The sequence below is a fragment of the Oncorhynchus keta genome, chromosome 13 (assembly GCF_023373465.1).
Source record: "Oncorhynchus keta strain PuntledgeMale-10-30-2019 chromosome 13, Oket_V2, whole genome shotgun sequence".
In the NCBI taxonomy this organism is placed as follows: Eukaryota; Metazoa; Chordata; class Actinopteri; order Salmoniformes; family Salmonidae; genus Oncorhynchus; species Oncorhynchus keta.
In genome coordinates this window covers 16,360,945-16,505,123 of record NC_068433.1, presented here as the reverse complement: position 1 = coordinate 16,505,123, position 144,179 = coordinate 16,360,945, and the positions used below count along the sequence as shown (strand labels likewise).

The 144,179-nt window shown below is 42.8% G+C and overlaps 2 protein-coding genes across 5 annotated transcripts; one reads left to right on the top strand and one right to left on the bottom strand.

Moving 5' to 3' along the window:
• Nucleotides 1-16,521: 16,521 nt before the first annotated feature.
• On the top strand, nucleotides 16,522-18,257 carry LOC118391959 (histone H2A.Z). The gene is made up of 5 exons (XM_035783487.1): nucleotides 16,522-16,650; nucleotides 16,939-17,016; nucleotides 17,419-17,532; nucleotides 17,693-17,822; nucleotides 17,928-18,257. The coding sequence occupies exons 1-5, from the start codon at nucleotides 16,648-16,650 to the stop codon at nucleotides 17,987-17,989; spliced, it is 387 nt and encodes a 128-aa protein (XP_035639380.1). The 5' UTR covers nucleotides 16,522-16,647; the 3' UTR covers nucleotides 17,990-18,257.
• Nucleotides 18,258-30,207: 11,950 nt separating this feature from the next.
• Nucleotides 30,208-97,416, bottom strand: LOC118391958 (protein AF-9-like). Of its 4 annotated transcripts, none has more exons than XM_052459461.1 (14): nucleotides 97,310-97,416; nucleotides 87,669-87,849; nucleotides 52,058-52,139; nucleotides 51,603-51,768; nucleotides 50,716-50,754; nucleotides 49,508-49,636; nucleotides 44,280-44,888; nucleotides 35,810-35,882; nucleotides 35,613-35,666; nucleotides 35,350-35,482; nucleotides 34,986-35,085; nucleotides 34,333-34,389; nucleotides 33,958-34,029; nucleotides 30,208-32,372 (listed from the first exon to the last, which is right to left on the bottom strand). In XM_052459461.1, exons 2-14 carry the CDS (start codon nucleotides 87,763-87,765, stop codon nucleotides 32,241-32,243), a joined length of 1,743 nt encoding a protein of 580 aa, XP_052315421.1. In that variant the 5' UTR covers nucleotides 87,766-87,849; nucleotides 97,310-97,416; the 3' UTR covers nucleotides 30,208-32,240. The 4 variants fall into 4 exon arrangements, with proteins under 4 accessions (XP_052315421.1, XP_035639378.1, XP_052315420.1 ...); XM_035783485.2 differs by lacking the exon at nucleotides 97,310-97,416 and adding an exon at nucleotides 88,454-88,620 and having other exon boundaries at nucleotides 51,603-51,746; nucleotides 52,057-52,139; XM_052459460.1 differs by lacking the exon at nucleotides 97,310-97,416 and adding an exon at nucleotides 88,454-88,620.
• Between the last annotated feature and the right edge of the window lie 46,763 nt (nucleotides 97,417-144,179).

Below are 144,179 nucleotides of genomic sequence, written 5' to 3'. Positions count from 1 at the left end.
GCTACAAATTATTAACTTAAGGGGGCTGAATAATTTTGCACGCCCAACTTTTCAGTTTTTGATTTGTTAAAAAAGTTTGAAATATCCAATAAATGTCGTTCCACTTCATGATTGTGTCCCACTTGTTGTTGATTCTTCACAAAAAAAATACAGTTTTATATCTTTATGTTTGAAGCCTGAAATGTGGCAAAAGGTCGCAAAGTTCAAGGGGGCTGAATACTTTCGCAAGGCACTGTAGGTTTGGATATGCCATGACTTGAAAACAGATTTTAAGCCAGGTTGAAGTCCTAGTGTGAAAACACTCAACACTGAGGCCTAAAATACTTAGCCTCAAGGCCAAACCTCTAAAAACTATGTTCAATGGAACAAAAATTCAAATACCGCACACATACACCCCCCCAAATGTTTTATAGGCTGATGGATATTCTCTCGAGCACTCACAGGCTCTTTGTCAACGTGACTGCTTACTACACGATGTTTCCCACTAGTAGTCTCTCTTCCCAAGTCATTGGATATGGGTATTTAGGAGTCTTAGGAAAGGGGTTAGGGCCTAAGGCCATAGAATCACCCCGGACTCAGATCGGGGCCCCATTCCAGGAATATTGAAATTTGATGAACTTGGCCAGAGTGTGCATACGTCATACTGTACATCAACATGGTATTAAGTCTTGGCTGTCTGTCTTGTGGGGAAGGATAAAGATCATCTTTGTAAACAACAGGACAATCTGAGCTGGAGACGTTTGTGGCTCTGGCAGTACACCTTTTGTTTTGCGCCCCTAGAACTCGTATCTGTGCTCTTAATTTGATAGCTTTTTGACGTGCTGTCTATCCACGTACTGTCTATTTGAACGTTTATGTACACAGCATCTAGTCTTGTTTTTCTGATGAGAAAATTACTCAATTAAATACAAAAGTGAGTTCTGTCTTGTTTCAACATATAATTATTGTCTGTAGGTCAGAGATTCTTGAAAGACAGTACGATCTCAACTTTTCTTTCACAAATATTTTTCTTAATATTAACAAAATTTGAAATATACAGTACCAGTCAAAAGTTTGGACACAGCTACTCATTCAAGGGTTTTTCATTATTTTTTCTATTTTCAAACTTGTAAAATAACAGGGAAGACATCTAAATTATGAAATAATAAATATATAGTAACCAAAAAAGTGTTAAACGAATCAAAATATATGTCATATTTGAGATTCTTCAAAGTAGCCACCCTTTGCCTTGATGACAGCTTTGCACACTCTTGGCATTCTCTCAAACAGCTTCATGAAGAATGCTTTTCCTCATGAAGGTCAGCCTTGAAGGAGTTCCCACATATGCAGGCTGCTTTCCTTCACTCTGCAGTCCAACTCATCCCGAACCATCTCAATTGAGTTGATTGTCAGGTGATTGTGGAGGTCAGGTCATCTGATGCAGCACCATCACTCTCCTTCTTGGTCAAATAGCCCTTACACAACCTGGAGGTGTGTTTTGGTTATTGTCCTATTGAAAAACAAATGATAGTCCCACTAAGCGCAAACCAGATGGGATGATGTATCAGTGCAGAATGCTGTGGTTGCCATGCTGGTTAAGTGTGCCTTGAATTCTAGATACATCACTGACAGTGTCACCAGAAAAGCACCCACACACCATCACACCTCCTCCTCCATGCTTCACAGTGGGAACCACACATGTGGAGAGCATCCATCCACCTACTCTGCATCTCACAAAGACAAAGACTAATCAGACCAAAGGACAGATTTACACACATGTAATGTCCATTGCTCGTGTTTCTTGGCCCAACAAGTCTCTTATTATTATTGGTGTCCTTTAGTAGTGGTTTCTTTGCAGCAATTCGACCATGAAGGCCTGATTCATGCAGTCTCCTCTGTTGATGTTGAGATGTGTCCGTTACTTGAACTCTGTGAAGCATTTATATGGGCTGCAAATTCTGAGGCTGGTAACTCTAATGAACTGGTAACTCTGGGTCTTTCTTTCCTGTGGCCGTCCGCATGAGAGCCAGTTTCATCATAGCGCTTGATGGTTTTTGCGACTGCACTTGAAGAAACTTTCAAAGTTCTTGAACTTTTCCAGATTGACTGACCTTCATGTCTTAAAGTAATGATGGACTGTCATTTCTCTTTGCTTATTTGAGCTGTTCTTGTCATAATACGAACTTGGTATTTTACCAAATAGGGCTATTTTCTGTATACCACCCCTACCTTGTCACAACAAGGTAGGGGTGCATTAACCTCGGGGGCAGAATTTTCACTTTTGGATAAATAGCGTGTCCAATTTCAACTTCCTGCTACTCATGCCAGAATTTTAAGATATGCATATTATTCATAGATTTGGATAGAAAACACTCTGAGGTTTCTAAAACTGTTTGAATCATGTCTGTGAGTATAACAGAACTTATGTAGCAGGCAAAACCCTGAGGACTAACTGGTCAGAATAATTAAAAAACAATTCCCCCTCTCTGTTCCCTGAGTTGTCTTTGCCAAGGGATATTTCATAGGAACCTATTTTCAGTTCCTACCGCTTCCACTGGATGTCACCAGTCTTTGGAATTTGGTTGATTATTGTGCAATTTGGTTATTCCTTTGTGCAATGAAGAAGTAGGCCAACTAGGAACTGGGGACACTTTTGTGAGTTGCGCAAGACGTGAAAAGCAGCGCTGTTTTTTTTTCTTTCCTGTATTGAATACAGATTGCCCCGTCTTAAATTTGATCGATTATTAACTAACGTTTAAAAATACCTGAAGTTGTATTTCAAAAGTAGTTTGAAATATTTTGGCTAAGTTCATAGGCAACTTTTGAAATATTTTGTAGTGATGTTGCGTTTTTTGTAAGCTGTTTTTTTCTGGATCAAATGCGCTTTATAAATTGACATTTTGGATATATATGGACGGAATTAATCGAACACAAGGACCAATTGTGATGTTTATGGGACATATTGGAGTGCCAACAAAAGAAGCTCGTCAAAGGTAATGCATGTTTTATATTTTATTTCAGTGTTTTGTGTAGCGCCTGCAGGGTTGACATAAGCTAACTCTTTTGTTTACTGCTGGTGCAGGCTATCACATAATCGCTTCTTATGCTTTCAAAGAAAATAATTTTAAAAATCGGACATGTTTGGCTGGATTCACAACGAGTGTAGCTTTAATTGAGTGTCTTACATGTGTGATTTAATGAAAGTTTGAATTTTATAGTATTTTATTTGAATCTGGCGCTCTGCATTTTCCCTGGCAATTGGCCAGTTGAGATATTTGCGTCCTGCCTATCCCTAAGAGGTTTAAGAAGGAAAGAAATTCAACAAAATAACTTTTAACAAGGCACTCTTAATTGAAATGCATTCCAGGTGACTACCTCATGAAGCTGGTTGAGAGAATGCCAATAGTGTGCAAAGCTGTCATCAAGGCAAAGTGTGTCCATCTCAAATATGAAATATTTGTTTTACACTTTTTTGGTTACAACATGATTCCATATATGTTATTTCATAGTTTTGATGACTTCACTATTATTCTACAACATAGAAAATCAAATAAAATAATATTTGTCACATGCGCCGAATACTTACAAGTCCTTAACCAAAAATGCAGTTAAGGAAAAAAAAGTGTTAAGTATTTACTAAAATAACCTGAAGTAAAAAATAAGAAAAAGAAAAATAGAAAATTAACAAATAATTAAGGAGCAAAACTTAAAATAACAGTAGCGAGGCTATATACAGGGGTTACCGGTACAGGGTCAATGTGCATGGTGCACCGGTTAGTTTGAGGTAATTGAGGTAATATGTACATGTAGGTAGAGGTAAAGTGACTATTCATGGATAATAAACAGAGAGTTGCAGTATCGTAAGACTGGTGGGTGGGGTGGGGACAATGCCAATAGTCCAGTTAGTCATTTCATTAGCTGTTCAGGAGTCTCATGACTTGGGGGTAGAAGCTGTTAAGAAGATTTTTTTTACCTAGGCTTGGTGCTCTGGTACCGTTTGCCGTGTGAAAATAGTAAAGATAAAGAAAAACCCTGGAATGAGTAGGTGTGTCCAAACTTTTGACGAGTACTGTACATTTTGATAGACCAAAGTATCAGCTATCATGCCATGTAAACAAACAACTTAATTTTTGTTTTCTTTCATAAAATGCAATAAACTGGACGCCGCCAGACACTATAAAGGCTTTGATGCGGAAAGTGCAAATCAATCCCAGAACAACAGCAAAGGACCTTGAGAAGATGCTGGAGGAAACCAGTACAAAAGTATCTATATCCACAGTAAAAACAAGTCCTATATCAACATAACCTGAAAGGCCACTCAGCAAGGAAGAAGCTGCTGCTCCAAAACCATCATAAAAAATCCAGACTACGGTTTGCAACAGCACATGGGGACAAAGATCATACTTTTTGGAGAAATGTCCTCTGGTCTGATGAAACAAAAATAGAACTGTTTGGCCATGATGGCCATCGTTATGTTTGGAGGAAAAAGGGGGATGCTTGCAAGACGAAGAACACCATCCCAACCGTGAAGTACGGGGTGGCAGCATCATGTTGTTGGGGTGCTTTGCTGCAGGAGGGACTGGTGCACTTCACAAAATAGATGGCATCATGAGGGAGGAGAATTGAAGCAACATCTCAAGACATCAGTCAGGAAGTTAAAGCTTGGTCGCAAATGGGTCTTCCAAATAGACAATAACCCCAAGCATACTTCCAAAGTTGTTGCAAAATGGCTTAAGGACAACAAAGTCAAGGTATTGGAGTGACCATCACAAAGCCCTGACCTCAATCCCATAGAAAATTTGTGCGAAGAACTGAAAAAGCGTGTGCTACAAACCTGATTCATTTACACCAGCTCTGTCAGGACGAATGGGCCGAAATTCACCCAATTTATTGTGGGAAACTTGTGGAAGGCTACCTGAAATGTTTGATCCAAGTTAAACAATTGAAAAGCAATGCTACCTAATACTAATTGAGTGTATGTAAACTTCTGACCCACTGGGAATGTGGTGAAAGAAATAAAAGCTGAAATAAATAATTCTCTCTTATTATTCTGACATTTCACATTCTTAAAATAAAGTGGTGATCCTAACTGACCTAAGAAAGGGAATTTTTACTAGGATTAAATGTCAGGAATTGTGAAAAACTGAGTTTAAATGTATTTGGCTAAGGTGTGTGTGTAAACTTCTGACTTCAACTGTAACCATTCAGACCCTATGCTATGAGACTCAAAATTGAGCTCAGGTGTATCCTGTTTCCATTGATCATCCATGAAACGTTTTTACAACTTGATTGGAGTCACCCTTTGGTAAATTCAATTGATTGGACATGATTTGGAAAGGCACACTCCTGTCTATATAAGGTCCCACAGTTGACATTGCAAGTCAGAGCAAAACCCAAGCCATGAGGTTGAAGGGATTGTCCATAGAGCTCCGAGACATGATTTTATCGAGGCACAGATCTTGGGAGGGGCACCAAAACATTTCTGCAGCATTGAAGATCCCCAAAAACAATCATTCTTAAATGGAAGAAGTTTGGAACCGCCAAGACTCTTCCTAGAGCTGGCTGCCCAGCCATACTGAGCAATCGGGGAAACAAGGGCATTGGTCATGGAGTTGACCAAGAACCCGATGGTCACTCTGATAGAGCTCTAGAGTACCTCGGTGGAGATGGGAGAATCTTCCAGAAGGACAACCATCTCTGCCACACTCCACCAGCCAGGCCTTTATGGTAGAATGGCCAGACAGAAGCAACTTCTCAGTAAAAGGCACATGACAGCCCGCTTCGTGTTTGCCAAAAGGCACCTAAAGACTCTCAGACCATGGGAAACAAGATTCTCTGGTCTAATGATGCCAGGATTGAGGAATCTGGAGGAATTTCAAAAGCAGATATGTCTTACTGCACAAACAGGCAATCTGGGAAATCAAACAAAAAAAGAGGTCACCCGACACTTTTTTGGTAAATAGCTGAGGGATGGGGCTAGAGAGCTGTAACCAGAAACAATATGACCAACCCTCTGTGCGGCAGGTTTGTTTGCATCAGCCAGGCCTTTAACCGCTCTATCAGACACTTTCCTCGGGGCTCGGAAGGTCACCGTCATGCTAATAGCTGTGAACAAAGGGCGGTGTCTCTGTTTGGGTTCCACATTAAAAGCCTTGGGTGCTCATTGGCACGATATAGAACCCACCTCTGTCGTCCATTACTGGTGGCGTGGCGTTCCCCTTTGTTCTGAGTGATCATCAGGCTCTCTCTGTCTCTCACCCTGTGGGGCATAGCTCGATGTGGACCAGTGGCTTGGGTTAAATGTGGAAGACACATTTCATTTGAAGGCATTCAGTTGTACAACTGACTAGGTATCCCCTATTCCCCTTTTATAGCTGCAAATACCTCCTCCAATCACAACCAGGCCACTTTTCAGTCCTTCACTCAGTCTTGTAAAGCTGCTGTTGGGATTTTTTTAAATATATTTTTTTAAAGACAACCCAGCTACTGGGCACAGACATCAATTCAACTTCTATTCCACATTGGTTCAACGTAATTTCATTGAACTGGCGTGGAAACAACGTTGATTCAACCAGAGTTGTGCCCAGTGAGCAGTATAATGATATGTATTCAGAAATGTGTATGGTTATCCCATTGTGAATTATTTTTGCAGTCTCATCCTGTGTGTGTATGTGTGTGTGTATGCATTTGTAAGTGTGTTTGTGTGTACGTAAGCATGTGCGTGTCTGTATATGTGTGTAAAAGTGTAAGCATGTGTGTGTGTGTGTGGCTGTGTAAGAGTGTGCGTTTGTGTAAGCATGTGTGTGAGCACAGCTGCAGCTGCCTGACCCTGGTGCTGAGGACTGTCTGCTGATCCAGTGAAATGCCTGCCAGAGCTGTGCTGGTCCTCACACAGGGGAGCAAGATCACTCTCACTCTTTCCTCTCAAAGGCCAAATGCACTCCACGGGCAAAAAACACTCCGCCCAAACACACTACTACACAGCCTCAAACACTGTACACAGCTCACAACACACCCTACTACTTGTTGCTGTCTGAAATTGTACAGAGATTTTACAGTTCATTTTCTAAACAACTGCTTCTTTAGATATGACAAATGCACCAACTAGACTAGTTTTACATTTATTTGCCGTGTGTCAATTTAAAAAGATTGAAACTCTTACTCAATCTAATGAATGGCATGCACTTTCTAATCTAGACTTCATAGCTACTGTCAGTTCTACAACAGACCACACCACCTATACAACGCAAACTAAATCCTCAAACAACAACTCTCTGCCAAATACAGTCTAATTCCTCACAATGTCAGACATATAACATTTCAAGTACAGTAATGAGTGACATGTTTACAACGTAAACCAAGATGATGAGTTATATTTCTAACCTCTCTGACGTAAGTGCCTCAGATATTATAATTTTTTCTTCATTCTGGGTAGATTTGGACATTTTTCTTCTGCATATAGTACATAGCACCAAGAAAAGGGTTAATCAACCAAGTATTAATAAACCAATATTATAGGCACTTTAATCCACTTTTGAGGCCTTGGCTACCCAACGCTGACTATACAGTATGCCTAATAATAATAATAATAATAATAATAATATGTTTTATTGTCACATACACCGGATAGGTGCAGTGAAATGTGTTGTTTTACAGTGTCAGCTAATCTCGCCCTTCAAAATTTTACCGCCCCCAAGAGGCCCATAGACGTACTTGCCAACTAAATTGAAATAACATCTGGTGATGTTGATCGTTCTTCATTGGGAAGGAGGGGGGCTTGGCTTGGACATTGACACCCAGGTATGTAGCTTGTATTGGCCAATGGCTGACATTTTACAGGACGTTCCCCCTGGAACGTACCGATCAGAATAAGTACGAGTGAACCTAATAAATCCATCCCTACAATTAGGCCCTTGGCTTGGGACCATTCGTTTTTCTGGCGCCAGCCAAGTGGGGCGTTGTCTCTCTGTTGACGTTTTTTTGAATGCTGAAAGTATGTCGTCGTCCAACCCAAAGTCACCTCGGGCTAGGATGGTTCCTGCCAATGCACTGTCTGCCACTGCTGCCAAGACTCAAGTACACCAAAATAAGTTGCATCTAAAAAAAATGTTACATAACCATTCGCTTACGCACATCGGTACATAACATTAGCAATTTGTCCTTGTAAATGTTCATTTGAGGAATGTTTCTAAGTATTCTACGAAGTGTTTACTAAGTGAAGATGATGATCACCTTCAACAGATTCTATTTGTTAACTTACCTTAAAACACAATGACCTACCAAATCCCTGGAAATATATAAGATTAAAATATACTTCATAAGAAAATTTAGTTAACAGTGACCATAGACTGCTCACATGGTAAGGAAACCAAATGTCATTTTGTAATTTCGGTGAGCTATCCCTTTATGCTTGCTAGAGGCATGATACAACTAACACCAAGATGTTACCCTGTAAATGGCGCCTGCATATACTTGACTAATAGAACATCCATTTCCCCATATTCTGAATACTAAAAACATTGTAACCCTCTTGTGCAGGCACACCTTCCCATTCTCCATAGTGCTAGACTGCTATTTATCACTCATTTTCTAAATCTGGCCTATGTAACATTCAGACAGTTTAACCTTTTCCAAAAGCACCAAAATAGATTCAGAGCTTGGCACGTGTGTACAAAGTCACATCTCCCTGTTGGGAAGCCAGGAGTAACGCAGTGAATTGAGCCCGTTGTCAAGGGACTGGTGAGAGAAAGAGAGCACTTCTACATGTGCTTCTACACCTGCATTGCTTGCTGTTTGGGGTTTTAGGCTGGGTTTCTGTACAGCACTTTGAGATTCCAGCTGATATAAGAAGGGCTATATAAATAAATTTGATTTGACTTCTACTTCTCTGCTCCCAGTAGCGTACCACAGTTTCGTGGGGCCCCGAAAGATCTGAAAAAGTTATATTTTGTAAATTGTGTAATGGTATTACTGGCAACCTAAAATGTTGTCATATAATCATAAATATTGTTTATGTGGGTTTTATGCTATTTTTTTGTAAAATACCCTCTAAAATATATGTAAACCAACATTAAAGTCCCCCCCAAAAATATTTGTAAAGCTGAGAGTGCTATTATATGATACAATATCAGTACTTGTTGCATTGGATTAACTGCATTGTTTGAATGTAATGTTAGCATATTGGCAGTTAATTTGAAAATCATTCCTCTAAAACTAGCTAGCTGGCTAATATACAGTGCAGATAAATTCTTAAAAGTCATTATTTTACACAATATCTTATCACAGGACTGACAAACAATGATTGACCAACTCCCTGACCCAAATGACTGACCTTTGTCCCATGCCTGACCAAGTGTTGGTCCCATGTTTCATGAGATGAAATAAAAGATCCCAGAAACGTTCCATACGCACAAAAATATTATTTCTCTCAAATGTTGTGCACAAATTTGTTTACATCCCTGTTAGTGAGCATTTATCCTTTGCCAAGATAATCCATTCACCTGACAGTTGCGGCATATCAAGAAGCTGATTAAACAGCATGATCATTACACAGGCGCACCTTGTGCTGGTGACAATAAAAGGCCACTTTAAAATGTGCAGTTTTGTCACAACACAATGCCACAGATGTCTCAAGTTTTGAGGGAGCGTGCAATTGTCATGCTGACTGCAGGGATGCCCACCAGAGCTGTTGCCAGAGAATGTAATGTTCATTTCTCTACAATAAGCCACCTTCAACATCGTTTTGGATCATTTGGCAGTACGTCCAACCGGCCTCACAACCTCAGACCACGCGTATGTTGTCGTGTGGGCGAGCGGTTTGCTGATGTCAACGTTGTGAACAGAGTGCCCCATGGTGGCTTTGGGGTTATGGTATGGTCAGGCATAATCTACAGATAACGAACATAATTGCATTTTATCGATGCCAATTTGAATGCAGACATACCGTGTCAAGATCCTGAGGCACATTGTCGTGCCATTCATCCGCCGCCATCACCTCATGTTTCAGCATGATAATGCACGGCCCCATGTCACAAGGATCTGTACACAATTCCTGGAAGCTGAAAATGTCCCAGTTCTTCCATGGCCTGCATACTCACCAGACATGTCACCCAGAGCACGTTTGGGATGCCATGGATCGACGTGTACGACAGCGTGTTCCAGTTCCGCCAAAATCCAGCAACTTCGCAGAGCCATTGAAGAGGAGTGGGACATTTCACAAGCCACAATCAACCGCCTGCTCAACCCTATACAAAGTAGATGTGTCGTGCTGCAGGAAAATAGTGGTCACACCAGATACTGACTGGTTTTCTGATCCACCCCCCTACCTTTTTTCTGTGTCTGTGACCAACAGATGCATATCTGTACTCCCAGTCGTGCAATTCATAAATTAGGGCCTAAAGAATTTATTTCAAGTGACTTATTTCCTTAAATGAACCATAACTCAGTATATGGGGCATACAACAATCTCAAGTTTGTAGATTTTGTTACGAAGAGACAGAATCAATAGATCATTTATTCTGGTATTTCCCATATGTAGTTTGTTTCTGGTCATAGGTTCAGGAATGGTAAAAAAAAATCACAACATGCACTTAAAATTAACCGTACAAATAGCAGTGTTGGGCGATTTGGAAAGCCATAGTCAGTCAATAAATAATATACTAATACTCATAGGAAAGGTTTTCATCTTTAGCTCACAATCTGTGGATAATATACGATTAGAAAGATTCCAAAATGTTGTAAAACATCACAGTACAATTGAAAAATATATGGCACATGGAAACCAAACAAGGGCGGTCTATGGTGATAGGTGGGATGGGCTGAGAGTGGCTGAGGGTTGGGATTAAAGAGCTGAGGTCTATGGTGATTGGGTAGGACGGGCTGAGAATGGCTGAGGGTTGGGATTAAGGAGTTTGTTTGGTAATGTATTGTTGTTATATATAAAAGTACCATGTATGTAAAATGTATGTATATGTAAGAAAAAAGCTGTAATATATATATATAAATAAATAAAAGTCAGAGATTTTATATATATAACTATTCTATTCTAAATCTATTTCCTAATTTTATTGGGGCGACCTGTGTTTGCTCCTGGAGGATCTATATTGCTTTGCTCTTTCGATTGGAGCAGGGCTGCGCCTAACCTTTTTTGGGGCCCTAAGGGAGACTTTTTAAGTAAATAAGAAAATTGAAAGCTAATTTCCAGCAATTTTACCCATTTTGCCATGACTTATGCCATGTTGATGAACTTGCACCTTGTGTATTCTACTATTGTAACTCTCAACAGTAAGTTGAGACCCTGACTGAGTTCCTAAAAAAAACCTGACTGTTTATGTTGCTTATACCTGGAGATGTTAGTTTAAAAAATATATGTATTTAATTAGGCAAGTCAGCTAAGAACAAATTCTTATTTACAATGGCGGTCTAGGAACAGTGGGTTAACTGCCTTGTTCAGGGGCAGAATGACAGATTTTCACCTTATTAGCTCAGGGATTTGATTTAGCAACCTTTTGGTTACTGGCCCAATGCTCTAACCACTAGGCTACCTACAGCCCCATAGCTGCATTAGTTCCTCTGAACTGGGTCATGCTCATTGCAACTGCGCAGGCCCCCTCAGTTTTATCCAATTGTGCGCTCCACATTTAGAAAGATATTGTTTATTTTATGAATAATCAATTCAAATACATCACATTTGGCAATGAGTGCAACATTTTTTGCATGTCATGCACTGCATGACATCTCTGCCTCTGAACCCATTACTTTCCTGAAATGCCTAAAGTCGGTGTGTTGTGGTAGGAGGCCAAAAGGTCCATTTCACAGCACTCTCTAAATCCAAGCAGGATGTCACACCATTGAAGCTCTTTTGATAAATGCAACAATTATTTTGAGTCATACAGTACGGTCTCTTTTGGCAAAAAAATGGGGACCTGAATCTAGGCCGTCCTGAACCCATACCGCAATTGGTGCCATTTAAAAATGGTAAAATAATTGCCTAACTCCTGGATAATGCTTAACCATTGTAAATAAGTGACAAGCTGAAAACCACGGCACAATGGGTAAATGGGTCAGGATGTTTTGAGAAGTCAAAAGTTGGAATGGGAGGAAACTGTCCATGGGTCAACAATATTCCAGTTACTACACAACTGGGCCATACAAATCAAATCAAAGTTTATTTGTCACGTGCGCTGAATACAACAGGTGTAGTAGACCTTACAGTGAAATGCTTACTTACAGGCTCTAACCAATAGTGCGGAGAAAAAAAGTATGTGTGCGTGTGTAGGTAAGTAAGTAAAGAATTAAAACAACAGTAAAAAGACATTTGAAAATAAGAGTTGCAAGGCTATATACAGACACCGGTTAGTCTGTACATGTGGGTATGGTTAAATTGACTATGTATATATGATGAACAGAGAGTAGCAGTAGCGTAAAAAAGAGGGGTTGGGGGGTGGTGGGACACAATGCAGATAGCCCGGTTAGCCAATGTGCGGGAGCACTGGTTGGTCGGGCCAATTGAGGTAGTATGTACATGAATGTATAGTTAAACTGACTATGCATATAAGATAAACAGAGAGTAAACAGAGAGTAGCATCAGCGTAAAAGGAGGGTTGGGGGGGCACACAATGCAAATAGTCTGGGTAACCATTTGTTTACCTGTTCAGGAGTCTTATGGTCTGGGGGTAAAAACTGTTGAGAAGCCTTTTTGTCCTAGACTTGGCACTCCGGTACCGCTTGCCATGCGGTAGTAGAGAGAACAGTCTATGACTGGGGTGGCTGGGGTCTTTGACAATTTTCAGGGCCTTCCTCTGACACCACCTGGTGTAGATGTCCTGGATGTCAGGCAGCTTTGCCCCAGTGATGTACTGGGCCGTACGCACTACCCTCTGAAGTGCCTTGCGGTCGGAGGCCGAGCAATTGCCGTACCAGGCAGTGATGCAACCGGTCAGGATGCTCTCGATGTTGCAGCTGTAGAACCTTTTGAGGATCTCAGGACCCATGCCAAATCTTTTTAGTTTCCTGAGGGGGAATAGGCTTTGTTGTGCCCTCTTCACGACTGTCTTGGTGTGTTTGGACCATTCTAGTTTGTTGTTGATGTGGACACCAAGGAATTTGAAGCTCGCAACCTGCTCTACTACAGCCGCGTCGATGAGAATGGGGACGTGCTCGGTGCTCCTTTTCCTGTAGTCCACAATCATCTCCTTGGTCTTGGTTACGTTGAGGGATAGGTTGTTATTCTGGCACCACCCGGCCAGGTCCATGAACTCCTCCCTATAGGCCTACTGTTGTGTCGTCAGCAAACTTAATGATGGTGTTGGAGTCGTGCCTGGCCATGCAGTCGTGGGTGAACAGGGAGTACAGGAGGGGACTGAGCATGCACCCCTGGGGAGCTCCAAGTGTTGAGGATCAGCGTGGCAGATGTGTTGCTACCTAGCCTTACCACCTGGGGGCAGCCCGTCAGGAAGTCCAGGATCCAGTTGCGAGGGAGGTGTTTATAGTCCCAGGTTCCTTAGCTTAGTGATGATCTTTGACGGTACTGTGGTGTTGAACGCTGAGCTGTAGTCAATGAATAGCATTCTCACATAGGTGTTCCTTTTGTCCAGGTGGGAAAGGGCAGTGTGGAGTAAAATAGAGATTGCATCATCTGTTGATCTGTTTGAGCGGTATGCAAATTGGAGTGGGTCTAGGGTTTCTGGGATAATGGTGTTGATGTGAGCCATTACCAGCCTTTTAAAGCACTTCATGGCTATGGTTGTGAGTGCCACGGTTCTGTAATAATTTAGGCAGGCTGCCTTTGTGTTCTTGGGCACAGGGACTATGGTGGTCTGCTTGAGACATGTTGGTATTACAGACTCAATCAGGGACATGTTGAAAATGTCAGTGAAGACACCTGGCAGTTGTTCAGTACATGCCTGGAGCACACATTCTGGTAATCCGTCTGGCCCCGCAGCCTTGTGTATGTTGACCTGTTTAAACGTCCTACTCACGTCGACTACGGAGAGCGTGATCACACAGTCATACGGGACAGCTGATGCTCTCATGCATGCCTCAGTGTTGCTTGCCTCGAAGCGAGCATAGAAGTGATTTAGCTCGTCTGGTAGGCTCGTGTCACTAGGCAGCTCACGGCTGTGCTTCCCTTTGTAGTCTGTAATAGTTTGCAAGCCCTGCCACATCCGACGAGTGTCGGAGCCGGTGTAGTCAATCTTAGCCCTGTATTGACGCTTTGCCTGTTTGATGGTTCGTCGCAGGGCATAGCGGGATTTCTTGTAAGCTTCCGGGTTAGAGTCCCGCACCTTGAAAGCGGCAGCTCAGTGTGAATGTTGCCTGTAATCTATGGCTTCTGGTTGGGGTATGTACGTACAGGGATATGGGGTATGTACGTACAGTCACTGTGGGGACTGATGTGGTGTATTCCTCAATGTCATCGGAATATCCCAGCAATATCCCAGTTACTACACAACTGGACCATACATGACAGAGTGGAACGAAGCCAGAACTGAATAGAAATAATAACATCTCAACAAACTATTTAAACTACAGTATTAGTGCTGTACTGGAACAGAAACTATTTGTAAGGGCCCTAACCATTCTCCTCCCATTGACAGTAAAGGCTATCTATCTATAAGGGCCCTAAGCATTCATCTCCAATTGACAGTAAAGACAAACTATCTGTAAGGGCCCTAAACATTCCTCCCATTGACAGTAAAGGCAAACAATCTGCAAGGGCCCTAAGCATTCTCCTCCAATTGACAGTAAAGGCAAATTATCTGTAAGGACCCGAAGCATTCTCCTCCCATTGATAGTAAAGGCAAAGAGTAAAGATCATTCTCAGCAATGGAAACACTATTAACCTACTGCCATCTTGTGGGAATGGAAATATTACAGTTATGCATAAAATACATTTTTATTGCATGACGGAAATTACATCCCTGAATTAGAAGGTGATTGTATAAATGGAAAGTTATTTGTGTTCTGTCATCAACAATGTTGATGTGCCACTTTCTTTCTTAAAAAAAAAACCCAAACATTTCAAGGTGTTGCTTGTCTAGCAGGGTGACCAATACGCTTTGCTTCTTTCACCAAATGGTTTCCACCCATGTCTGATGTTAAGGCAATTTGACCAATGTGGAAAGGAAGTGGGAAGGAAGTGGCTCCACTTTCCTTCCTCCCATAGGGAACCCAGTGTGCCAGGACGCTTTGCTGCACAGCCCCAATGGAGCCAGTTTAGAGAGCTTTTTCCAACAGAAATAAACAGGCAGATGGTTGAGCGGATGGGTTTGGTCATGGCTACACAATACCTTCCTTATCCAATGATGGCAGCTGTTGGCATCAGAACCATTATGGGGTCACTGTTGAAAATGGGTAGCCATTTAAACTCTATTCAGAGGTGTGCAGGCATTTAACTGACCTTTATTGAGAATCAACTGTCCCCTTCCCTCTTATAAGACGGGCAGGGTATGTGTCTAGAACAATGGTGCTTTACTGCATTACAAAGGAAGGAATGCTTGAATTATTGATTGTTGGAGAGTGCATGAGAAACTTTAGGTATCTCTAGTATACCATAGCTTCAATCAGCTTAACAAACACTGAACAAAAATATAAACGAAACATGTACAGTGTTGCACATGTTTCGTGAGCTGAAATAAAAGATCCCAGAAATGTTCCTTATGCACACAAATCTTATTTCTCTGGAATGCTGTGCACAAATTCTTTACATCCCTGTTAGTGAGCACTTCTCATTTTTCAAGATAATCCATCCACCTGACAGGTGTGGGATATCAAAAGCTGTGGAGTATTTATGGCTGTAACAAAGCCCTTTTGTGTGGAAAAACTCATTCTGATAGGCTGGACCTGGCTCCCCAGTGGGTTGGCCTATGCCCTCCCAGGCCCACGCCCACCCAGGCCCACCCAGATTGAATCCATTGATTAAGGCCTAATGAATATCAAAATCATCAAAATTGTTACATGTTGCTTTTATATTTTTGTTCAGCATATTTTAAGCTTAGCTCCTAACACTATTTTAACCCCAAACCCTATATATAACTTGCCAATGGTATAGTTGTTCATAGAAAGGAAGGGCACTTTAATAAACATTGCCTTTACTGTAGATATGCATTGTTCGGAGAGTTTGTATCTAAATGAGATGGATATCCAGCACTCTGTAGACTTTTTTGTTATCCTCTCAGTAGGCCTATTTCAGTTTGTGAATTGTAATCAATCATGTTTTTTTTTCTCAATAAATCAATTGATTTATCAACTGATGTTTCATAAAGACATGTTTTACACTGGTTGATTATTAATAAGATATATTTTTGGGCTATTTAATTTCAATAAAACTGTTAGGTCCACACATAGCATAAACAGAAGTTATGTAATTCTCTGCTATAAAGTCTGCTAAATAAATTTGAGAATAAAATAGAAACTACTTTATCCAACATGCAATGAGAAATTACGTGTCAAATTCCCGCACAGTGAGCACTTTTACAGTGTGATTGGCTAAGAGCCATGGCCCAAAAAATTATTCGAGAGTTGATTGGCTGGCTTCTTCCATGCAAAGTCCCGGATCAAGGTCCTCTCAATAAATACATGGCAATCTAAGGCGGGACTACTTGTTCAAACTAGACAAATAGTCGTGGAAGATCTGTGCAACTGCAAATAGCAGGGACATCTTATACAATGGTATTTTTTAATTATTTAAAAATATATATATTCTTCGTTGCTAAATTTATCACTTTATTGAACGAGTGCAACGTGAGGATTAGCCTGTATTCGAGAAACATGTATTCGCTAAAGTTATTCTGTAGCTAATGTTAGCTAGTTACGTTAGGTAACTAACCTTAGCAATGTGAGTCGCCTGGCTATCAACCATAGCACGCGCTGCCGAATAAACTGGCTAATTAAAAATACATGTATATTGCATCAATTTCTCAATACATAAATATACTTCATCAATGTCTAATATTATAGGCTGGTGGCAAGGCTGGAAAAGACTCCGGGAAAACTAAGACGAAGGCCATTTCGCGCTCACAGAGAGCCGGTTTGCAGGTGAGTACATCAGTCATTCATTACATGCTAACAATGCTAGCGCCAACAATTCTGGTAAACGTGTGGCAAGGTAGCACAGTTACTTGTTAATTTGGAACTTATGTAGGGAACGTTTAAATGTTGGCAAACCGATACTATTTAGTTGAGTTACTTGGTGGTGGGTGTTTCGTAAAGTATTTTTTTGTTGAATTGGCTCTTGACTTTTTTGGACTTACTGATGGCTAACTAGCTGGCGAGGTAGCTACTTGATTGAACACATGGCAGTGTTATTTATTCGGGATCCTTGGGATGACGATCTTTACCTAACGATCTTACATTTCAACTTCAGTGGGGTAGGGACGTATCACGGATAGCACGAACGGGTACAGGCTTGGCCTTAACGTTTCCCGCTCTGCTTTCCAGTTCCCAGTGGGCCGTATTCACAGACATCTGAAATCCAGAACAACAAGCCATGGCAGAGTTGGGGCGACTGCAGCTGTGTATAGCGCGGCTATTCTTGAGTACCTGACTGCTGAGGTAACGTTGGTCGACATCGCGACTGATTGTATGTTTACAACACTTTGTGGCGGTTCATGACAATAAAACCATACAGTACTGTGCATGCAATCGACGTTAATTGATGTGCTCGTGCGAGAGTCGGTAACCAAATATTTACCCACGCGCTCTTCAACTTCAGGTTCTGGAGCTGGCTGGAAACGCGTCAAAGGATCTGAAGGTCAAGCGTATCACCCCACGTCACTTGCAACTGGCCATTAGAGGCGATGAAGAGTTGGATTCTCTCATTAAAGCTACGATTGCTGGTGGTGGTAAGTGCAGAAGTTATTTTGTAGTCTTTGCCACTGCGATTGCCTTTGTACTAATTTCCCTGTTTTTTTATTTATTTGCATCCACTAATTACTTTTTTGTTTCAGGTGTCATCCCTCATATCCATAAGTCACTGATTGGAAAGAAGGGACAGCAGAAGACTGTATAACCCTGGAAACAGTGGCATTGGGGTCATGTCATCTCAGGACATTCTGCTCAAATTGTTTTAAATAATTTTCTTGGTAGTGTTTTAGGACTTTTTTTTGAATGTCTACTCATCTGTGGTATTTTTAAAGTGGCTTCAGAGAAGCTGTTTTATTTTGGGCTTGTATGTTTTTGGTACAACTGGTTTGGTTTGTATTGTGTACGTTTTTGCATACCAGTGGCATTTCCATGTTTTGAAGTTGTCTTTGAATAAAGCTCCAAGGTATTGTGCACCTATGGTTCCTTACTTGCATTCATCTTTTAGTGGGTGTTGTGCCCTATAAATCCATTATGCAGCATTCTGGGTTATTTTTCACAAGGTGAGTGCACATTAATCAATGTTTTAGCCAGCTGACTAATTTTCAATCTTAGTCCCTGGGCAGGTTATTAAAAACAATTACAATAATCGATAATGAGCAGTGAAGTGAGCACACTGGCACAACAGGTCATGTAGAACCCCCAAATGTAGTATGCAGGCTAACAAAACAAAATCCATAGCAAGTGTTTGTATACCTCATGCTGCAATACAGAACGAGGGATTATGTTCAAAGGCTGCTTGCCCTTCAGCCATGTCTTTTTGTGATAAGAGCTTCCCATCTCGAACACCTAAGGGAACTTCAGTTCCCCCATGGCAGACCTTGTGGATCTGCTGCCATAGGTTTGGGTTTTCTGTTTAACAAAGCACTGAGTGGAGGGGGACGTCAGGCCATTTAGGATCTTTAACACCAGATGTTGCACAATATGTTTCCAACTCAGGAGGTTATGCTTTGAGGGTGTAACAGTGATGCTTTTGGGCTTCCTATCAAGTGTGTTTTAATGTACAGCAAGCTTGGACCCAATTAAGTGGGGGAGTATCATAGGTTTGAAGTACATTTTTGCTACCTCTGTAGTCAACCAATTTAGCATAAATCTGGAATTAGCTAGAATGAGTTACACTTCACCTGCTTTAAGAGGTTGGATTAAAGTATGCCAGGGTACTTAATCAGATACCACCTGGAGCTTCTCCCCTGACACATCTGGCTCTGTAGCATCAGTTGCCCTCTTTGTGAAGGAGTTTTTTCTTCACATTGAGATACAACCATGAGTCAGAGACACTTTGTAACCGGGACCATCACAGTAGTGAGATCCTGTGTAGCTTGTTTGCTCTTACATGCCCATATCACAGTATCATCTGCATACATTTGAATTTCAGACCCAGTACAGAAGGCAGATCATTAATGTACAAGCTGAACAGGAGGGGCCCCAGTATTAACCATTGGGGGACACCCACATCATAGCTAAATGGGCAACAGCTCAAGGCATCGGAGGGAAAAGTTGAAATGAATTTTTTTTGTGATAACCTCGTGGTTAACAGTATTGAAAGCCTTCCTTAGGTCCAGAAACGCAGCCCCAACAATGCCCCTTTGTCCTTCTTGGACTTTACATTTTCCAGAAGAAAGCAGTTGAACGTTTCTGTGGAGTGTTTTGCTCTGAAGGCAAGATGCATGGAGAGTAATGTGAAGGGGCTGGTGAGGTGTGCAATCAGTTGCTCTACTACACACTTTTCAACAACCTTCGACACTACAGGTAGTATACTAATGGGCCTGTAGTTACTCACTTCAGTAGGATCACCCGATTTCAAGATGGCTGTTATTCTGGCTGACTTCCAGACCCTTGGAAACACCCCCTCACCAACAGATATGTTGGTGACCTTAGTAATGGGGCCAATAAGTGACTCTTTGTAGTTAAGAAAGGTAGAGTCCAGCCCAAACACATCTTTTGCTTTAGAGTTCTTTAGTGAGCTAATCACCTTGTTCACCTCTGACTCAGAAATCTCCCTTATAATTAAGGCAGGTTGAGTGTCATTCACTAGCACTGAGTCCAAGAAACCAGTGGAGGGGTTCTGTGACTGAGTCAACAAAGTAGGAATTGAAGGCTATTGCTATTTCGACTGCATCCTGTGTTAGATTGTCATTCACCATGATTTCTAATCTTTTGAAGTGTTAGTCTTTCTGTTAACTTTTTTAGATTCTCCCAGATCAATTTAGAATTTACCTTTTGCTTCACCAATTATGTTAATAAAAAACTTGCTATTAGCATGTCACTAAACATTTTAATTGATAACTGTCACAAACTATTCTCGTTCATCAATAGGTTAATGTGACTGATGCATACCTGCCTGGAACAAGACAATGATGCGCTATGACGTTGAAATATATTGGCCACTTTTATCCAAAATGTACAATTAGTGCAGATTGGGGGGGTGCGCCCCATTCTGTCAATTTAGGGGACGCCTTTTTGCTTACGACAACCCCCTAGTTAGAAGTGTTACCTCTTTATCCAGACATACATATACACAGGGGATAAATCATATGGGTGCACAGTGACAAAATGCTTCAGCCAGTATGAGGTGCCTCTCAGTCTGACACCAAAATTGAGGTCTTCAGCATTCCATTACTGTGTACCAGGTGAGTCGTGTCAGTCAGGCTATTGTCACTGCATCGGAAATGAAATCCTAAAACTCTCTCATATGCGGGGAAGGCTTTATCTCATTGAGCCTGTATTGCACAGGAGAAATTGCTGCAGTGAGCGTGACGAATGCTACAGCCAGAGAGAACCTGAGGAAAGCAAATTTTCATATTTATAAAATGTTTGTTGGAATTTTCTGCTCTCGCATTTCCTCAACACATTTCCAGCTCAGACTGACAGCACGGCTTGGCTGTTATTGTCTTCTATCTACAAAAAGCCCAAGTTTGATCTGAGTGGTACATTGACACAATGTATCAAACTACATCAGATTTTTTTAAATGGATGTCAGTAGATGTACAGTGCCTCTTTTCTATCTTGTTAGATAACTATGATGGACATGTTCAGGTATATAAATTATTCAAAATGATCTATTTTATAATGGCCACTAGGCGTCACTATTGCAGCACTGTGTATGTTGGTCTTTTGATACAAGCAACAAAGACCATCTCTGGCAAAAATGAAGATTATAGCAGTTACCACAGGTTAGATCTTTGCATCTATTTAATGTATGCTTGTTTGAAGAAAGGAATCACTTCTTGACTTGCTGCTGAAGATCAATATCATCTACATCTTATTTAACCGTGTGTCCTTTTAGCCACAGCCACCCAAGTTGTGGGAAAAGTCTGAATTCCTTTTGAGGAGTAACACTTCATGAATGACAATAGAGATCTACAGCTGTTGTGACTGGCCAGGAGTGAACTAACTATACAGGTGTGCGGTATGACAAAGGCAGGCCCTGGCTTGAGTGTTGACATTATTCCTCACCAAGTAACTTGCCTGAGATATTTAGGGAGATATCTTAACGGGGTAATATGGTGATGAATAATTGTTATAAATTTGTTATAAAAATGCACAATATCAATGTTTTCGACCCACAATTTCAAGTTTCAATTTAGCTTTTTCATAATGATTATACATTTTGTAGATTTAAATGTGGTGGCACACTGCCATACACTATGTCAAGAACTATATAAACTAAACCATACACAGAGTGTAAAAACATTAACGTCTCTAGGGTATGTGGGACGCTAGCGTCTCACCTGGCCAACGTCCAGTGAGGTTGCAGAGCGCCAAATTCAAATACAGAAATACTCATTATAAAAATTCAGAAAAGATACAACTATTTTAACTAGGTTTAAAGAGGAACTTCTTGTGAATCCAACCACGGCGTCAGATTTCAAAAATGCTTTACAGCGAAAGCATACCTTACGATTATTTGAGAATATCGCCCAGCAGACAAATCATTACAAACAGTAACCAGCCAAGTAGAAGAGTTACACAAGTCAGAAATAGAGATAAAATGAATCACTTACCTTTGATTATCTTCATATGGTTGCACTCAGAAGACATTCATTTATTCAATAAATGTTCCTTTTGTTCGATAAAGTCTCTTTATATCCGAAAACCTCTGTTTTGTTCACATGTTTTATTCAGTAATCCACAGGCTCAAATGCAGTCACAACAGGCAGTCAAAAAAAATCCTAATTGTATCCGTAAAGTACTTAACATGTCAAACGATGTTTATATTCAATCCTCAGATTGTTTTTTGCCTAAATAATCGATAATATTTAAACCGGACAATAACGTTGTCAATATAAAAAGGTAAACAAGAAAGGCACTCTCTCGGTCACTCACATGAAAAAGCTCTGTGACACGGCAGGGTCCACTCATTCAGACTGCTCTTACAAAATCTAAAGACTGTTGACATCTAGTGGAAGGCATAGGAACTGTAATTTGAGTCCAAAGTCAATGGATACTGTAATGGCATTGAATAGAAAACTACAAACAAACAAAGAATCCTACTTCCTGAATGTATTTCTCTCAGGTTTTCGCCTGCCAAATCAGTTCTGTTATACCCACAGACACTATTTTAACAGTTTTGCAAACTTTAGAGCGTTTTCTATCCAAATCTACCAATTATATGCATATCCTATCTTCTGGGCCTGAGTAGAAGGCAGTTTAATTTGGGCACGCTTTTCATCCAAAATTCCAAATGCTGACCCCTACCCTAGAGACGTTTTAAGAATACCTGCTCTTGCAACTCAATATTAGGAAGATGTTCTTAATGTTTTGTACATTCAGTGTATATTGACTACCTCTTTCACAAACTACAGGTGTATTCACTAGGAACCAAATGGGGAGGGACCTACCTGAATTTATCCAAATTTTTGATGCAAAACATTTTGCTACGGTGTGCACTAATGAATACACCCCAGATAACTTGCTAGTGGTTACAGTAATGTCCATTGACATTCTATTGTTCTTGATTCATGAGAGAACTTGGTCATTAGAATGAACATTGATAATTGACAGTGCTTGACAATGTAAGTGATGCATGAAGATATGCCAGGTGTGTATTTACTGGGATGCATGAGGATATGCCAGGTGTGTATTCACTAGGAAACAAACGGAAGCAAATGGAACAAAACAGGAGGGCCCTAACTGAATTTGTCTAATAGAAACACTTTTTCGTTGCAAAGATTTTGCTATGGTGAAAAGTGTTTTGCTACACTGTGCGACTAATGAATACACCAAAGTATTTTCTCCCACACTGTCTGGAAGGTATCACAGCGGACATTTGAAGCCACATAACATGCTGAGTGACATATTGCCAAGATATGCTTAAGTAGATCTCCATGCAGTAATTAACAGCTGGGCTATAGTTTCCCCATTCATTAGAAAAAGGAAACAACTCCTTATCCTTTGTGTCCTGAAAATCTAATTTGACACAACTTTGTCAACAGAAAGCAAATTAAAGGCATGCAGTGGGATATATGCTCATTACCAGATTGACTCACAATAATCATTATATTCTTGGTAATGTGGCATTCAAATACATTTTATTGACAAACATGACTTGGGCCTAGATTCAATCAGATCAGTGCTAACCGACGATAGCTGGCTCCCGCATAGCGGATGGAACTGCATTGGAGTGTCAAATCGGTGAGCAGTTTGCTCTTGCGTCCATTGTCACGAAGCCACACCTGCCCCACTCGCATTAGAAATTCAGAGCGAGAAAGTGTTGGCTATATAGAAATAATTACACTCAAATTGAAAAATCATTAAAGGAAATAATGAGTGTTTGTCATCATAATGGAGGTGTAGATTCCATCTCACATTCCAGTGTTCCAACTTGTAAACAACGCGGCATTGACTCTGCACGTCAGTTCCCAACAAATTCTTATTTACAATGACGGCCTCCACCGGCCAAACCCGGACGACACTGGGCCAATTGTGCACCGCCCTATGGGACTCTCAATCACGGCCGGTTGTGATACAGCCTGGATTCGACCCAGGGTCTCTGTAGTGAAGCCTCTAGCACTGAGATGCAGTGCCTCCAATTCTAAAGGTTCCAGAATTTCAACTGATTCATTACCATGAATGAGCACAGACAGGCGCCCTCATTTCTTTAAGGGCGAGCCAGCCAGCCTAGAAACTGCCAGGATCAACAGTGATATGATCCTCTCTTTTCTTCTGTCAGGGCAGGAAGACTGCAAGTTGTCAGCCTGTCTGTCAGCCTGTGGGCATTACAGCATGGCCTGATTCAGCCTGGTGAGGCAGGTGGATGAGGGGTTGATTCTCTTGTCCTGCCAGTGGAACCTGGTAGGAGAAATGGGGAGGACGGGCTAATTGGCTTCACATATTTGCTGTTGAATAAAATGGCCAGCTCATAAGGTTAGCTCACAATCTCATTGGATGATGGAAGACAAAGTCCCATACTACCCATACACTGAGTGTGAAGCATTTTACTGTGGCAAGTCAATGTTTGGTCATTCTAATATCCACTGTAAGAACATCAAGGTAATATGTACTCCTTTAAATAGCTGTTCTTCAATTAATCCTATTTTGCAAAAAGGCAGTCGATTTATTGGCCTATTGATTTGTTTTGTATCCATGACGAAAAGCAGTTGGTTAATGAGCCTTTTTCCCGATCAAGACCATTTCAGTCTACACAGTTCCCAAACTGAGAACCGGGCCAACAAAGCACCACAGCATTGAACCATTAAAAGGGCCAATCTGTAGATGCTACATCCATTTTTCGGACATATACATTGATATGTACCCATTGATGCTTGTAGAATATAACTTAGAAATGCCACATAAGCTTAATTACACTGTCGTACCCCATCAGAACCCAAAATATAAGCTTGTTTTACACAAATGTTTGTAAACAAAGTAGATCTAAATAAACACAGAATGTAGCCTGAAAACATGGTTCAAACTATAATTGTGATATTATGGATGGTCAGTCCAATCCATAACTCAGTTTATGAGTGGTTACATTTCTCCAGCCCCATTCTTTAGCTTTTTACCAAAACAGGGGTAGCGCTTAGCAATTGTTTCAACTGCTGATTGCTGCTTTAAGTTAATTAAGATGAGAAAGAAAAGGGTCATTTGTTTTCAATTACATTGCAGGAAATAAGCAGTGCACACCTTGAGGCTGTACAGTTGTTGTGCATCCCAAATGGCACTCTATTCCCTACAAAGTGCACTACTTTTGACCAGGGCCCATAGGGCTCTGTTTTAAAAAAAATAGTGCACTATACTATATAGGGAATAGGGTGCCATTGGGAAGCATTCATGGAGTTTCCCTACATCCTGCTGGAAACTATCCTCCACATCTGGGGCCTTCAGAGAGAGGCACAGGGAGTATTTAAGCTTTATGAAGTTTTAATGGAACGTGCATATCAGCGTGTCATCACGAGATTATGGGAATTTACTACTGTCACTGGATGAAAACGCTGCCGTGCAAGACAGGGATTTCCTTTTGACTATTATTATGAACCTTTGAATCCCGTGTTACAGAACTGAGATCATTACTAACAGGATTAGGCCTAACTATATATTTAGATAGATAAGTATCTAAATATACAGTATATTACTATATGGCTCTGGAGTAACTGAATAGGTTCACTTCTTTTACAGTAGTTACTACTCATCCTGGTGTTAAAGCTCATTGTTAATCTTTTATTATTATATGTTATTACTCCCCACAAAACATTTTTGTCTTCATGTGATATTAATGCAATATTATAAAATGGGTGGTAAGAGCCCTGCATACTGATTGGCTGAAGCCATGGTGTATGAGACCGTATACGACGGGTATGACAAAACATTTATTTTTACTGCTCTAATTACATTGGTAACCAGTTTATAAACAGCAATAAGGCCCAAGGGGGTTTGTGGTGTATGGCCAATATACCACGGCTAAGAGCTGTATCCAGGCACTCCACGTTGCGTCGTGCCTAAGAACAGTCCTTAGCTGTGATATATTGGCCATATACCACACCTCCTCGTGCCTTATATCTTAAGTATAATATCTTCCCCGCACAATATATCTTGAAGGAGGATAATGCTTACTGATTAGTGAAAAGAAATGTGTGGTTTGACAAGACAGTAGGGAAGAGAAAGATGGTCAACAAGCATAGTGACTGAATTCGAGATGTTTTCTCTTCCTCTTTCAAGTTCAACACTTTGGTCAGTTTGGTGGCAGGTGGCTGGCTGGTCGCATTTGAATGCTGAGCAGGTCAGGCTAGGTGCTGCTGGTTTCAGCTTTCCTAATATCATCAGCACACGACGCATGGCCAAGTCACCAGAATAGACAGACAGCAGTATGAGAGAACAGGTCTGGAATCTGTCTTCAGTGGATGAGATTCCATTCTCCCTTGTGTTCCCCCTCTCTCCTTTTCTGTGGGTTTTGTGGCGGGCATTGTGTGTGTGCGCGTTTGTGAGGGAGTGTCTGCGGGCTCACACAGACTGGGGTGGGCTGTGGGGGGGAGCTCACTGCCACTGAAATCAAAAACCAGATCTAGGAGTAACTCATTCCAAAAAAGCTGGTCTCATTTGAAGGGATGGCACAAGGTTTGGGGGTGGAAAGAGGAGGGTGTGGGCAGGGGGGCTGGATAAATAATCAAATCCAGGGCGTCTGGGGAACCGGCCGTTTGGGAACCTTTTATGCAGCCCTCGTCTGGTACCCCTGTCTGTATGGAGAGCTAGGGGGATCCCCCCTCACCCCCTGCAGCGCTCCCCTCCCCATCCTCTTTGATGTCTGCTTGCTTTTGTTCTTTACATAACTCGATCTGATTTTTAAAAAGCTAATTTGTATGCCGCTTTCAGGGCAACAGAGCTGCCACCCATAATTCTACAAGAGAGCTGACAGCAAGGTCAACGCGATTGGCCACACAGAGAAAAAAAAGAGCCGGGACACAACTAAGCTAAAGCATATGATAAATGCCTTTGAATTATTGTCACTAGGGGCAAATTTAATGACAATGGCAGATTAGTCTGGGAGGATGAAATCTCTTGGCAAATGGGATGCGGGGATGCTTCGGTGGTCGCCATTCACCATCAATTTCCTCCCTGAAAATAGATGGTACACTGGAATTACATTTGACATGGCTTATTCACACATTAGGTTCAGTTTAGGTGAACAGTAGGCCTATTGCAACTTGAATATTGAGTGGATTTTAGCAGATGTTAATTCATTTGTCTACAGATGATGTCCAACTGTTAAATGTATAATGCAATCGATAAAATGGATTTCATGCCCAAAGCACACAATGCATAATTCAGATAACCTATTGTAAGTCACTTTGTCAAACTGAAAACACAAATTAGCCTTCTCATTGGACACCTACAGGTGGTCATCCTAAAAACAGTCAGTCATTTTTCTTGCCTGCTGAACAACACTGGAGCCAGTGTAAACCTGTGGATGCAAAGAAACACTTTTCTTTGTGATGTCAGCATTTAGGGGGCCTTTGTCACAAACAGTCTGGAGCATGCCTTTAGGGAGGGAAGGGGGGTTGAGGGGGAGGGGAGACTTTTCATCAACCTTCAGCTTTAATTACTTCCTTTAGGTGCTTTTTGACTGCCTTCCAGGGGGGTGGCGGAAGGGAGAGATATCTCTCCATGTCTCTTCTGTGGGAGCTTATTTCAGAGGTCTCTCCCCAGCCTGCTCTCTTTGTTGTTGTTGAGGAAATTGTGTTTGGTAGCCCAAACAGGATGTCCCGCTGCTGGCCATGACTGTGAACTGCTTCCACTGACCCTGCTCTGTGGCTGGACACGGTGCAATGGCTTAAAGTCATCCAGGATCCACAAGGTAGACACTAATGGAAAACACATCTCTTCATCCTCCTCCTCCTCTCGTCCCCACCGTCTCTCTCAGGATTATGATCTCGTCGTCGGATGGTGTCGTTGCTGCGGATGACGCGGGAGTGTGTCTGCTGCAGCGAATCACAATGAGTGTAGAGTTGAGAAGAACCATGGCTGGGGAAAAAAACAACTTGTGGACAATATAAAAACACACTGTCATGAAGAAAGGAGGGGGAAAACGATTGAAGGATCCAGCCATGTCAAATCCCAAATTATCAAGTGACAAAAAGCAGCTGGTTAAGCTCTGAAGCTCAGCCCTGTTGCCTCGTAGCCTGCACTATCATGTGTATGTACACAGATACAGAAACCAGGCCATTGAAAATAAGCTTACGTGAATATCTTTGAAGTGATGCAATTGCCAGCACTCAGCATTGCTCAGACAGACCACAATCAAACAAGATCCTCTTCTTAAATGGTGTGACAGAGTATAATGCTCTCAGATATTACTGAAACAGTTGTCAGCAAAACAAGTGAAGTGTATGCAAGCCCCTTCTTTCCAGTTCCACACAGAGTGAGAGACACAAAATTGCTTGTGTGAAATTGTCTTTAAAAAAATACATGGTCAGTAGCTGTTCTGGTTATTTAAACCTTCTGTCTCATTCTTGGCATTAAGTAACTTCCCAAAGGCAAAAAAAACAGCAACAATAGTGATAGTCAATTATTTCTATAACGAGTAATGTCTTTAAGATTCCTGCAAATAGTGTGATAATTGAATGGCCAATTGGGAATAGCCTCGGGCTCTTAAAACAAATCAGAATTGCAGCGTATGATGGAGCCGTGTTAACGTGATTAGAAGTGTAACACATTCTCAAAATACCTTGGCACCGCCATCATTCCCACTGTCCAGCTGCTACAAATGTTGTGTTAAGTTGGCTGGCTTGGCACATCCGTTAGTGGCCATGGCTTAGCACGTCCGTTAGTGGCCATGGCTTAGCACGTCCGTTAGCGGCCATGGCTTAGCACGTCCGTTAGGGGCCATGGCGTAGCACGTCCGTTAGGGGCCATGGCTTAGCACGTCCGTGGCTTAGCACGTCCGTTAGCGGCCATGGCGTAACACGTCCGTTAGCGGCCATGGCGTAACATGTCAGCACCCCTTACTACCATTATAGTGCAGGGCTCTGGTCAAAAGCAGTGCACTACACAATGAATAGGGCGTCATTTTGGACTAAACCCTGATTCCAGAGAGAACAGGAAGGAAGGTTGTTAGGGGGTGCATCTCAATAGTCTAAAGTGGTATCCCCTTTCACTTATTTTCCTCTCATCCACACCGATTGAAATCAACATGTTTATATTGTGTGTTGCAGATAGAAATATAGGCTGATAGAGAGCTGATGTGATTCCATATTCTACATGTCAGAATAATGTCTGAAACAATACATTTCTATCTTAACGTTCTGTGACGTTACATACTCCTGGACAGGGCCCAGTACAACGAGACCTGGAAGGCTTTCGATTTGGCGAGCAACCATTTTGATCCATGTTTGATGGAGACAAAATGCCATCCTCCTTCATGAAAAGGCCTGAGCATGATACTTCCTTCACCTTCCTATCCCCAAAAATGGGGAGTTTGGATGCCTTCCAAACATTTAGGTCCAACCACCACATTAACAAACCAAAAAAAACACATGCTACACAATTCCTGTCATCGTCTGGAAGAAGGGATTGACATTCTGACCTGAGACCTGTTATCATTAAACTGTGTTTGTGAACTTTTCCCCTTGTACATGTAACGGATGTGAAACGGCTAGCTTAGTTAGCGGTGCGCGCTAAATAGCGTTTCAATCGGTTACGTCACTTGCTCTGAGACCTTGAAGTAGTAGTTCCCCTTGCTCTGCAAGGGCCGCGGCTTTTGTGGAGCGATGGGTAACGATGCTTCGAGGGTGACTGTTGTCAATGTGTGCAGAGGTTCCCTGGTTCGCGCCCGGGTCTGGGCGAGGGGACGGACGTAAAGTTATTCTGTTACATACAATTGCTCTTATGTCTCAGCGATAGACTAGCATCCGGTCAAGGGGGTGTACTTGTAGACTACAGAAACAGGAGATGGAGTCCTGCCCTAACGGGCCATTCTGGCTCAGACAAGGCTACCCATCTACTTTAGGTCTCCAAGAATCTAAATATAATGAATCACTGGGAATCAACACCCACTCAGAAATAATCTACACTTGGTTTAAAAGAATAGTGACATTTATATTCAGTGGCTAGTTGAAGAAAACTGGGGATGTCATCAAATTACCAAGTTGTCCTTGGAATTCAGTGATTAGAAGGAAACATCACAAATGCGAAACCTTGGATCACACAAAACCAGTGTCCTCACAAAGAAATTACAACTGTGCATTTGGAATTGCAACTCTGTAAGGTGTCTGAGAAACCACACAGTAAATGGGTCTGATCAGGTAGAACTGACAGAGACTGAGGAAAATAATGCCCACATTCAACCCAACAAGACTGCAAATTGCTCTAATAACCTCACCATGTTCATCTTAATAGGTAAGAGATAGGAGACTGATGGAGATGACTGCTAGATGCAGAGGATAACTGGGGTTTATTCAGTAGAGCAAAACATTCAGAATGTTGCCAATAGGAATGCAATGTATATGGAGCTGAACTGACTCCCTATACTTGAGGACAGATATCTGTTTTGCACAATATATTTACATCTTAATGTTCTGTAACATTTTACCCTCCTGAACAGACCCAGGCATTAAATAGCCCTTTGAAAATGTTGGTGTTTATGTCCATTCCTAACACCCCCTTCTCACCAAATGGAGGTATTTTACAGGATATTCCTTCAGTAGTCTTGTTTCTCTCCCAAATAAAGCAACAAAAATGTAACTGTAACATGTAACTGGACAAGTGTTAGTGGGGTCTGCATTTGAACTGTATTACTTTATCTAAGAAAGAAAGTGACGTGTTTTGATGAAATTAACTGGTAGGAAATAATTAGCTGCATGATGTGGATGCACCAGAAGGCAGTTTGACTAAAGCACACATTTGTTGGGATTTTAAAACGATGGTATACTTTCAAACCTTCCAAATAATGAAGGATGACATTGTTGTCACATATACAGTTTATATGCAAATAAAGACTACATCATGACATCCCAACCAAAACAAACATCTTTGGGCTTAGAAATTAAACTGGAGAAATTAGGGACAAAATGCCAGTCAATCAACAGGACATTGCAACAACATACAAAAAGACAAATTTAAAAATCACACTGTGCCAATAACTGCTTTCACCACAGGTTGCACATGTCCTCATCTGTACAAAATACACATTTTATTGTATGTCCTAAGAATACACAAGAACTTAAGGCAGACATGGGTCAAGCAAAACACAACATACTGCCTTTGTGTGGCCCAGTGAGTAGCTACGACCACTGGTATTCCCATTGAGGCGTCGCTCGGCAGACTAAACCAAATCAACATTAATTCCTCAGATTAGCAAAAAGGAAAATGTCCTCCAGAATAACGTGAACAAAAACATGTTGTTTTCTCAGTTCTATTTTTTCTCAATTCTAATGCACAACTTTGATTTGGCAACCAAGGACCCCGTGAAATAAATAAGATTCAATGTCTTTGAGTACATTTCTTCCACCAAAATAACAGGATTCAATATGGTTCATTTTTAGCACAGGCCTGCTGACAATAGATTGGTCAAACACACACACACACACACACACACACACACACACACACACACACACACACACACACGGTTTCAACTTGTGGACAGCAAGAGCTGCGGAATACAAGCAAGAGCTTGTAAAAACGACATGCAGCACACCACTTCTGAAATTTGCCTAGTCATCATCCAATACACCAATTCAAGTTTAGGTACCAAGAATGGAATATAAATTGATACAATTGTATTAATTGCGAGTCCACGATTGGTCTCAGCTTGTACAATTGGGCACTGATAACATATCGTTTGAGAAGGCAGAATTCCTCATAGAGAGAGAGGGACGATTGACTGATCCGTCACATGAGATAATTGAAATCTCAACGTTGCTCCACCATCCTTCCAGAGCCAGAGAGATGCATATTGTGAAGTGCTTGCACAAGACTAATTCTGTTTTGCTACTATTAACACGCACACCTGAAACTCAAACTCAATAAATAAAGACTGACAAATGTGGTAAGGCAGTGTTGAACATGCATCATTCATCACAAAGAACAAAAAATTCTACACACATACATGATAATAATATGCACATTCCTTTTAAGAGCAAGGTCTCCGTTTCTTTCCTCCGGTTTGTTTTGTTAACTGTGGAATTCTTTCAAGGCTTTCTGGGTGATATTCCTGGTCGACAGGACTCATCTCAAGGGTGATGCGACACGCCGTTCAGGTCTGTGACGCTCGCGGGCTACCCTGGTCGTGTGGAGAGCCAGGTTCCAACGAGTAGAGTGGCGCGACCATAACCGCCAGGCACAAAGACCCAGGGCAGGGGCCGGCCGGTAGTCTTTTTTGCAACGCAGAGAAAGTTCAAGTAAAAAAAACAAATAAGAGGAAGAATCCAAAGTTCTTCCTCGTGGCAGCTTGCTGCTTCCAGACCTCATGACGTCCCAGACGTTTCCAGGTAACTCTGGAGCTTCCGTACCGTGATTTTGTCCAGGGAACAGAGGTCAAAGTCAAAAGTTGTGTTTGTGATGTGGAAGTGTCCAGTCTCCTCGATGAGGTTCACGATCTGGGAGGCAAGAGAAGGCACAAAAAGAAAAGCTGTTAGTTAACACTCAGACTACAGTATGTAAACCCAAATCCCAGCAAGAATGGAGAAAGTGTACACATTTCTTTTTTCTTTGAATCTTCCACATTCAACATAAACAGACCAATTATATTCCATGCATGTCCTCCTCTTCCTAAAACAAAAGAGGAATGTTGCTTGGATAATATAGTATGTCTAAGCAGCTGATATTAAACTATATTGACCAGCAGCTGAGTTAGTTTGTATGTGCACTACTGTCTTAGAGAGCAGCCTCGTCATAGACAAATGTTGGACCTCACACAAAACTTATTAAAAACACATTTGTGGGAAATGTCATTGAGCGGTTGGTGGGCTAGTGTCGGTTGAACTTGGAATGGGGACCCCCCCCCTAATTCACTCCATCCCATCCCTCACATGCAGAACCCTGTATTAGAGAGGGAGAGACCCAAATGGGAATTATACTTTTTCCTTGGCTGGTGTCTTATTGGTTCTAGTTCTCCTCCGATAGGAGTGTGTGTGTGTGTGTGTATATGCATCTTCCTTGTGGTAATTACAGGCACTCGTGTGTATTTGTTGATGAAGCAACAGCAGTGTTGTAACGTAATGGGGACCCAAACCTGATCTGTTTCACACTACCGGATGGAACACATTTCTCCTTCTCCCTCGGAGCGCAGACCGGATTCAGGATTGCAGGGAGACTCCACCCATTGTTATGACACAGCAGATAGATGCTTGCAAGTCAAGTCGCAACAACCCCCCCCGCTTGTATCCGCAGAGATGGAACCACACCAAGATTTTCAGACCTGGTTTTGGTCATGTAGGACAGCATTTTGGCTGATACTTCCATTTTCCATTTGCCATGACAGATTCATTTCTATTGGATATAAACACAGTCCCCATTTTTGGTTTTCATCACAATGACAACAAAAAAAATCTCCCATGGGCAGACAGACAATCTACTTTAAAAAGACTCAACAATGACATAAGCCCATTTTTACATGTGTGGTTTTCCTAAACAGAGAGACTGGGGAGGAAACAGTGTTGGGAGGTTGGAAAGTTAATCATTCCCATGTCTCGTTTTCTGAGGACGTGGAACGCCACTCTGAACTCTAAACGCTCAGAGGATTAGCTTGATTACGCCACGAGTCAGCGCGCCACTTGCTAATGTTGTTTGGGGATGAGTTTTTCCACCGATGCTCAGAGCCAAACCTTTCTTTAGGAGAACGAGGAAGAGCGAGACCGCTCCTTGGCAACTGCGGCTGGGAATCGCCATTAATGCGGTCATATGATAGGCCTTGTGAACATAAACAAGAGGACGTTTGCTCTTAGGCGGAGTGGAAAAAAGGTTAACCAAATAATCTATCGTTTCCAGACACACATAGATGAAGTCCTCGACTATAATGTGGCGAGTAACATACAGTATGAAGTTGCTGGACATACAAGCCCAAACAAAACCACCCTAGCAAGTAACATCTATGCAAACATGAACTGCAAACATGTTGTTTTCTGAAAACACACACACACACACACACACACACACACACACACACACACTATTAAACCTCACCTGTTGTAGTATGTGCCTCTCTCTCAGTGTCATCAGTCGTCTGTGTAGCTCCACCAGCTCATCCAGGTAAGCCTGAGTGAGTGAGATACCAATTGAATAGTTCCAAAAGTGCAAACTCAAGCTAAATCAAGCAAACCTTCAAGTTCAAGTTCAAATACCTTAAAGTATTTGACCCAGGCCTGTTAACTAGTCACACCATCTGAGACTATGACAAAGAGAGTAAAGGTTGGATGGCCAAGGAAGAGTGTCTGTCTCCTGTCCATTTACATGAGCCTTGGTGAACATGAAGACTTCTTCAGTGTAAGATTACACTCAATGTAACTCCACTGGTATGATCTAATCTACATAGGACCCAACTGCAAGGAAGCTACTCACCTTGTCACAGTCAATGTTTTTATTCTTATCCTGCTTCGTTTGCTTCACCTCCAGTATCTGCGAGACATCAGGGTTGTATTCATTAGTACATAACGTAGCAAAACATTTCGCAATGCCAAATAAGTGTTTCTTTTGGACTAGTCCAAGAAGGACCATTCCAGTTTCAACCGGTTTGCTTCCGTGTTGTTCATAAGGAATATACAACCCAGATAAGGAATTACCATACGTGCCCGCTGGAAAACCGCTGATTTGTTCACACAACAGTCATTATTTACATAACAGTGTGGTTGGCGTATGAGGGAAATGAATCGTGGGAATTACGGGATGCTAATACGACAGATGTTTCCCTACGAGCAGCATTGGATAACAATAACAGCCGTGTTCACTTCCATAATGAGGAGAAAAATGACAAACAACACAGAAGGTTTCCTCCCAGCAGTGTTTATGCTAATACAGTATTTACATAAAAATATTTACATAAAAAGGGGGGGAAACGTATTCGGTCAATTTCTTTGGACTAATTGTGGTTAGGAACTATTGATTGGCTTCTCTAGGATGTGAAACTATTCAACATCAGGGATACCAGTTCATTTTACTGATAACATGTAAGAAACAATCCTCTGACAACTATTTATCATTTCCCCTGGTCTTACCTGGTTATTACTGGTCTTCAGTAAAGGCGGGGGCTCGTGTCGAGAGTGGGGAGAGGGGGCTGAGCTGTTCTCGCTCTCACTGCCGTCACTCAAGCTGACCCTGCAGACAAAGAGGATGACAAGAATTAGAATCCAAAATAGAAATTAGTCCGAGGTTGTTTTTCATCCAAATCGTACAACCACACACACCTAGGAGCAGCACAAGGTCAGAGCAGTGTCCCTGAAACTATTTTTTAGATAAAGAGCCTTGCTCAAGGGCACAACGATAGCAGGTGGTACCAGAGTTGCCAGTTCATTACAGCCCTACTGAACACGACAACGGGAGGGGCCAGAAGGGCCATGACAATGGCCAGGCGCTAACTACCGGCGATGGCGGTGTGTCATGTGCGTGTGCACCGGTCGCTCCAGGTCAGAGTCCATGTCGTCGTCGTCCTCCGAGTCATCCTCATTGTCTTCCGACTGCAGGTCATGGATTATCGAACGAAGGGGACCTAACACTGTGTGTGTGTGTGTGAGAGAGAGAGTCAGTGAAGAGGAGCTCACAACTTTATATACACATTTCACTGTCAACTCATCATGCTTAGTCTTGTGATTCCATCCAAGGACTGTAGTTAAGCGAGAGTATACCTGTGTGGGCTGTGCCAGGGACGGCCCCTACCTTCCTGCGGACGAACTCGGCCACTGTGTCCATGGAACAAAAACACATGCATGGAAGTGATTGAAAATGTAATACCCCCTTTTTGTCATGACCAATCCCCCCAAAAATGTATAGTTATTTCTGGGTGATCTGGGGAAAAGTGTGTATTTATAGATTCTGGTGTTACCTTGCCGTTTGTGGCTGGCTGCAAAGCCTGGGCTGGAGCTGGAACTGGAGCTGGCCGGACTGGGCTGCTCCGACTGGGAAAAGGCGAGAGGGAGAGAGATAAGAGACCCATAAACTATTAGAGATATACTACATGGTAACACCAGCGATCGCAGAGTGAACAAAGCCCATTGCGTAGGGTGCAAACACAGTGTGCACAAAACACTAAGAGAGGACAGTGATGCCATCAGCAGCCAATGAGTCCAGTTAGGGGAGCATACAATTACCACAAAGGTGTAGAGGGAGAGAATCTGAAGTCAAATATCTACTGTCTACTGATGGCATAGCTTCTATGCCATCAAAAGGAACATAAAATTCAACATACCAATTAGGATCTGGCTAAAAAAATAATTGAATCAGTTATAGAACCCATTGCCCTTTATGGTTGTGAGGCCTGGGGTCCACTTACCAACCAAGAATTCACAAAATGGGACTCTGCATGCAGAATTCTGCAAAAAAATATCCTCCGTGTACAGCGTAAAACATCAAATAATCCATGCAGAGCAGAATTAGGCAGATACCCGCTAATTATCAAAATCCAGAAAACCTCCCATAACAAAGCCATCACCTACAGAGAGATGAACCTGAAATAGAGCCCCCTAAGCAAGCTGGTCCTGGGGCTCTGTTCACAAACAGACCCCACAGAGCCCCAGGACAGCAACACAATTAAACCCAAACAAATCAAGAGAAAACTCAAATAATTACTTAAACATTGTAAAGAATTAACAAAAAAACAGAGCAAACGAGAATGCTATTTGGCCCTAAACAGAGAGTACACAGTGGCAGAATACCTGATCACTGCGACTGACCCAAAATTAAGGAAAACTTTGACTATGTACAGACTCAGTGAGCATAGCCTTGCTATTGAGAAAGGCAGACCTGGCTCTCAAGAGAAGACAGGCTATGCACACACTGCCCACAAAATGAGGTGGAAACTGAGCTGCACTTCCTAACCTCCTGCCAAATGTATGACCACAGAGATAGATATTTCCCTTAGATTACACAGATCCACAAAGAACTAGAAAACAAATCCAATTTTGATAAACTCCCATATCTACTGTGTGAAATACCAGTGTGCCAACACAGCAGCAAGATGTGACCTGTTGCCACAAGAAAAGGTCAACCAGTGAAGAACAAAACACCATTGTAAATATAACCTATATTTATGTTGATTGTTTTCTCTTTTGTACTTTAAATATTGGTACATCATTACAACACTATATATATATTTGACATGTCTATTCTTTAAGTGTAATGTTTACTGTAAATGTTTTGTTTATTTCACTTTTGTTTATTATCCAATTTCACTTGCTATGGCAATGTAAACATTTTTCCCAAGCCAATAAAGCCCTTTAAATTGAATTGAATTGACTGAGTGAGTGTCACTTCGCAACGTGAGGCGATTTGAGATAATAAAGTTAGTCCCTGATGGGCTTAACAGTCCCCCCCCACCCCCGTAAATCTGGGCCTGTCACACACACACAACCATAATGACGATAGATTTACAATGCTTTCGGCTGAGAACAGTATTCACACCTCACAAACACAGTTGGGCAGGAAGGCAGCCAACAACAGGTAGACCGTGCAGCAGGCTCACAATAAAAAGGGGATTCTGTTCCATTCCCACATGCAAAGGCAATACGTTTCTGGGGCCAGACAAGTACACAGTCTAAACAAATCCCAATGGAGACCGCAGACACAGACACATTACGTTAATCAACAACTCAAGTTCTCTGTGTGGAGTCAGACCATCGTCCATCAGATTAAATGTCGTCATACTACCAGAGTTTAATACAAACCAATTCAAATATATTGATCACTGGTCTCCCCTGGGAAAGACGACTTTTGATCCCACACCACACAGCTTGAGAACCTCTGCTACAGTTGAAGTTGGAAATTAACATACACTTAGGTTGGAATCATTAAAACTCATTTTTCAACCACTCCACATATTTCTTTTTAACAAACTATAGTTTTGGAAAGTCGGTTAGGACGTCTACTTTGTGCATGACACAAGTAATTTTTTCAACAATTGTTTACAGATTATGTCATTTACTGTATCACAATTCCAGTGGGTCAGAAGTTTAAATATACTAAGTTGACTGTGCCTTTAAACAGCTTGGAAAATTCCAGAAAATGTCATCATGGCTTTAGAAGCTTCCAATAGGCTAATTGACATCATTTGAGTCAATTTGAGTTGACATCATGGGGAAATCAAAAGAAATCAGCCAAGACCTCAGAAAAACAATTGTAGACCTCAAGAAGTCTGGTTCATCCTTGGGAGAAATTTCCAAACGCCTGAAGGTACCACGTTCATCTGTACAAACAATAGTACGCAAGTATAAACACCATGGGACCACGCAGCCATCATACTGCTCAGGAAGGAGACGCATTCTGTCTTCTAGAGATGAAGAACAACAGCAAAGGACATTGTGAAGATGCTGGAGGAAACCGGTACAAAAGTATCTATATCCACAGTAAAACAAGTCCTATATCGACATAACCTGAAAGGACGCTCAGCAAGGAAGAAGCCACTGCTCCAAAACCGCCATAAACACAAAGATCGTACTTTTTGGAGAAATATCCTCTGGTCTGATGAAACAAAAATAAGAACTGTTTGGCCATAATGACCATCGTTATGTTTGGAGGAAAAGGGGGGAGGCTTGTAAACTGAAGAACACCATCCCGAAGGGAAATTATGTGGATATATTGAAGCAACGTCAAGACATCAGTCAGGAAGTTAAAGCTTAGTCGCAAATGAGTCTTCCAAATGGACAATGACCCCAAGCATACTTCCAAAGTTGTGGCAAAATGGCTTAAGGACAACAAAGTCAAGGTATTGGAGTGGCCATCACAAAGCCCTGACCTCAATCCTATAGGAATTTGTTGGCAGAACTGAAAGTGTGTGCGAGCAAGGAGGCCTACAAACCGGATTCAGTTACACCAGCTCTCAGGAGGAATGGGTAAAAATTCACCCAGCTCATTGTGGGAAGTTTGTGGAAGGCTACCCCAAACGTTTGACCTAAGTTAAACAATTTCAAAGCAATGCTACCAAATACTAATTGAGTGTATGTGAACTTATGACCCACTGGGAATGTGATGAAAGAAATAAACAGTGAAAAAAATATTCTCTACTATTATTCTGACATTTCACATTCTTAAAATTAAAGTGGGGATCCTAACTGACCTAAAACAAGGACTTTTTACTAGTATTAAATGTCAGGAATTGTGAAAAAAATCAGTTTAAATGTATTTGGCTAAGGTGTATGTAAACATCCGACTTCAACTATATATAGATCATCATGAGCACACCTTGTCATATCCTGACTGACACTCATTTTAGTACAGGGAGGAAGATGTGTGCATAGAATACTGCACCCCAAATGTCACCAGAAGTTCACTGAATACACCAACTTCTATATCCAAGTCGCTCTACAACAAATAGTTGTACATTTCGCCAGCTATTTTAAGTCAGCGCAGAAGGGGCTAAAGCTGATGGTTCCTTTCAGGAGAAAGAGAAAATAATTAACCATTAAGTTAATCCTCTTTGGAGGGTGGCCCAAAAGGACATTTGAAGGAGCCATTAAAGTTAATCTGAATTAATTTGTTTACATTCCACTCAGATGACCCCTTGGAAAAACCAAGCCACGGCAGCACAAAGCAGTGATTTACAGCCAGGACATGGCTAGTGCAAAATGTTTTCAGCTGATAAGGGCTTGATAGGGCCATCTCACACACACACACCACACACACACACACACACACAAAGAAATTGTGGATTTAGAGCCTGAATAGAGAGGAAAAACTAATTTTCCAGAGGACACAAATGGAAGTAATTAATTTGATTGGACATTTTCCAGGTGTTGATCACTGCATGGCTTCCGTTTCCTGTCTGGCTTGTGAGGTGTCTCCATTCCAATTGTGGAAGTGTCAACAAATGTCCATTACCACCCCCCCCCGAACTTGCCAAGTGTCAGGCTGGCAAGTGGGGTGCACTAAAACCGATCCCCCTGTGTGGTCCTGGGGAGTCATGCGAGAATCTTTGATTCTCTCCCTCCCTCCATCTGGAGCGTTTTACAGCCTGTTTGTCTGTCTGGGTGTCTCATCGACATCAAATGCATGGTCAGAGGCCTCTGTTATAAATCAAGAGGCTTTTCTCTCTGCCTGTCGTTGTCCGGCTAAAAAGTAGACACTTGTAAAAAGAGAGAACGAGAGGAGAGCGCGAGAGAGAGAGCGAGAGCGACAGAGGAGAGTCCAAGTGAGAGAGAGAGGAGAGCCCAAGAGGGAGGAGAGCCCAAAAGAGAGGAGAGCCCAAGAGAGAGGAGAGCCCAAGAGAGAGGAGAGCCCAATAATAATAATAATAAATGCCATTTAGCAGACGCTTTTATCCAAAGCGACTTACAGTCATGTGTGCATACAAGATGGGTGGTCCCGGGATTGAACCCACTACCCTGGCGTTACAAGCGCCATGCTCTACCAACTGAGCTACAGAAGGACCACAAGAGAGAGGAGAGCAAGGAGCGAGAGAGGAGAGCGCTCGAGAGAGCGAGCCTTCCAAAAGACAGTTGGCCCCTTAGAAACTTCCACAATTCCTTCCTAGGTACAGAGCCACAGAGCGAGGTCAAAAGGCATGGAAACTTCCAATGGCCGACAACAAACATGCAGCTGGTCTATTGGTTTATTGGTCCAGGCTTCTTCAGTAAGTCGTAAATCTCACCGCCACTCTGCTTTAGGGGCTTTTGTCTTGCCTTGCTCAAAGCCACCAAAGCAGCCCTCTTAAAGGACAATAAACATGACTTTAGTATTAGGTTGATCCAATCAATCTATCCTCGCGTCTCTTTCAGAGGGTCCCAAAGTGCGAGACAGGCACAAGATGAACGTCGCTGGACTTAGCCAAAACGTCTGTTAATTTGCTCTCGATTCAGCAGGAGGTTGAGCAAACAAGTTCGATTCGCTGTGAATTAAGGTTCTGTGAGCTCTGTTGGTCGCGTAGTAGGTCAATTTAACACAAACGACATTTAACTCTCAGACATATAGCATTCCAATAACACAAAACCAGCCACAAACTACTACTGTTTCTCTGAGAAAGGATCAGAACAGCATGGAAGGTGACAGGCACACAGCCTACACATTTCATATAGATGACGGACCAGCTTGTTCACTGTTGCGCAAAATTAGGCAAACGCTAACAAACAGACACATCCATGATGCGAGAAAGCGAGCGCCAGCGAGAGAGAGAGAAAGCGAGCGCCAGCGAGAGAGAGAGAAAGAAAGCGAGCGCCAGCGAGAGAGAAAGCGAGCTCCAGCGAGAGAGAGAGAGAGAGAGAAAGCGAGCTCCAGCGAGAGAGAGAGAGAGAGAAAGCGAGCTCCAGCGAGAGAGAGAGAGAGAGAAAGCGAGCTCCAGCGAGAGAGAGAGAGAGAGAAAGCGAGCTCCAGCGAGCTCCAGAGAGAGAGAGAGAGAGAAAGCGAGCTCCAGCGAGAGAGAGAGAGAGAGAAAGCGAGCTCCAGCGAGAGAGAGAGAGAGAGAAAGCGAGCTCCAGAGAGAGAGAGAGAGAGAGAAAGCGAGCTCCAGAGAGAGAGAGAGAGAGAGAAAGCGAGCTCCAGCGAGAGAGAAAGAGAGCGAGCTCCAGCGAGAGAGAGAAAGCGAGCTCCAGCGAGAGAGAGAGAGAGAGAGAGAAAGCGAGCTCCAGCGAGAGAAAGCGAGCTCCAGCGAGAGAGAGAGAGAGAGAAAGCGAGCTCCAGCGAGAGAGAGAGAGAAAGCGAGCTCCAGCGAGAGAGAGAGAGAGAAAGCGAGCTCCAGCGAGAGAGAGAAAGCGAGCTCGAGCGAGAGAAAGCGAGAGAGAGAAAGCGAGCGAGAGAGAAAGCGAGCGAGAGAGAAAGCGAGAGAGAGAGAAAGCGAGCGCGAGAGAGAGAGAAAGCGAGCGAGAGAGAAAGCGAGCGAGCGAGAGAGAAAGCGAGCGAGCGAGAGAGAGAAAAGCGAGCGAGAGAGAAGCGAGCGAGAGAGAAAGCGAGCGAGAGAGAAAGCGAGAGCGAGAGAGAGAGAAAGCGAGAGCGAGAGAGAAAGCGAGCGCCAGCGAGAGAGAAAGCGAGCGCCAGCGAGAGAGAAAGCGAGCGCCAGCGAGAGAGAAAGCGAGCGCCAGCGAGAGAGAAAGCGAGCGCCAGCGAGAGAGAAAGCGAGCGCCAGCGAGAGAGAAAGCGAGCGCCAGCGAGAGAGAAAGCGAGCGCCAGCGAGAGAGAAAGCGAGCGCCAGCGAGAGAGAAAGCGAGCGCCAGCGAGAGAGAAAGCGAGCGCCAGCGAGAGAGAAAGCGAGCGCCAGCGAGAGAGAAAGCGAGCGCCAGCGAGAGAGAAAGCGAGCGCCAGCGAGAGAGAAAGCGAGCGCCAGCGAGAGAGAAAGCGAGCGCCAGCGAGAGCCAGCGAGAGCCAGCGAGAGAGAGCGAGCGAGAGCGAGCGGAGAGAGAGAGAGAGCGAGCGAGCGAGCGAGCGGAGAGAGAGAGAGAGAGCGCAGCGCCATCCATGATGCAGAGCCTGTGTCTCAATTACATGACAGGGAAGTTAGCCTGACCTTCGAGTCTGTTCATATGATCTAGCCATGAGTACTGGTGGGGCCTTGAAGCTTTCCGCTCTCCTTACTACTTTCTCCCTCCACTTTGGTGGTTCCTTGTTTACCCCAGGCCTACACAGCATGGCGGAAGCCCAGATCAAAAGGACGCGAGTAGGGCTAGCCAGGACTGGGCCACCAGGGTCGTCACGGCAGCCTGTGGAGAGGACTGAGCACCTGGCATTTGTCTCCACTCACCCTGCACCCACCCAACTTGCCATTTAAGACCAGTACTGTAGGGTAAATCCCCACCATCACACACAGCACCTACATCTCCCACCAACACCACCCCGTGGACATGTTTGGCTTGAGGTTGCAATGCCTGTGTGTGTGTGTGTGTGTGTGTGTGTGTGTGTGTGTGTGTGTGTGTGTGTGTGTGTGTGTGTGTGTGTGTGATGTACTTAGAGTGAGGCCAGTGAACACGCCATGGGCATGAAAGAGAACAGTTGAAAGCAAACAGAGAAAGACAATGAGATGCTTTCTGCCATAAATGCAGAATGTTTGACCCCTTTTCCCTCCTTTCTAAAGGCAAAAGATTAAAGAGGAACTCTTGGCTATTCATGGCGTCCTTTTCCCATTCTCCTTGGGTGTCGTAAAACCCAGCTTGCTTTTCTGCTAATAAAACAGTCCCTGAACACGTGAGGAGCTGGCAACCCTCTGAAAGACCTACGGATTCATTTCACGTTTACAATTTAGAGGCAGGAGTTGTGTCCGAAATCTCGGCTTGCCTACTACTTGAACTGCATACTGTGTAGTAAATCATACTACATACTGTTTAGAACGTACTGTTAAGTAAAAACAAATGCAGTCAGCAACAAATATCAGCATACTAGTATCATCCTACTGAGAATGTGTAATTAATGCACAATTGCATTGATTGCTGCCATTCATTCATTTTGGTAGAGTTGATTATCAGCGGTTGTTAAACACGTCGGTCTCGAAAATCTATTCTCGTTCTCATTCGTGTGCAGCGAATTCTACTAGATGAAAAGCCAAAATGAATATGACATCCTGGCATTTAAAAGCAAACCTTTTCAAAATGTCACATACTATATAAAAATATGTGCATACCCAAAATGCCTGCAGTTTAGAATGCAAGTACAGGTATTGGGACATGGCCAGTGTGAGAAAGAGAGGGGGGGGTATTTCAGATTGGTTTCCAATCTTGGCTCCATCAGCAACATTATGCTTCCAAAAGAACTAGAATGCAGTACAAAAAAAAGCATTCCCAGAACTCTAATTCTTTGCGTAGAGTAGCAAATTGTCCATCTTTCACTCTTCCGAATACAACAGTTACGCAACTGCATCCTGCATTTTGCAGAACATTCCAAACCTGCCAACATTATAGTCACTTGGCATGGGCAGCCTTTTGGGCTTTGTCAAAATGGAGCACCGGGTGGGAAATTCATGGTGGTTTAGGAGGTATCCATCATCCAAACAAAAGCAGCCCGTATGCAGCTGAATTACCCACCATGTTTACGATTGCCTCCTCTCTGTTGTTCCTGCATGTGAAGCCGTAACAGTAGCAGAAAGCAATGGAACAATTCATCGATCCATTAATGTCATGGATTGCTCAAAAAGGTACACCTGGTTTCCATGAACTACATCTGGTTTTCACCACTCACTGATTCGAAGGAAGAGATGAAAACCATCAGACACTGGCCACGAGGACCAGAATTACTCATCCCTGAATCAATCCTTTTTTTAAACTAAAATAATTGTAGGAGCTACAGGGAAGAAGACATGAAACTATAATTCAACACTTACTTCCAATGTGGTCAAGACAGACCACACCAATCAACAAAAACACCAAGTACAAAAAGCCTTCACTCACCACTGCTTTGGTGGACATATTGTCCTCCATGTCAGAGTAGTTGGCATCCATCAGCTCCGGAAACGCCTTTCTGCGCTCCCCCAGCACCTCGCGGCCGTCCACCCGCAGTTTAGCGGGGTGCACCTGGGATTTGTCCTTCAGCAGTTTCTTATCCGAGTGGTGGGACTGGGCGTGCGACAGGGACGAGCCCCCTGTCGGTTTTAACGACAATTCCGCTAAGTTTTTCTTTTTCTTTTTGGTCACGTGGTCCTCGCAGTCAGTGACAGACAGTCGCTTGTTAGTCCCCGCCCCAGACCCGGCCCCGTGCAAGTAGCCCCCGTCCTGCCGGTGCTCCTTGGACATGGTCTTGGGCTCCTTGAAGCCCATCTTGGGGATGGGGGGGTTGTCACGAAGAAGAGGCTGGTTCTCTTTGGGTTTCTTGGAGAAATCTTTGGAGGCTTTGCTGGGTTCCCTGCCACAGTCTCGGAAGGCACTTTTGGTCTCTTTTGAAGGCTTGTCTTTGTGGTCCTTTGAGGGTTTGAGTAGCTTGGATGAGCTGCTACTATTAGTAGTGGTGGTGGTGGTGGTGGTGGTGGTGGTGAGAAGGGCGCCAGTTCCTTTGGAGCTGTCCTGCGGCAAAAAGGACAGGCCAAAGATTAGGTCTCAATTTATTTAGATAGGATCCTATAACTTCACGATAGAGCATCTATCAACTTTGACTCTTGATTTGCAACAACTTGCTTGAGTTCGGTTTTGCGCTACCTTTAAGTTTAGATAGTTTAACATTTTATTGATAGTTAGTGAAACATCTTAAACCATTTGGATTACATATAACATTACATAAGCTTTGTAAATAACAAAAGGTCAGTTCAGCCCTAACTAATGCTCCAAGGATTACACACAGGCAAGAGGGAAGTTGATGAATGGAGAAATCCCACTTCAGGGTCAGTGGACACGACAGGGCAAACACCTAATTAGTCTGTTGGACACGCTGGCGATTAGCAACAACATGGGTCAAAAAGCTTGGCTAATAGTAACTCCCGGGATCCTAAGCAGATGGTAGGGGCCAAAAACTAACTTCTTGACCTCAAGGCCTTCTGTACATACAGTGCCTTCAGAAAGTATTCACACCCCTAGACTTTTTCCACATCTTGTTGTTACAGCCTGAATTTAAAATGGATTCAATTAAGATGTCTATGGCCAACACACAATAACCCCACAATGTCAAGTTGGAATTGTTTATACATTTTTACTGAATGAATAAAAAGCTGAAATGTCTTGAGTCAATAAGTATTCAACCCCTGTGTTATGGCAAGCCTACATATGTTCAGGAGTAAAACTCTGCATGATTAACAAGTCACATAATAAATTGTGTGGACTTACTGTGTGCAATAGGTGTAACATGATTTTTGAACGACTACCTCATCTTTGTACCCCACTCATACAGAGAATTGTAATGCCCCTCAGTCAAGCAGTGAATTTCAAACCCAGAATCAACCAAAGACCAGAGAAGTTTTCCAATGCCTAATAAAAGAAGGGCCCCTATTGGTAATGGATAACATTTTTAAAGCAGACATTGAATATCCCTTTGAGCATGATGAAGTTATTAACTACACTTTGGATGGTATATGAATACACCCAATCACTGCTAAGATACATGCGTCCTTCCTAACTCAGATGCCGGAGAGGAAAGAAACCACTCAGGGATTTCACCATGACTTTAAAACAGTTAAGAGTTTAATGGCTATGATAGGAGAAAACTGAGGATGTATCAACAACATTGTAGTTACTCCACAAAAATAACCTAATTGACAAATGTGAAGAGGAAGCCTGTAGAGAATGACAATATTTCAAAACATGCCTCCTGTTTGCAATAAGGCACTAAAGTAAAACTGAACACAACTGTGGCAAAGAAATTAACTGTGTCCTGGATACAAAATGGTCGTGTTTGGGGTGGTGGCTGCATCATTATGTGTATGCTTGTCATCGTCAAGGACTACGGATTTATTTTAGCATAAAAATAAACCGAATAGCGCTAAACAGGCAAATCCTAGAGGGAAACCTAGTTCAATCTGCTTTCCAACAGACACTGGGAGTATTGTACAATCCAGGTGTGGAATGCCTTCAGATTTACCCAGAAAGACTAACAGCTGTAAAAATCACTGCCAAAGGGGATTCTAACATGTATTGCTCGTGGATACACATGTCAATTAGATATCTGTATTTCATTTTCAATAAATGTGCAAACATTTCTAAAAACATGGTTTTCCCTGTCATTATGTGTGTGTAGATGGGTGAGATTTAAAAAAAAATAATAATAATTTTGAATTCAGGATGTAACAACAAAATGTGGAATAAGTCAAGGGGTATGAATACTTTGAAGGCACTGTACGTACCACTGAAATTAGTCTAGACTGTTGACTAGATATTCCAGGGAAATGTGTAGGGATAATGAAATTAGAGGTTTGCCACGTCACAGTGAGATTTATTGGGGTCAAAATCAAAAACACTACTGGGAACAATTTACTTGCCTCCTACTTGGGGGGGGGGGCTTGATTACAATGCTCAAATCTATACACCCCTGACAACTAAATGAGCAAAGACAATGTTAAGTCTGGCCATAGCATATCAAAGAAATCCTAATAATCAGTGTTCATTCATTTTAGAGAAAGCCCTGGTGCCACCCTGGGGCTCTTGTACTGCTGTGTCAATGAAGAGTATTCTAGAACAAGATAAAAGTTTTTAAAAAAGGGATTCCAGTTTGCTTGAGAAGAGACCTGGGAACTTGTTTTGTCAAGAATGTGGGGGAAGGGAGGGAAGACTCAACAGCTGTAAGTGCGACCTTAAAAATTTGCGCAGACCGTGAAAAAAAACTTGGAGGTGGAAGCGGAGTGCATTTCCTTTTCTCCAACTAAACGACGTGACCCGTGTGTCCCGGGGTCACACTTTCTGGCCCCCAGTCAATATTTCATACATGTCTTAAAGCCATTAAGCACGTCTAGACGGTAGGGGTGTGTTACGACCTGCCCAAACCCTTTGATTTTGTCTATCTGCTCCTGACCCCTTGACCTTTTGGACATCTAGCTGCTAACCCGCTCAGACAAAACTGTTTAAGACCAGTAAAAGGTGGAGATAAAGTGATGCTCTATCAATAACAGCCCCCGATACCAAAAGACTGGCAGGTTAGTAGATGCTCCCAGAACATGTAAACCTATAAGAGGCCATGAAAGTGAATGAACTGAGCAAAATCGAAGGTACCCCGTAAATGCACATGTCAAAGTTTGCTGAATGTCAAACGGCTACAGTCCTAAGAGTATCACAGGATTCTTTGTCAATACGATCTTCAGGCATTTCACTGTTCTAAAGAACTTTTCATGCCAAGCACCAGCAAATACATTCCATGTTACTTAAGATGGTAACATTTTAAATGGAGTACTGTAATTGCTGGACTATTAAGCGCACCCGAATATAAACTGCACCCACTGAATTATTTTAAAAAATATGTATTTTGTACATAAATACACCACACATGTCTATAAAGCCGCAGGTGCCTACCGGTACATTAAAACAAATGAACTTCCTCATCTTCCTCCTCCTGTGCACTGAAACCACTGAAGTCATCTCCTTCAGTGTCGGAGATGAATAGCCTCAGAATTGCTTCATCCGATGTTGGATCGTTTTCATTGTCGCTCTCGTCACTTTCATCCGGAGGCAAATACCCCGCTGAGCTCATGCTGCCCCTTCAACACGCAGCAGTCCAGCCTTTCGAAACCCGTTGATGATAGTGGATTTTTTGACAATGCTCCACGCTGTCAGGACCCACTGGCAGACTTGACCATAAGATGCTATTCGCATGCAGCCCGTTTTAGTGAAGGATTTCTCCCCACTTGTCATCCAAGACTCCCACTGAACAAGGAGCGCCACCTTAAATGCACGATTTACACTGATGTCGAGTGGCTGCAAATACTTTGGGCCATCTGCTTTTCTTCCCTCTGAAAGCTTTTGTTGTCTTTTTGCACTGAGTCAGTTCCTCACTCTGCTGTTTCCAACGTCTTATCATCGACTCATTAAGGCCAAGCTCCTGTGCAGCAGCTCTATTTCCTTTTCCAACAGCCAGATCGATCGCCTTCAACTTGAAAGCTGCATCATATGCATTTCTCCGTGTCTTTGCCATGATGAGGGTGACAAAATTACTAGCGTAATCAGAATGATGGGAAGTTTGAGCGCGCTCGATTTTACGTCACATTATGTGACGGTGCTCATTTTTTTGCTGGCATGAATCTTATGAAAGCGGGAAAAATCCATAAATTAGCCGCGTCATTGTATAAACCGCGAGGTTCAAAGCGTGGGAATAAAGTAGCGGCTTATAGTCCAGCAATTACGGTATATGGATGTGTGCATTATGTACTTTCACTAGTCTCCTTGTAATAATGACCTGCCACTCAGCACTATGTACAGAGAATATTACAATGCTGTACATGACAGTTCTGCTTAGATGAATAAAACCTACTCGTTGAGCTGTTTTGGAGTTATGTGCAATAACGGCGTTTCAGCAGTTTTGTTTAGCATATAAAAGGGCAGACTGCCATAGCATTCAGTAACACTTAAAAAAGCCATGTGGGGTACAAGTGAACCGGAAGGAGAGGAGACAACAGTAGGTGGGTTGCCATTGGACGTTAGTGGAAGTGTGTGTGTGTGTGACCCCTCTGCTCCATCAGTAATCCATCACACAGTCTGTTTGGATTGGAAACCGTTTCCATGTGCACCGGGCCTCTCGTAACCCAGCCCTTGCAGGAGTGGGCTCTGACGGGCCGTGGTAAATGATACCATTTAAACGGGACTAAAAATAACTCTTAATGGAAGCAACATGCCAGTTGGACCCCATATACATGTCGTTTCCATCCATGATTCTAAAAATGGTTCTCCGAGACTTGAGAACAATTGCATCACAGTGAAACACTGATACGTACCAAATTTCAACAGGCTTTAAAACTAGTGACTTCTTTATACTACCTAATGGATACATTATGGCCGTTGCTATAACCGATATCAGTAGCATACCTTGCGTAAGCCCAAGTCGAGCGTCTCTTGTAAATCCACAGACTTCAAATACCCTCAGCATCTTTGAACCTAGCCAACTATGCAGAGATTAAGCTGGGGGAGACTTCGAAGAAGTGGGAATTTCTGGGGAAGAGAGGGAGGACGGGGAGACTGTCTAGCCCAGGCTGTACCTGGAGACCGGCACTGACCTTTGACCCCGGGAAGACCTTGCTCTTCTTAGCATCAGACAATGTCAATGTCAGGGAGCTGCTGGGGAGGGTGGGCAGCTTGAGATGCTGGCCGAACAGAGATGTGGAGCCCTCCTGCATTACCATCACCTGGAAGTAAAATGGGGTCATTAAAACCGATGCCTTCCTCCGAAGTGACTCATAGATCACAGGTGACACCCATTTTAATATATAAATGTAGCAGATATGGGAATCAAACCAACAACAGAAGCAACATAACAGTAAAGACAATAAACCACTACAATAAAAAAAGACATTAACAGAATTATATTGTCCTGATCAGCATGTGTAAAACTGAGTTTTGTATCTTATTGTGCGCTCAGTCTGGGAGTGAAGAGCTTTATGAATCTATTTGAATTGAAAGTACTGCATCAATTGGACAGTTTCTTAATTCCTGCTTATAATAGTGGATTCTGTGTGAAACTTAAAACCGCTTTTGTTTGGACAAAAACTTAAGCAAGGATCACGTATTATCGTAGTGGTCTTGTCGATGCCAAGAGCAGCAAACTTAACATTTGAGCACTTAACACTGCACGTTATTCCTGGAATCCCTCACAGACAGTCATTGCTTTACATGGAATGACAGTGAGCACGCGAAGAAAAGACAACACAGCTGCTTCACTGTGGGTCTAAATTTGAGGGTGCATTTGTTTGTGGTGTCACTTCAACATAGCAGCCGAGGGAAGAATGAATGCTTCATGTCTTGACTAGCAGCAAGAGGTTAACAAAGGGTTAAAACGCCACTGAGAACACACGGCCTGTTTCTCAGAAGCTCCAGTGCCCTGCTGTTGAAATGAGCTGCTGTGAGTCAGCACCAAAACAACTTAGTAAGCATTTCCTTTCATACAACTTTCCCCACCTTCCGGTCTTTCCATTACCCTTTCTCCAATAGAAGAGGGGGACAATAGAGCAAGGCACGGGGGTGGGTTCCGCCTTTACAATGGCAGAGGATACACTGGGTCAACAACATGCGGAAAGTCTCAGAAATAATAGATGCTCATCCAACTGTGCGTATTGGACACAGGTCCCAAATTTGACTGTGGGTCATGCTTAGACGTTTACATTGCCATAGTGAGAGAGTCCTAGCATTGGGGAAGCTACAATATCAACACATTCCTCATAAGTAAATGTTTCAATTTGAAGAGAACACTAGTTCACATAAGTCTTACTTTAGAGTCTTCCAAACTTCTTTTGCTAGGATCCCGTTGCTGTGGACACACAAAAAGCATTTCAGTATACACACAGCAATCAGCTGTATTGGAGAAGGCCTCAAAACATCCAGTGGGCTGAAGAAATGCGACTGACAAACCAGTCTCTCAATTAAACCACATCACATTCAGTGTACATCTGTTGCCAATCTTATTCATTTCCTCTGAAAAGGCATCCAATCTACGTTAAGGTGCACGGTGTTGTGCGCCCAGCCATAAAGCATTGGTGTGTTACTGGAATGAGCATGGCAGGAGGGCCTGCTAAAATAAACACACACCCCTGATCTTGTAAATTCCTGAAGATATTGTCCACTGAAATAATTAAGAAATCTATTCCAAAATGGACCTTCCTATGTGGGCACACAAGGCTTTCTGGAGGGCACAGGGAAGAAAGAATAAACGTGTGTATGAACAAAAAAGTACTTCATTCCAGTCATAAAACATGACAGAGTGGTTTGCCTGCCAACGGCTGACCTGATAAGCCCAGTTTCCTGCCAATGGCAGGTCTGATGTGTGACCGACATGGATGATACCTCGTTGCCAGCAAGGTCAAGGTTGTTTTTTTTAAAAGAGCTACTCATTGGTCCAAGTTCCATTCAACTTCTGAATTGACATTTAAAACTTTTACCTTTCCAGGTGGCGTTTAGCTCAATAGCGTTAAGCATGGATGGCCATAATGGATGTTCAGGGCTTTGCTCCAGTCCGGGTCCTGATGATTACCTCAATCAGGTGTTCAAGCAGGGATGGAGCAAGCCTGTATATCCAGTATGGCTACCCATGCTTAAGGCTAACAGGACAAACACCTGCTATTGAGATGTGTCCCCCCCCCCCCTCCAGTCTTGTCGTACCCCGCCGGCTTTGAGCAGCTTCCTGCGGAACTCCTCCGTGGGATTGTTGAAGGTGAGCTTCTCGCAGCGCAGGTGATTGACAGGCGGGTGGCCGTCCAGGTGTAGGAACAGGTCGTAGTCGAAGCGCACTTTCTTAGGTTCTTCCTGAGAAGAGCAGTGGGACATCCGTAGGAACAAAAGAAAGGAGAGAAGTCAGTTGCGTACTAAAGTCCAAAACGGTAAACATTCATACAAAGGCAAAGTTGTTAACCATATGGAATTCATAAAGATCAATATCTGCACTGACCACATTAAAATATGTGACATTTTTCAAATGCTCAACATAGATTATTTAAAAACTACCAATGTGGGATGATCATGGTCACCAATGGCACATGAATCTGGTTAAGCTGTATGTTCACAGCTTGGGATCTTTAGTAAGCAAATACACGTCGAAACCTTGTTAAAAATGTACCTTATTTCTGAAGTAAACTTCAATGGGCAAGATGAAGCCTGCGTATCCAGACTCCTCCACTTTATAGGGTGGATCCTTACACACTGAAATGAAGGGGAGAATTTTTTTTTTTTAATCAGCTTTTCACTCAACGCAGGCGTTACTTGTGAAGGTGTGACGTGTCCTATGTAACAAATGCCAGTGTGAGCACAGAGTCCCTCAAGGATATAGAACATATCTGGGGAGCCGTGTGTCCCTGTGTGTCCCCGTGTGTCCCCGTGTGCTTCTCACCGATCTTCCACCGTTTCTAATGCGTCTGTCAATAAAGCCTTGAATAGGAAAGGGAGTGATTCTCCCCGTCTCCTTTAATAAAAAAAGGTAATGTGAATGTGACAACAGCACCAAGTCTCAAGGTAGCAGTTAATTTGCTAGCATGGCTCTAATATAATAGGTATTTTACCATGCATATTCATCAAGGATACCTTAAGATTACAAACAGAAAGCCCTTTGTGTGTGTGTGTGTGTGTGTGTGTAAGACATTGGCACTAATGGGAATTGGAATCTGTTGCTGCCAGCCAACAGCACTTGAATATAACTCAACACTGCCAGTGCCAAGACCGCTGCATTTCATGTAGTGCTCTCTCATGGGATCTCATTATAAAACATGAAGACAATTTCCGCCAATAATCTGACGCAACGTCGATACCAGAAACCCTGGACTTATATTAGATACAAATACACATCCCAAAGACTTGGATCCACCCAGCAGCACACCACGACACACTTAGTTCCCATCAGGCTGATCAGGACAAACAACCTGCGCTTCAGGTCAGGTGACCCCCTCAGACACCTGTTTGAGGGGGTCTCAGGGGGCTTTGCAGCAAAACTGCCAGCTAGTCTGCATGTGCAGTCAATATGTATTTACTGATAGTAGTTCCTCTTCAATTCTCCTTTCAGCTGCCTTACTAACGCCATTTACATTTTTAGCTTTTGTTAGTCTTTACAGATTAGTATGAGCAGCATAACCATAGCCCGTACAGATTGGACATTTACTTAGTGCTTTATCAATGTACAATGGGCTCCATTGCCCATTTCATCTCATTTGGAGGGGTAAGTACACCATTTTATTTAACTAGGCTAGTCAGTTAAGAACTAATTCTTATTTACAATGTCCAGCCTACCAAAAGGCCTCCTGCGGGGACGGGGCTGGGACATTAAACATTTTTAAAATAATAATAATAATAATAATAATAATAGGACAACACACACACGACGAGACAACACTACATAAAGAGAGACCGAAGACAACACAGCAAGGTAGCAACACAAAATGACAACATGGTACAAACATTATTGGGCACAGACAACAGCAAAGGGCAAGAAGGTCGAGATAATGATAAATCCCGCAAAGCAGCCACTGTCAGTAAGAGTGTCCATGATTGAGTCTTTGAATGAAGAGATTGAAATCAAACTGTCCAGTTTGAGTGTTTGTTACAGCTCGTTCCAGTCGCTAGCTGTAGCGAACTGAAAAGAGAAGCGACCCAGGGATGTGTGCGCTTTGGGGACCTTTAACAGAATGTGACTGGCAGAACGGGTGCTGTATGTGGAGGATGAGGGATGCAGTAGATATCTCAGATAAGGGGGAGTGAAGCCTAAGAGGGTTTTTATAAATAAGCATCAACCAGTGGGTCTTGCGACGGGTATACAGAGATGACCTGTTTACAGAGTGCGGTGATGTGTCCTATAAGGATCATTGGTGGCAAGTCTAATGGCCGAATGGTAAAGAACGTCTAACCGCTCGAGAGCAACCTTACCTGCCAATCTATAAATCATGTCTCCGTAATCTAGCACGGGTAGGATGGTCATCTGAATGAGGGTTAGTTTGGCAGCTGGGGTGGAAGAGGAGCGATTACAATAGAGGAAACCTACTCTAGATTTAACTTTAGCCTGCAGCTTTGATATGTGCTGAGAGAAGGACAGTGTACCGTCTAGCCATACTCCCAAGTACTTGTATGAGGTGACTACCTCAAGCTCTAAACCCTCAGAGGTAGTAAATCACACCTGTGGGGAGAGGGACATTCTTCTTACCAAACCACATGACCTTTGTTTTGAAGGTGTTCAGAACAAGGTTAAGGGCAGAGACAGCTTGTTGGACACTAGGAAAGATTTGTTGTTTTGTTGTATAGCGTTTAATCATCCGGGGAGGGACCAGCTGAATATAAGACTATCATCTGCATATAAATGGTTTCCTATTGCCTGAGCAACGTTGAAGTAAATTGACAAGAGCGTGGGGCCTAGGATCAAGCGTTGGGGTACGCCCTTGGTGACAGGCAGTGGCTGAGACAGCAGATGTTCTGACTTCATACACTGCACTCGTTGAGAGCGATAGTTATCAAAACAGGCCAAAGAGACAGAGACATCAATACTCCTTAGCCTGCCCACAAGAATGGAATGGTCTACTGTCTCAAAAGCTTTGGCCAAGTCAATAAAAATAGCAGCACAACATTGCTTAGAATCAAGGGCAATGGTGACATCATTGAGGGCCATTAAGGTTGCAGTGACATCCGTAACCTGAGCGGAAACCAGATTGCATACCAGAGAATACTAGACATCAAGAAAACCAGTCAGTTGATTATTTTTTTCAACACGTTTGATAAACTGGGCAAAAATAAATAAAAATAAGGCTATAACAGTTAGGATCAGCTTGATCTCCCCTTAAATACACTGCTCAAAAAAAATAAAGGGAACACTTAAACAACACAATGTAACTCCAAGTCAATCACACTTCTGTGAAATCAAACTGTCCACTTAGGAAGCAACACTGATTGACAATAAATTTCACATGCTGTTGTGCAAATGGAATAGAAAACAGGTGGAAATTATAGGCAATTAGCAAGACACCCCCAATAAAGGAGTGGTTCTGCAGGTGGGGACCACAGACCACTTCTCAGTTCCTATGCTTCCTGGCTAATGTTTTGATCACTTTTGAATGCTGGCGGTGCTTTCACTCTAGTGGTAGCATGAGCCGGAGTCTACAACCCACACAAATGGCTCAGGTAGTGCAGCTCATCCAGGATGACACATCAATGCGAGCTGTGTCAAGAAGGTTTGCTGTGTCTGTCAGCGTAGTGTCCAGAGCATGGTGGCGCTACCAGGAGACAGGCCAGTACATCAGGAGACGTGGAGGAGGCCATAGGAGGGCAACAACCCAGCAGCAGGACCACTACCTCCGCCTTTCTGCAAGGAGGAGCAGGAGGAGCACTGCCAGAGCCCTGCAAAATGACCTCCAGCAGGCCACAAATGTGCATGTGTCTGCTCAAATGGTCAGAAACAGACTCCATGAGGGTGGTATGAGGGCCCGACGTCCACAGGTGGGGGTTTTGCTTACAGCCCAACACCGTGCAGGACGTTTGTCATTTGCCAGAGAACACCAAGATTGACAAATTTGCCACTGGCGCCCTGTGCTCTTCACAGATGAAAGCAGGTTCACAATGAGCACGTGACAGACGTGAGAGTCTGGAGACGCCGTGGAGAACGTTCTGCTTCCTGCAACATCCTCCAGCATGACCGGTTTGGCGGTGGGTCAGACATGGTGTGGGGTGGCATTTCTTTGGGGGGCCGCACAGCCCTCCATGTGCTCACCAGAGGTAGCCTGACTGCCATTAGGTAGCGAGATGAGATCCTCAGACCCCTTGTGAGACCATATGCTAGTGTGGTTGGCCCTGGGTTCCTCCTAATGCAAGACAATGCTAGACCTCATGTGGCTGGAGTGTGTCAGCAGTTCCTGCAAGAGGAAGGCGTTGATGCTATGGACTGGCCCGCCCGTTCCCCAGACCTGAATCCAATTGAGCACATCTGGGACATCATGTCTCACTCCATCCACCAACGCCACGTTGCACCACAGACTGTCCAGGAGTTGGTGGATGCTTTAGTCCAGGTCTGGGAGGAGATCCCTCAGGAGACTATCCACCACCTCATCAGGAGCATGCCCAGGCGTTGTATGGAGGTCATACTGGCACGTGGAGGCCACACACACACACACACACACACACACACACACACACACACACACACACACACACCTCATTTTGACTTGTTTTAAGGACATTACATCAAAGTTGGATTAGCCTGTAGTGTGGTTTTCCACTTTAAATTTTGAGTGTGACTCCAAATCCAGACCTTCATGGGTTGATAAATTTGATTTACATTGATCATTTGTGTGATTTTGTTGTCAGCACATTCCACTATGTAAATAAAGTATTTAATAAGAATATTTCATTCATTCAGATCTAGGAAGTGTTATTTTAGTGTTCCCTTTATTTTTTTGAGCAGTGTATAAAGGATGAACCATGGCTGCCTTCCAAGCAATGGGAACCTCCCCAAAGAGGAGAGACAGGTTAAAACCAGAGATAGGCTTGGTGATGATAGGGGCAGCAACCGTAAGAGCCTAAACCCAGATGTTTTTTAGGGTTAAAGTTTAAGGAGCTCCTTTAGCACCTCGGACTCAGTGACCGCCTGCAAGGAGAAACTTTGTAGCCTGGCAGGGGAAAAAGAGAAGAATCGGGGCTAGTTGCATTAGAAGGGGTGGGAGATGAGGAAATGATGGACAGGCAAGGCTGAGTCAAATAGGAATCCTGACTTAATGAAGTTGTGATTAAAGAGCTCAGCCATGTGCTTATTGTAAGTGACAATCACATCATGAACATTAAGGGATATGGGCAGCTGTGAGGGTTTATTCTCCAGGTCTTTAAAATGTTTTCCAGAACTTCTTGGGGTTAGACCCACAGAAATATAACTCTGCTCCTAAAAGTAACGGATAGCCTGAGTGCACTTATTTCTTATTAATATATAATAATAATAATATAATAATATATGCCATTTAGCAGACGCTTTTATCCAAAGCGACTTACAGTCATGTGTGCATACATTCTACGTATGGGTGGTCCCGGGAATCAAACCCACTACCCTGGCGTTACAAGCGCCATGCTCTACCAACTGAGCTACAGCGTCAAGAATTCGGCATATAGTAGCACGTTTGTATGAAGGTGTGGTTATTCACAGGCAAATTGTTATATGCTATGAGGTACATATGTGTCTTTTTATCGAGAGCAAAAGCTTTTTTATTGTCAATCAAAAATTATTGTTCTGAAAGCAACTGTTTTCTGACGAAGGAAGTCATAGCAGACACCTACGAAGAAGGACTCTGGTAATCAGCACTGGGCTGTACTGACGTATCCTGAAAATGACATCTGCTGCTTTAGATTGAACGGCCATATTGCAGTTATTGTTTTCAAATCTATAAAAAAATAAGCTGTTCTCTTTACTTTCAGAGAGCGAGCGAGCTGACCAAGGGGTCGAAAATGTAGACATAGCCAGATGTTCACTGTCCGAGGAACAGGCCGTGGAAGCTTTATTGCTAGCAAAAGTGTCCATAATCAGAGGTAACTGTTATTTTTCTCCATCTCTGCCTATCTTGTTGTACATGGAACCTGTCTCACATGCATTAATTCAAAAACCCTTAAAATGTCAGCAGCTAATTTTCAGATTTCCACCACATAAACACAGGCATTTTCACTGGACTATCTGTTGCTGCCAGGTCATGATTTCCCTGGGGGTTGGCCTTGCAATAACCAAGTGGTGAGACACATAGCCCTCTATATTTAAGTGTTTCAGGTACACTCCGATAGGTGTCTGTGTCACATACAGTATCTTCTATAGTTTGTCCTCAAGTGTCTGTTTTTCAGCATAAAGTACTAAGAAGCCACTGTGTGTTTGGTCTCACCTGGTGTCCACACTCAGTCTCTTCTTCACTTCATCCCTCTCCCCCTTCTCCCCAAATCCTCTAGGTTTTATCAGCTGTTTTGGTGAACCCCTCCCGCATCTGAACTGGCTGACAGAGGGCACAGCATGATCATAGGTGAGATGTCACTTGGTCGGGTCAACAGGAAGTATTATTAAAGAGATGCTTTACAATGAAATACAGACCAATGTAGTTGTCCCAAAGTTAAAGATCCAAGGTCAGTTTTGCATTTCACCTCCTGATTTAAGATGACTAACCGTGTTACAATAAAAAAACAAGGCATAATCATGCTCTCTCGTCTGCAGGTATGTTTTGGTGTGAGAGAGGAAGCCAGTCCCGTCATCACCACCTCAGCCGCTCAACTTTTGGGATAGGGGGCAGCATTTTCACTTATGGATGAATAGCGTGCCCAGAGTGAACTGCCTCCTACTCAGTCCCCGATGCTAATATATACATATTATTATTGGATAGAAAACACTCTGAAGTTTCTAAAACTGTTTGAATGATGTCTGAGTATAACAGTACTCATATGGCAGGCAAAAAACTGAGAAAAAATCCAAACAGGAAGTGGGAAATCTGAGGATTGTAGTTTTTGAACTCACCCCTATGGAATACACAGTGGGATATGAGATATTTTGCACTTCTTAATGCTTCCACTAGATGTCACCCATCTTTAGAACTTTGTTTCAGGCTACACCTGTGAAGGGGGGCCAGATGGGAACTGTTCAACTAAGGGGTCTGCCTGCAGCCTCGTTCTTAGTCACGCGCTTTCACATGAGAGGTAGCTCTCGTTCCATTGCTGTTCTCCAGACAATGGAATTCTCTGGTTGGAATATTATTGAACATTTATGATAAAAACATCCTAAAGATTGATTCTATACTTAGTTTGACAAGTTTCTTTGACCTGTAATACAACGTTTTGTCCGACTGGACCTGAACGAGATTTTGGATTTGTTCAGCAAACGCCCAAACAAGAAGCTATTGGACATAAATGGACATTATCAAACAAAATAAGCATTTATTGTGGAACTGCGAATCCTGGGAGTACACTCTGATGATCATCAAAGGTAAGGGAATATTTATAATGCTATTTATGAACAATGTTGACTACCCAACATGGCAGATATTTCTCTGGCTGGTTTGGGCTCGGAGCACTGTTCTCAGATTATGCTTTTTCGGTAAAGTTTGAAATCTGACACAGCGGTTGCATTAAGGAGAAGTGCATCTAAAGTTCCATGCATAACACTTGAATTTCTAATCAACATGTATAATGTGTATTTCTGTGAATTCATGTGGCTCTCTGCAATGTCACTGCATGTTTTGGAACTACTGAAAGTAACGCGCCAATGTAAAATAAGATTTTTTGATATAAATATGAACTTAACCAAACAAAACATATATGTATTGTGTAACATAAAGTCCTATGAGTGTCATCTGATGAAGATCAAAGGTTAGTGATACATTTCATGTCCATTTGTGCTTTTTGTGACTCCTCTTTGGCTGGAAAAATGGCAGGGTTTTTCTGTGAGTTGGGGGTGACCTAACAATCGTTTGTGGAGCTTTCGCTGTAAAGCATTTTTTTAAATCAGACACTGCCTGGATTAACGAGAATTTTAATCTTTAAAATGGTGCCTAATACTTGTATGTTTGAGAAATTTGATTTATGAGATTTGTGGATTTGTATTTGGCGCCCTGCAATTTTATTGGCTGTTGGCAAGGGGTTCCGCTAGCGGAACGGGGTTCCCAGTTGGCCCGAAGGTTAGGAGACACCGCAATTGACACTGCAATACTGAGAGAATATTAGGGTAGCACTAATTCATGAACCATATGCTGCCTGTCGCTGTTCTTAACACTTTCCTACCCCTCTCTCCCCACCTCGTCTTCTTCCTCGTTTTATAATGTACACCACAGAGGTCGACCGATTAATCGGAATGGCCGATTTCATGTTTTCATAACAATAGGAAATCTGTATTTTTGGACACCAATTTGGCAGATTGTTTTTCTTTTTTCTTTTTTAAAACTTTATTTAACTAGGCAAGTCAGTTAAGAACACATTCTTATTTTCAATGACGGCCTAGGAACCGTGGGTTAACTGCCTTGTTCAGGGGCAGAACATATTTTTACCTTGCCAGCTCTGGCATTCAATCTTGCAACCTTACAGTTAACTAGTCCAACGCTCTAACCACCTGCCTCATTGCAATCCACGAGGAGCCTGCCTGTTATGCGAATGCAGTAAGAAGCCAAGGTGAGTTGCTAGCTAGCTAGCATTAAACTTGTCTTATAAAAAACAAAAATCAATCATAATCACTAGTTAACCTAGTAATATCATCAACCATATGTAGTTATCTAGCGTGTCTTGCGTTGCACATAATCGATGCGGTGTGCATTCGCGAAAAAAAAGTAATTTTCCCGACACGCAGGCGTCCCATCTAGACATCTGGAAATGCAAATGCGCTACGCTAAATGCTAATAGCACTCGTTAAAACTCAAACTTTCATTAAAATACACATGCAGGGTACTGAATTAAAGCTACACTGAAATCGTTTTGTGAATCCAGGCAATGTCATAATTAAATAGACCAGTCTCTCAAACAATTATGTCATAAGTCAGATTTTTAAAATGCTTTTTCGAGACGAAAGCATGAGAAGCTATTATCTGATAGCATGTAACACCCCAAAAGACCCGCAGGGGACGTATGAAAACAAAATAATTAGCATAGTCGGCGCTACACAAAACGCACAAATAAAATATAAAACATTCATTACCTTTGACCATCTTTGTTGGCACATTCAGTATTGTAATTGTCATTATTACAAATAAAATATATATATATATTTTAGATGTCCGTTGAAAAAATCATAAACATCACTATTGGGTCTTTATTTTTCATAATGATTTAAATTGGTCCATATATAGCCTAGATATCGATCTATGAAGACTGATCAAGGAAAAAAATAGCGCAATTTTATAACGTAACGTCATTTTTTTAAATTAAAAAGTTGACGATAAACTTTAAAACACTTCAGGCTAAAAAACTTTAAAACACTTCAAGAGTAAAATACTTTTGTAATTCAACTTTAGGTATTAGTAAACGTTATAAGCGATCAAATTGATCACGAGGCGATGTATATTCTATAGCTGCGAAAGTATTCGGCCCCTTGAACGTCTGGAAATAATGTCCGGGTAATTCTCAACCAAAATATCCGGTCGGAGACCGGAAGAAGCAAAAAAGGCGCTACCTTGTGCCCGTTTGACCAAGAAACAAATCGATAGGCAAATGACAAGACTGTTGACATCGTGTGGAAGCTGTAGGTATTGCTTTACGCCAAACAACCTCGGCCCCATTTAATGTGGTTCACATTCAACAATGGGTTCTAGTGGCGCATGGATATATTTTCGCATTTTCAGTGATCAGATTTTCCTGCGCTTTTCGATGAAACGCACGTTCTGTTATAGTCACAGCCGTGATTTAACCAGTTTTATAAACGTTCCTGAGTGTTTTCTATCCACACATACTAATCATATGCATATACTATATTCCTGGCATGAGTAGCAGGGCGCTGAAATGTTGCACGATTTTTAACAGAATGTTCAAAAAGTAGGGGGTAAGAGTAACAGGTTAAGAGGTTAACTAACACATACCTCTCAATTTTAAATGTTTTGTTTGACTCGTTATAACTTACATCTGGTTCCACCGTAATGTTGTTAGCCATCTTTGTTGAAGAACACCAAAAGCTAGAAAGGGTGGCTCGTGTCAAAACGTGTCATTGGAACCACTATATGATTGGTCATATAAAAAACCTTGGGACCCAAATGCATAAAAATGAGTGCTATTTTTTTCTAACTCGATATCCCCCTCGTAGTGGTCTGGAGCAATGAAGCCGTGATGCTGGGTACCTCTAAGTCCAAGCTAACAACTTTTAAAAGGTGGAACCACTGTTAACAGTTTATATATATATATAAATAAATAAAACTGTTACGGGCAGACAGTCTACTAAAGGCAGTAAAATGGCAGGGCACAGCATGACATGGACAACCAACAAGGATAAACAAAACCGGGGTTTTAAAAATGACTGCATTCTCCACCAGTGTATGCCAACCATTCAAATGTGCCAAATCCCATAGAAAACCAGACAAAATGTAAATATAAAAACATTGTCATAATGGTCAAAACAGCACTCGTCCCCTAAAGAGTCTTGGCTGGAAGTAGCCTAGAAACAGAAAGCTAAGGAGACAAACTGCAGTGACAGACAGGAAGCCAGTTGCTCACATTACACCAACTCCGAATGACTGACTGCTCGGATGGCTAGACAGAGGTCAACTTCACCGCTGGGGTACGGGGGTCGACCTCACCGCTGGGGTACGTGCTGCCCCAGAACTAAATAACACTAAGCAAATATTGTGGGTTATGATTAATTGTGCGGTCAGGTCAGATTCAATTACATGCGGCCAAAAGATTCCATTCACAGTAACCAACTGGCCTTATTTATGTAGAACCTGGGTTGACAAGATGAGCTACACCACCCAGACACACTGTAGGATAGTGTTGAGCAATTCTCTTCTTTTAGCCTCTAGCTCCTTTTCCTGTGTGGGTGTGAAGCAAGTGAAGAAGCAGGTGTGTGGACCTGTGAGACCGTCTGGAGGGTGGTTCCTCGGAGGGTTAGCTAGCGTCAAACACCTGGTGTCTCCCTCATTGCCCAGGCAGGATCTCCCCAATCATTTAACACAGCACAACTCAACAATCCATCCACCAGTCTTGAAATCCCCTAGAGCCATTGGAAGCTGTAATTTACATTTTATGGATCAACCAACCAATGAACAGACTGCCTATTGTATTGCAGCAGTTGGGGTTTCTAACATTTTGAATCAAACCACTCACTCTGTAGGCGTTGTTAAATCACCACAACCAATGTTTTGAAACCCTTTCATCAACTCATTTATCACCCACTAAAAAAGTATTACGGCACCAACACACGACGACGAACCGCTAAAAGCAGCAGGTGGCCGCCCTATCGCTTGATGTACTTGGCCTTCCGTTATGGTGTACTTGCTCTCGAAGTCTAAATCAGTAGACATCAGTATTTCAATGCAGGATCCCTGTTGCATGGTAAGTCTCATGTGGCAACTAAACTGGACAGCAACCTGTGCAATGTAGAGCACCATTATAAGTAGTGTGCTCCTACAACATACTAGAAACAAGTGACCCTAGAAGGAACTCGTCAATTTAATGAGAAAGCCGATGTATTGGCTATCTTACCCTCTCTGTGTGCGTCACATCAGACAGGAAAGGCTGGGGGAGTTGGCTTTGCGGTACCATCTTGGCTACGTTTCCCTAGTCAAAGTTGAAAAGGTCACTGTACATGCAAAGGAGCGACTGGAAGAGCGAGGTGCACAATACACTCATTGACCTGTAACAGGAACGTTGCCAACGATTACAGCAACGTTTTGGAAGGGAGAGCCTTTTTATTGAGCAAGCCCGAGGCACTCACTTTTTCCCTCTGCAGATCAAGCTGAGATGCCAATCAAAGAACGATGCATTTGTCCTTTCCCCAGAGACGGAGTTGTAATGAGCCAGAGTTGGATGACACACAACTGAACCGTAAAAGAAAAAGGTTGGAAAAATAAAAGCGTCAAGAAAACGTCTTGCGTCGACTTCACCAACAGCTCCTTCCGCCCATGAAATCTTTGATTTCCCTATAAACCCCTGCCCTCCCCTATTTGTGCCCCTTCACCTTGAATGGGGAGTGTTTATTAACTTAACGTGCCCTTACTGTATTGTACTTGGGATTAGAATCATCATGCAATTGAGTTCTAACAGATGCACTTAACATCTTAAGATCAACTGTATTCTAATAGTTATCCACTTAAACTATGCAAAACTTTACCCTAAGGCTCTTTCAAGAGAAAATATATTTTAAAAATCTGTCAAGTCCATCGGTCAAAGCAGCTGAATAAAACACTGTCATAAACATGCTGTCAAACTCCATATGGTACATAATACAGTAAAGGAGAGCTTCTAGCTCAGACAGGGCCTCTGTCTACCTAAGGAACAATAGAAAAGAGAGTAGCCTCCATTGATGGAACAGGTACATGCTGGTAAAATTCAATTTCAAGCTTTATTCAACAATAATAAAGCTAACAGTTTAAAAACCCAAGTCGTTTTAAAGCTAGTCTTCAGTATGACCCTTTCAAGTCGACGACATTTGGTCTGTGACTCAGCTGAAACACTGCATTATCCATGACTCAGCTGAAACACTGCATTATCCATGACTCAGCAGCGTCGCCTTTAAACAAAACATAATAGGTGAACTAACTGTGTGCTGCATCGTTTAAATAGAACATCTAGATTCTAGTGTCTGAAAAAGGCCATCAAGCCACAGTGAACAATGTCCATTTTTTAAATTGAAAGACCCAGCTGCGAGGTCTTGAATGACAGAACGTGCTGTACTTATTTGGATCGCCATTGGCAGCAGCTACTCTTCCTGGGGTCCAAACAAGATTTAAACAATTACATAACCACACATTTACAATACAAAAGTGTATAATACCACAATATTACATTGCGGTGTATGTATGCTTTAAGGTCAAGCGTCTTCCCAACTGGAAGGGGTAGCACAGAATATTTGTTTTAAATGCCTCCAAGTCAACTTTCAGGTTGTCATTCCTATAGGTCTTCTTGAACTTACTACAAAAAACAACACTTACAACAAGTGTTGACAAAAGCTTTGTTTCACGTGGCTACAAGTTATGTTTTGCTCAAAGAGTCCAAAAGGTTGTATGCCAAATGGTGAACTCCCACGACAGAGACAAGTTGTGAAAAGGAACACCGCTTATCTCCTAAAAACAAACTTCAGTGGCGAAACAGACGATCGAGACGATTTAGTAGTGGTGTGAGTTGCTCAACCTATGGAGAGTAATGATTAGACGCTCCGCAGGGGTGAGACCTCAATCCGCTAATGAACACAGGGGTCATGGTGCCCCACACAGGATCCAGTGGGGCCCCCTGAGGAGAGGTCACCTGCTCCTCTTTGGACTAATCGAGTTAGCAAGGGACTCAATACGCAATACGCAGGGGGCCATACGCTAAGCGCTTAGGATCAGCACACACTGCAAAAAAGGTGTCATCCAGGATATCCCCCTCATCAAGCGAGGGCCACGGGGCCAAACATCAGAAGGTGGAAGGTTATGGCCTCAAAGGAGTTGACTGAAGAGTGCAGACAGAATTGTACAATGCTGAAGTGCATCGGGGGAGTGTGGTCAGGCCTTCAAATCTGCTCATTCATTTTCATTTGGCCGAGCTGTGGCCAACCTGAAATAACAAGCCATTTACAAAATCGGTTTGCCGATAATTGGTCCCAGGCATGGACTACTTAATTACCACAGCCCCAACGCTCTCTTCTCCCTGTTCGCTCTCGCTCCAGCCTTTTTTCTTTTGCACTATTGACCTATACGACTGGCTGCACTGCAGACTGCTGTACAAGCCCACGAGCAGCCCAAGACTGATTACAGGAAAATCTAAGCATTTTCAATAGGACTTCATGGCCACAACCTATTTGTGTGTCCAATCAAAAAAGACGAGGGAAGTAGAATATCGCTATTGTGATCTGAAAAGAATAGGCATTAACATTAATCTAGGACTATATCTCCATTCATCATCTATGCTTGGATCAAACACCAGTGTAATTCCTCAAGCAGGTGGCTACACAAATATCTGACAGTCATCATCAGCATGCCAACCCTTGTCAAGTTTACCTTCTAGTTTAAGCCAGAACTGTTTATTGTAGTTGTTGTAGTTGTCCACTCTTTCAACCACTTGATTGACTACTACTTGTAGTTTTGACCTCTACTACCAAGTGACTTTGGGATTCTAGTTTGTAATGAAAAGCGCTGTATAAAAATACTACCACCACCAACCCTGACCTGGCAACTCATGCGCTAATCAAAGCAATTTCAGCCAGTCATCCCCATTTCCTTCCTGACTCCCGTCGGTGCCCAACTCTTTGTACAGGCAATTTGCTCCTATTTGCCAATGTGGACGTTTGGATTAGTGGAGAGACACTCAAATGGCACACTCCTCAGACAAACAAGCAATGTGGAGAGGAGGGAAAACAAGAACGAGGGGGAGATCCAGGGATGAGAGCACTTCCTTCCACAAAGCACACCTCACCATATGGGGGGAACTGTAACACAAAGGTGTAAATCTTCCTACCACATGGGAAGACACCAAAGACAAGGAGGGGGTTGTGTCCCTGAAGCGTCAGGGTGTCATGGTAGCAGCTCTCAGGGGGAGTACATGAACAATACAAACCTCGTAACCAAATCATAAACATCTGCCACTCAGATTCACTGGACGACATCCAAGCATCCCTTACAGCATCAGAGTTGGTTTATTTGGACAAAAATCCATATCGCAATAAAAATAAAAATCACCTGAATTGATGCGATAATGATAAGTTTACCATCAATGTGCACCGCCATTGTTTTTCAAATGTGCCTTTAAACTACTACTTTGATAGTTGAACCCATCAATTGTCCCATTAGCAATCACCCATATTAGAAAACCCATTCATTTAGAACGTCTAATTTCTGTAGTAGACCTATAGGTTACTCATCATAATGAGCGAAATCAGCAATATGCCTGCTATAAGTGATCAATGTCCATCATTTTTCGGTTTACAGCCCGAGCGCTACAAAATCACAAGTCACTATTCTACCTGATTATAGTAAGGGCACGGTGTGAGGAGAGTATTTTCGGGGCATGATGGTTGGATCTCTCATGAGAATAGGCTGGCCTACTCCATGACTACAGCATTAAAAAAAGTTCCCCCTCCTGCCTTTCTGTTTCCCCATGGTTCCTTCACCTATACCCCGACCCCCCGGTTCAGAAATAGACCACTGATCTCTAGCCTAGATCTTGAAGGTGCAACTACTAGTCCCATACACCCCTCTACTGATCCAAAACCGCTGAATGTGAGCGTACTGAATGATGATTCAGCGGCCAGGCCAACGCTGATGTAGAGGGGTAAACAGTAAACACATATGCTCATCCACCAACCACAGCTGAGCACTGGGCAAAAACGCTCTCCTAACACTAAGCTTAACAGTCCATGGCTGACCTTATCAAAGTAAGCCCCAAAAAAAAGCTTTTTTTTGTTTGTTTTCTATCAATATTGGAAAGACCACAATCATTAAAAACAACTATTATTTCTCAAATGTTTTCAAAATCACTTATCTTCCATTCACAGCAAGACAATGCATTTTGTGTGCAACAGCACCAGCACGTCGTTGCGCTAACAATGGCATGTTACTGGGCAAACAGATTGGGTTAGTCAGTCTGCATGGGAGCTGGACTGAACTAGGTATAGCTTCACCAAACACCTCTTCGATTTGTGATCTCTCCCCGATGCCAGCAGCCATCCCAGGTCACTGACCATTAGGAGCGGAGATGGTAAGGAGACATATTCCTTTTTCGCAAAACCCCCAACACCGACCCCTTCCCCAATCAACAAATGACCGCAAGATATTTATTAGGAACAGGGTACTCACATCCTGTAATTGGCACCATACTAGGGTGATCAGTTGCTGGGTAGAATGCCATTATGGTTCTAATTAAAAGGCCATTCATGGTGGCCTCGCTGACCAGTCTCACTTCCTTGCAAGGTGATTTAATTTCCTGTACAGGATTGTTCAGTGCAACTCACTGAGCTCCCCAGCTTGTAAAAGGTTTAAGAACACCAAATCCCCCCTCTGCCGTATTTTACCCAGGGAGCTTTGCTGTCAGCGCACCAGCTGGCCAGTCAGCAAGGCTGTTGGTGGTTGCTCCATCACTCTCCAAGTTCAATCTGCTCCCCCAGCCTTCAAAGCACTCTCAGACAAGGATGTTTCTTTCTTCAACCTCTGGCCCTCTGTTTCACCCGTCCCATTGACTTCCACATGTGTCCGGTTTCTTCAAATGCAGTGGGTTTTATACAACCACTGACCTTGGTCCTGTAGGGTCCCACTGGAATAGCCAAGGTATGATGGGAGATTTCATAAATATCTTACATTTTTTGGGGATTCTCATAAAAGCTGATTTTGAATGTTACAATTTTCCTCAAATAGCCATCCATTCTGCAACTTCTTTGAAGGCTAAATTGGCGTCGAGGTTAAAGGTATAGTTCACCCAAATTTAAAAAATGACACATCGGTTTCTTTACACTGACAGCAATACATGCTTTGGTTTTATTTCTCTGGCACAGTTTCCAAATGCTTACATTTTAGCATTTGTCATTGGACCGATATTAGCATTTTTTACGCACCATGTCCAAATCATCCGGATGTATCTAAAATTGATTGTGAAGCTCAAAGTCACTTAGATGACTTGAACATGATAATAACAGGGAAACTAAAGCTAAGCATGGATTGCTGTTATACCCTGTCCATAGACTTCTTACAGGGTAAGGAAACCAATACATAATTCTGTAATTAGGGTGAACTATCCTTTAAAAAAGACATATTACATGGAAGGACAACAAAGCTATCAGGAAACGTTGACAATCGCCATCGTGTGAAATGGAACAAAGCCGGTGTTGCGTCACCTGTTTAGCTTTGCTGCCTCCATTCAGGCCTGCTCTCTGGGGGACCGTGCCTTAGGATTACCCCGAAACTTCTCTGGACCAGGAAGTATTTCCCACACACCTTCAACTCCCTGGTCTTTCCTCATTTGGATAAAAGTCCGTCCTCCACCCGCTCTCCTCCTCAGTGACCCAGAAAGTGGTCGTGCAGATGACAATTGGTTAGTAGGCGAACGGAAGTGTCATCCCTGCCTCAATAGTCACCTTTCATCGAGGATAGTCATGTGTATGTATCCCACCTGAGTCCTTCACCGAAGAGTTTTGAAATCTGCTTTGTTTTGTCCTCGGAGAAAAGCATGCACACGTTTAAAAAACGATGCTACTTATCATTTTATCTATAAAATACCTTGCACAACTAACTTTGTTTTTATCACATTTATTTTGGGAACCACCCCTTGTAACAAGTAATTTGCCTGATGCGCACGTGGTGACGGAGAGTCCCATTTCATACAAGCTCATTTTCATCGCTCTCCTCGATTACCTTGGACTTTTTTCAGAGAAGACGAAGGAGTTGAGCTAATTGAGAAAAGGCCCCTGCGGTGCAGGTGGGGAAGATTAATTGGCCTACACTGCATACATATGGGGATTGATTAAAGCAAATTACAAGGTGGTCATGCTCATGATTAGGGCTGGGACTATACCAGTATCGCAATCTTTATTGATGCCAAAAAAATTCATCACAAAGCAGACCAAACTCTTTGTTCTGTTAAAAACCTCCTGTGTGTAAAATAGTGTGACTCTGGATGACAACATAATGTTTGTTTACAACATTAGGTCTGTTTCCCGAAAGAAGTTAAATCCGCTTCGTATTTTGTTTCTTTGCTACGATACTAACGAGTATCGCGATACTGGTATTAATTATCTCAGCCCTACTCATGATAGACCTAGTCGAACAAAGCATAAAATAAGAGAAGAATCTTCAATATACTTTTTATACATGCCTTTATAAAAAAGGGTACTCATTATTAAAGCTTCATAAATTAGGCACAAGTTGCTGTGTGACAACTTGTACACTTCTCATATTTTACAAGTAAAAACAGTCTTTCCAACCGTTCTGAATGGAAAAAAGGAGCATGACAAAAGATGACTTAAATTACGGACTGGCAAAAAACACCCAGACTAATCGTTTATAATTCCCATTTTAAAAAGGCAGTGACAGGCCGGTCTTTGAAAAAGTGACCGATTGCAAAAAAATACGATAGAGGGAAAACCCCTTATCTGGCCAAAAATTCCCAACTGTTAAACTAAAAGAAACATCTTATTTCTTTTTCATCTGACATTATTATTGAGCCTGCAGTTTGTGGGATTTATAACTATTTGAGTGGAGTTGAGTTCCCAGCCATGTTTAGAGTTAAGCTTCTCACTGCTTGCCAAACTGACAACGGCCACTGAACGATTCCCCGTTGTTGAAGCAGCGGGTCGGATTTCTGCCCTTGCTGTGCCCACCACATATCAAGTCCCTCACCCCTCTTGATTATTATACATTGCACGCCTTTGGAATCATCTTGTGAAAACCTCGTCTTTGATGGAAACCTGGAAGCCAAAATGGAACCGAAACCATTTTCATATCAACGTTTCTCGTGAGGAAACTCGTTTAGACTCCACTCTCAAACAATTAATCAGTTTAGTCAATCAAGACAGTACCCAAGAATAACAAATTGCCATAAGAGTAGGGCAGGAGTGTATTAATCTCACACTAATTAAAATTACTCCTTGTGCTCATATCCCAGTTCAGCCAAGCAATTTGGCTCATTATTGAAAATGAGAAGCAATCACTAACAGCAGCAAGTCTGGACTAAAATGTTCCAGCTTTAGTTTCTGGAGGTGCTGTAAAAAAAAAAATATATATAAAAAATGTAGCATGAGCAGGGAGCAAGAGTGAAAGACCTGCCAACAGACAGCCCTTATAAACTATGCTTCCATAAAGCACTTCCGCCACCCTCGCTTTCATTGACAAAACCAGGGGTTTTGTGAGTGAGCATTTACGGCTCAGTTCCTGTTTTTCAGGCGGCTGCCCCCCTCTCCATCCCCACCTCCTCCTCCCCTTTCCCAATCCTTTCATGCCAGCAAGAACAGCAGCAGCGGCAGGCAGCCTGCAGTTTCACGGCCCGGGACCTTTGTGCTCCACCTATACAAGTAGGTATGATTTCTGCCGAGTCGTAAAACAATTACTGGCAAATTCCTGCAGCTCTTTGATTTCTGGCCAGAGGCTGGAGGGGGCGAAGAGGAGGAGGAAGGGCCATGGGGCGGCTGATGGTACCTCTGCTATACAGTAAGGGGCGGGGGGGCACAAGGAAGTAGCGGCAGAGGGGGCTTTGTCCAGCGCTGGGAACATCAAGGAATACTGGATCTTTGTGAAAGTGCAGATCCCATGGTCATTAGGAAACAGTAGAATGAACTAGAGGTCGACCGATGATTTTTCAGCGCCGATACCGATTATTGGAGGAGCAGAAAAGCCAATACAGATTTAAAGTCGGCCGATTTTTTTAAAAAATAGAAAAATATTGGTAATAATGACAATAACAATACTGAATGAACACTTACTTATTTTAACTTAATATAACAAATCAAAATCAATTTAGCCTCAAGTAAATCATGAAACATGTTCAATTTTATTTAAATAATGCAAAAACAAAGTGTTGGAGAAAAAAGTAAAAGTGCAATATGTGCCATGTAAGAAAGCTAACGTTTCAGTTCCTTGCTCAGAACATGAGAGTATATTTAATTTTACCTTTATTTAACCAGGCAAGTCAGTTAAGAACATATTCTTATTTTCAATGACGGCCTGGGAACAGTGGGTTAACTGCCTGTTCAGGGGCAGAACGACAGATTTGTACCTTGTCAGCTCGGGGGTTTGAACTCGCAACCTTCCGGTTACTAGTCCAACGCTCTAACCACTAGGCTACGCTGCTGTTCCTTTTAACATGAGTCTTCAATATTCCCAGGTAAGAGGTTTTAGGTTGTAGTTATTATAGGAATTATAGGACTATTTCCCTCTATACCATTTGTATTTCATTAACCTTTGTTCTTATAGGCACTTTAGTATTGCCAGTGTAACAGTATAGCTTCTGTCCCTCTCCTCGCTCCACCCTGGGCTCGAACCAGCAACACAATGACAACAGCCACCCTCGAAGCAGCGTTACCCATGCAGAGCAAGGGGAACAACTGCTAGAAGGCTCAGAGCGAGTGACGTTTGAAGCGCTATTAGCGCGCGCTAACTAGCTAGCCATTTCACTTCGGTTACACCAGCCTCATCTCAGGAGTTGCAATGCTTGAAGTCATAAACAGCGCAATGCTTGACGCACAACGAAGAGCTGCTGGCAAAACGCAGGAAAGTTCTGTTTGAATGAATGCTTACGCGCCTGCTTCTGCCTACCACCGCTCAGTCAGATACTTGTATGCACAGCCAGATTATATGCAACGCAGGACACTCGATAATATCTAGTAATATCATCAACCATGTGTAGTTAACTAGTGATTATGATTGACTGATTGTTTTTTATATGGTAAGTTTAATGCTAGCTAGCAACTTACCTTGGCTTACTGCATTCGCCTAACAGGCAGTCTCCTTGTGGAGTGCAATGAGAGAGAGGCAGGTCGTTATTGCGTTGGACTAGTTAACTGTAAATTTGCAAGATTGAATCCCCCGAGCTGATAAGGTGAAAATCTGTCGTTCTACCCCTGAACAAGGCAGTTAACCCACCGTTCCTAGGCCGTCATTGAAAATAAGAATGTGTTCTTAACTGACTTGACTAGTTAAATAAAAAAGGTATAAAAATATATATATTTTAAATAAAATTAAAATAAATGTTAAAAAAAAAAAAAAATGCCCAAAAATACCGATTTCCGATTAATATGAAAACTTGAAAATCGGTCCTAATTAAATCGGCCATTCCGATTAATCGGTCGACCTCTAGAATGAACTGAAGGTCCCAACAAAACATGAGCAGTTGCTAACCTCTAGCCGTCTTCAAAATGCCCAGTACCGTTGACCAACTTCCTGTCTCTTGACGATTAATAAAACACCTTTACTATGAAACATTCTTGGATTGTAAAATGTATAAAACCTCTTTAAAAAGTAAAGAGGGGTTCAATGCCAAAAAAGGTAAATTGCCTCAAATCCAAACAGTTGACACTCGAAACCCAAGAAGGACTGATGTCAAACTACAGCTGACAGCACTGTATTCTCTGCGGTTTCTCAACTTCGCCAAAAGCCTGTCTCTCATATCACAACTTCGTGCCCCCTTAGACTAAATTAACTCAAATCTGTGGAGCCAAAATTCAGCTAGCTGGCAGGATGGAAGAATGTATGCCTTTCTGGCATGACTGTGGTCTTGGGGTGACGCTGAGGTAAGGATACAGGCAGAGAAGAGGGGAAAACCAAAACAGGCTTTGGCAGGGGAGGGTGTTGCTGACAGACCTCCCAAATCATGAGGGGGAAATCGGGAGGAGCGCAATGGTTTACACTCTGCACATCTCCAATAGGGAATAGGAAATAATCAGTCTGAGGCCAAGAATGTCATGTCAAGCCCCAGGGCTGGAGACCCAATTACCTCAGCTGAGATGTGTTGTGTGTAGAATTGTGTGTGTAGAAATAGTGTGTGCGCGCACACGCAATGTTGGTGTGTGTACAGTGCATTCAGAAAGTATTCAGACCCCGCACCCACATTGTTACATTACATACTTATTCAAAAATTCTAAAAAGCCACCTTATTCTAAAAAGGCATCTAAATGCCTCTCAGACCATGAGAATCTATGGTCTGATGAAACCAAGAAAGCGTCACGTCTGGAGGAAACCTGGCACCATCCCTACAATGAAGCATGGTGGTGGCAGCAGTATGCTGTGGGGATGTTTTTCAGCAGCAGAAACTGGGAGACTAGTCAGTACAGAGGCAAAGTACTGAGAGATTGTTGATGAAAACCTGCTCCAGAGTGCTCAGGACCTCAGACTGGGGTGAAGGTTCACCTTCAAAAAGAACAAACACCTTAAGCACACAACCAAAACGGCAGGAGTGTCTTTGGGACAAGTCTCCGAATGTCCTTGAGTGGCTCAGCCAGAGCCCAGACTTGAACCCGATCTAACATCTCTGGAGACCTGCAAATAGCTGTGCAGCTATCCAACCCGGACAGAGCTTGAGAGAATCTGCAGAGAAGAATGTGAGAAACTCCAAATATAGGTGTGCCAAGCTTGTAACGTCATACCCAAGAAGATGCGAAGCGACAGAGTAAAGGGTCTGAATACTTCCGTAAATAAAATAAAAATACTGATGTCTCAACATTTCTAAAAACCTGTCTTTGCTTTGTCATTATGGGGTATTGCGTGTAGATGGATGAAATAGTTTTTCCTCATCAATTTTGAAATAAGGTTGTAACATAAAACGTGGAAAAAGTCGAGGGGTCTGAATATTTTGTGTGCATCCCATACCTGTATGGGAAAGACTAGCTCAAAAGACATCATGCTGCTTGATGAGTGATTAACACTTCTTCCTGATTCAGCTCATACCGGACCCGCAGATAACACTTTTTTTTTTTTTAAATCACCGTAAAAATCTGTAATTTAAGCTAGAAATCTGTTGGTTTTTTTGCATGGCTTGAGTCTCATTCCACTGTATCCCCCGATGTCGGCTTTCCACATCGGCGGGACAAGATGCCGGAGCTACAGTGGTGTTTGTCAGACCATGAGACATCTCGAAAATCAATCTTATCACGAAAACGTCTGTAGCGTCCAAACGGTTTGGCCTATGAACTATTGTCACACCTCTATGGAAAGGTGAATTTTACAAACACGTACACTACCGGACAAAAGTTAAACCATTGAATGAGTAGGTGTTTTCTTTATGTTTTACTTATTTTCTACTTCGTAGAATAGTAGTGAAGATATCAAAACTATGAAATAACACATATGGAATCATGTAGTAACCAGAACATGTTAAAATCAAAATACATTTTATATTTGAGATTCTTCAAATAGCCACCTTTTGCCATGATGACAGCTTTGCATTCTCTCAACCAGCTTCACCTGGAATGCTTTTCCAACAGTCTTGAAGGCGTTTCCCAAATGATAGTCCCACCAAGCGCAAACCAGATGAGATGGTGTATCGCTGCTGAATGCTGTGGTAACCAATGCTGGTTAAGTGTGAATTCTAAATAAAATCACTGACAGTGTCATCAGTAAAGCACTCCCACACCATAACACCTCCATTGCTTCACGGTGGGAAATACACATGCGGAGACCATCCATTCACCCACACCGCGTCTCACAAAGACACTGGACCAAAAATCTCCAATTTGGACTCCAAAGCAAAGGACACATTTCCACCGGTCTAATGTCCATTGCTCATGTTTCTTGGCCTAAGCAAGTCTATTCTTCTTATTGGTGTCCTTTAGTGGTTTCTTAGCAGCAATTCAACCATGAAGGCCTGATTCACGCAGTCTCATCTGAACAGTTGATGTTGGGGTGTGTCTGTTGAACTCTGAAGCATTTATTTGGGCTGGCATCTAATGAACTTATCCTCTGCAGTAGAGGTAACTCTGGGTCTTTCAGTCCTGTGGAGGTCCTCACGAAAGCCAGATTCATCATAGCGCTTGATGGTTTTTGCGACTGCACTTGAAGAAACTTTCAAAGTACTTGACATTCCCCGTATTAATTGACCTAAATATCTTAAAGTAATGAAGGACTGTCGTTTCTTTTTGCTTATTTGAGCTGTTCTTGCCATAATATGGGCTTGGTCTTATACCAAAAAGGGCCATCTTGTGTGTAACAATGGATTGCCTCAAAACACATTAAGGAAAGAAATTCTACAAATTAACAAGGCACACCTGTTAGAATCCATTCCATGTGAATACCTCATGAAGCTGGTTGAGAGAATGCCGTGCAAAGCTGTCAAGGCAAATGGTGGCTATTAGAAGAACCTCAAACATAAAATATATTTTGATTTGTTTAACACTTTCTGGTTACTACATGATTCCATGTATTATTTCAGTGTTGATGGCTTCACTTTTATTCTACAATGTAGAAAATAAAGAAAAATCCTTGAATGAGTAGGTGTTAAAAGTTTTGAACGGTAGTATGTCAGTGGTTTCGCTCTATGACTCCCACAAGTCACGGGACTGGTCTGAAGTCGGTACCGCCAATCTGCCAACTTCAGTCTGTAGCGTCCAACCACTTATGCGTCTAGTTTCAGGAAACTAAGTGTTTGTTGCGCATCACTTCACAGGAGAGCCATTTAAATGTAACCTTGTTTTTATTTTATTTATTTTAATTTATTTATTTATTTCACCTTTATTTAACCAGGTAGGCTAGTTGAGAACAAGTTCTCATTTGCAACTGCGACCTGGCCAAGATAAAGCATAGCAGTATGAACAGACAACAGAGTTACACATGGAGTAAACAATTAACAAGTCAATAACACAGTAGAAAAAATAAAAAAGTCTATATACACATTGTGTGCAAAAGGCATGAGGTAGGCGGATAATTACAATTTTGCAGATTAACACTGGAGTGAAATGATCAGATGGTCATGTACAGGTAGAGATATTGATGTGCAAAAGAGCAGAAAAGTAAATAAATATAAACAGTATGGGGATGAGGTAGGTCAAATTGGGTGGGCTATTTACCGATAGACTATGTACAGCTGCAGCGATCGGTTAGCTGCTCAGATAGCAGATGTTTGAAGTTGGTGAGGGAGATAAGTCTCCAACTTCTGCAATTTTTGCACTTCGTTCCAGTCACAGGCAGCAGAGAACTGGAACGAAAGGCGGCCAAATGAGGTGTTGGCTTTAGGGATGATCAGTGAGATACATCTGCTGGAGCGCGTGCTACGGATGGGTGTTGCCATCGTGACCAGTGAACTGAGATAAGGCAGAGCTTTACCTAGCATGCACTTGTAGATAACCTGGAGCCAGTGGGTCTGGCGACGAATATGTAGCGAGGGCCAGCCGACTAGAGCATACAGGTCGCAGTGGTGGGTGGTATAAGGTGCTTTAATAACAAAATGGATGGCACTGTGATAAACTGCATCCAGTTTGCTGAGTAGAGTGTTGGAAACTATTTTGTAGATGCCGAAGTCGAGGATCGGTAAGATAGTCAGTTTTACTAGGGTAAGTTTGGTGGCGTTCTTTGTTGCGGAATAGAAAACAGACTCTAGATTTAATTTTCGATTGGAGATGTTTGATATGAGTCTGGAAGGAGAGTTTACAGTCTAGCCAGACACCTAGGTACTTATAGAAGTCCACATATTCTAGGACGGAACCATCCAGGGTGGTGATGCTAGTCGGGCATGCGGGTGCAGGCAGCGAACGGTTGAAAAGCATGCATTTGGTTTTACTAGCGTTTAAGAGCAGTTGGAGTCCACGGAAGGAATGTTGTATGGCATTGAAGCCCGTTTGGAGGTTAGATAGCACAGTGTCCAAGGAAGGTCCGGAAGTATACAGAATGGTGTCGTCTGCATAGAGGTGGATCAGGGAATCGCCCGCAGCAAGAGCAACATCATTGATATATACAGAGAAAAGAGTCGGCCTGAGAATTGAACCCTGTGGCACCCCCATAGAGACTGCCAGAGGACCGGACAGCATGCCCTCCGATTTGACACACTGAACTCTGTCTGCAAAGTAGTTGGTGAACCAGGCAAGGCAGTCATCAGAAAAACCGAGGCTACTGAGTCTGCCGATAAGTATATGGTGATTGACAGAGTCGAAAGCCTTGGCACGGTCGATGAAGACGGCTGCACAGTACTGTCTTTTATCGATGGCGGTTATGATATTGTTTAGTACCTTGAGCGTGGCTGAGGTGCACCCGTGACCGGCTCGGAAACCAGATTGCACAGCGGAGAAGGTACGGTGGGATTCGAGATGGTCAGTGACCTGTTTGTTGACTTGGTTTTTGAAGACCTTAGATAGGCAAGGCAGGGCAGGATGGATATAGGTCTGTAACAGTTTGGGTCCAGGGTGTCTCCCCCTTTGAAGAAGGGGATGACTACGGCAGCTTTCCAATCCTTGGGGATCTCAGACGATAATGAAAGAGAGGTTTTGTCAAAATGTGTTTCTTGGCAGAAATGCTGTATGGAACATATGAACTTTCACATGCCTTAATAACAAACTTGTATGCCATATGCAAATTAAAAATTTTTTTTTTTTTTAAATACGAGCCTACTTGGTTTAGCCACGGATGAAGACAGGAATCTTCCCGCTAGCCATGACTGACTGAGATAATAGCCGTTTCTGTCTAACTGAGCTGGTCAGTATGTGTAGGTAATCCTTTCTAATGTGGCTATTTTGAAAGATCTCTCATAGTAGAACTGGAAAAGTGTTGCTCTCCACTTTATGGGAGGTAGGGAAATCCTTGTCTCATCGCGCACCAGCGACTCCTGTGGCGGGCCGGGCGCAGTGCGCGCTAACCAAGGTTACCAGGTGCACGTTGTTTCCTCCAACAAATTGGTGCGGCTGGCTTCCGGGTTGGATGGCGCTGTGTTAAGAAGCAGTGCGGCTTGGTTGGGTTGTGTATCGGAAGACGCATGACTTTCAACCTTCGTCTCTCCCGAGCCGTACGGGAGTTGTAGCGATGAGACAAGATAGTAGCTACTAAAACAATTGGATACCACGAAATTGGGGAGAAAAAGGGGTAAAAAGAAAAAAAGAAAAAAAAAGAAGAGCACAAAGGCGGTGGTATAAAACACCCGTCTCCAGATTACATCTTCAAACTAAGGGCAACCATGGCATCTGTGAGAGAGAATAGCATCCTTGCATGTATATGGTAGGGTAGTCTAGCTAGCTACATTTGCAGATATTACGTTTTGTTTTGTCAGAAAGTCGTTTTCTTTTCAAGTTAAAGCATACTGTCAGCTACCAAACTAACGTTAGCTGGATGGCTCGCTAGCTAATGTTACGTGTATAATCTGCGTAGTAATATTATTCATATCTCAGTTATTTGCATTGCTAGTTATAGCCTCATAGCTAGGCAACATTGAACCTGGTTGGTTAGTCTAAACAAAACAAAAAAAGACTCCACTATGCAAGTAACCATTTCAATAGAACATTCATGGATGTCACTGCGACAACTGTAGATGGCCGTAGCTGGTAAATTTGCTCTGACCATCTACTCCGATTTCAGAGCACTCTTGTCTTGAGTGTACCAGAGCGCAGAATAACTGACAAATTCACAAACGTGCAACACCCATTGAATATGGCCAGTGTCAGTAAACGTTGGCAAAAAAGCATCATTAAAATGTTGCCAGCAGCAGTTGCAATCACCAACGCTCTGGATAACATAAAACAGTCTAACCAGCACTGCTAGGGTGAGTAAAATGGTCAGAGTGAACTGTTCTACTTCTCTGGAAGTAGCTAGCCAATGGTAGCTTGGGTGCTTGACTCCCGTTGTGAGGTCAGAACACTCCGGATCAACCCTACTCCTCGGCCAGAGAGTCCAGTGTGCGCTATGAACACTCCGAGAGCGAAACGCTCCAAATTTACAAACAGACAACAGAGTTTAAATGGCATATATTATTATTATTATTATATTATTTACAAATGCTCCGAGCACACTCTGGCACTCCAGATTTAATTTATAAAAACATACCCGTAGTATAAATCAGCTTTTAGTCTTGAAATTTTGGTTGTTTAGTACATGGCCTCACATGTGAATCCTTAACTTCTTATGACTAGTAGATTTGGATAGAAAACACTGAAGTTTCTAAAACTGTTTGAATGATGTCTGAGTATAACAAAACTCATATGGCAGGCAAAAACCTGAGAAAAAAATCCAACTAGGAAGTGGGAAATCTGAGGTTTGTAGTTTTTCAACTCTTTGCCGATCCAAGAGTGTAAATTTGGTCCGATTGCATTTCCTATGGCTTCCACTAGATGTCAACAGTCTTTAGAACCTTGTTTGAGGCTTCTACTGTGAAGGGGGAGAGAATGAGAGCTGTTTCAACCAGAGGTCTGGCAGAGTGCCATGAGCTCAGTGAGGCGAGCGCCCGAGAGAGGTAGCTGCGTTCCATTGCATTTCTAAAGACAAAGGAATTCTCTGGTTGAAACATTATTGAAGATTTATGTTAAAAACATCCTAAAGTTTGATTCTATACATCGTTTGTCATGTTTCTACGAACTGTAACGGAACTTTTTTTACTTTGTCTGGCCTGCGTGTCGTGAATTTGGATTTGTGAACTAAACACGCGAACAAAAGGAGGTATTTGGACATAAATGGACTTCATCGAACAAAACAAACATTTATTGTGGAACTGGGATTCCTGGGAGTGCATTCTGATGAAGATCAAAAGGTAAGTGAATATTTATAATGCTATTTCTGACTTATGTAGACTCCACAACATGGCGGGTATCTGTATGGCTTGTTTTTGTGTCTGAGCGCCGTACTCAAGATTATTGCATGGTATGCTTTTTCCGTAAAGTTTTTGAAATCTGACAGTGGTTGCATAAGGAGAAGTGGATCTGTAATTCCATGCATAACACTTGTATCTTTTATCAATGTTTATTATGAGTATTTCTGTAAATTGATGTGGCTCTCTGCAAAATCACCAGATGTTTTAGAAGCAAAACATAACTGAACATACCGCTTCAATGTAAACTGAGATTTGTGGATGTAAATTTGAACTTTACCTAACATACATGTATTCTGTAACATTAAGTCCTATGAGTGTCATCTGGTGAAGATCAAAGGTTAGAGGAAATTAATCACTATTTCTGCTTTTTGTGACTGCTTTTTGGCTGGAAAAAATGGCTGTTTTTCTGTGACTAGGTACTGACCTGACAATCGTTTGGTGTGCTTTTGTCGCAAAGCCTTTTTGAAATCGGACACTGTGGTGGGATTAACAAGTTTATCTTTAAAATGGTGTAAAATACTTGTATGTTTGAGGAAATTTAATTATGAGATTTCGGTTTAAATTTGGCGCCCTGCACTTTCACTGGCTGATTTCAGCCGTAAGAAGTTAAAGAGATGGGTGGGGCTAAGGCTTAAGAGGGTGTGAACGATGCTGAATGGGTGTACTGTAGACAAAGAGCTCTCCAGTAGGTGTACCAAGGGCCATTTTCTCAAAAGTGAGGTTATCAACTTTCAAAGCAGAATTACTTTCCCATTATTCCTCAACTATATAGTGTATGATATACAATTTCCTAGCTTTCATCCAATGTGATTTATTTTTATTTTTATGTTGCTACATAAGAACGAATCGAGCCGCTCAGTCACATATGACCCCTCTATGGAAAGGGAAGTCTCTCTCGAACACATACATGGATGCCCACAAGCCTCGCCTGAAGGTAACCCGGTATGAGTAAAAAGTATATGGAAGTAGTTTAACGCCTAAAAAAAAAAAAAAAGGGTGGGGGGTTAAATCAGGTGTCAAAAATAAATTGTTTACTGAACTCATCTCTCTCAGATAGTTTTGAAAAGTCTGTCTGTCTAACTTTTTATATCTTTTTTTTACCATCTGCATATCCATGTATGAATCGGTTATTCAATGCGTTTATGGGCTAATAGCAGTAAGGCCAAATTCAATGTTTCATCAAATAATTATATACATTTCATACCTTAAGCGGTAAAAAAAAAATCTAATCTTAAAACAATTCCATATGTTAGCTTAGTATACTACTGAACACCCGGCTTAGACTCTAGAGGGTTAACATCCATTAACACTTTTGAAAATCATGTCTCGTAATACCCCTTCAGAAAGTCATTACCAGTAGTAAAACACAGGCATAGTCACGCACACATTCACCCTCACTCCCAATATCCTGACAAACTTGAACATTTAAATTTGACTACAAATTGAACCATACATCTAGGCTACCACAATCTCCAAAGCCAGACTCCCGTAAACGAATCAGAATGTTCTACGTTGCAGACAAAGACAATATGGCCATCAATATCAAAGCCAGACAAGATCACATTCGGGAACCCTCAGCAAAGAGAGGAAAGGAACGCAACATCTAAGACATGTTTTAGTCTGAGGAGATCATGTATGGGTTACCTCAGAGACTTGACTTGTGGTATGTGCACACACACACACACGCCACAAAAGAATGATGGGGAAACACAAAGAGAGGATGTGGAACGTGAAGGCTTCATGCTACAACTTCAGGGGCTCAGGAGAGGCCCAAGGGGCCAACATACTGACCCAATCATTAAGCTAAGCCACCACTATGGAGGGAATAGGGCAGGTGTGTGCGCTTAGTTTATTTAATCTGGTTATCGGAGAGCTTCTTTTACAGGATTATAACAAAGAGCCTGAAAAGAGCCCTTCACTGTCAGTCTGTTTCCACAGAAAGACCCATTAACGCTTCTGTCAACTTCCCCATTCTGCCCCCGTAATGCCGAAAGGCCTTTTATCTTCTTCCCCAGAGTCAGATGAACTCGTGGATACCATTTTTATGCCCCTGCATGCAGTTTGAAGCAAGTTGCTAACTAGCTCTAGCGCAATTGCAAACTGGCGTGAGCATAATGTCTGGAAGTTTATGGGTATCTGCTTTCAGATAGCATTCTGACTGGAAGTCTATGGGTAACGCTAGTTAGAATTGGCTTGTGAAACCACCTCTAACTTCCTGCATACTTGACAGAGACATAATAAATGGTATCCAAAAGATTGCCTCGGTACTGGTACACTCTGTATATAGCCATGTTATTTTTACTTGTTATTGTTATTCTCTCATCTTTAACTCTGAATTGTTGAAAAAGGACCGGTAAAATAATCATGTCACTGTTAGTCAATACCTGTTTTTTTACAAAGCATTATGACTAAATATATTTGATTAAATGGCACAAAATAGAGCGCTAGTGCCAAATGGAGTGCCATTGGATCGCAATACAAAAATAACCCATTCTCGGTTCCAGTCCAGACCCAACTTCGAGGTTGGTGAGCTCCACCGAGACGACAGCGATGCCATTCGCAGCGGCCGTCGCCACGGCAACACCTGAACGCCAGGACCCAACTGCCGGCGATAATGAAGCGGCACTGTGACTTTACAGACTGTTGCATCATTAATTTTAATGTGTTGAGAAGACGCAGCTTCCCCTCCTGGACTGAAACTGAAAATAAGTACAGCTCTGGGGGAACGTGAGAGGAGAACTACAGCAAAGTCTCCAGTTCGCTTCCTAAGCACCACATCATGGCCAGGGGAGTCAAAGTGATGTGAGCTAGAACCGTCCAAAACAAGTAGAAAATGAAAGGCTGGTGAAGCAAAAAAATAAGAACAGAGGATAAGATTTAAGATTCGGAACAACGCTCCGAGAGCCTGTTTTGACCAATACCTTGTTGACGTCTCTGCCAGTGTGAACCATCAGTTCACTGGAATCTTTTCACAGGGAAATATATTTAGAGAGTGACACAAATGTGACCCGCTCAGCTCCCTAAAATCAATAAATCAAACTTTTCACAGAGCCAACAGTCATGATATATTACTATCAGGCCTTAAAACTGTCACTGAGGTTTTGATTTACGATTATGACTGAGGAGTAATGGGAAAAGGCCAGCTATTCCCCACTGGCTTTGAAGCAGGTGAGAGCACCCTTACAGCAAACACTGCATATGAGTAAGTGCTCATTTCAGAACCTGAAACGACAGGCAAAATGGTCAGTGAAAGAAATTAATCCCACGTCATTCTGAATATCATGAATATGCCTACATGACGCACCGACCTATCATTCTTTATGCAAATATAGACTACTTTACCATGATACAAATACATTTTGTTCAGAGAAGTATACAAATGACAGAATCAAGTCATGTATGCTTTGACAGGTGAAGCCCAATGTAAAAATGGCCGACCAAACCATGTTCCAGTCCATTTATTATGGGGGGTTGGTCTTACACTCCTTCCCACAGCACCGAATATCAGGTTTCCAAGGCTACACAGCATGGCAGCCAATCATAGCCATTTTCTTCAGGTCCGTTTAAATGTCTTGCTGGCCATAAAACTCAAAATTGGAAGCTTTAACCGGGAGAGCAGCACAGTGGAGAATGGGGACAGTAACTGACCACTCCTGTTGTGACAAATGTTAGCCATTTTATTTTTCTTCCTAATTCATATATAGCCTGCCTTACTATACATTTTTGCCACATTTTTCACATTTAGGATGGCTAAAAAGTATAACCATCCACAATACATTTTTCAAAGCAAGGTGAGTGAAAAGATTCCCTTTCAAGTGAGAAGGCACCGGTGTAATCCACAACAGCTGCAAGACGGACTATATTAAAACAGTATAGCCAGCGTTTAGCCGCCTCACAAGAAAAGAGAGAAGTGAGAAAGAAAGAGGGAAGAAAGAGTGACCTAATGCAGAGCTGCACCTCCTTGGAAGGAGTGTCTGTGCGTCTCTGCAGGAGTAGGGGCAGGCAGCTGCGCCCTTATGAGACCACTCTGCGAGACTGTTAGTATTAAAACTGTCAAACACATGCTTGTCTATGCTACAAGGTTTCCCCTCAATTCCTTTGGCTTCTCCCGTCAGGGGCCCAATGTTGATCAAAGGTACCGGAGGGGTAGTGGTGGGGGGCTTCAGCCGGGCTGAAGACGGCTTGTGGACATCTCTTGTACCCAACAGAACAGAGAGAGGGTGACGATGCCACACTGCTCCTGAAGAGTCTTCAAGCGCGATTCATTCAATTCTACATATGCTAAATGTATCCTGTCATAACATAAGAGTATCTTTCTAGTGTGGTCAAATGTAGGTGTACTATTAAAACACAGGTAAACTCCCCAAACAGGTAGATACCACCAAGTTTCAGAACAAGACCTGTGAGACGGTAGTTTGCTAACCATGATACAGCATGAACTTGCCAAGGCAGGTTTCAGCCTAAAAGGAGAGTGCCAATTGGTCAAATTCAGTGATGGGCTGCAAATACATCATCCTTGCAAACAACATCCAAATGTGCTTTCATTTTAACACGAGTTTAAGCCAGGCTGGAAGAACTCTCTCCTCCCTGGGCTCCAACCGGGAACACAATGACAACAGCCACCCTCGAAGCAGCATTACCCATGCAGAGCAAGGGAAACAACCACTCTAAGGCTCAGAGCGAGCGAGTGACATTTGAAACGCTATTAGCGTGCGCTAACTAGCCAGCCATTTCACTTCAGTCACTTCGGTTACACCAGCCTCATCTCGGGAGTTGCAATGCTTGAAGTCATAAAAAGCGCAATGCTTGACGCACAACGAAGAGCTGCTGGCAAAACGCAGGAAAGTGCTGTTTGAATGAATGTTTACGCACCTGCTTCTGCCTACCACCGCTCAGTCAGATACTTGGATGCTTGTATGCGCAGACAGATTATACGCAACGCATGACACGCTAGATAATATCTAGTAATATCAACCATGTGTATGATTATGATTGTTTTTTATAAGATAAGTTTAATGTTAGCTAGCAACTTACCTTGGCTTACTGCCTTCGCATAACAGGCAGTCTCCTTGTGGAGTGCAACAAGAGGCAGGTCGTTATTGCGTTGGACTCGTTAACTGTAAGGTTGCAAGACTGAATCCCCCGAGCTGACAAGGTGAAAATATGTCCTTCTGCCCCTGAACGAGGCAGTTAAACCAACCTAGGCCATCATTGAAAATAAGAATGTGTTCTTAACTGACTTGCCTAGTTAAATAAAGATTAAATAAAGGTGTAACAAAAATAATAATTTTAAAACGGCAAAAATCGGTGTCCAAAAACACCGATTTCCGATTGTTAATGAAAACTTGAAATCGGCCCTAATTAAACGGCTATTCCGATTAATCGGTCGACCTCTAGAACATACCACTCACGCAGCGCCGTTTCCATATCAGGAATGCGTTTAGCTTGACGTTCACACACACCGGTAGAAATAAACACCTCATCTGTTCTCATGAGCTTTGAAATGCATCTATACCTATGCTATAAATCAGAGTAGTGGATGATAAGTACTTTCGCTAACCACAAACTCTCCTCTCCAGTCAGGTGTTCAGACTAGGGAAGAGAGCCGTTGCATACGCCTCAAGAATTCACTGCATGCATTGAAGCATGCAAGCAGCAGCACTTTGGAGCGTCAAGTACAAGCAACACTTTGTATACTAGCCCTTGCCTTGACCCCCTCTCCTCTATTTACACACTATAGATTTATGCCCGTTGAAATGGGAAAAAGACGTTCTTTTCAACACGCATGTAAAATGGACAGACTTTCCAGTTTATTGACAGAACACGGATTTGCTAAATGACTTACCAGGAAACTGATGGTCAAGGTGGATTCGTAACCAAACACATCATATGAAGTACATCACACATTTCTATTTCACTTGCCACCATGTTCAAATGAAGCTCTGTAGCTCAGCTATTACAGATGAAACAGTACATGACATTGGTGTTATGACAAAATAACTCAACATTTACCAGCAACTGTTTATCTTTGTATTCAAAAGTCCAGTAGCAAGACAACTTACAATTACATTGTTTTTTCAGTATTAACGCAGTGAAAGAAACAAAGCTTGTCTTTTAACCGATTTTAACCTCGTTCCTTGGCACTAGTCTAGCAGGCTGTTCTGTCTCTTTGCACCACAAAGAGCAGACTCAAAAGCAGCCTTTGGTGGGTTGTGTGTGTGTGTGGAGGGGAGGGTGGCAGAGGGGTTTGTACAGTCAACCATGTACGACAGACTGTAGCCTACCTGCACCAGTGAACAGAGACCAAGCATATGCAGCACCAGCAAAACAACCTTATGGTGGTAGCTGGCTGGTTCTATGGTTGTCTTGTGTTCAAATCGAACAGCCTTTTAATTAATATTGTAATAGGCTGTCATTCAATCCATTCAAACTGACAATTCCTGTGACATTTTTGAATTTTAGAAATAGGAGTGAAAAATAAATCACTATGCTTCTATAGGGTATTGGTAACATCATGAAAGCACACAGGGGCCAGCTGTCAACGGAACGCGTCGGACACTGACAGGTGATACTGGTAAACATCACAATGACACCATGTTGTGAACTGTAAAACTCCCTGGATAACGTAACAGGTATGTGATGTGTAGCCTATGAGATGGCTATCTAGTCCAACTGCCCATGCAACAACATCACTGTGTGATACTAGAAGACATTGGCAGTTTATGTTTAACAGCCTACAAAAATGGACAATCAAGTCACTAATATTTATACTATATAGGGGTGAAAGCATAAAAGTATAAGAGTTTTAAAGAATAGCCTACTTAAAATACTTTATTTATATAGTAAAAGATAGTGGTTCTCCTGCACCTCAGTATGCTATGAACTCATTGGTATTAGACCCATTTTGTACATTGCATAATGCATATTTTTCTTGGTGCAATGACTATTCTTCAGACTGTTGAGAGTAGTTTGGGGTTATCATTTTAAAAAGGAGAATAAATAACGAATGGTTAAACAGCATGGTCTTACAACTGTTCCCTATAAAGTTCAAATGTTCCCTGGTAATCTGAGTCGCATGTAAATAATATGACATGGTCTCTCCACGGCATCGACTTTGGCACATTTCCCTGCATTTGTCACAGCAAACAACACTCAAACACACCAGCAGGAAAGGAGGTAAAAATACCAAACCAACAAATACTATAATTGATCCCTTCCAGCCATGCCAGAAGTTTAAACAACCACTATGCTCTCCAATGTTTGAACAAGCCCTCTTATGTTTACCATCACCTAATGATGGGTAGTGGTCACATTTAGCCTTTCTAGTTCTTAATGCCAGCCCTACCAACGTTGTTACGGTTTGTAGTTTCTCTCACCTTCATTTGGGTTGCCCAATCTTTTATAAAACTCGTAGGGTGAAATTAGTAAACTATTCTACTAAAGCTGGTTTACAAAAAAAAATAAAGAATAATACTTTAATCTAACCTCTCGGGATAAGTTTTAATTGTAGAGATACACATAAGGGGAACTCTATCCTATGACCATCAAAGATGTTTACAGTATAACGTATCCAATAGCGCATTTAATAAATTAAAAAAATGGGGGTCCATTTACAAACTTTGCAAAGTGAAGGCTTTTACAAAAAAAGTATTTTCAATTTACCGCCAAGGATGGTCGCGCACACAATTCGAATGCACCAATTTGTAAGTCGCTCTGGATAAGAGCGTCTGCTAAATGACTTAAATGTAAATGTAAATGTAAATGTAATTCAATAGTCTTAATTTGTCAGGAGTGGTAGGCTATTGCTATAAGCTTTGCTTAACAAATCAAGCAATCTATTATTTTATGACAGTAAAACTCAAAAAGCAGGGTGAATTATATGCCTACCTCGTTTTGGTCTTGGGAAGCTTTCGTGCAGGTGAAAAACGACTTTTTCCACAAAGTGCTGAATGTTGCTGTGCTCTGGTCCTCGGACAAACACCATCCAGTCGTGCGTAAAGCCTTCCACGGTGGGTTTCTTTCTGACCTGGGCACGATGTCCGAGTTCTAGTTTCACCTGAACAGCACCCTAGAACATCCAAAATCATATCACATATTGTTGCCAATCGGAGGCTGGCATCATTGCATGCTGTACAACCTACCTAAATCTATCCACGAGTAAAACCATACATTGTCTCAATAGACACCCGTACCAGCCTCAATGCGCGGAATAAATTAAATAAAACAATCACACGTTAACATGTTTCGATTTGATAGGTCTACTCATAATCACTTGCACTGTATCCTGCTTTGCATTTCAGCAAAGAAAGCAAGGTGTCTATAGCCTTCCCTACACTATGAAGACAGTCATGTATTTATGTTCATGAAGTAGCCTAGGCTACAAACGGCAAATAATTTTGAACAACGCCGAAAAACTATTACAAAGAGACTGTAATTTGCCAGGGTAGACTTTTTCAGGATTTTACTATCCAAGCATCACTTTTATACGTGAGATATGCTACATTCTAGACGCGCCTCGCTACTCAACTAACGTTAGTTCTACTGTACTTGAATATAAATATGGCTGGACATCTTCGGCTCAGACGCACCGGGCAATACCGCCTTCTTCGAGCAAAGAAAACAATACGTTAGAACACACCCTGCCTAAGCATGGTCGCGAGCAGTGTACTCACCGACGTGGCCATTCTTGAGGCCGCGTGCAACCGCTATTTCATCGAGAATTTGTTCTAAATGAGAAGATATAGGAGTGCAAATGGCTGATGGCGGACATGGTCTCTCCTAATTGAACTCAACCCCCGAGTTTCAGACTGAGGAGCAAAGTAAGACGCATGCGCTGTTTTGTGCACTGACAAGAGACAGACATAGCAGAGGGAAGAGAACCAATGAGACAACGCACACGCGCAGAGAACCAATGCATGGACTCGAGTAAAACCACCTCATAACTTCCCCACATAGGCAAGGGATTATTCCCCATGCCTTCAAACCATTGATGACTAGACCCATCTCCCAGCATGAACAGTCAACATACATTTACTTGCACTCTCGCAACAGTGTTGAGTGGAGCACTCGATACTGTAACATTATCCAATATATCCAACATGATAAACAGTCTGCTATTAAATGTTTTTTTTTAAGTATCAATTAGCCTACAACTGGATGTCAATATATTCTAACATTACCCCAAATAGTAATTGAGTCAACATGATGATTCATACACCATTCTTATCAAATCAAACAACATATTATGAGCCCCAAAATAGATAACTATTCATGTTTTATTTGAGCATCCCCTCCCATAATGCCCATTCCATCATTTCCCCCATAATGTGACAACCAAGTAAATAAACACATTGATTTTGAACTATACTCCAAATAGCCCACAAATTCTTATCATACCTATGATCTGAATGAGTTAAATACCATTTCTGACTGAGAAATCAATGAATGCAAGGTGTCAGTTTCCACTTTCTTTCAATAGGTGTGTGCTCTTCAGGTGTGCCAGCAGCAAATTAAAGACCTCACCATATGGACCTAAGAAGTGTTGGATTTGACAACTAGCCAACTGTTCATCATTCCCCCGTTGAAAAACGATTGTTTTTTACTCATTGCTGTGACAACTTGATGTTGCTTCTGCTTGAACACATTGATTATTGTTCAAGTGGTAACAATTACTTTATTGAAGATCAGATCAGGTCTGAAAGCTCTTAATTTCACTAGAATGGAGGCGAGGACAAAAAGGTGACCAATTGCAGGGGGCAGAGGTCATGGTGCCAAACCAAAGCATACATTTAAACTCAGTTTTTCACAATTCCTGACATTTAATCCTAGTAAAAATTAATTGTTTTATGTCAGTTAGGATCCCCACTTTATTTTAAGAATGTGAAATGTCAGAAAAGTAGTAGAGAGAATGATTTATTTCAGCTTTTATTTCTTTCATCACATTCCCAGAGGGTCAGAAGTTTACATACACTCAATTAGTATTTGGTAACATTGCCTTTAAATTGTTTAACTCGGGTCAAACGTTTGGGGTAGCCTTCCACAAGCTTCCCACAATAAGTTGGGTGAATTTTGACCCATTCCTCCTGATAGAGCTGGTGTAACTGAGTCAGGATTGTAGGCCTCCTTGCTCGCACATGCTTTTTCAGCTCTGCCCACACATTTTCTATGCGATTGAGGTCAGGGCTTTGTGATGGCCACTCCAATACCTTGACTTTGTTGTCCTTAAGCAATTTTGCCACAACTTTGGAAGTATGCTTGGGGTCATTGTACATTTGGAAGATCCATTTGCGATCAAGCTTTAACTTCCTGACTGATGCCTTGAGATTTTGCTTCAATATATCCACATAATTTTCCTACCTCATGATGCCATCTATTTTGTGAAGTGCACCAGTCCCTCCTGCAGCAAAGCCCACCCACAACATGATGCTGCCACCCCCTTGCTTCACAGTTGGGATGGTGTTCTTCGGCTTGCTGCCTCCCCCTTTTTCCTCCAAACATAACGATGGTCATGATGGCCAAAAAGTAAACATTTTGTTTCATCAGACCAGAGGACATTTCTCCTAAAAGTACGATCTTTGTCCCCATGTGCAGTTTCAAACCGTAGTTTGGCTTTTTATGGCGGTTTTGGAGCAGTGGTTTCTTTCTTGCTGAGCGGCCTTTCAGGTTATGTCGATATAGGACTTGTTTTACTGTGGATATAGATACTTTTGGACTTGTTTCCTTCAGCATCTTCACAAGGTCCTTTGCTGTTGTTCTGGGATTGATTTGCACTTTTAACACCAAAGTATGTGACAGAACACGTCTCCTTCCTGAGCAGTATGACGGCTGCGTGATCCCATGGTTGCGTGATCCCTTGCATACTGTTGTTTGTACAGATGAACGTGGTACCTTCAGGCATTTGGAATTTGCTCCCAAGGATGAATCAGAGTTGTGGAGGTCTACAAATATTTTTCTGAGGTCTTGGAGGATTTCTTTTGATTTTCCCATGATATCAAGTAAAGAGGCACTGAGTTTGAATGTAGGCCTTGAAATACATCCACAGGTATACCTCCACTTGACTCAAAGGATGTCAATTAGCCTATCAGAAGCTTCTAAAGCCATGACTTCGTTTTCTGGAATTTTCCAAGCTGTTTGAAGGCACAGTCAACTTAGCGTATGTAAACTTCTGACCCACTGGAATTGTGATGTAGTGAATTATAAGTGAAATAATCTGTCTGTAAACAATTGTTGGAAAAATTACTTGTGTCATGCACGAAGTAGATGTCCTAACCGACTTGCCAAAACTATAGTTTATTTAACAAGAAATTTGTGGAGTGGTTGAAAAACGAGTTTTAATGTCACCAACTTAAGTGTATGTAAACTTCTGACTTCAACTGTAAGTACAGAAGTTCCCCTTATTGCATGGGACACTTTCAAATGTACTTTTAGAGGCCATTCAATACAATACAATGCTCATCATTAAAACAAAAGCAGTTTAGATCAAAATAGATTAGAATAACATATGCAGTTTTCGAAAATGTATGGGAATATCTGCTCAATCCAAATTTAGAACCAACTGATTGCAGTATTACCACCAAAATGGAGGAGGCAAGTGGAAAAGGAAGAAGTGGGGAACTTGTTTGCCTGCCATATATTAAAGATATAAATTGGCTGAAAGGAACTAGCAAAAATAGAAAAATATACCAGTTTCATCTTAGAGCAAAAATGTTGACAGCTGGCCTCCCGGGTGGCGCAGTGGTTAAGGGCGCTGTAATGCCACCAGAGACTCTGGGTTCGCGCCCAGACCCTGTCGTAACCGGCCGGGAGGTCCGTGGGGCGATGCACAATTGGCCAAGCGTCGTCCGGGTTAGGGAGGGTTTGGCCGGTAGGGAAATGGCGCTAACCAAGGTCGCAGTGCGTAACCAAGGTTGCCAGGGACGGTGTTTCCTACCGGGTTGGATGGCGTTGTGTTAAGAAGCATTGCGGCTTGGTTGGGTTGTGTATCGGAGGACATATGACTTTCAACCTTCGTCTCTCCCGAGCCCGTACGGGAGTTGTAGCGATGAGACAAGATAGTAGCTACTAAAACAATTGGATACCATGAAATTGGGGAGAAAAAGGGGTAAAAAAAAATTAAAATTTAAAAAATGTTGACAGCTGCGCCACACAGGTTACAAATAAATGGGAGGAGATGTTCGATGTACCAATTCCGTGGCATATGGTTTATGAACTGATACAAAAAAACTGCACTTGATTCAACATTTTGAGTTTTTCTAAATTCTTGCCACCAACAGAATGCTACATTTATTTTGGAGCATACAACAATCTCAGCTCTGTAGATTTTGCTGCGAAGAGACAAAATCAATAGTTCATTAATTCTGGTATTTCCCATCTGTAGCTTGTTTCTGGCCACAGGTTCGGTTAAAACAATCATAACATGCACCTAAAATGAACCTTACAAATAGCAGTGTTGGGTGATTTGGAAAGCCATAGTCAGTCAATAAATAATATACTAATACTCATAGGAAAGGTTTTCATCTTAAGCTCACAATCTTTGGATAACATACGATTAGAAAGGTTCCAACATTTTGTAAAACATCACAGCACAATTAAAAATATATGGCACAAACGAGGGTGGTCTATGGTGATAGGTGGGATGGTCTGAGAGTGGCTGAGGGTTGGGATCAAAGAGCTTATGTTTGATAATATATTATTGGTATGTGACTGTTTTATATAAAAGTTACATGTTTTATTTATTTACTTCACCTTTATTTAACCAGGTAGGCTAATTACAACTGCGACCAGTCCAAGATAAAGCAAAGCAGTTCGACACATACAACAACACAGAGTTACACATGGAATAAACAAACATACAGTAAATAAATACAATAGAGAAAGTCTATATACAATGTGTGCAAATGAGGTAAGATAAGGGGGTGAGGCAATAAATAGGCCATAGTGGCAAAATTATTACAGTATGGCAAATTAAACACTGGGGTGATAGATGTGCAGAAGATGAGTGTGCAAGTAGCGGTCCAGGGGTGCAAAGGAGCAAAATAAAAAATAAAAATTATAATATGGTGATGAGGTAGTTGGATGGGCTATTTACAGATTGGCTATGTACAGGTACAGTGATCTGTGAGCTGCTCTGACAGCTGGTGCTTAAAGCTAGAGAGGGAGATAAGAGTCTCCAGCTTCAGTGATTTTTGCAGTTCGTTCCAGTCATTGGCAGCAGAGAACTGGAAGGAAAGGCGGCCAAAGGAGGAATTGGCTTTGGGGTGACCAGTGAGATATACCTGCTGGAGCACGTGCTGCGGGTGGGTGATGCTATGGTGACCAGTGAGCTGAGATAAGGTGGGGCTTTACCTAGCAACGACTTATATATGACCTGGAGCCAGTGGGTTTGGCGAAGGATATGAAGCGAGGGCCAGCCAACGAGAGCATACAGGTCGCAGTGGCAGTGGTGGGTAGTATATGGGGCTTTGGTGACAAAACAGATGGCACTGTGATAGACTGCATCCAATTTGCTGAGTAGAGTGTTGGAGGCTATTTTGTAAATGACATCGCCGAAGTCAAGGATCGGTAGGATAGTCAGTTTTACGAGGGTATGTATGGCAGCATGAGTGAAAGATTCTTTGTTGCGAAATAGGAAACCGATTCTAGACTTAATTTTGAATTGGAGATGCTTAATGTGAGTCTGGAAGGAGAGTTTACAGTCTAACCAGACACCTAGGTATTTGTAATTGTCCACATATTCTAAGTCAGAACCGTCTAGAGTAGTGATGCTGGACCGGTGGCTAGGTGTGGGCAGCGATTGGTTGAAAAGCATGCATTTAGTTTTGCTTGCATTTAAGAGCTGTTGGAGGCCACGGAAGGAGTTGTATGGCATTGAAGCTCGTCTGGAGGTCAGTTAACACAGAGTCCAAAGAAGGGCCAGAAGTATACAGAATGGTGTCGTCCGTGTAGAGGTGGATCAGAGAAACACCAGCAGCAAGAGCAACATCATTGATGTATACAGAAAAGAGAGTCGGCCTGAGGATTGAACCCTGTGGCACCCCCATAGAGACTGCAAGAGGTCCGGACAACAGATCCTCCGATTTGACATACTGAACTCCTCCTCCTCATCATCATCCTCCTCCATCTCCTCATCATCATCATCATCATCAGTAAAAGCTAGATCCAAATCAATACACATTTAAATATATGTATGCAATAATAATGAATGTCAGAAAAATAGGAAACTTTTTAATTTAATTTTAACTTCATTCTTTATTAAAATAAGATTTCATGACATAGTATGGAACTGTCAATTAGTTTCCCATACCCATTTGACCCTTACTGCATACCGTAACTGTGTTTTTGGCAGATTTGTCTGAAAATATAGATATTGGTCATACAGAATGATAGAGATCTCTGGTGGCCAAAACAATCTATTTTAGCATGGGCAGCGCCATTGAGGGCTTCCATCATTTTAATGTAGTCAACTGGGTGGTACTTACATCTTCATTGGCTGATCCCTCCTGGTGACCCTGTTGTAGTCAGATGTCCAGATGTCTTCGATCTATCTCTATGATATTGTTTTACATTTTTAGCTTGAAAGTTTAAATCTGTAATGTAAAATTATATAAGTTATAAATACTGTATTTTTTTGTGTTTAGTTCAACTGGAATATGCTTTCGTGTGCACCGGTGATGTTGCAGAAGTTCTACAAGCTCGCTAACATTATTTAACAGTGGCCAGCTAGCTAACTTAGCAAGCTTGACAAATGCATAAAATGTAGTTATAATTTACACATATGATCTGTTAGTTTGTACTGACAACTGTGCATGTTCTTTGCAAGTTATCAAGTCCTCAAAATTATGAACCTAGCTGAAAGTGAAAGTGACCAACGACATAAAGTTAGCTGTAGCTTAATAGCTAGCTTGCTCAGCTACATATATTTTATATTTTCATGCATCAACAGAGGAAGAGGCGAAGAGAGAGGTTTTACTCTGCCCAACATCTGTTCACGAAAATATGCCCAATAGGTGAGGATTTCTTTCTAATGGAGGTGAATGAGGGTGTCGAATTTGGTAAATAAATAATGTAATAGCTAATTTGCTACGTGAGGCTTATTGGATTGAACAGAAGTTTCGTAATTGTTAGGTTGTTATACCTGATCTCACCTCTTAACGCCTGCCTTCCATCTTTGAGGACATGTATTTCCGTTGTTAAAGCGGTCATTTAAATATATTGTTAATATAATAGGCAATCTTTGGCTTATGGTAACTTAGCTCTGTTCCAGGAAACTCATCATGATGTTATAGATATACAGTACATTCGGAACATTTTCAGACCCCTTGACTTTTTCCACATTTTGTTACGTTACAGCTGTATTCTAAAATTGATTCAATAGTTTTTTTTCATCATCAAACTTCACACAAAATCCCATAATGACGAAGCAAAAACAGTTTTTTAGAACATTTAAAAAACGCAAATGTCACATTTACATAAGTATTCAGACCCTTTACTCAGTACTTTGTTGAAGCACCATTAGCAGCGATTACAGCCTTGAGTCTTCATGGGTATGTCGCTACAAGCTTGGCACACCTGTATTTGGGGAGTTTATCTCATTCTTCTCTGCATATCCTCTCAAGCTCTGTCAAGTTGGATGGGGCGTGTTGCTGCACAGCTATTTTCAGGTCTCCAGAGATGTTCGATCGGGTTCAATTCCAGGCTCTGGCTGGGCCACTCAAAGACATTCAGAGACATGTCCCGAAGCCACTCCTGCATTGTCTTGGCTGTATGCTTAGGGCCTAAGAAGTGTGGTTCCAAACTTCTTCCATTTAAGAATGATGGAGGCCACTGTATTCTTGGAGACCTTCAATGCTGCAGAAATGTTTTGGTACCCTTCCCCAGATCTGTGCCTCAACGCTATCCTATCTCGGACATCTATGGACAATTCCTTCGACGTCATGGCTTTGTTTTCGCTCTGATATGAACTGACAACTGTGGGACCTTATATAGACAGGTGTGTTTATTTCCAAATCATGTCCAATCAATTGAATTCACATCAAGTTGTACAAACATCTCAAGGATGAGCAATGGAAACAGGATGCACCTGAGTTCAAATTTCAAGTCTCATATCAAAGGGTCTGAATAGTTATATAAATAAGATATTTCTGTTTTTAAAATGTTTAATACATAAGAAAACATTTCTAAAAACTGTTTTAACTTAGTCATTATGGGGTATTGTGTGTAGAATGCTGAGGATTTTTTTTATTGAATCCATTTTAGAATAAGGCTATAATGTAACATAATGTGGAAAAGTCAACGGGTGTGAATACTTTCCAAAGGCACTGTATGTATATACATCTGTGGAGGCTGCTGAGGGGAGGACGGCTCATAATAATGTCTGGAATGGAGTATTATGCCTGTGTTTGACACCATTCCATTCCAGCAATTATTATGAGCCATCCTCCCCTCAGCAGCCTCCACTGAAATCTATTGTGTCTCTAGTAACCCCAGGCGCAGCAGTTAGACAGATAGCTAAATGAGGCCACTAAACAGTCAATGCTACACTGTTGGTAGAGTTTGTGGTGAGTCTATCAAATGTATCCCATTGGAAATGTAAGGAGAATGTCCTATGTGTTCTGCCTGCCTAAACCAGTAACTAAATCGTTTTGGAGGACAAGCAACAAGCTATGTATTATTCTGCTGTCCACAAGCGGCAGGACTGTCACTTTCAAAGGCACAGGATTGACCATTTAAACAATGTAACATTGTTTACACAAGCAATGCCGAGCTAGCAGTACAGACCTGTCTACATTGTTAGTGAACAAGTTAAAGGCAGTCTAGAAACCCCTGGAATAGTTTCATTTACATGTGTTTTGCTGAGTATTATCCCTCTTTGAGTTTGGAAAATGTGCTATGCAGCACAAGTGAAATAACATAGATTATTGTACTATCTGGGGGTCAAAGCTCGACATAGACATTACATTTAACATTTGAGTAGAAACTCTTATCCATATCGACTTACAGGAGTAATTAGGGTTAAGTGATCTGCTCAAGGGCACATTGACAGATTTTTCACCTAGACGGCTCAGGATTTGAGCCAGTGACATTTCAGTTACTAGCCCAACGCTCTTTACGACTAGGCGGCCTGCCACTAAGCTAGACTAGACTAGCAAGGTGAACGTTTGAATGTCCTCATTTCAATCCATAAATAATTGAACACCATCTGTCTTAGGCCTAATTCAACAACCACAAATGTGGTTTTCTACTCAAAAAATATGAATGTTAGTTTATTCCTCTAATTGTCTCGTATCCACATTTAACTACACACCGCACACAATTTTCTACATTTCAAACCCTTCACAACAAAATGTAATTTTATGGAACGGAACACCTTGTGCAGTGTAATAACAGTGTGGTGGATTCTATCCTCTTTTTAACACAAAGTCAAAGTCACTTAACAAAGAAAGGCCTATGATCAGGTTCAACCATAAACACCAACTTGTAGAAGACAGTTGTCAGAAGTCTACTTTTAGCATTGAATATGAGGACCTTACCGGGTCATAAGCTTGGGCTGCAGTCGTGTTGATGCTGCTGTGGCTGCTTTGTTAAGTCGTTGGGAGTGAATGTTATAGCTGCGTCAGAGGCTGTGAATTGGCTGTTGCACACTGTCGGCCTGTCACTTATCAGTACTTTAATATAGGGGGAACGGGTGGGGCTGGGGTGGGGTAGGGTGCAGTGGGTGGGGGGGCGTCGCTACATTGTTTCCCCCTCTGTTCAGATAACATACAGATCTCCCTCTGGCTATCAGCCAGCCAGGCAGCCAGGGTTAGGCCCTGAGAGTAACCATCTGGTGGTCAGTCCACTCCACTCGTCTGTCCTCTCTGCCTCATTGTCCTTCTATAATGGAAAGACAACCTGAGATGGTCAAAGTTGCAATGCATTCAATGTAGCAACTAGAAAACTGCTTAGGAGCATGTCATCTTTCTGTATTTGGGAAGGTCAATGAGTCTCGTGAACAATGCATTAAATTCATTCAAAATTATGTCAGTGGCTGTAGGCCAGTGTCACCTGTCAGAGCGTTAGTTTACACTGCAGGGGTCATCTTTCAAATGGATGCAGGTACAGTACCTGCTAGGGGTACCTGCATTAGGTTAGTTGTATATGACACAGCAGATGGCTAGAGTTTGGCCATCACTACTGTTTCATAGGTTGTCTTGTCAGTCCGCTGGGACCTAGGAGTAAAAATGTAATGTAAAATATATCTTTGAAACATGGCCAGGAAGTTTGGTTTTCCACACAATAATCAATCATCTTTGTTTTGTTGTGTTGTGTACTTTTGTTTCCAACAGGAGAGCTCCATTCTATTTGAGTTTTAAGTTATTTGAAAGCACAAAAACAGGAATATTTATATTCTAGGCCTAATCTTTCTCTCTCCCTCCCTCCCTTACAAGCAGGCATGGCCAGAGGCCCTGTGATGCCGTGGTGCTCCTGGTAGAGCAGGCCACGCCGACCTGCACTACGTACTCAACAGCATCCTCAACCTCCTGCTCTCCACCAGGTACTACACACACACACACACACACACACACACACACACACACACACACACACACACACACACACACACACACACACACACACACACACACACACACACACACACACACACAGAGAGACATACCCAGACACACACACACACACACACACACACACACACACACACACACACACACACACACACACACACACACACACACACACACACACACACACACACACACACACACACACACACACACACACACACACACACACACACACACACAGACACACACACACACACAGAGACACACACACACACAGAGACACACACACACACACACAGACACACACACACACACACAGACAGCACACACACAGAGACACACACACACAGAGACACACACACACACACACACACACACACACACACACAGAGACACACACAGAGACACACACAGAGACACACACAGACACACACACACACTGTCAAAACACATAATTATTCAAATGTTGTTCTCCTGCTACGACAGCCTCCCTGCCCCACCCTGTAGAGGTCTTAACATATCTTATCCACACTGTCAGACATGTCCCTCCTCTATCTCTCTGTGGTGCAACACTGATAAGGACATCCTGCTACACAGCATTGTCACGTCATACTGTAGAGCAGCTGATCACGTTATACTGAAAGTCATTATGAAACTCAACCTAGCTCTCCTATAAGCCTTATTGAGACATCACTCAATCATATAAATCATGCTATATTATTCACTACAGGAAGAAAAGAAAACACAGTGCACTCCACGTGTATAGGCCTAGTGGTCATATCCGTGTAGAATCATCGCTATGGTTACTATGATTCACTGTATGACACATGCATATGTTGTTGTTTATTTTATTTGTATTCTTTTTTTACACCACTTTCATTAAGGTCTATCACCATGGTCACCAACATTTAACGATGGTCATTTACTTGAGTCTGGGCACCTTGCCCTGTTCTCTTTACATTGTTCGGACACACCATGGGCATTCTCGCTGTAAACAAGGTGATGACAGTCATTTCACTGAGGAAGGGACACGCTGTCCTTGCTATTCCCCAGGCTGCTGCTGCTGACTATTGATCTTGCTTAGGTAATGGCCTTCACAGCAGGAAATGGAACGTCAATCAGCTTGTGACCTTTCCAGCCTCGGATATTATGGCATGCGCCGTCTAACATCATTGTGTAAATGTACAGTGTTCTTCTATTACTGAGTCAGTCATGAAGCGTGCGTTGAGACTGAGAGGGACTGGTTGGTATTTAACATCCCAGATGAAGAGGGATGTGTCTGAGTGTTTGTCAGACTGACTCAGACTGTCAGTCCTCAATGTACAATAGTTTATTTTTGGGTCAAATTAAAACGTAACAGAGATGCAGTGTTTGTATAGTGCTCTGTGGGCCAGTGTTTAAATGTTTTTCAAAATGAAGATTGGAGCTGTTTCTTCCCCATGTGCTCTCACTCACCAATATCATGAAGGTCCTCGACACAGTATACTGTAAGTAAGTGGTTTCCAACCTTTTTCAGTTACTGTTCCACTAACTGAATTTATCTCTGCCCAGAGAACGCCTGAAGTACCTCCTCATGTGCATTTTACCAGTAGGCCTACTGTCTCATGAGTCTTCTCAAGTAGCCCCTGTGGATAGGGCAAGTATAGGTTGGTTTTCTGTAAATTGCTAGTTATATCCCAGACCTGATCATTTTTTTCTTCTGTTTATTGTGGACAGAAATGTGCAGGGGTTGATAAAAGTGATAGGAAGGTTTCTCCAGATGCAAGTGGACTAGAGAGACAATGGAGCAAGATTTCACTTGTCCCTACTCCATCAGGTCAGTCCACTTCACGTGTTCCCACTCCATCAGGTCAGTCCACTTTACATGTCCCTACTCCATCAGGTCAGTCCACTTTACATGTCCCTACTCCATCAGGTCAGTCCACTCTATTTGTCCCTACTCCATCAGGTCAGTCCACTTCACTTGTCCCTACTCCATCAGGTCAGTCCACTTTACATGTCCCTACTCCATCAGGTCAGTCCACTTTACATGTCCCTACTCCATCAGGTCAGTCCACTTTACATGTCCCTACTCCATCAGGTCAGTCCACTTTACTTGTCCCTACTCCATCAGATCAGTCCACTTTACATGTCCCTACTCCATCAGGTCAGTCCACTCTATTTGTCCCTACTCCATCAGGTAAGTCCACTTCACTTGTCCCTACTCCATCAGGTCAGTCCACTTTACATGTCCCTACTCCATCAGGTCAGTCCACTTTACATGTCCCTACTCCATCAGGTCAGTCCACTTCACTTGTCCCTACTCCATCAGGTCAGTCCACTTCACTTGTCCCTACTCCATCAGGTCATTCCACCTCACCTGTCCCTACTCCATCAGGTCAGTCCACTTTACTTGTCCCTACTCCATCAGATCAGTCCACGTTACATGTCCCTACTCCATCAGGTCAGTCCACCTCACCTGTCCCTACTCCATCAGATCCGTCCACCTCACATGTCCCTACTCCATCATGTCAGTCCACCTCACGTGTCCCTACTCCATCAGGTCAGTCCACTTCACCTGTCCCTACTCCATCAGGTCAGTCCACTTCACCTGTCCCTACTCCATCAGGTCAGTCCACTCCACCTGTCCCTACTCCATCAGGTCAGTCCACTTCAACTGTCCCTACTCCATCAGGTCAATCCACTACACGTGTCCCTACTCCACCAGGTCAGTCCACTGCACCTGTCCCTACTCCATCAGGTCAGTCCACTTCACCTGTCCCTACTCCATCAGGTCAATCCACTACACATGTCCCTACTCCACCAGGTCAATCCACTTCACATGTCCCTACTCCATCAGGTCAGTCCACTTCACATGTCCCTACTCCATCAGGTAAATCCACCACACATGTCCCTACTCCACCAGGTCAATCCACTTCACATGTCCCTACTCCATCAGGTCAGTCCACTGCACCTGTCCCTACTCCATCAGGTCAGTCCACCTGTCCCTACTCCATCAGGTAAGTTCACTACACTTGTCTTTACACTATTATACAATATCATCATCCAGTCTTGGTCATTCCCTGTGAAAATGCCACACAACTTTAGTATTTAGTATTTAGAATCTTGGAATATATATGATACTATACAGTATATTTGAATTTTAAGTCCACTATGTAATTTTTAACCTTTATTTAATAACTAGGCAAGTCAGTTAAGAACAAATTCTTATTTACAATGACGGCCTACCATGGACAATTTTGTCGTAATAACATATTTCTGTAGTGGTAATAATATCATGATGTCATAATAACATTTAGTAGCTGTGATAGTCAAAATATTATGTCATAACTTGTTGTAAGTAGTCTCACTGAATTTTGATGAAAATACTACTGATGTAGTACATTAGTATTTTCTTACTGGGTTTTCATGAAAATACTACTATGAGGTCATAATCATTCTGTTTCTGAGTAGTAATATTTGAGTTAGTCCTTTGTGAAGTCATGCAAATGCTACACTGATATCATAGTAATACGTGAGTACTCTGCCTTCTACTGCAATTATGTGACTATAGATCATGCCTGTGTTCCAAATGGCACCCTATTCCCTAGTGCACTACTTTTAACCCAGGCTGGTCAACAGTAGTTATTATAGGGAACAGGGTTTCCTATGGGAAGTATAGAATTTTTTCCCTTCGGAGCGATGCTAGTAAGTTAGCATACCGACCCCCTCCATAGGATTGTTCTCTGGCCGAGCCATCCTGTTGATAGTGATTAATATCTCATTTGGGTAACATCAACCTACTCTGATGGGCTGTTAAGGCCCAGCTCTGATTTAATTTCATAGTGGAGCAATGGACCATGAATCATGACCCCCTCAGGCGTCACCATAGGTGTCAGGAATTGGAGCATGAATTGGGGGTAGGGTTGAATTGCGTCATTGAGGTGCAAAAGGCCAGCATCTACTCCTACACTAGTGATCTGGGGCCGTATGTATCAAGATGACTCAGAGTAGGACTGCTGATCTAGGATCAGGTCGCCCTGTCCATGTGATAATATTACATATGATCTAAAAGGCTAAACTGATCCTAGATCAGTATTCCTACTGTGAGAAGCTTGATACATACAGCCATAGAGTAAGTAGGTGTGCACCTTGAGCCATCTAACGAGCACACAACTCTCCAAGACAGACATGGGGATTCTGGTTTTGAGAATGAATGGATATCAACCACCAGAGGTAGAGGAATCTGGAGGTCCGTCAGTACTAGGCATGATGAAAAAAAAATCTCTTAGCTATACCCAGAACACAAATGGATGCTTTTCTCAGAGTTTGCAGAGAGAACCCTCATTTCCGTCCCCTGGTCTTTGATATACACCTTTGCCTCTGTAATCAGTTACAGAGTGGTGGGAAAATAAACTGAGTTAGGCCTATCCTTTTATTTATTTATTTCTCCCTCCCTTTCGTTTTCTCACAGCATCCCCTTGTCTTTCTTTCCATCCCTCCCTTTCTCTATATTCCTCCTCCTTTCCCTTCTTTACCTTTCCTCTCCGTCTCGCTCCCTGTCATTCCCTGGTGAGAAGATGAATATGCTGGGGGCACCAGGGTGGCGCAGCAGGCCCGTCATTGGTGGACCAGCCTGGTTTAAATGCCGGTTTAAATGCTGCGGGATTTATGAAGGATACCCACTAGGTGCCCATTGTTGACTGTCTGCCCGCCACTGCCCCCGCGCAATCTGCCACAGAGACACTAAGCCACTTAACTACCCAGCGGGACCAGGAGGATGGGGATAGGAGGGTTCAGGTGGGCCGCATTCTCCCAGGATTACGTCCTGGGTATGTCTGTCTGTCCCATTAACCTCCTTGGTCCCTTGCAACCAGACAGGCTTCTCCCGTGCATCTGACCGATTTCCGATTCAGACTTGGTGTGGCACTAAAGCTGTTGGGTCTCCCTCACCCCAACCCCCACCTCCTTTTGTGTGTTCTGGGTTCATCTGGGAGTCAGTGTAACCTGCACACATTGCCAGACAGGTGTGTTCTTAAACGTACAGTCTAAAGTTAATGGGACAGTTAAAGGGACAGTTTTTTTTGTCCAAGGTTTACTGACCTCATAACTTGTCTAATGTGGAGATGTGTTCGTGTTGCACGCCATCAGGCTAGATCCAGCTGTATGCCTCAATCACAAATGAATGGAAAAGATAAGTACTATCTTCCTAACTCTATTCAGTACTTACATTTTCGATTCATTAGGATTTAAGCTATATAACTCATATAGACTTTCTACACCACCATTGCCATCGGATGTAGACTCATCTCGACATTAGATCACTTTGATATCTGAAAACATCTGACAAACTTTGGTTTTGGAGCAAACAGTCCCTTTAACGCCCCCTTACCCTCCAACCCAGCGCTCTCTATTCTGCCACTGCCAGTGAACTTGCAGTTCAACAACGGCAAGGTCAGTCTTGTCAGTTTCGCTCCCTCCATTGTCTGGCTGTGAAAGCAGGTAACGGTGGGTCTGTCTGGCCTGTCTAGAGAGAAAGAAGAAGGCCTGATGGATGAGCCGCATTGAACTGGAGGCCGAGGCAAGCCACAGGGAACCTGAGGACAGGGATAGAGAGATGGTCAGACAGATTAAGCTATGGGACGCAGAGGGAGGGGGGAGGTAAAGGGAAGGGGGACGCTTTGTCCCTAAGAGTCTGTGGCAGGCAAGCTGGTCAGTCACGCTCTCAGTTAACAGAGCGAGAGACAGACTTCCTTCCCCCGGTGTTTCGGGAGCAGTGATGCGTGCAATGATTGAGGTGGGGCAGTGGTCAAGATCATACCTGTCTGTCTGCAGGCAGTTTCTCCTTGCCACACTTCAAGTGTGTTGTTTTAACCTCAACCTTTGGTTGATTCAAAGGTCATATCCAATCTCTCTTGACATTCAGATGTATGATTCTAAAGAGTGTGATTCCTTGTTATTGTAATCCATTAATGACTTTTCATGAAAGGTTCTTTGGGGTCTTCAGCTCCACCAGGGGTTTGGAGTTTATCCACTTTTCTTCAACCACTAGACATTCTTTTTTTTACCAGGAGCTCCTCTTCTGACCTAATTGAACATCATTGTGGATTGTTGTGACTGGAAACACCACAGGCCCTCTGTTTGCCAGTGGGCCCGTGGCCAGATCTTAGCCCGGGTACAGTCTGCCTGACGCCAGCCCTTCCCCAAACCCCAGGTGGCAAGGAGAGGTAGGGGGAAGACGGGGGTGAGGGGTGAGGGCAGGCATTAGCCTCAGAGAGGGTTATTTGGCTTTGGCGCTCTTCCTGGTAATGTTTTTTTGCCTCTTTGTTTTGCCGTCCAGTCTCACAGCAGACAAGGCAAGATCCTGTTACAATGATAGCCAGGCCATTTGTAGGCGTTGACAGGGACTTTGTTGGTTAGAAAGGCTTCCTATGTTAACTGGTTTCTTGTAAAACCTAAACTCCATTAACCTTTGCTTGAGGTTTAGCACCTACATGCATTCAAAGTTCTGAAGCTTGGTGGTCAGAAGTTGATCCATTGTCCCGGACGAATTTCTGTACATTTTGGACAGATCAAGTTACACATAGATTTGTAGACCGAAGAAACATGAAAGACTGTGGTTGTGCATGTTCTTAAGGCTAATCAGCATGACAAAAACTCCTAGCTTACTGTTTAAAGAATCAAAAGTGATAGCCTACCTTAGGCCTCAAAATAAGTTATTCAGAAGAACATCTGTCTGACAAACTCTTAGCCGATGAAGCCAAGAAGCCTCAGTCAGTCACACACGTCTTCAAGGCCAGGCGTCTGCTAGCACGTCATATTCCAGCATTTTCTTACACACACACAGGCATGAGCGCACACACACACACACACACACACACACACACACACACACACACACACACACACACACACACACACACACACACACACACACACACACACACACACACACACACACACACACACACACAACCACCCAGGGAAAGATTAGGAGCCCAACAAGTGACCATAATACCTACAGTAGTACCCACTGTGCTGTAATATAATGATATAACTAAAGAAAAACAGAACACATGAAACCATTTATCCATATGTCTTCGTTGGATGCAATGGATGATGGTTCTTCCTGTTTCCACATGTATGTTTTATTTATCAAAGCATATGTGTCACATTAGCTTTCAAGCTAAACACTAGCAGACCAGCACTTTTCCCATGGATGTGAAACCTGAAATCCTGACCGTGTTGCATTGTCCTCAATGAGATGAAACAGGACAGATAACTGATTATGAGTTATTGTTTAAATGTCTAAGCCCAGACATATGGGCTGATAATATACTCAGACAGTCCCAAATGTCACCCTGTTCCTGATTTAGTGCACTACTTATGAACAGGGCCCATAGTGCTGTAGGCAAAAGTAGTGCAATATATAGGGAATAGTTTACTGGTTATTTACAGCATGCGAGCAAACGTAACTCATCTTCACATGTCCATAGAGATTGCGTACCTGCTGGTAACCGAAAGCATAGCCAAATTAACAAATGAATGTGTTACAGGAGCAGCCCCCATCCACACATCACCATGCTGGAAAACCGCCCCGACTGCTGGCCCGTTCTGCTGCTGGAGATTGATGACTTCATCCAGTGGGCCGTTGACAGGTTAGCTAAAGGGTTTCCGGCCTTGGCCAGACCTGGGCCAGGGGCCTTGAGTGGCCGATAAAACCTCCACAGGAACCAACTAGAAGAGAGGCCAGACTGCTCTCCCTTCTAACATTTCAAAGTAATCTGGTTGTACAGCTGGAGCGTCCTCCATAACTCATGACTGTCAGCTGGCTAACCTGTGTGATGTTTGTTTTTCTTGGAGGCATGATATTATCTACTTGAAATATGCTTTAAAGTTACATTTTACGACATGGATGTGCAGGTGTGTGTTTAACATTGAATGCTCCTGTCAGTTTGTGTGTGTGTGTGTGTGTGTGTGTGTGTGTGTGTGTGTGTGTGTGTGTGTGTGTGTGTGTGTGTGTGTGTGTGTGTGTGTGTGTGTGTGTGTGTGTGTGTGTGTGTGTGTGTGTGTGTGTGTGTGTGTGTGTGTGTGTGTGCGTGTGTGTGTGCGTGCGTGCGTGCATGCGTGCATATAACACTTGCACGTGTGTGTGCATGTAGGGGTGAGCCTGCGCACATGACCATATTGTCTCCCTTCCTGCTCTACCTGTACTGTGAGCTCCAGCGGCTGCCTGAGTACGCCCTGCTCACGCACAGCCTCCTCAGGGCCCCTCCAGCAAGGGGACCACACCCAGAACCAGAACCAAGAAAATAAAGAAGACCAGGAAAAGGAAGAGGACCCGGGACAGAGCCCTGTGGTACGCCACAGAATGGTTTGCTGTCTCTATGAGCTGGTACCTTACATGCAAGTGAGACAAGATTGATTTCCCTTTTTATTATTTTGAGGCAACACACCCCTTACAGTGTAGACATGGACCTGTGAACATAATGTAGCACGGCACAACACAGTACACGACACAATAGGTGAAAGACTAAACATATAGCAGGTATGGTGGGACCATTGACACTACATGTGTTATGTCTTCATCTCTAGGTGGACTGTGTGAAGGTGGTGTTGGAGCTGCGGGGCTTTTCGTGGAGGCCCTGAGCCCGGCCCTGAGATCGGCCCTGAGCCCGGCCCTGAGCCCGGCCCTGGAGGGTTCCCTGAGGGATCGCTGGAGTACTCAGAGGGCCCATCTAGCCCTTCAGCTGCTGTGTGCCTGCCTGTCAGTTCAGCGGGGACTGCAGACTGCTACTCCAACTACTGCACCAGCTTCTCCCAGCCCATACAGAGGTGTGCCAGTCACACAAGACGAAGTAGACTAGGGCTGCATCTCACTAGTCTTAACCCACCTCCTCTCCTTCATATGCACAGATCAGAAAACAGTTTGTGTGAGTTCTAATGAGATCAGCCTCTTGCTTTTCGATGTTGCACCGCTGTTTATGCTGACTCTTGGTATAAAATGAAGAACCCCCAGAAAACCGTTTCCGCACAGACAGACGCAAAGCACAGCACCTCTTTAGCTTGTTTTTCTGCCTGCAGCTGTGGGAGTTTTGTTAAGGTTCTGTCTACTTTGCCCTGCCAGTGTCTCCAGATCCGACTCCCTGTGTGATCCTAATCTCTTCAAAGCATTGGATGGGGAGCGCACACAGCTCCAAAGATTCCTCTTGTTGTCAGAGACTGAGATGGAATCTTTTGAGCTCAGTGCGCTTACGATCCCTGCATTGTCAAGACCCCTTGAGGATCTGTTTGTAGTCCCACTTCCTCTAAAGTGTGTGTGTGTGTGTGTGTGTGTGTGTGTGTGTGTGTGTGTGTGTGTGTGTGTGTGTGTGTGTGTGTGTGTGTGTGTGTGTGTGTGTGTGTGTGTGTGTGTGTGTGTGTGTGTGTGTGTGTGTGTGTGTGTGTGTGTGTGTGTGCGCGTGCGTCTGTGTGTGTCTGACCCTGTGTGTGTCTCTAGGAGTTCCCGGTAGAGGAGATGATAGTGGGTTTGGCTCTGATCTGTCCCAGCAGACAGGGCTTCTCACACTGGGTAATGACCCAATGCTATATCACTCTCTCAGCCTCCTCTCCTTACACACACTGTTACCTCGCTTTGTCCCTGTCTCTTATCTACAACTACTTCTACCACACACCACTCTCTCTCTCACTCACCTCTCTCTCTCTCTGTATTTCACTCACCTCTCTCTCTCTGTATTTCGCTCACCTCTCTCTGTATTTCACTCACCTCTCTCTGTCTCTGTCTTTCACTCACCTCTCTCTCTCTTTCACTCACCTTTCTCTGTTTTTATTCACCTCTCTCTCTGTCTTTCACTCATCTCTCTCTCTCTCTGTATTTCACTCACCTCTCTCTCTCTCTTTCACTCACCTCTCTCTCTCTTTCAATCACCTTTCTCACTCTCTCTTTCCCTCACCTCTCTGTCTGTCTTTCACTCACCACTCTCTTTCACTCACCTCTCTCACTCACTCTTTCACTCAACTCTCTCTCTGTCTTTCACTCACCTCTCTCTCTCTCCCTCTCTCTCTGTCTTTCACTCACCTCTCTGTTTCTCTTTCACTCCTCTCTCACTCTCTCTTTCACTCACCTCTCTCTCTGAAGTAAAAATACTTAAGTACTACTTAAGTCGTTTTTGGGGGTGTCTGTACTTTACTTTTTACTCACCTCTCTCTCTTGAGTAAAAATACTTAAGTACTACTTAAGTCGTTATTTTGGGTAGCTGTACTTTACTTTTTACTCCATACATTTTCCCTGACACCCAAAAGTACTTGTTACATTTTGACAGGAAAATGGTCCAATTCATGCGCTTATCAAGAGAACATCCCTGGTCATCCCTATTGCCTCTGATCTGGCGAACTTACGAAACAAAAATGCTTTGTTTGTAAATTATGTCCGAGTGTTGGAGTGTACCGTTGGCTATCTATACATTTAAAAACATCTCAAATAAATGTGCCCTCCATCTGGTTTGCTTGATCGGACCCTTTTTTTCAATTTTCGCCTAAAATTACATACCCAAATCTAACTTCCTGCTCAGGACCTGAAGCAAGGATATGCATATTCTTGATTACATATGAAAGGAAACACTTTGAAGTCTGTGGAAATGTGAAGTGAATGTCGGAGAATATAACACATTAGCTCTGGTAAAATATAATACAAAGAAAAAAACATTTGTTGTTTGGTATTTTTGAAATGCAAGAGAAAGGCCATAATGTATTATTCCAGCCCAAGCACTGTTTATATTTTGGCCACTAGATGGCAGCAGTGTATCGGCACAGTTTAAGACTGAACCAATGAACCATTGTATTTCTGTTCAACATTTTGTATCAAGACTGCCCAAATGTGCCTAATTGGTTTACTAATAACTTTTCAAGTTCATGACTGTGCACTCTCCTCAAACAATAGCATGGTATTAATTCACTGCAATAGCTACAGTAAATTGGACAGTGCAGTTAGATTAACAAGAATTTAAGCTTTCTGCCAATATCATGCTAATCGCATTAGCCTACGTTAGCTCAACCGTCCCGAGGGGGACCCACCAATCCTGTAGTGGTTTTACAGTTTTTCTCAATTGCTAAAACACTAAAACCCATTGGCTGAACAAAGTTCTCAGTTGCCTGGACTCATTTAGCTAATTATGTAGTCTGTTGTCAATACCTTAAACCATTTCACATGGTAAAACACAATTTGCAGATCTCACTTAGACTTTTCAGCAAAACTCTAAACACATTCTCATTCTCAAAACACATTCTGCACTCTAATGCACATGTCATCCATACTGGTAAAACACAAGTGGCAACAATCAAATACAAATAGAGAAGACATGTCATTGATTGAACACAACCACTCATAATTGATTTAACCTGTTTCAAATGATGCGACACAACCAATATAAGCCAGTTCAGAGAGCAAACAGGTTGTTGAAGGTGGGAAGGAGAAAGTCTGAGAATGGATACTGTAGTTCAGTGCATAGTAGGCTGTATACTGTACAACGGACAAATTTTATGACCCTGAACATTGTGCTTTCAATTTATTAACACTACTGACTGCTCAATAGATTTTGACTGGTTGCAGGTTCATATCAACAAAGAACAAGAATTACAGTATCACAAGGACAAGTTTGTGAGATGCAGGGTACAGTACTGTAAAAATAGGGGTACAAGGAGGAGGAAGAACAAAAAGCAAAATTGCAAAGAGCAAAGCAGAGTAGTCATTTCTGATCAATTTTGAGCTACTATGATAGAACATGTTTTCGTTCATCAAAAGACAATGAAGGAAAAATATGCTTTTTTTGTTGATTAAAAATGTACTTCTCCCTGAGAATTGTATGTTTTGAACAATGTGTTTTCGATTTTTTTGGTGTATTGTTTACTGACTGCTTGAGAGTGTATATCATTTTGATCACTTTGTTTATGATTTGAGAGCAGTGTTTAATTTTGAACACAGGTAAAACTGTTTTGAGGCGAATGTTTCATTTTGCAAGAGGAGTCAGAGGTTATGTAAAAACTGCTTGAAGTTGAGGTTTTGTGTTTAATGTTTTCAGGAAATGGAGCAAGGTTTCAGAAATTGTGGTTTAGCAATTGAGAAAAACTGTAATATAATGAATTTGAAATTATTTATACTTTTACTTTTGATACTTAAGTATACTTAAAAACAAATTATTTTTTACTCAAGTAGTATTTTACTGGGTGAAACATTTTTAAAGGAGTTATTTTCTGTTAAGGTATCTTTACTTTTACTCAAGTATGACAATTGAGTACTTTTTATTCTTTTTTTCCACCATTGCCCCTTTGCTAATAGAACAGCCTCCAAATCTTCTGGGAAGGCCTTCCACTAGATGTTGAAACATTGCTGTGGGGACTTGCTTCCATTCAGCCACAAGAGCATTAGTGAGGTTGGGCACTGATGTTGGGCGATTAGGCCTGGCTCTCAGTCGGCGTTCCAATTCATCCCAAAGGTGTTCGATGGGGTTGAGGTCAGGGCTCTGTGCAGGCCACTCAAGTTCTTCACACCAATCTCGACAAACCACTTCTGTATGGACATTGCTTTGTGCACGGGGGGCATTGTCATGCTGAAACAGGAAAGGGCATTCCACAAACTGTTGCCACAAAGTTGGACATAGAAACGTCTAGAATGTCATTTTATGCTGTAATGTTAAGATTTCCCTTCACTGGAACTAAGGGGCCTTGCCCGAACCATGAAAAACAGACCCAGACCATTATTTCTCCTCCACCAAACTTTACAGTTGGCACTATGAATTGGGCCAGGAAGCATTCTCCTGGCATCCACCAAACCCAGATTCGTCCGTCGGACTGCCAGATGGTGAAGCGGGATGCATCATCTCCAGAGAACGCGTTTCCACTGCTCCAGAGTCCAATAGCGGCGAGCTTTACACCACTCAACACTTGGCACTGCGCATGGTGATCTTAGGGTTTTGTGCGGCTCCTCGGCCATGGAAACCCATTTCATGAAGCTCCTGACGAGCAGTTATTGTGCTGACGTTGCTTCCAGAGGCAGTTTTATGCGTTACGCGCTTCAACACTCGGTGGTCCTGTTTTATGACCTTGTGTGGCCTATCACTTCGCGCCTGAGCCATTGTTGCTACTAGAAGTTTCCACGTCACAGTAACAGCACTTACAGTTGACCGGGTCAGATCTAGCTGGGCAGAAATTCGCTTTGACTTGTTGGATAGGTGGCATCCTATGACAGTGTGTCGTAGCCCGTAACAAAGAGGGAGACAATGCAGAAATAAAGAAATAATAAACATATTTATTTAATAAAGTAAACTATATTCAAGTAACAATGGTGTGTGTGTAGTCAGTAGTGTAAGTAAGTGGATGCGTGCATAGATGGTGATAATGAGGGGTGGTGAGAGGTGCCAAAACAAATTAACACAAAGAACCCCCAAAATACCGCAACCAAAAACAACAGTATGTCTGCATTGAGAGAGTCTCCTCAGACTATGGGGGGGAAAGGTGTATTTATCCCCGGGACACACCTAAATCCAGGTGTGTCCCATTCCGCTGATGACCCTCCCGGCTTCTCTCACTGACATCCTATTAAGGAAAACAAGTGCAAAGAGAAAGAATTCGGCAGACCGAGTGGGAGGGTTGTCACACAGTGCCATGTTGAAAGTCACTGACAATGTTTGTCTATGGAGATTGCATGGCTGTGTGCTCGATTTGATATACCTGTCAGCAACAGGTGTGGCTGAAATATCCGAATCCTCTAATTTGAATGGGTGTCCACATACTTTTGCATATATAGTGTATATTCATCCCCTTTATCCCCCCAGGCAGACCCTGCACAGGTAGCTACTGGAAACTGCATATTGGAACCACAGTTATTGAATTTGACTGTTCAACAAAAAAACAAGTTCAACTATGGGGGGGAAAGGTCTCCTGACCCCTCCTGTCTCAGCCTCCAGTATTTATGCTGCAGTAGTTTATGTGTCGGGGGGATAGGGTCAGTTTGTTATATCTGGAGTACTTCTCCTGTCCTATTCGGTGTCCTGTGTGAATCTAAGTGTGCGTTCTCTAATTCTCTCCTTCTCTCTTTCTTTCTCTCTCTCGGAGGACCTGAGCCCTAGGACCATGCCCCAGGACCACCTGACATGATGACTCCTTGCTGTCCCCAGTCCACCTGGCAGTGCTGCTGCTCCAGTTTCAACTGTTCTGCCTTATTATTATTCGACCATGCTGGTCATTTATGAACATTTGAACAGCTTGGCCATGTTCTGTTATAATCTCCACCCGGCACAGCCAGAAGAGGACTGGCCACCCCACATAGCCTGGTTCCTCTCTAGGTTTCTTCCTAGGTTTTGGCCTTTCTAAGGAGTTTTTCCTAGCCACGTGCTTCTACACCTGCATTGCTTGCTGTTTGGGGTTTTAGGCTGGGTTTCTGTACAGCACTTTGAGATATCAGCTGATGTACGAAGGGCGATATAAATACATTTAATTTGATTTGATTTGAACTAGGTTATTGATACCTATGGTTCTGCTAGTTAATGGGGGCCAGTAGGTTATTGATACCTGTGGTTCTGCTGGTTAATGGGGGCCAGTAGGTTATTGATACCTGTGGTTCTGCTGGTTAACGGGGGCCAGTAGGTTATTGATGCCTGTAGTTCTGCTAGTTAGGAGGGGAGAAGTAGGTTATTGATGCCTGTAGTTCTGCTAGTTAACGGGGGCCAGTAGGTTATTGATACCTGTGGTTCTGCTAGTTAACAGGGGCCAGTAGGTTATTGATGCCTGCAGTTCTGCTAGTTAACGGGGGCCAGTAGGTTATTGATGCCTGCAGTTCTGCTAGTTAACGGGGGCCAGTAGGTTATTGATGCCTGCAGTTCTGCTAGTTAATGGAGGCCAGTAGGTTATTGGTGCCAGTAGTTCTGCTGGTTAACGGAGGCCAGTGAGTTATTGATGCCTGTTGTTCTGCCAGGTAACAGGGACAGGAGGTTATTGGTGCCAGTAGTTCTGCTGGTTAATGGAGGCCAGTAAGTTATTGATGCCTGTTGTTCTGCTAGTTAATGGAGGCCAGTAAGTTATTGATGCCTGTTGTTGTGTGTAACAGGGTGTTGTGTGTGTATGTGTATTTGTGTGTGTGTGTGTGTGTGTGTGTGTGTGTGTGTGTGTGTGTGTGTGTGTGTGTGTGTGTGTGTGTGTGTGTGTGTGTGTGTGAGTACAGTATGATGTGTTTGTGTCATTATAGCCTGTGTTTGTACATGCTGTGTTTTGTTTCCCCATATACAGTTTTTATGGGCAGATGAATTTCTTTTTACACCATTGGCTCGTAGACTGAACACCCCCTGACCCTCTGACACCCATATCTCTCAGTAACTTTGAGGCTAAATCACGACACCCCCATCTCCACTGTGGCTGCTGCAGCGTGCTGAAACCAGGGTGCTGCAAACACAAGATTTTACAAGCCAGAAACATAAACACACTAGGCTAGTACCTACAGTATTCATGTCCCTGTATTCAAGTCTCAGTCTTGTCACTACAATGCTAACTAGTAGTATCTTCAGGCACTGAAGTGCTACAAGTGAAGGAAGGATCAGATGGTTGATTATCGTGTTGGAGAAAACAGGTGTCCCTGTATTCAAGTCTCAGTCTTGTCACTACAATGCTAACTAGTAAAGGCACTGAAGTGCTACAAGTGAAGGAAATGTGGTTGATTATCGTGTTCACTGGCCATTACCTCTAAAAGGAGAGAAAACCCCCCACGATAGAGCCATGCAGATGTTTGGGTTGCTAGGCAACAGGGCAAGGTCCAGGCGAACTGGGAGCGATAAGTGCGTTATGCTAATTTAGGCGTAGCAGTGGCAGAGCCAGCGCTCTCATGGAGCCGAAGGCTCAGAGAAAGATCCCTTTTCTCCTTCTTCTACCCCTGAAGGAAGGAAATTAGAAAGGCAGGAAGGAACGGAGGAAGGAAGGAAGAAAGAAAGGTGAAGAGAAGGAGCGGAGGAGTGCTTTTAACCTCTTTGCTCTGGCACGAACATTCCTGCCTTCATATTATGAATTTGGCACCCTGGCACACTTCCATTGGTGCATTTAAGAGGATTCCCCCAAAATATAATTAACTGAAAATAGCTCTTTCACAGAGCACTAGACTTAAGTCCACAGCCTCTAATGCCAACATTCTGGGATGAAACCAGAGGTTTTTTATTTGGCATTTTTTTATGATTCTACAGATAACAGACAGAATAGGTAGAGGGCAGAACACACACTGATTCCATACCAAATCAAACCCCCTATGCTCTAACAGAGCCCCACCCAAAACCAGATTTAAAGCAGGCATGATATACAGTGAGTAATATAATCAAATAGTTAAACATTTTACAAAGATACTATAAAACAAAATGTTAAAGGAGTAAAAATAATGATCCACATTCTAATTTGGGTTGGTTTATGGAGTTAGCTGGGTCCATGTCTTCTACAAAGGATAGGAAAGGTTGCCAGATATTATCAAATATAATTGCAGTTCCCCTAACGGAGGAGCGTATTTTCTCTAGCTTGAGATGTTGCATAACTTCCTTTATCCAATGGTTAAAAGTAGGAGGAAACTGATCCTTCCAGCCCTCTGGATAATGCAATAAAGCCAGAACGTTCTGTAGGTCTCTCCAGTATCTTAGAAGACGTCTCAAATTGATATCCAGATATCTGTCCATTTCGGGCATGTCCAAAACATGTAATAAAGTATCAGAAGCCTGCTTACATCGGTTAAAAGTGGGATCTATTTATGGTCTAATCTGGGATTATTTTGCCAATGACCAATGCAGCTAATGAACTACTTTAAATTGAATTACAGCATGTCTTAGACATATAGATGAAGAATGTATTCTCTGAAGCATATTCTGCCACGCTTCGTGATAGAGCCTGGATTCAAACCAGGGACTGTAGTGACACCTCTTGCTCTGAGATGCAGTACCACTGTGCCACTTAGGAGCCCATTTTTAAAGGGTTCACTTTAAAGATAGAATCTAGAAGGGAGGTAGGTGGGCGTGATGGGAAGTGGCTAGAGTATGAAGATACAAAACTACACAATTACAGGTGTCTAAAGAAATGGGATCTAGGAATATTGAACTTTTGTACTAACTGTTCAAAAGATGCAAAATCCATATCAATGCACAAGTCGTTCAGTGAGAAGATCCCTTTTCCACACCAGATATGAAACGCCTGATCTAATAAGGATGGAGAGAATGTATGGTTCTTTAATAATGGGGCAGAAGTTGTAAATTCACTGAGACCAAACAATCACCTGAACTGTTTCCAGGTTTTTGGAGAATGTTTTTTGTGCATTTGGAAACAGGCTCAGCTAATGCAAGTTTTGAGCAGAGTAAGGCAGCTAATGAGGTGGGGCCGCAGGATGATATCTCCAAGGTCAACAATTTCGGACCTATAACATCAGGGATTTCTGTCATCCAATATAGAATGGTTCATATATTAGCTGCCCAGTAATAATATTGAAAGTTCAAAAGTGCTAGACCACCCTGGGTATGAGATCTCTGCAATACGCTCTTACGTATCCAAGGGTTTTTCTTGTTCCAGATAAAATCAGATATCAGTTTATGGCTTCTGTGGAGATAAAAAAAAAGATTTTGTCAGAAAGATTGGAATGCATTGAAATAAGTATCAAACATTACGTAATACATTCATTTTAACAGTGTTAATTCTTCTGCCCAAGGAAATAGAAAGTAAATCCCAGCATTTAATATCCTGTTTCAGACAAGGGAGGGAAATTGGCTTTATAGAGATCTTTGAAATTGTGTGACCCAAATTCCCAAATATTTAAATTTCTGTGGAGTCATTCTGAAGGGAATATGACAAAAATAAATTGTGTTGATAAGCATCAATTACCTTTTTTTGTAGATTAACCTTATACCTGGATATTTACCAACTGTCTTTAGTTGAACCTGGATTTCTGGAATTTAAAGGGTCAGACATATATAATAGCATGTGATCCGCATAGAGTGAAACGTTCTGATCTAAGCCCCCTCTTCGAATACCTTTGATAGTGGTGTAATTACGTATTGAATGGCTAAAGGCTCAATTGCGATGGCCAACAGCTTAGGGGATAGAGGACAACCCTGTCTTGTCCCACGTTGAAGCTGGAAATAGGATGAAAGGTTATTTGTGCGCACTGCAACCGTAGGGGAGGAGTAAAGGACTTTGATCCAGTACATAAAATTGGGACCGAATCCAAATTGTTTGAGAGTATAAAATGGATAATCCCATTCCACCTGATCAAATGCCTTCACAGCATCAAGTAATAACAATATATCTGGAGTGTCAGATGAAGAGGGATTATAAAGTATATTATAAAGATGTCTGATGTTGAAAAAATAATGATGATTTTTAATTAACTTTTATGGCTGCAGGGGCAGTATTGAGTAGCTTGGATGAAAAGGTGCCCATTGTAAACGGCCAGCTCCTCAGTCTCAGTTGCTAATATATGCATATTATTATTAGTACTGGATAGAAAACACTCTAAAGTTTCAAAAACTGTCAAAATATTGTCTGTGAGTATAACAGAACTGATATTGCAGGTGAAACCCTGAGGAAAATCAAAACAGGAAGTGGCTTCTATTTTGAAAACTCCATGTTCCATAGCCTCCCTTTGCTCCATTTAAAGGAATATGAGACATTTGCGGTTGATATATTATCAATTATATATTTTAAAAACAACCTGAGGATTGATTATAAAAAATGTTTGACATGTTTCTGTGGACATTATGGAAACTATTTGGAATTTGTCTGAGTTGTCGTGACCGCCCTTTCCTGTGGATTTCTGAACATAACGCGACAAACATAATCTTAAAAATAATCTTAATGGAACAAAAGGAACATTTGTTGTGTAACTGGGAGTCTTGTGAGTGAAAACATCCGAAGATCATCAAAGGTACAGTGCCTTGCGAAAGTATTCGGCCCCCTTGAACTTTGCGACCTTTTGCCACATTTCAGGCTTCAAACATAAAGATATAAAACTGTATTTTTTTGTGAAGAATCAACAACAAGTGGGACACAATCATGAAGTGGAACGACATTTATTGGATATTTCAAACTTTTTTAACAAATCAAAAACTGAAAAATTGGGCGTTCAAAATTATTCAGCCCCCTTAAGTTAATACTTTGTCGCGCCACCTTTTGCTGCGATTACAGCTGTAAGTCGCTTGGGGTATGTCTCTATCAGTTTTGCACATCGTGAGACTGACATTTTTTCCCATTCCTCCTTGCAAAACAGCTCGAGCTCAGTGAGGTTGGATGGAGAGCATTTGTGAACAGCAGTTTTCAGTTCTTTCCACAGATTCTCGATTGGATTCACGTCTGGACTTTGACTTGGCCATTCTAACACCTGGATATGTTTATTTTTAAACCATTCCATTGTAGATTTTGCTTTATGTTTTGGATCATTGTCTTGTTGGAAGACAAATCTCCGTCCCAGTCTCAGGTCTTTTGCAGACTCCATCAGGTTTTCTTCCAGAATGGTCCTGTATTTGGCTCCATCCATCTTCCCATCAATTTTAACCATCTTCCCTGTCCCTGCTGAAGAAAAGCAGGCCCAAACCATGATGCTGCCACCACCATGTTTGACAGTGGGGATGGTGTGTTCAGGGTGATGAGCTGTGTTGCTTTTACGCAAAACATAACGTTTTACATTGTTGCCAAAAAGTTACATTTTGGTTTCATCTGACCAGAGCACCTTCTTCCACATGTTTGGTGTGTCTCCCAGGTGGCTTGTGGCAAACTTTAAACAACACTTTTATGGATATCTTTAAGAAATGGCTTTCTTCTTGCCACTCTTCCATAAAGGCCAGATTTGTGCAATATACGACTGATTGTTGTCCTATGGACAGAGTCTCCCACCTCAGCTGTAGATCTCTGCAGTTCATCCAGAGTGATCATGGGCCTCTTGGCTGCATCTCTGATCAGTCTTCTCCTTGTATGAGCTGAAAGTTTAGAGGGACGGCCAGGTCTTGGTAGATTTGTAGTGGTCTGATACTCCTTCCATTTCAATATTATCGCTTGCACAGTGCTCCTTGGGATGTTTAAAGCTTGGGAAATGTTTTTGTATCCAAATCCGGCTTTAAACTTCTTCACAACAGTATCTCGGACCTGCCTGGTGTGTTCCTTGTTCTTCATGATGCTCTCTGCGCTTTTAACGGACCTCTGAGACTATCACAGTGCAGGTGCATTTATACGGAGACTTGATTACACACAGGTGGATTGTATTTATCATCATTAGTCATTTAGGTCAACATTGGATCATTCAGAGATCCTCACTGAACTTCTGGAGAGACTTTGCTGCACTGAAAGTAAAGGGGCTGAATAATTTTGCACGCCCAATTTTTCAGTTTTTGATTTGTTAAAAAAGTTTGAAATATCCAATAAATGTCGTTCCACTTCATGATTGTGTCCCACTTGTTGTTTATTCTTCACAAAAACATACAGTTGTATATCTTTATGTTTGAAGCCTGAAATGTAGCAAACGGTCGCAAAGTTCAAGGGGGCCGAATACTTTTGCAAGGCACTGTAAATTATTCATTTGATTGCTTTTCTGATTTTCGTGACCGAGCTAGCTGATGCTAAGTGTACTTAATGTTTTATTGTGCGATCGATAAACTTACACAAACGCTTGGATTGCTTTCGCTGTAAAGCATAATTTCAAAATCTGACACGACAGGTGGATTAACAAAAGGCTAAGCTGTGTTTTCCTATATTGCACTTGTGATTTCATGAATATAAATATTTATAGTAATATTTATTGTATGTCTATGCTATTCAGCGGTTGTTGATGACACTTATCCCGATATCGGGATTGCAGCCATAACAAGTTAAACAAGTTTGATCTGTAGAGATAAGGACTGACTCAAAATGGCAGGCAATCATTTTAGAAGTATCATTTACATCGCAATTCAGTAAAGAAATTGGCCTATATGAACCACACTCAATAGTTTTTTTTTCCTTTTTCAGAATAAGTGAAATAGACGCTTGTCTCAATGTTGAGGGTAAAGAGTTTGAGGAGAATGATTCTTCAAATAGAGGGGAGAGAGTTGATCTAAGAATTGTTTTAAGAATTTGCTCTGAAATCTGTTGGGTCCAGGGGATTTACCACACTGCCTAGATTTAATTGCCAACGCAATCTCTTCTACAGAGGATTGTTCTTCTAATTCTGCAGCTTTCTCAGGTTCAACTGTAGGAATATGTAAGTTCTTAAAGAAGGTGTCGAGTAAGGTATCATTACCAGCAGATTCGGAATTGTATAATTGTGAGTAAAAGTTATGAAATAATTAATTGACCTCTAAATGATCAATACATTTGTTACCCAGCTCTTCAGTTATCTCAGGTATGGTCAATTATGAACATGATTTCTCTCCATGTTTATCCTTTTTGTATCAAGATTTACTAATTAGATTTTCAGCTTATCAAGTTGAAAGAAGATCAAACTCTGTTTGAAGTGTCAAACATTGTTTTAGTAAATCTGAGGATGAAGAGTGTGAATATGCCATTTCCAAATCCAAGATTTTATTTGTAAATTCCCCTAGACGTTGAATATTGCACTTCCTTAATCTTGCGTTTGTACAAAATAATTTGGCGACATTCCAGGGGTTTGATTAACCTCAAGAAACAGCTCAATTTGAGATTATATAAAAACAACAAAGGTTTCTTCTGATGGCAGTCGTGAGTTAAGCCGCCAAGGGCGATAATTAGGATGTGTATTTGGCCTAAGTAGTTTCAAGCGGGGGACGATCAGAAATGACTATAGCTTGGTAATCACACTCCGTGGTAAGCGGCAGAAAGCTATTGTCAAGGAAAAAGTAGTCTATACGTGAGGTCTTATGAACTGGTGAGAAAAAAAATACTCCCTAGCTGTGGAATTACGAAAACGCCACGCATCAGATATGCCACATGTCTTAAGACATAGTTTCTATTCTGGATACTGTCTTTGATGAAGATGATACCTTAGGAGAGCTACGATCCAGATTGGGCGACAGTACACAATTCATATCACCACCTAATATTAGGTGGTGTGTCCATATTTGGTAATCGAGAAAATACATTTGTTAAGAATGAACTGTTATCCCAATTTGGTGCATAAATGCTAGCCAAAATAACACGTGTATTCCTGCTACAATAATGAAACGGCCTGCTGAGTCTGCCACTTGACATCACGAACAGTATGTTTTTACTCAATAAAATGACTGCTCCTCTAGTTTTAGAAGGAAAATTGGAATGATATGATTGACCGATCCACTCTCCTTTTAAACGAGAGCGGTAGAAAGTGTGGAGATATGTCTCCTGAAGAAAGGCGATATCTACATGAAGGTGATTTACATGAGAAAGAACCATTTTATGTTTCACTGGGTGATTTAAAGATATAACATTCCAGCTAGCAAAAGTGACTGAGCAACCAGCTGTCTATCTCATGATATTAGGTCTAGCCAGGTAAAGTCAGGTGGGAAAAGGATAGAGGCCGTATTACAATAACTGAGCCATTACATTAAACAAATAAATAAAATAGCAAATAAATCCCCAAAATTAAGTCTGGTATGAAAAAGAAAACCCATCCTGGTCACCTAATAGAACAAGCTAACAGCTAATCCCCATGCAAAGAAATCCACACATAATGTGCTTGTAGTGGGGAACACTAGACCTATCGAGTAGAGAGCCCGACTGAAATAGGATTTAAAACAAGTGCATAATAAATAAATAAGAAATATTTATTTACAACCCAAAACTAGGCTGTTTTAAAATAAAGTATAAAACATTTTATAAATCACATCTTACAGCAATACCACTAAATTAGCGGCAACGTCTTTAAAGAAATGATGTAACCTAATAATAGAACTGTGCTTTATCTACCCTGGATACTGGTACCGTCGATAAATAGAAATGAGCAGCTTCATGGCAATGAAATAAAACATTAAAACAAATGGAGAATTGACTCACCAGAACTAAGGCACTAACATTACTTAATAATAACAATATCAACTGATGCCACTGGCAAAGCTATACCGTATTTACAAAAGAGAGACTGAGTCTGCAGTGGTAGACACATTCGCCCATTACCGTAATCGCCAAATTGGTGAACATTCAGCCATTTGCTTCGTCCGACCTCAGTAGAATGTTCGCCTTTACGAAGGTCATTGCCTTATGGGGGTCTTGGAACTTTTCTCTGCGCCGTTGTATATTATATGGACGCCGTGCAGGAAAAGCTACACCATACCGAACGTCGGTTCTTCCACAGAGCAGGCTCTTGTCATCATTGAAAGCAGCACGGTCACGAGCAACGCTGGGGACATCGTCTGGGAAATAGAGATGGATGCTCCATTGCATCAAAGTGGGCCAAATTCTCTGGCACCACGAAAAACATCAATACAATCTTGATAGCAGTGTAGTTTAGCCACAATGACGCAATATTTTCTGCCTGGCTTTCTTGCTTTAGAGCCCCGATGTGAGCAGTCTACAAGGATCTTTATTCCATATTGAGGGCTTCCTTCATTAACTTTGAGACTGATGAAGTGGAACTTGAGCCCGGGTCCTCAGCTACCCCCATGATCCTGATATTGGATCTTCGCATATGACCTTGTAAATGTATGTATTGATCCTTAAGGCTAGCCACATCAGTTTCAAGCTCCTTAACCGTGGTATGTAGCGTAGTCGTGTCGTCCGAGCATGCTGACAAGCCTTGTTCCATGTAGGAGACAGTTTTCTTAACCGTATCCAGTTCAGTACGAACTATTGCTGTATGCTTTGCAAGTTCATTCTTGACTGCTTGTAACTCCGACTTAATAAAATGAAAGTCCTCACTGAGTGCCTCCTTGAGTTCCGACTTGAGCATAGATTAAATGTCCGCTCTGAGGGCAGCAAGAATCTCGGCCTTCAAATCCTCAGTGTTCATCTTTTCACCAAGCCCCAGAGGGGAGGAGCCGCTGCTCCCACTTGTTGAAACACTCGAGCTCTTCGTCTTGGGCCTAGTGTTTTCTCTTTTGCCAGTGACTCCTCTGAATTTAAACTTTTGCAGGTTATGTGCCATATAAGCATTAAAACAAAAATAAAAGTTGAACAAAGTAAAGCACGTCATTTAAAGGCTGTGTTTCCTAGTTCTTTTTGGGTCAAAGTGCAAAGAAAGTTTTAGATAAATGCAATTTCAGCAGGAGCTCGGAAAAATGTGATCTACTCCATGGCTTCCTCACAAGCGCGGATGAAACCAATTTAACAAAAATTCTCCCAAACCAGGGGCCAACAGAGTTAGGTGGAGACATGACATAAAAACATGTATAGTTGTGATGAAAGTGAAGAATGGTAGGCACACTGAGAGTAATGCAGAATACTACAAATCCAATACATCCAATTTGTGCTAAGTGGTAAGGGGTATTCTTCATCACACCATGGTGTCCATAAGACCATGTTAATTGGCCAAATCATGAATGGTTCAAAAGAAGGAGCCCTGCGATCCATGGGGAGTGGTCAGAGGTTACAACCTTGTTAATGGGGGGCACAGGGAGGGGTGAGGGTTACACGTACGTCCCGCAGGACCCAAGGAGTTAATCCTGCACTGTCTCAGTTCAGAGGTTAGAACAGCTGTTGGGGGTAGGAGGGGCTATATGATTTTAGGAGAGAACCACTGAGCAATCCCATTCCAGAGGTTGGTATTAAGCCTAATCTATACCTTACGTACGCAACACAAGAAGGCAAGGACGTTCCACGTAGCAAAAACACGCAAATATGTGCAGCGTATTTTTGTAACTTGCCGTCGCCAGTTTGGCATAGCTCATTGCTTTTTGAGTTGTGTACATTCTATCTGGCCACAGTTTCTGTCTGGCCACATTTGACCCTAGGGACTGCTGTTTGGCATCCCTGCACGTTACTGTATGGCTGTATGTTGGACATGTGTGCATTACCTCATTTGTCCTGATTGTATTATTTTATATATATAGTACCAGTCAATGGTTTGGACACACCTACTCATTCCAGGATTGTTCTACATTGTAGAATAATAGTGAAGACATCAAAACTATTAAATAACACATATGGAATCATGTGGTAACCAAAAAAGTGTTAAACATTTTTAGATTTGAGATTCTTCAAAGTAGCCACCCTTTGCCTTGATGACAGCTTTGCACACTATTGGCATTCTTTCAATCGGTGTCATGAGATAGTCACCTGGAATGTATTTCATTTAACATGTGTGCCTTGTTAAAAGTTCATTTGTGGAATTTATTTCCTTCTTAATGCATTTGAGCCAATCAGTTGTGTTGTGACAAGGTAGGGGGTATACAGAAGATAGCCCTATTTGGTAAAAGACCAAGTCTATATTATGGCCAATTGTGAATAAGGCCTTCATGGTGAAATTGCAGCAAAGAAACCACTACTAAAGGACATCGATAAGAAGAAGAGACTTGCTTGGGCCAAGAAACATTATCAATGGAAATTAAACCGGTGGAAATCAGTCCTATGGTCTGATGAGTCCAGATTTGAGATTTTTGGTTCCAACCATCGTGTCTTTGTGAGATGCAGAGTAGGTGAATCGATGATGTCCGCATGTGTAGTTCCCACCATGAAGCATGGAGGAGGAGGTGTGATGTTGTGGGGGTGCTTTGCTGGGGACACTGTCAGTGATTTATTTACAATTCAAGGCACTTAACCAGCAATAGATATCCCAGCATTCTGCAGTGATACACCATCCCATCTGGGCTATTTGACCAAGAAGGAGAGTGATGGAGTGCTACATCAGAGGACCTGGCCTCAATAATCACCCAACCTCATCACAATTGAGATGGTTTGGGATGAGTTGGACCGCAGAGTGAAGAAAAAGCAGCCAACAAGTGCTTAGCAAATGTGGGAACTTCAAGACTGTTGGAAAAGCATTCCTCACAAAGCTGGTTGAGAGAATGCCAAGAATCTTCAAAGCTGTCATCAAGGCAAAGGGTGGCTACTTTGAAGAATATAAAATATAAAATATATGTTGTGTCCAAACATTTGACTGGTACTGTATATATTATTGAAGGATATGAAACAAAAGCAGTTATACAAGTTCAAGTTGTAAATCCTGTTTGTGTTCTATGACAAACGGCTTCATTTTCCTTTAGTTTCCTATCCATATTCTCTTGTCTTGGCATGGGAGGATGATACCTCCACTAGAACTGACACTAATTTGGCTTGGGTTGTCTGTACTGCCCCCAAGGCCCTACACGTCTGTCAGGATTTGTGGGAGGGGGAGAGAGAGAGCTTAGTTAGGAGTCTTGGAATGGCAAGAGCCTCCAGGGAAAGACTCTGCTATAGTACAACTCTCTGTCTGTCTGCCTGCCTGCCTGCCTGCCTGTCTGTCTGTCTGTCTGTCTGTCTGTCTGTCTGTCTGTCTGTCTGTCTGTCTGTCTGTCTGTCTGTCTGTCTGTCTGTCTGTCTGTCTGTCTGTCTGTCTGTGAGAGGTTTGAAGGAAGGAATGAGAGAGAGAGTGGGAGAGAGAAACAGAGAGAGAGGGAGGGGGCAGGGTGAGAGAGACAAAAAGTGAATGAGTGAGATAGAAAGGAAGGAAGGATTAAGAAGCTCCTTGAGAGAGAGAAAAAGAGTGAGAGACAGGAAAACAGAAAGAGAGTAACTCAGAAAGGAAAGAACAGGGAGCTCCTTGAGAGAGAGAGAGAGAGAGAGAGAGAGAGAGAGAGAGAGAGAGAGAGAGAGAGAGAGAGAGAGAGAGAGAGAGAGAGAGAGAGGGCGGGGTTACCCCAGTGCTGGAACACAACTTTCGAAGTTCAAAGCCTGGCGATTCCTTCGCCACTTCCTTTCCCTGTGCGGGGGCGGCGGGCCAGATGGATTGGTGTGACAGTGTGCAGCTTAGTGCGGCCCGTAATGATGTGCGAAGACCTCGGCAAGAAAGTAGAAATGTTACCCCCATTTACTCCCTCTCTCCCCCATACAATAAAAAAGTATTTCAGGTTGGCATGCCCTCCTGTCTGTCTGTCTGTCTGTCTGTCTGTCTGTCTGTCTCACTCACGTTCTCTCTCTCTCTGTGTCTCTCTCTGTCTGTGTCTCTCTCTGTCTGCCCCCCCCCCCTCTCCCTCTGCAGGTCACATCCCTCCTTCCTATTCTGTTGTTTAAGCTGGGGAAGGAGTGAGACCCAGACTTGTTCCACGCTGTGCTCTACTCGCTGCCAAACCTTGGGACCCACAAGGTACTTCGTCGTATCCCCAGACACAGGGGGAAATCCTCAACGCAGTGGGAAATTACATACTTTTATCTGATATAACTAGTACGTCAAAAGACAGCCCTCAGTTTTATAGAAGACCTCCAGCTAAAGAAATGATTTGGTTTTGAATGTCTCATTCTGGAATTGACATGTTATTACTATGGTCAATTGACATATATTCTGATCAAACATCAATTTGGCTCCATTATCAGTTTAGCACAAATGCTAAAGTGTTAAAATATAATGCAAGGTAAAGAAAAATGTGAGTGTGTGTGAAAGAGAGACTGAGTTTGAGTGTGTAAACATGCTGAGGAATAGATTACTCAGGTTTGCATCATTGTCTTTCATTGAATAAGATGCAAAGCCTGCCAAGAGAGCCTGCTTTCATGTATACTAATTCATGCATGAGTGTCTTTGAAAAGTGTCATGGTTGTCGTGTGTGTGTTTGTTTGTGTGTGAGTGTGTTTGTGTGTGGTATTCTCCTCTGACGTGTGTGTCTGTGTCAGTTGTGTGTTCCCTCCACTGTCCCCTCTGTGTTCTCCCTAAACCCTCCACTGTACCCTCAGTGTTCTCCCTAAACCCTCCACTGTCTCTTCAGTGTTCACCCTAAACCCTCCACTGTCTCCTCAGTGTTCTCCCTAAACCCTCCACTGTACCCTCAGTGTTCTCCCTAAACCCTCCACTGTACCCTCAGTGTTCTCCCTAAACCCTCCACTGTCTCCTCAGTGTTCTCCCTAAACCCTCCACTGTCTCCTCAGTGTTCTCCCTAAACCCTCCACTGTCTCCTCAGTGTTCTCCCTAAACCCTCCACTGTCTCTTCGGTGTTCTCCCTAAACCCTCCACTGTCTCTTCAGTGTTCTCCCTAAACCCTCCACTGTCTCCTCAGTGTTCTCCCTAAACCCTCCACTGTCTCCTCAGTGTTCACCCTAAACCCTCCACTGTACCCTCAGTGTTCTCCCTAAACCCTCCACTGTCTCCTCAGTGTTCTCCCTAAACCTTCCACTGTCTCTTCAGTGTTCTCCCTAAACCCTCCACTGTCTCCTCAGTGTTCTCCCTAAACCCTCCACTGTCTCCTCAGAGTATGAGGTACAGTACCATTCTAAATGGTCAAAATGGTTTCTTATGAATGTGGTGCATTTGAAACAGATTTAAGCAACACCCGAACCTCAGACCAAAATACTTTTTCATGCACATTAATCATTTGATATGAAACCGATTATTGCAGTAGGCAGATTATGCATTAATCTGCTTATCTTAATCGGGGTAAAGTGAAAATTGAAGTAAGCATACACCGATTAAAACACCTGGTTTTCTGAGCAGTCTTTTGAATTTTTAGGACATGTAAACACCTTAATCGGTGTTCCAGCGGTGTATTTGATCTGGGCATATGCTAGCACCAGCCGAGAGGCTCCCTCTTAATAAAACGGGAAGTGAGTTCGGAACAACTGAGTGTAGCGTAGTAAAGGTAGGCCTCACATACAAACTTTATATGTCCCAAAATCAGAATCAAATATGCTTCCCAAAAATAGTATGTTCGCTGTGGTGGAACGTTTATTTGGATTGGCAATTTTTTGGCATTTATCAGAGTGCCATCAGATAATCTAAAAAGGGTTATTAGGGGAATCGTTCTTCTTGCAAAGCATGTAAACCTTTTAATCGAACTGACTATGCTCAGTAATCGCATTATTGTGTGCATGTAACCATACTCATTGGATTGTCACCCTACAGAAACTCAAAGACAGGTGGTTAGCTTTCTCCGGGGCTTTGCTCTCAACAAGGTTGGTGAAACCAGAGAAATCAGCATACATTTTTCATACACAGTTTTTTCACTACACTCATGTTACAGACACACAACATTGACACATTTATGTGTGTTCCAGGACTCTAAGGTAGCCAGTTGTGGCTACAAGTATTCAGAGTTCCCAGAGGCAGCACACACACTCCTTCACCTCCCCAAGCAAGTGAGACAACACATTCAACCATCCAGCAACGTTATAGTGTTGACGTTCTGCTTCCTTCCAAGTCTCGATAGATAGGAATTTAGCCAAAAGAACATGTCAAATATTTTGCCCATCGAGTCTTGCTATGCTGTTTTGTCTTCATATTTTTAGCCAAGCATGTGTTTGGTATGCTGCTTTGTCTCCCTGATAGGCCAGGCCGGTCAGAAAGCTTCCTGAAAGTGAGGTGGAGGAACAGGGGAAAGAGAAGGAGAAAGAAGGCTCCTTGGCCTAACATCCCTCTGAGTCCTACCAGAAGTATTTGGTAGTACCTGTACCTGTCCAATATATCCCACATCTCTTACTACCTTGATTCTTTCTCCTTTCAAGTTTAAAAACAAGTCAATAAAGTCATATAATGAAAAAGGAAAGATGAAGAAAAAAAACTAAAAATGATTGTCACATATACCTGGTAGGTGCCGTGAAATGTGTTGTTTTACTGGGTCAGTCAAAGTATTACAGCACCCCTGGAGCAAATTAGGGTTAAGTGCCTTGCTCAATGGCACATTGGCAGATGTTTTATCTTGTCGGCTCGGAAATTTGAACTGGTGACCTTTCAGTTACTGGCCCAACGCACTAACTGCTAGGCAACCTGGCGCGGTATAGCTGAAGTAAGATAGCTGATGTCAGTCCTGTAATACATGCTACAGCGGCAGTATCGAGCACCGTGCCAACTTTCGGGGTTTCGGGAACTCGATTCAATACGGTGTTTAAAGTATTCTGTGTGAAACTATTCAGCAATACTCACCAAGGACGGTCTCCGTGCTGAAACGCAACACCACAGAGCAGTTGACTCAAATAAATCAGAAATTCGTCCCGATCCTTCGAGACAGCCGCTTTTGCCAAATTCTACCCCTCTCCAGTTGCCTGCTCCAATGTAATTGAATGAAGCGTGTCATTTATATTAAACGATAAAGAATTCTGAAAAGTAAACCAACACTCAATGTCCTTTTGCCGACTTGCTTTGTCCACATATGCCCCCGGCCACTCTTTCCCATCTCTAACCCTTCTCTGCCTCATTCAAATAAAGTGTGTTTGTTTACACCATAGTCTCCCATTGTGTGTGAAACTGTGAACACTCTTCCCTGGTCTTACACTGGCTGGGGACATCCATTATATAGGCCTGAGTTTAAATAGTATTTGATTGAGGCTTCCAGCTCGCGCATATGAGCTCATCCTGAAATACCTGGCGAATGGGCCAGGTGCTCCACAGGGTGTACCGCTCTGCCCTGACAGGGGGCAGCCTCCGGTCAGACCAGGGGAAACCCGTAGCGGGGATCCCAAGCTTCATGCTGAAAACCTATGACAAAAACAAACAGCCTGGTCTCAAGCCTGGCAGGTAGGAAGGAACACGCGTACACCCGCAAAGAGAGAGGTTCGATAAGATCTCAATGAAGTCACCTGAATTGAAATATAAAAATTTATAAAAATTGTGAATCATCCAGTCAGTTAAATGTATGCAAAATAAACTATTATTGACTGCATGATTTACTATGCATTTAGTATACTGTTCATGAAAATAAAGGTAACATTTCTCAAATGAATATTGAACATTTACTTGACTAGGACCAGGTTTTCTGCAAATTAAGGTTTATGTGATTAATGTTTGTATGTTCCTTCTCTCCTATGACCTGCCTGTCCAGACCGACAACCAATCAACTGCTTCCTCCTCAGCAGGGGGAGGAGCTACCAGCAGATGTTAGCCCATGGTTTTCCAAACTCGGTCCTGGGCCCCCCTTTTTGCACATTCAGTTTTTTTGTAAGTACATTTTTTTTTTTACCCGTTTTCTTCCCAATTTTGTGGTATCCAATTGTTTTTAGTAGCTTCTGTCTTGTCTCATCGCTACAACTCCCGTACGGGCTCAGGAGAGACAGAAGGTTGAAAGTCATGCATCCTCTGATACACAACCCAAACAAGCCGCACTGCTTCTTAACACAACGCGCATCCAACCCAGCCAGCCGCAACAATGTGTCAGAGGAAACACCGTGCACCGGGCAACCTTGGTTAGCGTGCACTGAGCCCGGCCCGCCACAGGAGTCGCTGGTACGGTACACGATGAGACAAGGATATCCCTACCGACCAACCCCTCCCTAACCCGGATGACGCTAGACCAATTGTGCGTCACCCCTCAGACCTCCCGGTCGCGGCCGGTTACGACAGAGCCTGGGCACGAACCCAGAGTCTCTGGTGGCACAGCTGGCGCTGCAGTACAGCGCCCTTAACCACTGTGCCACCCAGGAGGCCCTCATGTTTATTTTTTTTTCCCCTAGCGCTACACATCTGATTCAAATAACCATCTGAGTATTTTAATCACCTGTGTAGTGCTAGGGCAAAAAATGTGCATGCCTTGGGGTCCCCAGGACCGAGTTTGGGGAACGCTGTGTTAGCCACTATCTTTCACGATGTGAGCTCTCCTCCGTCCCTCTCTCTCGCTCTCTCTCTCTCTCTCTCTCTCTCTCTCTCTCTCTCTCTCTCTGTCTACTCACATTCAATATTTCTTCTTTTCTGCTGCCCTTACTTTTTCAGTTTGTATTTGTCTCCTGTCTCTCTTTCTTTCCATCCCTCTGCAATCATCAGTGGCTGTCTGTCATGTCCATGCCTGAGATATTTGGTTCTCTTGAGGAAAATAACCTGACCATTTCTTCATTTCTTCAGATGTATTATCTTAATTTGAGCCAGTTTGCTACAGCAGGAAAATAATCCTGCAGCAAAAGGAATATAATTATTCCGTGGATTGTAATTAAGGGACATGTTTGTAGGGGTTGATACATTTTTTGTAAGGGGACATCAAGCCTTTTTAAATCTCAAGCACACCACGGGTTTTAAATGTCCTGCATTGCAGGAAAGTTATCCTGCAACAGGGTGTTCAAATGTAGAACCTACATCTGTACACACTTCCAGAGGTTTCATCTGGTGACCACCTGTGATGCACCCAACAGCCATGTTTCAAATTGACAGTTGGTTGTACGCTACAGTAACAGTCTAAGGCATCCTCAACATGCTCCACAAACAGTTTATTTTAGCAGTCCATTCATCCCAAGTGTTTTCTATATGAGAGTTTATTTTCTAAATGAGGTTGTGTACATACAGGCTTCCACTAGCCAGGCAAAACACCTTCCATGAAAACTCTACACCAAAGAGTGTTTTTGTGTGGGATGATCTTCGATCTTTGGAACATGTTCAGTTATGTTCATATTAACATGTTAAAAGATGGACGACCTACGTCCACATGTTTCTGTTAATTTGTACACATACTGTGCTGAAACACATGTAGATGTATGCACATAGACTGTCCGTCTTTCTCTTCTTCTCTCCGTGGTCAGGTGACCATTCAGCCTTCAGAGTGGCATCGTGCCCGTCTCCTATCACCGGCCTGGCGAGGGGTCAGGAGGCGAGCTAATCACGCCATCCTACAGATGTGTGTGTGTGTCGTATGAATGCTGCATGTCTTTCTGTTTATCTGAGTTTGCTGTTCAGTTTATGGTCATGGTTGCAGTATGAGTACGGTTGATTTGCGATCATGTTTCTGTCATACAGATCCTATTAAATTACTAAGTCATCGACCCTAAACGTTCCAGGATGGGGTGAAAATGGTAGCCATATTGGTCAGGGAGAAATCCATACCAGTCTAATTGGAATGAATGGCAGTAGAGGCATAATCCTGATTTTACTTATGTAGGAAAATAAAAGTAAGGCCTGTGATATATATCAGAAATTGTGTAATATAATTATTGTCAATCTAAAATATTGTCATATAGCAGTTTATACATGTTTTATATCCATTTTTTGTATAAATAGTTTCTATAATACATGTAAACTGACTATAAATGTCTAAATGTTTGTTTTCGTGGAAAGCTGAAAGTGCTATCATGTGAAACCATATCAGTACTTGTTGCATTTACAACTTGTCTAAATCCCATCATCAACTGATTTCAGCCAGTGTACTGCTGTGGCTTGACTGCATTGTTTGAATGGAATGTTGGCATAAGTGGAGGCTGGTGAAAGGAGGAGGGCTCATAATAAGTGGCTGGAACGGAGCGAATGGAATCGTATCAGACACACGGAAACCCCGTGTTTGGTGTACCATTCCGCTCCAGCCATTACCACGAGCCCGTCCTCCCCAATTAAGGTGCCACCAACCTCCTGTGGTTGACATACTGGCAGTATGGCATATCACATGGATACATCTAACGTGTACATGTGAAGCACGTGAGGATGTGTGATACTTACTCCCCAGCCAGAAGTGTCCCCTCTTGAGCCAGTGAATAGCTAGATGTTCTTTTCACATGGCACCACCTGGTGAGATGCCTCAGAGGAGGAGTCACGTGCTCGCAGGGTATCGGCCAATTGTGGTACTTGCTAAGCAAACAGCATGACATCTTTTACACATGTGAATAGAATTATTTACATTTTAGTCATTTAGCAGACGCTCTTAACCAGGGTGACTTACAGGAGCAATTAGGGTTGAGTGCCTTGCTCAAGGGCACATCGGCATATTTTTCACCTAGTTAGCTCGAGGATACTGGCCCTATGCTCTTAACCGCTAGTCTACCAACCACCCATTCCTCTAAAACTGCATGGCTAGCTAACTACAAAACATACAGTGCAGATAAATTCTTCAAATTCATTATTTTACACAATATTTTATCACAGCATTGGCAAACCATGGTTGACCAACCCCCTGACCCAAATGGCTGGCCTTTATCCCATCATTAGAAGGTTCATGTCCATTCTTGCATTCTAATTCCTAATTCTATGTTTGCTGTGCGGTTATGCTTGTTGTGTATACGTGGTTGCTGTGTGGTCATAGTTGCTGTGACCGTGTTCATTAGGGTAGTCGGGCGGAGCTGGAGATGCAGCAGGACGGGAGTCCAGAGCTGCAGTACCCACAACACTGTGCCTGGCTCTGGTACACACGCACACACACACACACACACACACATCCATCCATCCATCCATCCAGGGAAAGATTAGGAGCAAGTGACCATAATACCTACAATATTCCCCATTGAGCTGTAATATAATGAGATAACTAAAGAAGAACAGCACACATGAAACCACACACACACACACCTGTCTTTAAACATGCCATTATATTCCACTATAATGTAGCCCATCTTCCAACAGAGCACATTTCATTGGTCCCTGCAGCAGACTGTGACCTATTTAAAACTACAGAAGAACAGGGGCTGACTTGACCTTTGTGGAGATGGTCATTTTCTGAATCACTTCCTCTGTGGCCTCCACCATAAAGCCTTGTCATTTCATCCCTCTCCCTATAATCAAAAACATCTCAGCTCTTAACATAGATTGCTCTGCCCTTTACTGCTGGGGAAAACACAAATACCTGGTCAAAATATATTTACTTGTTTCTGTCACTGAATTACACTACAAGATTAACAATAGTTTGTATAGTTGTTGCATACAGTTTCACCCAGAGCAACTTACATTAATGCTTGCATACATTTTCCGTAAGGGTGGGACTTGAACCCACGATCCTGACATTGCAAGCACCACGCGCTACCAACTGAGTCACCCAGGACCACTTCTTTACTATTTATGGCTGGCACTGTGATATGAGGAAAATGTGCACCGCAGATTCTTCCAGAAAGATAACTGATAACTTATATAGTGCACTATTTTTGACCAGGGCACATGGGACACACACACTATACTAACCCTGGCCTGCACTCCTCACCCCATGGTGTAGAGCCCCACCCTTTAACTCAAGCCCAGATGGTCCACTGTCTAAGCTCTCTAGACTGGTGATTGAATGACTGGCTGGCCAAGACACAGCGCATGGTAGAGACAGGCAGGCTCTGTGCATCATGTGCCAAGCAACACATCCATCTACTGTGTGCATGTGAATGTGTGTGGGCACACACACACACACACACGCTCATTTACTATATGATATGTGTACATATACACTGTATATGCATACACACACACACATTCCAGCAGGAACATCGGGGTTAGTGGATGCTCTTACTGGGGCAGACATCCGCCATTTCACCCAGCCATGTGAGTGATGTTCTGTGCTCTGATGAAAAGAGACAGTGTGTGTGTGTGTGTGTGTGTGTGTGTGTGTGTGTGTGTGTGTGTGTGTGTGTGTGTGTGTGTGTGTGTGTGTGTGTGTGTGTGTGTGTGTGTGTGTGTGTGTGTGTGTGTGTGTGTGTGTGAGTGTGTGTCTGTGTGTGTGTGTGTGTGATCATAAATCAGGCATGAGGAGATGAAATGTTCCCCCCCCCCATCCAGCAATAGACTCTAAATTATCCTCCTCTATCCTCCTTGTCTTCTGCCCCCTTTTTTCTCCCTGTATCCCCTCTCTCTCTCTCCCTCTATCCACTCCCTCCATCTCTCCCTCTATCCCCTCCCTCTATCCCCTCCCTCTCTCTCCGTCTATCCCCTCCCTCTCTCTCCTTCTCTCCCTTTATCTCCCTATATCCGCTTCCTCTCACTCCCTCTCTCCCTCTATTATCTACTCCCTCTATTCCCTCTCTCTCCCTTTATTCCCTCTCTCTCCCCTCCCTCTATCCCCTCCCTCTCTCTTCCTTTATCCCTTCCATCTATCCCCTCCCTCTCTCTCTCCTTCTATCCCCTTGCTCTCTCTCTCCCTCTACACAGCTGACCGATGTTGTCAAATCTGTGGCAAAGTGAGTCTGTCCCCAGTTTGTCTCCTTGGCACTGCCATTGTGTAATTGACATTGCCATTGAATTTCAAACTGTGTTTCAGATGTTTGCATTCAGAATGTAACTTTTTGCAATGATATTAACGTTACAATTATGCTTGGTGATTTCACCAGTTGTTTGTCTATTGTTTATACATTTGGTCTCAACCAAACAGTGGGACTATTCTAGACTGGGCGAATGCCATCCTTCAAACCCTTGATTAGTTGAACCAGGTGGGTTAATACAACACAATGATGGAAGAGCACTGGCCCATAGCCAAGCTGTATGGTTGACGAGGGCGATCAGTCCTGCTACGGTTGTCATGGTCATCCGGTGCTACACCTGTGTCTTCGTGGCAGCAGGGGCAGTCCGATGGTGCAGGGAATCTCTCTATCTTGGCTCTGAGTGGTCTGGTTGCGGTGCTCGACAAGTACAAGAGCAACCTGCCCACTGACAAGGAGGGAGGGCTTGGGGAAGAACATACTCCACACGTTATGGGAGCATTGTATTTTACAGCACCGGTACTTACCTGTTATTTACTAGGAAATTATGTGGTGTCAAGGGGTAAATGATGTGGTGTCAAGGGGTAAATGATGTGGTGTCAATGGGTAAATGATGTGGTGTCAATGGGTAAATTATGTGGTGTCAAGGGGTAAATGATGTGGTGTCAATGGGTAAATGATGTGGTGTCAAGGGGTAAATGATGTGGTGTCAAGGGGTAAATGATGTGGTGTCAAGGGGTAAATGATGTGGTGTCAAGGGGTAAATGATGTGGTGTCAAGGGGTAAATGATGTGGTGTCAAGGGGTATGATGTGGTGTCAAGGGGTAAATTATGTGGTGTCAAGGGGTATGATATGGTGTCAAGGGGTAAATGATGTGGTGTCAAGGGGTAAATGATGTGGTGTCAAGGGGTAAATGATGTGGTGTCAAGGGGTAAATGATGTGGTGTCAAGGGGTAAATGATGTGGTGTCAAGGGGTAAATGATGTGGTGTCAAGGGGTAAATGATGTGGTGTCAAGGGGTAAATGATGTGGTGTCAAGGGGTAAATGATGTGGTGTCAAGGGGTAAATTATGTGGTGTCAAGGGGTAAATTATGTGGTGTCAAGGGGTATGATATGGTGTCAAGGGGTAAATGATGTGGTGTCAAGGGGTAAATTATGTGGTGTCAAGGGGTATGATGTGGTGTCAAGGGGTAAATGATGTGGTGTCAAGGGGTAAATTATGTGGTGTCAAGGGGTAAATTATGTGGTGTCAAGGGGTAAATGATGTGGTGTCAAGGGGTAAATGATGTGGTGTCAAGGGGTAAATGATGTGGTGTCAAGGGGTATGATGTGGTGTCAAGGGGTATGATGTGGTTTCAAGGGGTATGATGTGGTGTCAAGGGGTAAATGATGTGGCGTCAAGGGGTAAATGATGTGGTGTCAAGGGGTATGATGTGGTGTCAAGGCATACTAGTTCCGAATAGTACCCAGTGGTGCTTGTATAATGAATTTGAAGAAAAAACAACCAAGTAATTCAGGCTCAAGGTCAGGTTAGGCAGAATGGTCAGGCAGGCAGTACAGAGTCCAGAAAACAAGCAATGGTCAAAACCGGGAAGAGAATAGAAAAAGGCAGGATCATGGGAAAAACACGCCGGTTGAGGGGGTGGAGACAGGGGGTGGAGACAATAACACAAGGACATGTGAAACTGATCAGGGTGTGACACAAACCAGAAGGAATCTATTGTTTTACCTCATCATTCCATGTATGAACTGAAGCAGGACTGCTTTTCTCACTGGGTGTTGCTGTAACTCTCTCCCTCCTGTGTTGCGTGCTGTAGGTGTGTCCTGAGATCCTGGCCACATCCACCTGGCTGGCCTTGGTCCAGGACACTCTCCGCAGTATCGTCAGCAGGGGTTACAAGCCCAGAGGACAAGTCTTCCCCTGGTTCCTGCACGTCAGCACTGTACAACAACAACCTAGCTCTCCTATAAGCCTTATTGAGACGTCACTCAATCACATAAACCTTGCTATATTATTCACTATAGGAATAAAACGAAATACTATTGACATCTAGAGGCTATAGAAAAACTATTTTATGCTCTATAGTTTTAATGCATATAATTTTGTCTGGCTGGAGAGGCTTTATATGTATTGTTAGTTTTCAAAAAAAATGTTTTTTTTTAAATAGAAGACGAATTACCGAAGTATAACATTCTCCCATCCCTCCCATCTCAGCAGTCGTACTCAGAGAACACAGGCAGTGCCATCGCCCACTCCTGTCCCTGGTGGTGCCCGTGCTGGTGGCCTGGCACAAAGACAGTGTGCCCCAGGTCCTAGCCACCCTGAGGGCAGGGCTTCCCGGCTCGCACAACACAGACGACTCCTAGGCCGTCCTGTTCCATTCTGGCCCTGGGATGCTGCTGTCATGCCTGCACCAGGAGAGGCTCAGGTAGGGGGGTCTGCCGTGGGACGGAGGGTGTGGAGAGGGGGTGGTTTGTTGTGTGTGTCAGAAATGACTCTTGAGATGTGATGTGTCTGTTTTGTTTTTGTTATGTTATGATGATTGTTGGTATTGTGACGTTGAGTGGCTTTCGGTGTTATTTTATTTATTCAACAGTACAAGTGAATTTTTGTTTGAGGGAAGCCTTCAACAATGTACTCCCTAACATGTTCCCTTCCCCTCCTCCTCTCCTCCTCTTCTCCCTCAGTGCGGGCTGTGAGGTGGGCCTGGTGCTGGGGGCCCTGAGTGGTAGTGGACAGACAGAACACAGGGCCCATGTGGCCCTCACCCTGGACAAGCTGCTGGAGGCCCTAGGGGGACAGCAGCAGCCAGGCTCGCATACTGAAGAAGGTATGTCCCAAATCTTCATAGTAGTCATACAAATATTATTTATTACCAATAACGTTGTCAATCACTGCTGTTTTACTGGCATTTTTGTTTTGCCCTTTAATAAATCATTTATAAGGTTAATAGATCATATTTTTTAATAGTCTGCTCGCCTTTATTAAATCATTTATAAAGTTAATAGATCATATTTTTTAATAGTCTGCTCACCTTTTATAAATCATTATTTCTGCATTAGTAAATGTCAGGATGCTCTCCTTCCTTGATTCCTTCCCTCCCTACCTTGGTCTTGGCCTACTCTGTAGCAGGTGTGGGGTGGTACCCTGGATCTTACTGGCTGGGCCTTCCGAGTGGTGCAGCGGTCTAAGGCACTGCATTGCAGTGTTGCAGTATCACTACAGCCTGGGTTTTGATCCCATGCTGTGTCACAACAGGCCGTGACTGGGAGTCCCATAGGGCAGTGCACAATTGGCCCAGTGTCGTCCGGGTTGGAGGAGGTTTTGGCCGGGAGCGGCTTTACTAGGCTCACCGCACTCTAGCGACTCCTTGTGGTGGGAAGGGCGCCTGCAGGCTGACTTCGATCATCAGTTGAACGGTGTTTGCTCCGACACATTGATGCGGCTGGCTTCTGGGTTAAGCGTGCGGGTGTTAAGAAACGCAGCATGGCAGGTTGTTTGGGAGGACACATGACTTGACCTTCACCTCTCCCGAGCCTATTGTGGAGTTGCAGCGATGAGACAAGATCGTAATTAGATATCACAAAATTTACTCTGGAGCAGGTGGTTCATGGCCTGTCATCCTGCGCACACGGTAAGGCTGAAGACATCAAACCCTGCCTTCTGGCTGCCTGGATCAAGATCCTACTGTCTGAGGTTCTGGCTGCTGTCAACAGCCTGGTGCCTCTGGTGGGATCAGGGACTGGCCTCCATTAGGTAAATATTTGTACGTTTGAGAGGGGATTAGTGGAATGTAATGCTGTACTGTATTGTACAAATACAAAAGGTAATCCTCCGAAATGAACCGTTTTTAAACATCCCCCCAGATGGAGCCAAACGTCTACTTATGACAGTGTGTTCTGAGTGTGTTCTAAGGGACAGTGTGTGGCTGTTCTCTCCCTTCCAGCTGAGCAATGAAACTGAGCAGTTCTCTCAGAAGCAGGACAGACTGAACAAGGTCCTTCGGGGCATCACAGAAGAAATTGTTCCAAAAGCTCACAAGAAACAAACAACAAGCAAACCCTGCTCCTGTCTTTCCGCTGTAGATCATGGTGTTCTCTGGGGCCATAGGGCTGCATTGTGACAGTGCATTTCTGGTAGGACACCTCTACCTGGCTCACTTCTGCAGCAGCCACAGCTGCACAGTAGGTGAGGACCACACAACAACATGCCACAGAAGTATCATACCTACAGAAAAGTGGCTCGATAGAGATCCTCCAAATCAGTGATTCTATATGTACTTCTTGCCTTAAACCCCCCTGGGAACAAAATGCAGAGTGTGAGACCTATATGAATTCTACCTACACTGTCCCCTCCTCCCAGATGCATACTCGAGGCCACTTGTACGAGGGCCTCTCCGTGTGGATGAAACACGGGTCTGAGAACAAGCTCCAGATGTATGGGGAGACCCTGGGTCAGCAGCAGATCCAGCAGGACGTCTACCCCCAGTGCCTGACCCTCTGTTTGTCCCTCCTCCGGGCCCTGGTCTAGGCCGTTGCCCCCAACCCCCCCCAACACCGTTTGGGCTGTCCTGTGTTCTACTACAGGGAAGATCTTCAACCTCCTCCCGAACCACATACAGGCAGGGAATTCTTTATTATTTAGGCTAGTGCGCCGGTCAGTTATTTTTCTGACTGAATCACATGACAAGGAATGTCTGGTGTGTAAGACCAGTGATCACTAAACACTTTGAATTTTGACCATCCACTAAGATGTCTGTCCGTGGTTTATTGTATGAGCAAGGAGTGGACCTGTACGTGGACCTGTACTATTGACCAGTCACATTTATTTACGTGGGCCCCCTGCCTCCTCTCCTCCCCCCATCTGATGATTAGCAGAGTGGCAGCAGGCTGTCTACACTCATTGAGAACGGGCTCCTGAATCCTACTGTGGTTGGCTGTTGCAGTGAAAAAATATAAATATATACGACATATATAATATATACAGTATATATTTTCTTAACAATTATTTTATAAATCCATTTTTTGTAAAAAAAAAAAAATGTAAATGTTGCTGCCTCTTGGGCCCCCCACAAGCCTGGGCCCAGGGGCTTCAGCCCCGGTAAGCCCCTGCATTAATCCGACCCTGCCCCTAACAGCAAACCTTTTTGTTCTAGTCACAAACTACTCGACTAATCATCAATTACCTTTATTAGTTGAATCCGGTGTGCTTGTGCAGGTTTAGAATCACAACATGTCATATTGAGGGGTACTTGAGGACTAGAGTTGGTAAACACTGGTTTATAACAAGTATACTTTGTTGGTGTGTCCAAACGACTGCAGTGACTATTGGAGTTGAGGGGACTCATAATAACTGTTCCTTACGGCATGACCACTGTCAAATGTTGGGACTCCAGGCAGGTGAGTACAATATTCTAACCCGCGCTATTCGCAGAAACATGTACACACCTGTGGAGGCTGCTGTGTGGAGGTCGGCTCACAACAATGGCTGGAACGGATCGAATGGAATGGTATCAAACACATGGAACCATGTTGGAACCATAGAACCATGATACCATTCCACTGATTCCATTCCTGACATTACAATGAGCCCGTTAATCAGGAAGACTATTGTGTGTCACATATACTTGGGCTAAATAACCTGGACTCCATTTCCCATCCTCCTGTGCAGGCAACAGACTTCCTGCTCCAGGTATTGGCTGCAGCAGTTGTCTCCTGGGGGCAACCACACCATACCCCTCCTACTGGGCATCAGGGCCCAGTGGTTTCCATGGCAACGGGGGTCGAAGCCGCCTCGGTCTACTTCACGCCATGTGCGTTAACGTCGCGTTGGTCGAACAGTCGGTCTCACTATACCTGCTGGGATTGCCCCACAACCTGAGTTAGCTATTGGCTAAGGAGCCCTGAAGGGAACAGTCACAGAAGGTAGGTAAGTGGCCCAGACTTCACATACTCTCGCAGCCCCAACTACAGACACCTTTGACAGGACTTAAGTGGAATATTAATGAGTAATGAAAATGTTTGGTTTATCATGTGTAATTACAAACGTTATATTTGCACATTATTGTCATTAAGGCGCATTGTAGATGCAAAACTCATTTCTAGGCAAGCAGACAAAGTATTTTCTCAACTCATTGACAAAGTAAAAATGGTGTGTTTCTGTGTTAGTTCATTGACTGGCTCTTCAGCACCACAGATGGTCCTGAAACTGGACTATCAGAGACCTCCATCAACACAGCCAAAGGTGAGACAAAGCACCACACAGATGGTCCTGAAACTGGACTATCAGAGACCTCCATCAACACAGCCAAAGGTGAGACAAAGCACCACACAGAGGGTCCTGAAACTGGACTATCAGAGACCTCCATCAACACAGCCAAAGGTGAGACAAAGCACCACACAGAGGGTCCTGAAACTGGACTATCAGAGACCTCCATCAACACAGCCAAAGGTGAGACAAAGCACCACACAGAGGGTCCTGAAACTGGACTATCAGAGACCTCCATCAACACAGCCAAAGGTGAGACAAAGCACCACACAGAGGGTCCTGAAACTGGACTATCAGAGACCTCCATCAACACAGCCAAAGGTGAGACAAAGCACCACACAGAGGGTCCTGAAACTGGACTATCAGAGACCTCCATCAACACAGCCAAAGGTGAGACAAAGCACCACACAGAGGGTCCTGAAACTGGACTATCAGAGACCTCCATCAACACAGCCAAAGGTGAGACAAAGCACCACACAGAGGGTCCTGAAACTGGACTATCAGAGACCTCCATCAACACAGCCAAAGGTGAGACAAAGCACCACACAGATGGTCCTGTAACTGGACTATCAGAGACCTCCATCAACACAGCCAAAGGTGAGACAAAGCACCACACAGAGGGTCCTAAAACTGGACTATCAGAGACCTCCATCAACACAGCCAAAGGTGAGACAAAGCACCACACAAAATAAAAAGTATTGCGACAAAAGGTATCCCACTCACTTTTCCCCCAAAAATGAACATTTTATTTTAGATTACATTGTCCGCATACATGCAAATGTTTTGAACATTGACCATTCTTCTACTTGCTTCGTAACATTTAGTTCCAACCCATCCCTACAGCTGCCTTCCTGGCTCTGAATATGTGCATTGCGGGGGGTATACCAGGGCAGCAGCTGCATATGGGTGGAGCCTCAGAGGTGACCTGGGGGTTAGGGATGGAATTAGAGAGGGAGGAGAAGATGAACTCCCCCACTCTGAGCTGTCCTGCTTAAGACAATCTTATCTACAAATAATACAATTACTCCTAAAGTGATATATCATAAAAAAAGAAATCCATGTCATGTCCTTCTCATCTTCTTATTCCAGTTATCAAGCTGCAGTTTTCTCTCCCTCAGTGAATGCCACACTGTTCCATAAGCACCTAGAAAGACAAAAGGTTGACTCACAGTTCTTCCAGTGCTTGAAAGATTATTTTCAAACTCTTTTCAATTCACAAAATAGACAAAGTGGAAGGTAAAATACAAGTAATGTACAGTATGTACCTTCTGTGATGACTGAGACCATGCAGAGGGGGATAGACAGGGTGTATCGAGCCCACAGCATGGCAAAGGAATCAAATCAAAATATATTTACCAAATAAATACCAAATAAACTAAAGTAAAAAATTATAAAAAGTAACACAATAAAATAACAATAACGAGACTATATACATGGGGTACCGGTACCGAGTCAGTGTGCAGGGGTACAGGTTAGTTGAGGTAATCTGTACATGTAAGTGGGAGTGAAGTGACTATGCATAGAAAATAAACAGCGAGTAGCAGCAGTGTACAAACCAAATGGAGGGGGGCGTGTCAATGTAAATAGTCCGGTGGCCATTTGAATGCATGCCTATCTAACACAGTGCATGGGGGTGTATCTGCAAATGTCAGACACAACCAAACTTAACCTTTTAAGCACCCCCTAGGGTGGTAGACATTTTTGTTTCAGCCCAGCACTTACACACCTTATTTTACTCATCTAGAGCTAGGAGAATAGTTGAATCAGGTGTTAATGCTGGGCTCGGACAGAAATGTGCAACCCTTACTTTTATACAATATGTCTTAGTTCCGATTACATAACTTATCTAGAACGTTCCACAGGTAAAACTGGTTTCCTCTGGAACTCCTCTTGACTGATTATCACCATGAACAGTAGGATGTTTCTCTCCATAACCTGGACAAGGAAACTACTGAGACTACTTTTGAGTTCTTTGATTTTGGCATGAACTATTACCACAGGAGTCAGTGGGGACATACTGAGCTTCCCGGTCTGACAAAGAGCATCACTTATCTCCATTTGTTGCTCGCACAATCACATACAGTCACATACAGACCAATCAGACATGAATTGCTCTATCCTAACCTGTCCAATTTTATCAGATTGGTGAACTGAACATCTTCAATTATTGGATGATGGTTACACTTTGTAGTATTTGAACAGGGCCCAAAATGCAAAGAGACAGAACACAATATTAGGCTTGGGAGAGGCACACACTTGAACAAACCGTGGCAGAAGGCGTCCCTTCTCGATCTCATCAGCGATATGGAAGAGCGCCAGCATGGACAGCATTTGGCATAGACTCATCACAACCTCTACAGCATTGAACGTGTCAGCTCAACCTGGTCTCAGAGCATTTTGTGTTATTCTGTATGTAAAACCGAGAAACTCCATTTAGTATGATATGTTATGTATTAATCTATGGATGTCCATCACCCATTTTGTTTGATATGTTACCAATTACAATTCATGCACCATACTTTAAAAAAAGTCTCCATCAAAATCCATCAGTTTAAGATAGAGATATCTGTCTTTTTGCATTGGATGCGTCTCAATCCACTGCATCCACTGTGTCACACTTTTGTTTGGGCTACAAATGAATGGGAAAGGGGAGACTCTCACAAATGTGATGGTGTTCTCTGTTTTGCTCTACGACCCCCACAAGTGTCACGGGACTCGCCTTAAGGTAACTGGTTTAAAATGAATGGAGGTAGTTTAGTGCCTACCCCAAAAAAGGGGTTAAATATGTGTAAAAAATATATATATATATATTGTACCAGTCAAAAGCTTGGACACACCTGCTCATTCAAGGATTTTTTGTTGTTGTACTATTTTCTACATTGTAGAGCTATGAAATCAAACTACAAAATAACACATATGCAATCATGTAGTAACCAAAAAGGTTATATTTTAGATTCTTCAAAGTAGCCAACCTTTGCCTTGATGACAGCTTCGCACACTCTTGGCATTCTCTCAACCAGCTTCATGTGGTAGTCTGGAATGCATTTCAGTTAACAGGTGTTCCTTGTTAAAGGTTAATTTGTGGAATTTCTTTCGTTCTTAATGCGTTTTGATCCAATCAGTTGTCTTCTGACAAGGTAGGGGTGGTATACAGAAGATAGCCCTATTTGGTAAAAGACCAAGTCCATATTATGGGAAGAATAGCTCATATATGCAAAGTGAAACAACAATCCATCATCACTTTACTCTAAAGAATGAATACAAACTATACAAAATGTAACATACTGTACTAAGTGCAGCGTCTCTGATTTACATACAGAATAATACGAAATTCTCTGAGACCAGGTTGCAACTCTGTATGGATAAACATAGGTCAATGTGTCAATTCAGTGTGTTCAGTCAGTAGTGTTATTGCATGCAATGGAAGAGTGAGCAGACCCATGAATGGGCTAGATAGAAATGGGTGTGTCGATGTATGGGGATGCAATAGCTTATGGAACTTGGCACTCCAGTTATGCATATTTTTGCTGGTGTGGGCCAGGGGTTTCAGTAGCAGATTTCTGACTGTCTGTCAGATGTGGAGTTAATGCCCTCTAGTGGTTGATTTTGTACATGAGGTATTCAAATACAGGTCTTGGGGTTTTTAAACCTTACTCTACAATCTGGTTTTCAACCTTATCCTGGAATGAATCCATGTGAATAA

Excerpts from the sequence above, each read along its gene's own strand:
- LOC118391959 (XM_035783487.1), top strand. Across the intron at positions 17,017-17,418 it reads CACAGAGAGCCGGTTTGCAG|TTCCCAGTGGGCCGTATTCA; the intron begins GTGAGTACATCA and ends TCTGCTTTCCAG. Across the intron at positions 17,533-17,692 it reads TTGAGTACCTGACTGCTGAG|GTTCTGGAGCTGGCTGGAAA; the intron begins GTAACGTTGGTC and ends CTTCAACTTCAG.
- LOC118391958 (XM_052459460.1), bottom strand. Across the intron at positions 49,637-50,715 it reads GAAGTTTGGAAGACTCTAAA|GTGATGGTAATGCAGGAGGG; the intron begins GTAAGACTTATG and ends TTTTACTTCCAG. Across the intron at positions 44,889-49,507 it reads AGGTCTTCCCGGGGTCAAAG|GACAGCTCCAAAGGAACTGG; the intron begins GTCAGTGCCGGT and ends TTTTTGCCGCAG.